Source organism: Homarus americanus, unplaced genomic scaffold (genome assembly GCF_018991925.1).
Source record: "Homarus americanus isolate GMGI-L3 unplaced genomic scaffold, GMGI_Hamer_2.0 scaffold40565, whole genome shotgun sequence".
In the NCBI taxonomy this organism is placed as follows: Eukaryota; Metazoa; Arthropoda; class Malacostraca; order Decapoda; family Nephropidae; genus Homarus; species Homarus americanus.
The window spans coordinates 3,870,839-3,998,595 of record NW_024735503.1 but is presented as its reverse complement, the minus strand read 5'-3'; the positions used below and the strand labels follow the sequence as shown (position 1 = coordinate 3,998,595).

At 39.3% G+C, this 127,757-nt stretch overlaps 4 protein-coding genes and 1 long non-coding RNA gene across 7 annotated transcripts in view; 2 read left to right on the top strand and 3 right to left on the bottom strand.

Moving 5' to 3' along the window:
- Window positions 1-12,326: 12,326 nt before the first annotated feature.
- Window positions 12,327-55,387, top strand: LOC121871220 (armadillo segment polarity protein-like). 2 transcript variants are annotated; one of them, XM_042373412.1, is made up of 13 exons: window positions 12,327-12,470; window positions 18,540-18,600; window positions 34,329-34,552; window positions 35,078-35,272; window positions 37,750-38,054; window positions 38,333-38,634; window positions 39,147-39,295; window positions 40,320-40,526; window positions 40,970-41,224; window positions 42,254-42,424; window positions 46,090-46,240; window positions 47,622-47,867; window positions 52,823-55,387. In XM_042373412.1, exons 2-13 carry the CDS (start codon window positions 18,567-18,569, stop codon window positions 53,032-53,034), a joined length of 2,451 nt encoding a protein of 816 aa, XP_042229346.1. In that variant the 5' UTR covers window positions 12,327-12,470; window positions 18,540-18,566; the 3' UTR covers window positions 53,035-55,387. The 2 variants fall into 2 exon arrangements, with proteins under 2 accessions (XP_042229346.1, XP_042229347.1); XM_042373413.1 differs by lacking the exon at window positions 12,327-12,470 and adding an exon at window positions 17,665-17,755.
- A 9,881-nt stretch (window positions 55,388-65,268) lies between these two features.
- Window positions 65,269-87,431, bottom strand: LOC121871218 (calcium-independent phospholipase A2-gamma-like; the record flags this gene model as incomplete). Its single annotated transcript, XM_042373411.1, has 8 exons — window positions 65,269-68,291; window positions 68,534-68,729; window positions 69,013-69,204; window positions 70,102-70,307; window positions 74,942-75,060; window positions 75,477-75,631; window positions 77,254-77,391; window positions 87,261-87,431. Coding segments are annotated over 8 exons (1,434 nt in total), but the record flags the coding sequence as incomplete, so codon positions are not given.
- Window positions 87,432-87,507: 76 nt separating this feature from the next.
- LOC121871219 lies at window positions 87,508-92,160 on the bottom strand. Its single transcript, XR_006089846.1, has 3 exons — window positions 92,077-92,160; window positions 91,485-91,569; window positions 87,508-87,779 (listed from the first exon to the last, which is right to left on the bottom strand). It is a non-coding gene; the product is annotated as an uncharacterized LOC121871219 (long non-coding RNA).
- A 12,552-nt stretch (window positions 92,161-104,712) lies between these two features.
- On the top strand, window positions 104,713-116,021 carry LOC121871217 (probable thiopurine S-methyltransferase). Of its 2 annotated transcripts, none has more exons than XM_042373409.1 (5): window positions 104,713-104,993; window positions 108,722-108,845; window positions 110,209-110,336; window positions 111,713-111,846; window positions 115,593-116,021. In XM_042373409.1, exons 1-5 carry the CDS (start codon window positions 104,863-104,865, stop codon window positions 115,712-115,714), a joined length of 639 nt encoding a protein of 212 aa, XP_042229343.1. In that variant the 5' UTR covers window positions 104,713-104,862; the 3' UTR covers window positions 115,715-116,021. The 2 variants fall into 2 exon arrangements, with proteins under 2 accessions (XP_042229343.1, XP_042229342.1); XM_042373408.1 differs by having other exon boundaries at window positions 104,718-105,032.
- Window positions 116,022-125,834: 9,813 nt separating this feature from the next.
- The window catches only part of LOC121871216, a gene marked incomplete in the record, with an annotated part of 38,665 nt that continues 36,742 nt past the window's right edge, over window positions 125,835-127,757 (bottom strand). The window contains 1 exon segment of the mRNA XM_042373407.1: window positions 125,835-127,501. Coding sequence (XP_042229341.1) covers window positions 127,250-127,501 — 252 coding nt within the window.

Sequence of the window (127,757 nt, the reverse complement as noted above, 5' to 3'; positions counted from 1 at the left end):
GGCTGAGTATTAAAGAAGATGGTAGGTAGTCACTGTGCCGTAGGTTTCAGGATAGGTGATCCTAGTGTGGTCACTTCCCAGAGTAAACCCGCCGTAATCAAGTACAAGTTTCCTCGGCAGGTAATACAGAGTGTCATGGCGACCGTGTGGTCACTTGGGGTGAAAGTCTGACCCGTATCTGAGGTCTTCCCGCTCTTACCGCCACCAAATACCTGTCGAAATCACCCCGTGTTCTGACTATCTAACAACTGTAATTACCTCGTTAACCATGACGCCGTGACACGACGACGCCGCCCAGTGTTGACAGTGACGACCACACTAGTGAAGATGTCTGTCTCTGGCGTCATGCACTGGCGTATGAAACTGACTTTTAATAGTTAGATAGACAGCCTAAGGGTATAGTAAGATCTAGGTTAGGTTAAGTTTTGCTTAGGTTAGGTTAGGTCAGGTTAGGTCAGGTTAGGTTAGTTTAGGAGTTAACCACTTCATATTGCTTTGGCTACCGTTATAATATCGGAGCATTATCGATTACTAGTCTACCTATAACTCAGAACGACAACATTCCGATATCGTAAATATAAGTACTACAAAAGCAACACACACACACACACACACACACACACACACACACACGGAATATACGTTCAGCGGCAGGTAGTGATAACATGGCGCGGTAAACTCAAAGAAACAAACGGGTGGTCGACAGTGAGTGGCGCCGCAGCAAATCAGAGGGTTTGTGGGAGTTAATATTTGACTACACGTAATTGAAGAAGGTTCAATTTTTTTTTTTAGGATTCGGGCTCGGGATTCAAGGGCGAGAGAATAAGATATCTTAATGTAGTGAAATATACATTAAAAAAATTATATCTCTCTCTCTCTCATTGAAACGTAAGGTATCGTATCCTTACTTAACCTAATCTAACCTATTCGGATCTAACCTAACCTAACCCGAACCAAGCCTAACCTAACCTACCTTAACTGTAACCTAAATCAACCTACCTAACCTTAACCAACCCTAACTTAACCTACCCTAAGTCCTAACCTAACTTAACCTATACCCTAACCATTACCTTCCCTAACCTAACTTAACCATAACCTACCTCAATATAGCTTAACTTAACCTAAGCCCTAACTTAACTTAACCTACACCTTAACGGTCTAACCTAACCTTACGGAATATGACAAGAGAACATTAGCGTGTCCTCCATCATCTGGCCACCACGCAAACTGCACTTCCCATTTACAAGACCCAACGTCGACCACACACTGAGATGCTCCTCTCTCAGTCTTTCTCAGTGTTGGGAGATGAATGATGTTCTATTTCACATGTAGGTTAGGTTAGGTTAGGTTTAGGTACATTAAGTTAAGTTAGGTTATTGTATTCTAAGTTAGAGTATATGAAAATGTTAAGCTTAGTTCATTTTAGGGGCAATAAAGTTAGGCCAAGTGTAGAAATATTAAGGCAAGGTAAATTATATTGACACACACACACACACACACACACAGGTGAGTCACAACACACACACAGATGATGAGGCGTATTTAATTATCTGGGTTAACCGCAATACATCGACTGCTCCTCTCACCCCCTCCTCCTTCCTTCCGTCCTTCCTTCCTTCCTTCCTTCCTTTCTCCCTCCCTCCTCCTATACTGTATATAATATCTATTTTATCCAGTGACAGTCAACACCACATAATACTTTCTCATTGAGGCAATATTTGTGATACCGCCTGCGTCCTTTATAACGCCGCAAGCGTCATTTATGTTACCGCATGTTATCAGGACTATGCGGTCACAGCCACCGCAAGTTATCTCACCACCCTTGTGTCTGATGTTGACGTAACTCCCTCCCCCTGGCAACACAGGGGAGGTGTGTGTGTAAATAATAATAATAATAATAATAATAATTAACGGTTTATTGAAAGAGCTTGGCAGCCAGAAGGCTGAAAATATACAGTTACATATTTGGGGAATGGGTTACGAACTACAAATAATATACAAGTGACATAAGTGACACAAATAAGACATATAGTAACTTAGATGGGGATCAGCTCAAAATACAGTTCATTTCAACATAGTGTGTGTGTGTGTGTGTGTGTGTGTGTGTGTGTGTGTGTGTGTTTGTGTGTGTTTGTGTGTGTGTGTACACTTGCCCGTGCACACACTTGTTACATTATTACCTAGTTGCCTGTTAGCCTTCACTAGGTACTGCTAGTAGCTATGGGTATCATGGTAGCCTTTACTAGATACTTCCAATAGCTATGGGTATCATGGTAGCCTTCAATAGGTACTGCTAGTAGCTATGGGTATCATGGTAGCCTTCACTAGGTACTGCTAGTAGATATGGGTATCATGGTAGCCTTTACTAGATACTTCCAATAGCTATGGGTATCATGGTAGCCTTCACTAGGTACTGCTAGTAGCTATGGGTTTCATGGTAGCCTTCACTAGGTGCTGCTAGTAGCTATGGGTATCATGGTAGCCTTTACTAGGTACTGCTAGTAGCAATGGGTATCATGGTAGCCTTTACTAGGTACTGCTAGTAGCAATGGGTATCATGGTAGCCTTCCCTAGGTACTGCTAGTAGCTATGGGTTTCATGGTAGCCTTCACTAGGTACTGCTAGTAGCTATGGGTATCATGGTAGCCTTCACTAGGTACTGCTAGTAGCTATGGGTTTCATGGTAGCCTTCACTAGGTACTGCTAGTAGCAATGGGTATCATGGTAGCCTTCACCTAGGTACCAACTGAAGTAGCTATGGGTATCATGGTAGCCTTCACTAGGTATGCTAGTAGCTATGGGTATCTTAGCCTTCACGGTACTGCTAGTAGCTATGGGTATCATGGTAGCCTTTACTAGATACTTTCAGTAGCTATGGATATCATGGTAGCCTTCATAGGTACTGCTAGTAGCAATGGGTATCTTGGTAGCCTTCACCAGGTATTGCTAGTAGCTATGGGTTTCATGGTAGCCTTTACTCGGTACTCTATGTAACTATGGGTATCATGGTAGCCTTCATAGGTACTGCTAGTAGCAATGGGTATCTTGGTAGCCTTCACTAGGTACTGCTAGTAGCTATGGGTATCTTGGTAGCCTTTACTGGTACTGCTAGTAGTTATAGGTGTCATGGTAGCCTTCACTAGGTACTGCTAGTAGCTATGGGTATCAGGGTAGCCTTTACTCGGTACTGCTAGTAGTTATGGGTATCATGGTAAACTTCACTAGGTACTGCTAGTAGCTATGGGTATCATGGTAGCCTTCACTAGGTACTGCTAGTAGCTATGGGTATCATGATAGCCTGTATGAAACTGCTAGTAGCTATGGGTATCATGGTAGCTTTCACTAGGTACTGCTAGTAGCTATGCGTATCATGATAGCCTTTACTAGAAACTGCTAGTAGCTATAGGTATCATGGTATCTTTCACTAGGTACTGCTAGTAGCTATAGGTATCATGATAGCCTTTACTAGCTACTGTAGTAGTATGGTGACAGTCCTTCACTAGGTACTGCTTAGCTATGGGTATCATGGTAGCCTTCATTAGGTACTGCTAGTAGCTATGGGTATCATGGTAGCCTTCATGGGTACTGCTAGTAGCTATGGGTATCATGGTAGCTACTGGAGTGCTGCTAGTAGCTATGGGTATCATGGTAGCCTTCATTAGGTACTGCTAGTAGCTATGGGTATCATGATATCTTTCACTAGGTACTGCTAGTAGCTATAGGTATCATGATAGCCTGTACTAAAACTGCTCAGTAGCTATGGGTATCATGGTATCTTACACTAGGTACTGCTAGTAGCTATAGGTATCATGATAGCTGCTGCTAGTAGCTATGGGTAACTTGTGACTTCACTAGGTACTGCTAGTAGATATGGGTTATCATGGTGCTCACTAGAGTGCCTCTAGTAGCTATAGGTATCATGATGCCTTTACTGTACTGCTAGTAGCTATGGGTATGTGAGCTTTCACTAGGTACTGCTAGTAGCTATGGGTATCATGGTATCTTTCACTAGGTACTGCTAGTAGCTATAGGTATCATGATAGCCTTTACTAGCTACTGCTAGTAGCTATGGGTATCATGGTAGCCTTCATTAGGTACTGCTAGTAGCTATGGGTATCATGGTATCTTTCACTAGGTACTGCTAGTAGCTATAGGTATCATGATAGCCTTTACTAGCTACTGCTAGTAGCTATGGGTATCATGGTAGCTTTCACTAGGTACTGCTAGTAGCTATGGGTATCATGATAGCCTTCACTAGGTACTGCTAGTAGCTATGGGTATCATGATAGCCTTTACTAGAAACTGCTAGTAGCTATGGGTATCATGGTAGCTTTCACTAGGTACTGCTAGTAGCTATGGGTATCATGGTATCTTTCACTAGGTACTGCTAGTAGCTATAGGTATCATGATAGCCTTTACTAGCTACTGCTAGTAGCTATGGGTAACTTGGTAGCCTTCACTAGGTACTGCTAGTAGATATGGGTATCATGGTAGCCTTCATTAGGTACTGCTAGTAGCTATGGGTATCATGATAGCCTTTACTAGAAACTGCTAGTAGCTATGGGAGTTCATGGTAGCCTTCACTAAGTACTGCTAGTAGCTATGGGAATCTTGGTAGCCTTCACTAGGTACTGCTAGTAGCGATGGGTATCATGGTAGCCTTCACTAGTTACTACTAGTAGCTATGGGTATCTTGGAAACTTTCACTAGGTGCTGCTAGTAGCAATGGGTATCTTCAAAGCCTTCACTAGGTACTGCTAGTAGCTATGGGAGTTCATGGTAGCCTTCACTAGGTACTGCTAGTAGCTATGTGTATCATGGTAGCCTTCACTAGGTACTGCTAGTAGCTATGGGTATCTTCAAAGCCTTCACTAGGTACTGCTAGTAGCTATGGGAGTTCATGGTAGCCTTCACTAGGTACTGCTAGTAGCTATGTGTATCATGGTAGCCTTCACTAGGTACTACTAGTAGCTGTGGGTATCTTGGTAGCCTTTACTAGGTACTTCTAGTAGCTATGGGTATCTTGAAAGCCTTCACTAGGTACTACTAGTAGCTATGGGTATCTTGAAAGCCTTCACTTGGTACTGCTAGTAGCTGTGGGTATCTCGGTAGCCTCACCAGGTGCCACTAACAGCCTGATAGCCTCAACGCGGGTACCTTGTGCTGTGGCAAAGTGAAGCGAACAACAGGCAGTAATTGACCTTTATTGTAGGTAAGTGACGCCTGCCTCAGCTGCCTGCCTGCCTTCCTACCTGCTGTTTCTAATTTCTTCTAATTACAAATATTTTTCGATGTTAAATACACACTCTTAGATGTTTATTTACACTGGGTTCTAAGTGTCGTTTTTACAGTCGTTCAAGACCTCCTTAATAAATTGTCATATATCATGGCCGTGCTTGACAAAATATGAGTGGAAAACCTGTTGACTCGCCACCGACCTTCATAATGACTGTGTTCGCTGCAAGTCTCCTTTATAAACTGTGCCATAATAAGTCGTCAAACTTTGGCTCTTTTACTTAAACAAAATAAAAACAGCTATAAATTGTTTGATCACCACTCACTTGTGTTGTCTAATAAATCAGCATAATAAAGTACGCAAATACTACTACTACTAATAATAATAATGGAGGGAAAACTGTTTTATTATATTTTAACTCATTAATTCAAATAACTCCGCTGTGATTAAACACTGTAAAATGTGATCATCTAAATAGCATACATGGAAACTGACTTCCTCTGACAGATAATTATTATTCATTTATTATCATTATTATCCAGAGTAATTAGTTTTTTTCCAGTTTGTATAAAAATTCATTATTTCACCCCGTCACACACACCACGCTACACCACAGTACAGCCACACCACACCACAAACACACCACACCACACACCATGCTACACCCACAGTACAGACACCACACCACAAACACACACACACCACACCACACCACGCTACACCACAGTACAGCCACACCACACACAAAACACACCACCACACACCACGCTACACCACAGTAGCCACACCACACCACAAACACACCACACCACACCACACCACACGCTACACCACAGTACAGCCACACCACACCACAAACACACCACACCACACCACACACCACGCTACACCACAGTACAGCCACACCACACCACAAACACACCACACCACAGCCACACACCACCTACACCACAGTACAGCACCACACCACAAACACACCACACCACACCACACACCACGCTCACACCACAGTGCAGCCACACCACACACACAAACACACCACACAGCCACACCATGCTACACCAGTGCAACCACACCACACCACAAACACACCACACCACACCACACCACAGCCACACACCACGCTACACCACAACCACACCACACCACAACACACCACACCACAGCCACACCATGCTACAACAGTACAGCCACCACCACAAACACACCACACCACACCACCACAGCCACACACCACGCTACACCACAGTACAGCCACACCACACCACAAACACACCACACCACACCACACCACAGCCACACCACGCTACACCACAGTACAGCCACCACACCACAAACCCACCACCACACCACACAACACACACCGCTACACCACATGCCAAACACCACACCACAAACACCGCCACACCACACCACAGCCACACACACACTCACGACCACACTACCACACGCCACAACACACCACACCAAACCCACCAAAACCACACTGCCACATACCACACCACATACCACAAACAAAACAAACCACACCCACACACAAACCACACCACGCCACACACCAAACCACCACAGCCACACAAAACCTCACCATAGCCACAAACCAAAACACACCACACCCACACACCAAACCACTCACCACACCGCCAAACACCACACCACACCATAGCACAAACCAAAACCACACCACCCACCAAACCACACTCACGCCACACACCAAACCACTGCCACCTAGCCACACACCACACCACACCACAGCCACACACACACTACGCCACAGCCACACACCAACACACGCACCACAGTTCACCAACCACACCAGTCCAAACCAAGACACACCACACCACACCAAACCACACTGCACCACCATGCCACACACCACCACCACAGCCACACACCCACACCACGCCACAGCCACACACCAACACACTGCACCACACCACACACAACCACACCATAGTACAAACCAAAACACACCACACCCCACCACCAAAACACACCACACCACAGCCACACACAACACCACAGCACACACCACACCACGACACACACCAAACCACCACACCACAGCACACCACGCTCTGCAGCCACACCACAGCCACACCACCACACCACACCACAACACACCACGCTCTGCCACACACCACATCCACACACCACACCGCACCAACACACACGCTGCCACAGCCACACCACCCCAATACACCACACCAAAACCACCACCAGCAACACGCAACCACACCACACCACAGCACACCGCTCTTACAGCCACACCACAACACACCACACCACACCAACACACCAAACCACACCACACCACACCACGCTACGCCATAGCCAGCAACACACACCACACCGCACCAACACACCAAACACCACACCACACCACACCACGCTACGCCATGACCAGACCACACCACACCACCAACACACACGCCCACGCCACAACACCACAGCCCCACACCACCCCACACCCGCCACGCCACAGCCACACCAACCACAGCCACACACCAAACCACACCACACCACGACACACCAAACCACACCACCACAGCCAACCACGCCACACCACACACCACACCAACCAGTCATACACACACCACCACACCACTCATTGCACACCACACCAGTCACCACACCACACCACCAGTCATGCACACACCACACCACACCACACCACTCCCACACACACCGACCACACCAGTCATACATACACCACACCACCACACAATCATACACACACCACACCAGCCATACATACACCACACCACACCAGTCGTCATACCACACCACACCAGTCACACACCACACACCAGTCATACACATCCACACCAGTCATGCACCACCACCAGTCATACACACCCACCACCACACCACACCAGTCATACACATCACACCAGTCATGCACCACACAGTCATACACACACACACCATCCACCAGTCACCCACCACCACACCAGTCATACACACACCACACCACCACCAGTCACACACACACCATACCAGTCACCACACCACACCAGTCGCCACACACCACACCAGTCATACACACATCACACCAGTCACCACACTCACCACACCAGTCATACACACACCACACCACACCACACCAGTCATACACCACCACACACCACCAGTCGCCACACCACACCACACCAGTCACCACCCACCAGTCATACACACACCACACCAGTCATACACCACACCACCACCCAGTCATACACACACCACCAGTCATACACACCACCAGTCACACATCACACCAGTCACCCACCCACCACCAGTCACACACACCACACCACCACACCACACCAGTCATCACACCACACACACCACACCAGTCACCACACCACACCACACCAGTCACCACCACACCACACCAGTCATACACCACACCACACCAGTCATACACATCACACCATTCACACACCACCACCAGTCATACACCACCACCACACCAATCACCACACCAGTCGCCACCACCACCATCCCACCACACCAGCCTACACCACACCACCACACCAGTCACCACACCAGTCATACACACACACACCACATCGCCAAACACACCACCCCACCAGCCATACACCCACCACCACACCAGTCATACCACCACCACACCAGTCACCACCACCACCAGTCACCCACCACACCACACAGCCCACCACCACCAGTCGCCACCACCACACCAGCCATACACCACCACACCACATCCGGTCACCCACACCACACCAGTCATACACCACACCACACCAGCCATACACCCACCACCACCAGCCATACCACTCATCAGTCATCGCCACACCACCACCAGTCATACACACCACCACACCAGTCGCCACATACACCACACCACAGTCATACATACACCACACCACACCAGCCACCACACCACCAGCCGCCACACCACACACCACCCACTCATACATACGCCCACACCACCAGTCACCACACCACACCACCAGTCGCCACACCACACCATCATACATACACCCACAGTCATACACCACCACACCACAACCGCCACACACCACACCAGCCATCCACACACCACACCACCAGTCATACACACCACCACCTCCACAACCATCGCCACACACCCACCACACACCAGTCGCCACACCACCACCACCACACACCACGCATACACCACACCACAAGCTCATACACCACCAGTCATACACACCACCACCAGTCATACACACACACCACCAGTCCTTCCACACCACACCAGTCATACACACACACCACACCAGCCATACACCACCACACCACCATCCATACACCACACCACCAGCCATACACCACACCACACCACACCAGCCATACACCACACCGCAATACCTGCCACCGCACCACCAGTCACATACACCACCACCAGTCATACACACACCACACCAGTCACCACACCCACCACTCACCACCGCAGTCATACACCACTCCATCCCGCCACCACACCAGTCACCACACACCACCACAGCCACACCACCACACCAGCCACCACAGCCGCCACAGCCGCCACCACACCACACCAGTCATACACACACCACCACCAGCCATACACCACCACACGGTCATACACCACCACCGATCATACACCACCACCACCCGATCATACCACCACACCACACCAGTCATACACCACCACCAGTCGCCACGCAAACCACACCACACAGTCACACCACACCAGTCATACACACCACACCACCAGTCACCACACACCACCACCAGTCACCACACACCACCACCAGCCATACATACCACACCACCAGTCGCCACCACCACACCAGTCACACACCACCACACCAGTCACCACACCACCACACCATCGCCTGCGACACCACACCAGTCGCCCACACACCACACAGTCACAGCCACGACACCACCAGTCACCACGACACCACCCATCATACACACACCACACCAGTCACCACACCACACCAGCCACCGCCACCACCACCAGTCACCACACACACCACACCACACCAGTCGCCACACCACACCAGATCGCCACCGCCGCCACCACCAGCCATCCACCACCACTCAGCCATACACACCACCACACCAGTCATAACCACACCACCAGTCATACCACCACACAGTCATACACCACACCACCAGTCGCCACCACCACACCACCAGTCACCACACCCCCACACCAGTCATACACCACACACACACACCAGTCACACACACACCCACCACACCAGTCACCACCACACCACACCACACCAGTCACCACACCACACACCACCAGTCACCCAGTCCACCACACCACCAGTCACCACCACCACACACACCACCAGTCACCCACCACCACCAGTCATCCACCACACCACACCACCACACCAGCACCCACACCAGTCTCACCACCACACCACACCACACCAGTCGCCACACCACCACCACCACACCAGTCATACACCACCACCAGTCATACGCACCACACACCACACCACCAGTCACCACACCACACCAGTCACCACCCACCACACCAGTCACCACCACCAGTCACCACACACCACACCAGTCACCACCACCATACACCACACCACCAGTCACCACCGCCACCAGTCATACACCACGCCACACCAGTCATACACCACGCCACACCAGTCATACACACACCACACCACACCAGTCATACACCACACCACACCACACCACACAATCCCAGTGGCAGTTTGTTCGTTGTTGTAAAATGCAAATGCCATAACAGCTGCTGCCACATCACGACCACATCTTTCCTTTAATATCTTAAGAGATGTGATTATTTTTTATTTCCGAAAATATCACCAATATTTCAAGAGAACGAGGATGAAAAACACACGAAGAGTTTGATGCGATATGCTTGAAATTACTGTTCCTGAAATTCCTCAAACAAGAGATGTAATATGGCACGCTGAAATATATTGGATGTTAATAAGAATATCACGAACAGTGCCGCGAACTCAATGTTTTTTTCAGATGTGTGAACCAAGCAAACATATGCTGATCTTATTAAAAAAAATATATATTAATAGGATAATTATGTGAGATTCGTGTGAATAAAAAGAATAAATGGTTTATCAATATATCGGTTTACATGGATAAACTCACTGAACCTATTCATTAGTTTGTTTTATTCAAGACATCTAACCTAACTCCACCTATCCTCACCTAAATAGTCTAACTAGAGTATTTTTTAAGGCAAATCAAGATAGTCTGGTTGGGTCACGTAACATAAAAAAAAATATTTAGGGGTGGCAGCTAAGGTCGTGGTAAGTCTTTAAACATTGACCATCTTGCTGCACAATCTCAAGTGGGGGCGCAGGAATACCGCTTAAAGTGCCACTATGTTGTTTGAATTGTTTACATTGTTCAAAGTTGATGGGAATTAATTACTTATTTTCATCTTTATTATCATTTCATGTGCGTTAACAACTAGTTCTGGTGTTCATTATCGATTTTAGTCAATTTCCATAATTATTATTTTAATGTTATGTATTTTACTTTACCTAATTATAATATTGTTTTTTTATTATTCCATTAATAGTTTTGCCTTTATTTCCTTCCAATCTTACCCAAATTTTATACAAATAATCAATTAGCGTAATATAGTATACAACTTGCGGTATTTATTGATCGTATTATTAACATTGTTTGTATATCTTCCCCATATCTATCTATCTATCTATCTATCTATCTATCTATCTATCTATCTATCTATCTATCTATATAACATCAACCAAACCAAACACAATTATAATAAGTTCTGTTAGTAATAGACAATACAGTAATTAACAAATAATAAGCTGAACAACAACAAATATAACAGAGAACATAAAGTAATTAAGGTAACGGTAATAAATGATAATAAATAATAATGCTGATAAATTAAAGTGAAAAGAAATACAGTAATAAAGGTAATATTATTTTTTGTAACTAAACAGTATGTATATATAGTTATAAACACAGTAATAAAACATAAAAAAATGATATTAATTATAAAGTGATATTAAAACTAGTAAGAAGATTATATTAAAGAGCTTTAATGATAAATAAACGGCGTTAAAGAGAGGAACTAGTTATCGGGGCGGAGTGAGCACCTGACCGTACAGCGGCTCAGTGGCTCGATCGATGCAGGAGTGAGAGGAGGTGTGGACGACTACCTCCATATTCTTACTTATTTCGACTATTTACACCATCACGAACGGGATTTTCAGTGAAGAGACAACTTAAAGACTTACGGAAGAGGGTGAGTTGTTATTATAGCGAATAAATCAATCGTAGAAGGTAAAAATAAGGCCAGAAATGTGTAGTTACAAGTGTATGTGAATGAGTGTGTTGTTGTCATGGGTGTGTGATGGTCGCCCTGCTTCCCCAGTCGTGAGATTCTTTACTTATTTCAACTATTAGCGCCATTGATGATGGGGTTATCGGTGAAGCGACAACTTTAATACTTGTGGAAATGATTGAAGTAAAGCTCAAGTGGATAAATAAGACGGGAAAGGTGGAAATAAGTCTGAAAATATATCGTACAAGTGTGAGTGAACGAGTATTGTTGGAGTGGGTGTGTGATGGTTGCTCTCCACACTCAAATATTTCAGTCATTTAAACCATTACGGACATTTATTTTTAGTTAAATTACTACTTAATAACCCGCGGGAGAGAATGAGTTATAGAATTATTAGATGAATATAATGAATAAAGGAGAAATACATTGTAGAGGAGTGAGTGAGTTTATGGTGCTCACTACACCTGATATGAATGACTCAACTTGATCCACTTCCTATGTGAGTGACTCTGCTGTACAGGCATTTCCTAACCTATCCTGCCGCTAACTGGAACTATCCCAACCTTAAACCTAAACTATCCCATCACAAACTATTCTATCCCACTTCTAACCTGACCTATCACACTTCTAACCTGACCTATCCCACCTCTAACCTGACCTATCCCACTTCTAACCTGACCTATCCCACCTCTAACCTGACCTATCCCTCCTCTAACCTGACCTATCCCTCCTCTAACCTGACCTATCCCACCTCTAACCTGACCTGTCCCACCTCTAACCTGACCTATCCCACCTCTAACCTGACCTATCACCACCTCTAACCTGACCTATCCCACCTCCAACCTGACCTATCCCACCTCCAACCTGACCTATCCCACCTCTAACCCTGATATCCCACCTCTAACCTGACGACCTATCCACCTCTAACCTGACGACGACCCATCCCACCTCTAACCTGACGACCTATCCCACCTCTAACCTGACGACCCATCCACCTCTAACCTGACGACCTATCCCACCTCTAACCTCATGACCATCCCACCTCTAACCTGATGACCCATCCCACTAACCTGATGACCCATCCCTCTAACCTGACGACCTATCCCACCTCTAACCTGACCATCCATCTAACCTGACCCTAACTAACCTACTATCCCACCTCGACCTGACCTATCCCACCTCGGACCTGACCTATCCCCTCGGACCTGGCCTATCCCCTCCTATCCCTCTAACCTGACCTATGACCTATCCCACCTCGGACCTGACCTATCCCGCCTCGGACCTGACCTGTCATCCCACCTCTAACCTGATGACCTATCCCACCTCTAACCTGACCCATCCCTCTAACCTGATGACCTATCCCACCTCTAACCTGACCTATAACCTGCCCTAACCTGACCTGATGACCCATCCCACCTCTAACCTGACGACCTATCCCACCTCTAACCTGACGACCCATCCCACCTCTAACCTGACGACCCATCTTGCATCTAACCTGATGACCTATCCCACCTCTAACCTGATGACCTATCCCACCTCTAACCTGATGACCTATCCCAACCCTAACCTGACGACTTATCCCACCTCGGACCTGACCTATCCCACCTCGGACCTGACCTATCCCACCTCGGACCTGGCCTATCCCACCTGTAACCTCTCCTATCCCACCCACCTGACCTAACCTGACCTATCCCACCTCGGACCTGACCTATCCCACCTCGGACCTGACCTATCCCACCTCGGACCTGACCTATCCCACCTCGGACCTGACCTATCCCACCCCTAATCTGGCCTATCCCATCTCTAACTTGACCTATCCACCTCTAACCTAGGCCAAGCTATCCCACTTCTAGCCTAATCTACCCTACTTCTAACCCAACCTATCCTAGCTACTTGTTATCTGATGTATCCGGCCTTCAACCTATCCTAGCTACGTGTTATCTAATGTATCCGGCCTTCAACCTATCCTAGCTACTTGTTATCTAATGTATCCGGCCTTCAACCTATCCTACCTACTTGTTATCTAATGTATCCGGCCTTCAACCTATCCTATTTGTAATCTAACCTAACCTCTCATGGCTAAATCTAACACAACTTTACCCCAAACATCTACTGCTAAGCTTGAATAGGCTAAGCAGATCTATCTACTGCTAAGCTTGACTAGGCTAACCGCTAAGCTTGACTAGGCTAAGCAGATCACCTGACGATTCCCTTCCCTCCCCCATTGCTTAATCTTGTGTGAAATAAGCTGTAGATTGAGAATGAAATAATTTGGATAGTGAGGGAGAGAGATAAATGGATTAAGAACGGAAGAAAAATGGAGAGGAAAAGAGAAATGGAGAAGAAGGATTGAGAAAAGAAAGAGATAATGGGAGATAAAGATAAGAGAGAATAGATAGAAAATAGAGAGAGTGACACACATTTCTGGTGCCTTGTGTTGTAGTACAATGGCATTTCCTGTTTCCTCATCTCCTCATAGACAATGGAGGCCAAATTCTGTAATAGGTAGATAATTACTCTGTTAAATTGTCACATAAGTTAACATTGGTTCAGTAGCTATGTACAGAAACAGTGTACAGTACATAGGTATACTGTACAATGACAAGCATGCAGTACCAACTAATAAGACTTAACATTAAAATTCCAAGGTGGCACAGTGTTGGTTGTCGTATGAGGTAAATTTTATGAATATTACCTGTCCACTACACCATTAGCCCTGCAAGTGTTCACATACAACACTTGAAGTATTGGTCATAACTCAAGTTGTTTGTAGTGTTCACTCCTTAGATATAAACAGAGTGGCTGGAATATTTGGGTGGCACAGTAACGTATCAGGGATTGAGCGTGGAGTTTCTCTCTTGTTTACCTGTAGAGAATGTATCTTCAGTTATATAACAAGAATCGTGTGCAGTATTACTACGATAATTATGGATGTTGGCTCACCATTTCGTCGTGTTCACTATTTCTGATCTTGTCCTGTTTCTCATAAGTTCGGGTAAAAAATTATTGTTTTATCGCATTTTACTGCTTGTGTTTGTGTTAATATTGGCTTATACAATAATCATTGTGGACACCAAAAGCTATAATTTAAAACATGTTTTCTAGCTTCACTGTCATTATTATGCTACTCAATCAGAGTACCGTCTTCATATCTGAGGGTCTGTGACCACATTCCTCCGCTCTAAATGTTCTCAGGCTGTTTTTACCAATCCTCTAAGGTTTTATATCTCTCTGGGGACCAAGTTTTTAATTACATTCATCCATCCCAGTCTCTGCCTTCCCCTGGCCCTGATATTTGTGCTAATATCCCTCCAACCTCTTTCTGGTGTCCACACATCTGACCCATATAGTATCCTGGCCATATGAAGCCTCTAAGCAGCCTCTTTCTCAAATTAAAGTTAGTCTTTTTTCATTAGGTCTTTTATATTGTTAAATGCTGTTTTTGCTGGCCCTATTCTTGTTTTGATTTCTTCAGTACACCATCTACCACAGCTGATGCTACTTCCCATATACAGGGTATACCAAAAAAAAATCCACTTGTTTAAGTTCCCTGTTGCCTACCATAATCATTATTTTATGATTTATTTCCTACAGTATTTGGAAACAACCATTACAATGTACTTTAGTCTTTACAGCATTAACTCTTAAACAATATTTTTCAACCTTTTCCACTATACTACAGTACTATATTATTATTACCATTAATATTATGAATATTTAAATAGGAAAGCTCTTATTTATGTGCATTCATGTGTGTGTGGCTGGGAGGGAAGGGGAGAAAATAAGGAATTTCCTTCCTAATTCCTTGGAGACTTGTGTAATATACTGTATGTGTAAAACAGACTGTTGTTATCAGTTTGTTATCTTGTAAGATTGCCAGTGTTCAGAGAATACCACGAATATGCTGTCAAACCATAATTTTCTCATTGGAAGTAAACTATCCAAGCCTAACCTGTCCAACCTAACCAAACAGCAGTGGCCGCCAGGAGTGCTCTCTGGGTCAAGAGTCTCAGTTGGAGTGTGTCTACAAGGTGGACTGAATTACTGTAGCTTAGTTTACATAAGACTTTCACAATGCCTTCTGCATGCACAATACATTTTCCCCACAGATATACCCAGGCATTGTGTGGGTGCTTCACCTCCTTGCCCAGACAATGTCTCAGCTAGAGGGTTTCTTACCCAAAGAAGTGTGGCTGTAGGCTCTTCTCCCTGTTGGTCCTTGGGTAGCTAAGGTTATGACAGGTTGGTTTAAAATTAATATTATTAACAAGCTCAATCCTCACTCGAATGGGCAATTTTTTCTTAGATTTGTGATTTTTTCACCTGAAAATTAGCCTTCACAGGTTATTTCACCTCATGAATAAACACCCAAACTATACACGGGGGAAATGGTTAGGATAGGTTAGGTTAGTTGAGCATTATGGTGGTTAATATTAAGACAAATTTTCAAGACATAAAAAAACAAATTAGAAATGACTTAATTATATTAGATTTCCATAGGAAGTGCATAATGCAGCTCTGTTGACATATGGCAGCTACTGTACAAGATTAACATTTATGACAGCACATGATGCAAGCCCACAAAACCTAACATAAGCTAACTATAATATATCCTAGAATTATTTGGTCAGGTTTGGTTGGTACATCTCTGCCTTCATTAATGGTTTTGTTATAGATTCCTAGGCTTCGTAATATCAACAGAGCCACTGACATATATTCTCCTGTGAAGACCCCTACTGGAGTGTGGCAGCTGAGTGGGTACATGACTTGCCTCCTATTCTATGGGTCATTGATTATTGCTTTAGGTATGCCCAGTCTACCCTGCTGTGAAGAGGTATCTAAGTACATTATACAGTTGGGGAAGTAAGGATGGTAGGATGCAATGCCAGCCACACTGCCTCCTTGTTTACCGAAGGCATAGTTGATGTCGTGTATCTGCATTGCCACTAACAGGATGTCAGGCCAGTGGGACCGTTTCAGTATTGGTTGGTTTGTATCGCCAGAAAGATACTTGGTGTTGTGGTCCTGTTTGTGGTGTTTTCTTAACATATGCCAGTTTGCCATTATCAGTATTATCACCATGTTATCTTTTAGCTGCCCTGATAACAAGCACCGCTTTCAGCCTCTGAGTCAAAGTGAAAGTATTTGTGTAGGTGACAGTGTTGGTGCGAGTTACTGTGTGAAACAAAAACATTAATACACCAACAATACAATAGTGATTACAGTACCTGAGATCATTAGTTCTTGTAAGTTTTTGTTCACATTTTCTGTAGTAAGCTAAAATGGGTTTTGTGTTTCTGAAGCTGCCTGATAAAACTGGTTATCTCTCTTTGAACATTTTTATCCTTGTTGTGTCTTGATTTTGGAATAAGCTGAGAGGGATTTTGTTGGGGTCAAGGTTTTAATGTTTTTATGTACCGGGTACTGTACATATATTAGTTCACTTGAGTATTTTTATCCTTGTTGTGAATTACAGTAATAAGGAAACTAAAGATCTTTTGTTTAGCCTACTGTATTGTTGTTATAAAGCTAAGGACATGATCAAGTACAGGTGCTCCACGATTTATGAACACACGATTTAAGAACTTTCAGAGATATGAACAAACCTGTCCGTATGTCCATTTGATTGTTCATACTGCAAGTCATATGCACAGTTGCCTACAAAAATTATATAAAGTATTTATGCATTAAAGTACTGTTAAAGTCTGGTAAGATATACTGGAGAGTACAGTAATGTGCTGTACAGTACGGTATTTATTATTGGGGTATAGCTGTACTGTACAATCCTTTATTTTGTTAAATTTTGTACGATACTGAATATATGATATCTACATAATTAAAGTTGGACTTACGAACAAATCTCATGAATGGAACTTGTTCTTAAGTAGAGGAGCACCTGTAGGTACTACTGAACATGCTGATTAAGGATCTGTAGTTAATAAATTGATATTTGGATAATGACTTTTCCAGTACTGTACAGTATTGTAACTGGGAATTTGCATAATTCTAACATAGTTTTTTGTGTTTCAGAGTGAGGCGAGCTGAGCCGCCGGCACCATGAGTTATCAGATGCCCCAGCAAGCACGACCCTGTAAGTTGCTAGTACAGTACAATACAATACAGTATTTCCTGGGTCGAGTACATCAAAACATTTTTCTGCTGTATGAAGCCCCTTTCCTACTTTAGTGCAGATTGGTGGGAGTCAACAGCAGACATTTTTATTTACTTGTACTTCTCTTTCCTTGTTTTGGTAAATGAATGCATATAAGTTGACTGTGCATATGTGACTAGGGTTGTCCCACGGCCAGGGGATATTGTAGCCTTGGGTTTGTGACTTTACCTGACAATGGCCAACACAGCTTGTTTTACAACCTTGGATGAAGTACTGTACGGTAGTCTGAAACTTGGTGTAAATGGGGTTATGTACAATTTAATTTGGTTTAGTTTATAACATGGACACTGGACATGTAAGTATTCATGAATTTATATACTGTACTTATTTACTGAAAAAAAGTGTAAGGTTAATTTTGAAGAAAGAAACCAGATTTGTTTTGTCGACTGCTAATAGAAGTTTATTAGGAGGCGCTGTAGTTAACAATCTTCTCTAAATTGTACCGTAATTGGGGTGTGGCAGCCTAGTGGATGCAGTGCTCGAGTAGCTGCTGTATGTACTGTAGTTCACTCTCATTTGGCTCTTGTTCTTCTGTTGCTTCCTAGTTTTTCTTCTGGTATACAGTATAGTTATTAGAATGTACTTTTAGGAAGGATTTGTCTTATAATAATGAGTTAATGGCTTGTTTGTGGAAAGTTTACTTGATGTATTTTCTTGGCTTGGCTTTAGTGAGATTCAGTTTGTCTGTAATAAAATCCTTTTGGCTGGAATAAGTTGTGTTCATCAGTGAGAGATTCTGTCTCAAAAAAGGAGGGGTTGAAGCTTGGGTCCAAAATTGTCAATGGAACATGAATGTGTAGGTGAACATCTGGTAAACACAGAAACAGCAGTTGTTGAGGAGTCAGGTCCTATACTACACGGTATAGCTAGGTGGGTTGTAGATGATGTCACACATTGGAGTCATCTGTGTGTCTACCTTGTTTGAGGTTTTGTTTGTTATGGGTCAAGTCATACTTCCCTTACCTTAACAAGAAGGTGCCTTTCTCCATGTAAGTATGCCAGCCTCTTGTTGTGTTCATGGCTGTACTGTACCAACACATGTGACTGTAGAGAGGCCTTATTACTGTTATACTGTACAGCACCAGAAAGATCTAATACTATTTGTAATCTCAAGAAGTCACCAAGATTCATAGATTGCCAGCGTCCTCTGGAAAATGTTTCCATTAGATTTTCAAGAGCTTGTTAAGATTACTGTTATATAAGTTTATGGAGAGAACAACCTTCACAGGTTAGATTGTATAGCTAGGCAATAAATTATAGTGCAGTACAGTATTGCATAATTCACAAAATTAAAAGCAGTAAAATTCTGATACTGTATATGTACTGTATGACTACCACAAACCATATCAACTGCAGCACCAGGTTAGGTACTGTACTGTACTGTACTGTACTTCAGATAAATCTTGACTCAGAATTAAAATGGTTAAATTAGTGTGTAATAGGAAGGCAATACATGTACTATACTAGTAGTGGTGAAATCTTGGCCTTTCCATATCACTTTTTCTCAGGATTTGTTTGTGTACAATCATCATTTTTGTTTAGGCCTTTGTGAATGTAGTAACACAAAATTTGCACCACCAATTATGGTAAGTATTTCAAGGTAGATGGTACAGTATAAAAATTCTTTAAAGGCTAAGATACTGTATTGTAGATTATACACATTAAATTCAAGTACAGTACTACAAAGGTGACAAATTTGAGGAGTGCTTGACCTTTTATTTTTACTTAAATTACAGAACATTTCAAGATACTGCTGTGTAGTACAATACTGTACTGCATGATTAAGTTAAACTATTGGAGCCAAATCTCTCACACTTAATGCCAACTGAGGATGATTTATCATAAAGAAGGCTTTGTTGAATACAGTACTGTACATATTTCCCTGTGAGCTGTAACCCAGCTTGAAACATGAAAAAAAATTACTGGACAGTACAGATATTGTTTTACTGGATTTCGCTCTTTCTGTGTTCATAAAAAGTTTTTTTGTGACTTGTGTAAAGTCAGCTAAAAATTATTCTGCACCTTTACGGGTTCCTACAGTATGACACACCGGACTAAGAATTCTGAAAACACTCATGAGTTAAAGCGGATGTTGGCAGCCCTGGCTTCCTGAGTTGCCAGTTACTCTGTAGATAATATTTACCATAAGGTGTTTCAGTGTTTCTGCGTGCACAATGTGATACAAGATGCGAATAGAGTAGTTAACATCAAATAACTATATTTATAGAATGATTGACTCTTCAGTTACCTATGCGTAATATTGTACAGCAAGTCCTCACTTAACATCGTCCCGCTTAACGTTGTTTCAGTACTGTCGCTAAATTTTTGAGACCGAAAATTTTTTCAATTCCCGGTGATCGGATGCTACGTCATTTTGCGTCGTCAGGGACTACTTTTTAAGGCACATCACCCGCTCCCGTCTGGCTGCGGTATGCTCCCTTGGCTCGACGCACTGCTCTCATTCGCAGAACGTCACAGCGTCCCCAAATGACGCCAAGCCAGTCTTTGTTATGACTTCACATTATTTGTGTGTGCTTAAGTGCTGTTGCTCTAAAACTGTACTATAACCATTGAAATTGGCTTCCAAGTGCCCATTAAGTGCTATTGATGCTAGTGGTTAGTGAAGAGGCAACGCAAGACTATTACCCTGGCTACGAAAATGGATGTACCGTATTAGCCCATTTTCAAAAAGGCGAATGGGCTGTGGACAAAGCCGCTGTGCTTGGTCTAACCCCCACAACGGTGCATACTATCCAGACCAACGCTGACAAGATTAAGGTTAGTACTGGAAGTGGTTCTTCTCCGAGTGCTACTAAGACGACTCGTACTAGAAGCACTGTGATAGAGAAGGTGGAAAAGTTGCTGGCAATGTGGATGGAGGACCAGAATCAACGCAATGCCCCTGTGAGCCTTATGGTTATCCAGCATAAGGCCAGATCCTTGTTTGACGACTTAAAGGCAGAATAGGGTGAAGGATCGAAGGAAGAGATCTTTACGGCCAGCCGAGGATGGTTTCAACAATTTAAGCGTTATACCTTTCACAATATAAAGATGACTGGTGAAGCTGCCAGTTCAGAAACGGTTTCTGAAAGTTGCCTGAATGGTGTGTGGGGTAAACTGTGGCTCGAGTGCGTCAGCAGTTTTACGGGATTCACTGAGTTAATCCCAGCAGTGAATAGGGATATCCTCAGCTTGGCTAGAGAGGCAGGTTTTGATGAGCTGGAATCAGAGGATATTGAGGACGTCCTGGCATCCTATACAGAAGAGCTCACCAACGAAGATCTGCAACAATTAACAGAACACAGTCCTGTTGAAGATGACGACGAGGAAGAAGAACCTCCACGAATGCTAACTACCAAGAGGTTGGCAGAAGCGTTCAACATGATCCAGCAAGGTATGCAAATCCTTATACAGTGTATGACGACCCAAACAGAGAACGTAGCTCAAAGATTCAACGCGACATTGATGACAGTCTTGGTTGTTACACTGAGATCTATAAAGAGAAGAAGAGTAGCACCAAGCAGTCAACACTGGATTAATTTTTTCTTTGCGGGACGGCAGAAGCAGCAGCAGTATCTTCACAACAGCCGGCAGCCGAGTAGGAGCAAACATCAACAGAGGAGGAGCAAACAGCAGCGGAGGAACCCCAGTCAGCGCAGGAGGAGGAGGAGGCAGCCGCAGAGTCTCAGTGACTCACCACCACCCTCCTCCTCCTCCGCTGCCGCCATACGCCTCCTCCGCTCCCGCCATCCGCCTCCTCCGCTCCTGCCATCCGCCTCACTACCCACCAGACACCTCGGCCCATCGGTGATTACCCATAACAAACTTAGTACAGTACTTGTAGTTGTATATGCATGCATTATTTTCCATAGAAATGACAATAATTTTCTTTATTCATGGGGCAAAGAGAGGCTCAGGAACGTAACTCCCGTATTTTATCCATTTCTTATGGGGAAAATTGATTCGCTTAACATTGTTTCGTATAACTTCGCGTTTTCTGGAACGTGACCCCGACGTTAAGTGAGGACTTACTGTATAACTTTCCTACGTTACAAATGTTTTGTATTTGTTTTTTCTGGTTGAGGTCTTGTATTATGCCACTTCTCATCACTTTCTTAGATAGTGGTTATAATCATGAGTATTTATACAATTTCGTTGTATCTCATAGCATGCGAAATTCCTATACAGCACCTCAGTTTCTAGAATACCTGCCATTCTTACCGTATGTGGGTGACTAAACGTAATACTACTGTATAGTATATAATGCTATGACATTATCTGGTTTAAGTGCTATGGGTTTTATATGTATTCCTGATAATATCTCTGTGGTTACTTCACATGATATAAGGAATAACAGCACTTTAGTTTTACAATGAATCACACAATCAGAGATACCAACCTTACCAATACATGGCGTCAGTCTCGCAGTGTTCATTGCGAGAGCCACGCACCCAGGGGTGCAGAATAATTCTTTGGTGACTGTACATAACATTGTAATACACTGGCTTGGGTAACTCTTTTGTGATACTGTAATATTTTTACTCCTTTGGCAGTACAGTAGTACTGTAACTGTACTACACCTTTGACAGTTATGCATTTGTGCAGTAGTTCATATATCTGAAGATTACCAACCAAAAATAAAATGGCAGACACTTTCACATGACTGTGTTTACCGTACATCACATAGGTTATACTGTATCCACATTTGTGTATACACATTACTGTACTGTACAGTATGTCAGGGAAGGAGATGATGGACAGTCATCACCTGGAAGTTGCATCATTTCAAAATATCTATTTTTGGACACAAGATCCAGTTAGTCACTTTATTTTAAAAAAATTCTAGGTGTATAGGTGTTGAAGGTTGTGTTAATCACTGTTGATGCAGCTTGGTGAATGAACTATAATTCAAATAATTTTATTTTACATAAAGAACATTTATCACGTACAGTTCCCTTGTACAGGCTGTACAGTATCATCATCTCAGTTGGCTTTGATTGAATCAAATTACAGTATTTCGGCAGTTGAGATGGCAGAAAACATTTCCCTGCACTGTACAGTATTGCATGTAACCCACTTACGAAAGTAATATTTTTACTCTCAAATTTTCAACTTGCTGTATATTCAGGTACAAAAGGTAAGTACAGGTATCATTTATTGTGTAACAATGATTTAAGAATTAGCATAACTGTAAAATCATCTTAATACTGCACGTGTGATAATACAATACCGTACAGTACTCATACAGTATAGTATTATAAATTGTTTCTAATGATCAGCCATGGTGTTGTGTTCTTAATAGGTAGCATTATTGGCTCATTCATTTACTCTGTCTTTATAATACAGTACACTATTGTACTGCATTCTTGGGTTGACATCTTTCTGGCTGTGATGGGAAGGATAAGTTGATTTGAAGAGCTATTCATTTTGGCACTGACCCCACATGTGCTGATAACTGGGGTGTCTGCTGCCAGAAGTGTCCATAGCTATATGTGAGGCATATGGTACTTGTGCCTGTTTGTGGAGGTAACAACTTAATGAAATGTATTTCTCACAATCCAGAGAAAGATAATACTGTACAGTAGTGCAAAATGTGTGAAAAATCCAAGTTAAAAAAATTGACTTAGAAGATATATTTGATCCTGTTACCACAGGTGTGATAACTATCCTGTCTTTGTGGCTGACCAGGTCCTGATCCCTTAATTTTTAACACTCTGTAGTACAGGTAATAGGTTACTCTGCTCTGTAGTTTGCTGGGTTACCCAAGGTGCATGCCACCATAGTTCAGCAGCTAGTGGATTACCTCATACATTTGGCAGAATTCTCGTCCACCCAAGGTTGTTTTACCATTGGCAAGCATGCTCAATAGTGTGCAGTACTGTACTGTACTCATTTTATTGCTGGGCGTGCAAAGGCTGGTGTACAAACAAGGAACCCCGTCTTTCTCTCTAGCTGGTAATGAATTCAGGGACCTTTTACTTGAAGGCAGATGATTTACCACTGAGCTACAGTCACCAGTACAGTACACTTATACAGAGTGGGAAGTAGGCATGTATGTAGGACTTCTGAGTGCCCTCTTAGCTTTAAGGGAGAGTCACAACTCCCCAGTAAAAAGGTTTGTAAACCAATTACAAGTGAGAGCCCAAGGTGGATTGAGATTTTTTTCTTTCATATCGTGTATTACTATGTTCAAATTTGTATTTATGTACATAGTGAGAGGTTGGTGAAAATATTAGAATTCGTTAGTGAATGAAAGGAGGGAGAGAGGTAGACAAAGGAGGTGGAAGATGCACAAGAATTAAGGGGTGAACATCCAGGAAAAAGTGTTGCATGAATGACTGGAGGATGTGACATCAGGTGGTTTTGAGGGATGGACTTAATGTGGGAGGTGGAAGTGATAAGCAACAGCCTAGTTTAGTGTTAGTGGTGGCAAGCAAGGCCGAACACAAAGCCATGCCCCCTTCCTCTCTTAGGTTGTCATATCAGGGGCTTTCCCTCTCAGAAGCCAAATGCCATATCAATCCTAATGGCACATTACCCACCAAATGCTCACTCATAGTTCTCTCCAGAATCTCAATTAAAGGCAGAAACAACTAAGGGAAAGTTAAGTCCATATGACAGCTCCCTTCACTTCCCAGATACCCACCCTCCTGGTTGGCTGGTTGTTTGGGCTCTAGGCCTATCAACTGTCAGGGTTATTATCGCCATCAATGTCAAGCTACAACCACCACCCTTAGCACCTTCCTCAGGTGTTAAGGATAAATCTAAGACCACATACACTCCTACTGTGTATGTGGTCCTTGACTTGCGCCTTCCTACCCTACCTGGGTCTGATATCCCTAGCTCTTCCCTCATCAATACCTCCCTCACCCTCTTGTGACCCGTCGTGTAGAAAGACCTTGAGCCCGTGAATATGGTAGTAGGAGAGGGGTGGATGATTACTTTTGACCACAACTGTACCTGTGGTATTGGTCATATCAAAAGATGTACTGTATTGACACCATGTTTGGAAAAATAGTTTTTCTTTGGTCCCTGGGAAAAAAAAGTTAGTGTTTGTAATAACTCGGCTTAAAGGTTGGGGTTGGGTATTTTTGTGTCATGTTAAGTCATGTCATATGCCCCAAGGTAATTTCTCATTAATGCATTTTCTCTCATTATTTCATATTAGGGTGTCAGACTCATTTGTTGCCTTGGTTATCCCCCAGAAGTGATTACAGTACACTGTATTTACTGTAATATGTTTATTACATAAACTTTCAATAACAGTACTGTACACTGTGTACACATTTTGGGGATTACAGGGTCTTTAGTTTATATTTTGATATTTGCATTTAGACAGTACTGCAACACAGGATCTTTTTTCTGTGTGTTGCATTCTGGGAAATTACTGTATAATTCTTAAGTACTGTAGTCAGGAAAAAATATGGATATTTATGGTATATATATTGTGCTGTACAGTAGAGTAACTACTGTACTGTTTATTATTTATAGTTGTTGATGCATGTTGGATTATGTTAAGACCTTCATGTAGTAAATACTTATTGTAATTAGTAACATTTTAATTTGTGATGAGTTATGCAGGCCTTGTCGTTAAGACCTTCAAGTAATTTGTACTGACTACATTTACACTCTTATAATACAGTATTTCAATATCTGATGGATTGTGATGCCCTTTGGACTTTCTTCAGTAAATTCTTGTTGTAGTTACAGTGTTACTCTTTGTATTTACATTTTTGTTACATTTAATTTCTGATGGGTTGTAATGCCTCTTGGAATGTTTCAGTTAGACTTGGAAGTAATAATTAATTTATCTACATTAGTTACATCTTAATATCTGATGGGTTGTGATGCCTGTCAAGAAGACCTTGGAGTAGTTATTACTGATTGTATTTACACTTGCAGCCGGGTCACTGGTTCTTTCCTGCTTTGCAAATGTAAGCACACGTACTGTAGTGTTTAGTTTTACCCAGAGTCGTGTGTGTGTATCATAGACGTAGTTGGTTGTTTAACTCGCTCCAGTAATAACCTAACTTTTTACGCTTATGTTTTTGAATATCAATAATTTGTGTGTTTACTTGCCAGCTGGAACATTTTATAAGTGATTGTTATGTCCTTTTTCTGTTGTCTAAATTGTGTTGGTATCTTTATCTCTGCTGTGCTGTACTGTACTGTACTCATAACACTGCACTAATCTCAATAAACATACTAGTAAAGTTGTGAGTGAAGTTGTCATGAAATATGTGCCTTAACAAAATTATTCTTAAGTAATTTTCGAAATCAAACTCACAGTAAGAGACAGAAACCTGGATTAGAATAATAGCTTGTCTGGTTGACATTTTCTACAGGTGTGTTGTTTTAGTATATATAAGTTTCTGTCTTGTACTGTGCTGTGGGTCTGATTTCTGGAGCTGAAATCCATATTACAGTATTGTTAATCAAAGCAATTTTCTTTGAGAGGTAAGTTCAGGCACAAAAACGAATATTGCTTTCCAATGTTTATCAAGGTTAAACTTTTGCAAAAATTATGCCAAGTGCCTCTTTTTATTCCATTCTCACTCATTCTTCTCTTTCCCCCCCCCTCTTTTCTCCTTGTCATTCTTCCTCATCAAGTCCTATCCTCCTTTCCTAGTAAATACCTAGATTTGGTTACCTTCCTGAATGTTATCAGTTCCGGGTAAGTTGACGTTTGTACTCGTGTACTGTAGAGTGGCAGGACACACAAGTTAGTATTGTGTCTGGGTTGTGCTTTCATTTTTGCTGTTGAGTCTTAGGAACAATACCGGCCACACCCACTGAGATATCGACCAGTCAAATAAATTATTTAAATACGGCTCCATACTTGACTCACTCAGGCAGGTTTACCCTGATTCTGTTAAACTTGTAATGAAATTTCACTAAACTCACTTTTTTTCTGGAAAACATGATGCAAAATTCTGATTTTTGAAAGCATTAGCCCTCTGTGTCTGTCAGAAGTTATGGTTTAAAGTGTAGAAACATTTGTGTAGGATGTGCTGTTTTTGTGCTCTACAAGCTGTAGGTGGGGAGAGTGAGGAGACTACTCCAGTGTCTAGAATGAGAGTGTAAATACAGTACAGTACTGTACCTGTAATGACACAGTGTAACCAGAGCTTGGCTGGATGGCCTCCCTAATACATTTGTATGTACAGTACCTCGAAGAAAGAAAAAAAACATATAGCATAGTACAGTACAGTATATTGATGCTATTCAAAATATTTTTGAAAGTTGTGTATGAATGGTGATTTGTAATTTCAAAAATGTTTTAGAAGAGAGAAATACTCCAATAGGCTTCTACAATACTACATTTACCCCAAAAGAAACTTAAAGTTGCAATATGTAGTTAGCACAAGTTCAGCTGGAACAAAAGGGGTTTGTCCTTGTGATTAGCTTAAACTATGTTAGTAGGGGGGTGGGATATACAGTACAGTACAGTACCTTCATCAATAACTTCAGTTTTTTATGCACCACCTTGCCGTGTGTGTGTGTATTAGTGTGGTGCCGTCTGTGGCTGTATTCAGTATTAACATTTTGGTTTCTATAGAATACTTTTGGTGTATAATTGCCTTTACTAGGGGCTAGCCATTATAGATACACACATGCATATTCAATCAACCACTCATGTCCTCAGGGCTGGCAATAACAACATTCTTGGGCTGGTCATCATTAGTTCTCTCGGGTCTTGTATCTGTGAGGACTCGGCTTGTAATTTTATTCATCCATCCCAGTCGCTGACTTCCCCTGGCCCGCTTACCTTCAGTTAATGTCTCCACCATCATCCCCTCATCTCTAAAGTTCTGGTCAAAGTACAATACTGTCCAATAATTATTTTTTCTTATTCTATAAAACTCTAGTGCAGTATACTGTATCTTAGTTTCAGTCAACAATCGTGCTTCTATATTTGTTTTCTATCTATAACTGTTAACATATTCCTGGAGCACCACATTTTGAAAGCTTATTAATGTGACTCAGAAGTTGAGAGATGAATGTTTACAGTAACTTGGGGGAAACAACCAGCTTTCTGCACCTCTTTTGATGCTCCTTTTTATTCCATGATTGAAGGTTCAGATCTGGTACACGTAGTGGCTACAGCAGAGAAACTATCTGTCAAGCTGTTAGTGACAAGTACAGTACAGTATACTGTAATTTATTTTAAATAATTTTATAGCCTGTGAATTTATTTAAGTTTTAGTGTAAAGTTACAGTTTACAGTAACAGTTCAGACATTAGGTTGTAGGGCTTGTTGGAGCCATGGTTATTTTTTTATTAATTTTTTAAGCCCTTGCCTTAGACAAATGCAGGTACTGTAGATCATGATAGCTCTGGGTTTGACTTGAGGCAATATACCATTGACTCACTGATTGATTTCAGTCTTAGTGGGAAAGTGTATTTTTGGTTTCATTCTTGGCAATGTCCAATATGTTGGTAAGCTTTAATTTTTTTTCAATCTTTGGTTGGAGGGATGTGCAATTGTTAATGATCCATTTTTCTTTAATTTCTTGTCACATCTTCTATTATTTGACTGTATGTTTCACTTACTTTATACATTATTTACCTGCAAATTATGGAGTATTATGTTTTAACTCGCCAAAATATATACTGTACAGTGATCCAGCCAAACCCAATACTAGCAACAATATCTATATACTTGTCCTCCTTACATAACTAAACTGTGTGTTGTATAGATGCTGTGTCACCTGTGTGTTGTATAGATGCTGTGTCACCTGTGTGTTGTATAGATGCTGTGTCACCTGTGTGTTGTATAGATGCTGTGTCACCTGTGTGTTGTATAGATGCTGTGTTCACTGTGTGTTGTATAGATGCTGTGTCACCTGTGTGTTGTATAGATGCTGTGTTAACTGTGTGTTGTATAGATGCTGTGTCACCTGTGTGTTGTATAGATGCTGTGTTAACTGTGTGTTGTATAGATGCTGTGTCACCTGTGTGTTGTATAGATGCTGTGTTAACTGTGTGTTGTATAGATGCTGTGTCACCTGTGTGTTGTATAGATGCTGTGTTAACTGTGTGTTGTATAGATGCTGTGTCACCTGTGTGTTGTATAGATGCTGTGTCACCTGTGTGTTGTATAGATGCTGTGTCACCTGTGTGTTGTATAGATGCTGTGTCACCTGTGTGTTGTATAGATGCTGTGTCTGTGTGTTGTATAGATGCTGTGTCACCTGTGTGTTGTATAGATGCTGTGTCACCTGTGTGTTGTATAGATGCTGTGTCACCTGTGTGTTGTATAGATGCTGTGTCACCTGTGTGTTGTGTAGATGCTGTGTCACCTGAGTGCTGTATACATGCTGTCTTAACTGAGTGTTGTATACATGTTGTCTTAACTGAGTGCTGTATACATGCTGCCTTAACTGAGTGCTGTATACATGCTGTGTCACCCGTAAGCAGATAGATGCCTGTGTGGGCAGGCAGATGTGTCACCTGTGTGTTGTATAGATGTGTTAACTGTGTGTTGTATAGATGTTGTGTGTCACCCACGTGTTGCTAGATGCTGTGTTAACTGCGTGTTGTATAGGATGCTGTGTCACCTGTGTGTTGTGGCAGATGCTGTGTTAACTGTGGGTGCCGGTATAGATGCTGTGTCACCTGTGTGCTGCATACATGCTGTCTTAACGAGCGTTGCATATTACGTCATTTAACTGTGTGTTGTATAGATGCTGTGTCACCTGTGTGTTGTATAGATGCTGTGTCACCTGTGTGTTGTATAGATGCTGTGTCACCTGTGTGTTGTGTAGATGCTGTGTCACCTGAGTGCTGTATACATGCTGTCTTAACTGAGTGTTGTATACATGTTGTCTTAACTGAGTGCTGTATACATGCTGCCTTAACTGAGTGCTGTATACATGCTGTCTTAACTGAGTACTGTATACATGCTGCCTTAACTGAGTGCTGTATACATGTTGTCTTAACTGAGTGCTGTATACATGCTGTCTTAACTGAGTGTTGTATACATGTTGTCTTAACTGAGTGCTGTATACATGCTGTCTTAACTGAGTGTTGTATACATGTTGTCTTAACTGAGTGCTGTATACATGTTGTCTTAACTGAGTGCTGTATACATGTTGTCTTAACTGAGTGCTGTATACATGTTGTCTTAACTGAGTGCTGTATACATGCTGTCTTAACTGAGTGCTGTATACATGCTGTCTTAAGTGAGTGCTGTATACATGTTGTCTTAAGTGAGTGCTGTATACATGCTGTCTTAACTGAGTGCTGTATACATGCTGTCTTAACTGAGTGCTGTATACATGTTGTCTTAACTGAGTGCTGTATACATGTTGTCTTAAGTGAGTGCTGTATACATGTTGTCTAAAGTGAGTGCTGTATACATGTTGTCTTAACTGAGTGCTGTATACATGTTGTCTTAAGTGAGTGCTGTATACATGTTGTCTTAAGTGAGTGCTGTATACATGTTGTCTTAACTGAGTGCTGTATACATGCTGTCTTAAGTGAGTGCTGTATACATGTTGTCTTAACTGAGTGCTGTATACATGTTGTCTTAACTGAGTGCTGTATACATGTTGTCTTAAGTGAGTGCTGTATACATGTTGTCTTAAGTGAGTGCTGTATACATGTTGTCTTAACTGAGTGCTGTATACATGTTGTCTTAACTGAGTGCTGTATACATGTTGTCTTAAGTGAGTGCTGTATACATGCTGTCTTAAGTGAGTGCTGTATACATGTTGTCTTAACTGAGTGCTGTATACATGCTGTCTTAAGTGAGTGCTGTATACATGCTGTCTTAACTGAGTGCTGTATACATGCTGTCTTAACTGAGTGCTGTATACATGCTGTCTTAACTGAGTGCTGTATACATGTTGTCTTAACTGAGTGCTGTATACATGCTGTCTTAAGTGAGTGCTGTATACATGCTGTCTTAACTGAGTGCTGTATACATGTTGTCTTAACTGAGTGCTGTATACATGCTGTCTTAAGTGAGTGCTGTATACATGCTGTCTTAACTGAGTGCTGTATACATGTTGTCTTAACTGAGTGCTGTATACATGTTGTCTTAACTGAGTGCTGTATACATGCTGTCTTAACTGAGTGCTGTATACATGTTGTCTTAACTGAGTGCTGTATACATGTTGTCTTAACTGAGTGCTGTATACATGCTGTCTTAAGTGAGTGCTGTATACATGCTGTCTTAACTGAGTGCTGTATACATGTTGTCTTAACTGAGTGCTGTATACATGTTGTCTTAACTGAGTGCTGTATACATGCTGTCTTAACTGAGTGCTGTATACATGTTGTCTTAACTGAGTGCTGTATACATGCTGTCTTAAGTGAGTGCTGTATACATGCTGTCTTAACTGAGTGCTGTATACATGCTGTGTGTGATTTTGATGATGTATGATGTTTCTTCCATGGTTGACTGAGGCAATATATTTAGTAATCCCACAAGTCTCTACCTGACTTAAACCTCACTGTCTGTGGTGAAGGGAGTACAGAAACCTCAAAGAACAGAGAGAAGAGAAAGGGGGGGGGGTAACCTGAATGATGAAGACAAGTGTAGTGAGTGACAGGGAAAGTGTTGATACAGTATAGGGATTTAGAAATGCTTACTTGTTCATAACCTAAACTTACAGCATACACATTATATACAGGGTAAACAAATAGAGGTATTCACGTGTACTTAGTCATTCATTCCCTCAAGTTAGATGATAAATTACATCCATATTAATTAGCATTGCTTCATGTAAACACACTGGACAAGTTAAGTGTGTGGTATTAGTATTACTTTTAGTCATAGAAACAGTTTAAGTTGGTGATGGTGTCAAGTATGGCAGGTCATTGGGCCCCTAACTTAACCACAAGGATTAGGTTCCAATTGTAATGGTTCTCAATGCTTATGGTTATGATAGGTTGAGGGCTGTTTGGACCAGTCACTTGGATACAGAGCCAGTAAAGAAAAGCAGGTGGAGCCCACTCAACATCTCACAGGCATCAGATACACCGTACTGTACTTGAATCAGAGATAATTATTATGGTGCGAGTTAACAGCAGAAGTCGTGTCAATTTGTATGCCAATACTCCTCGATGGGCTCCCAAGAGATAAGAAAATACCACTTAGGGATGAAATCGGTAAATGTGGATGAGTTTAGAGAGTAGAGAAGCACTTAAATAAAATATTGTGGAAGTACTGTATTATATATGAGATCATCATCCAGCAGTGACCTGATACTGTACTGGCTTAGGATGATGGTGATGATGGCAGCAAAGGTTATGGGGAAGCCATCATCCTGCTCTTGTTCCTACAGATTTAATGAGAGAAACCTCAGTAGATGATTTCATATAAATGCTGCACCATAATACAGACAATTTTATGTGGAAAGACTTCAGCCACTGGTGTGCTGTAGCCAATATTAAATTTGTGAAACGTATGGATATATTTATCATTTTTCACATCTCTGGAAAGAAAACAAGTAGCAGTACAGTACTGTACAGTAATCAGTCATCCATAGATTCTTTGTTCACTGCAATTATATATTATTTAATCCCTTGAGTACTATATGATGACAACCCATTGTGTGTTCTGATTTAATCCCTGCAGTACAGTACAGTGTCGTGAGCCTGTGGATACCGTGACCTGTATTGTTGAATAAGATGATGCGCTGTACGCACTGTTCTCCGGTTATGTCAAACTGAGTAATGATTTACCAAGCTAAGGAATTTATTTTCTAGCTGTCATCTTTTTAAGCAGTCTTCTATTTTTATCAAGCAGAATAAAAATGAGACGTAATTTTGTAACTGGGATTTATATTTTTCAAGGCAAACTTTTTTCTTTTTCTTTTTTTCACTGAACCATCTTATTTAAAGTACTACTGTATAATCTTCTATTTCCCATGCTTTTTCAAATATTTTATTTTATTTTATTTTTACCATGATTGTGACTATACAGTACATACTGTATTGAGAAGTACACTCAAATATTAATTTCCAATTACAGTTTCCCGATCTCATAAAACTTTATGTAATCATTACATTATTTTCCATTATACCGTGCTGGGACAGAACCCCACACTCCCCTTCCGCCTGATTATCCTCTCAAGTCTCCCACTAAAAAATAGTATAAGAAGACTGCTGCTTCCAAGATGAGATCATGTGTACTGGCAGACCAGAAGCCCAGCAAACCCATGTTCACCTATTCTGTAGGTGGTTCCATCTCTTACCTGTGCTGTGGCTCACACCTCACTCCACCAGGGAGCTCCCCTCAGAGATGATAACCAAGATAGAAAAGCCTCCATTCTGCCCTGTTACCACATATCTCCTTTACCACTTCTATTCTCCTTATTCCCACCTGTTTTTTCTCTCACATATTGATCATCTTTTGCCTCCTTGATGTAGGGTGTCACCATCTGTTCTTAATAATAACACGTTGTTGTAGGCTATATTGTACAGTACTGTACAATATACTGTTTCTAACATTAAACATTATGCCTTTTATATTTGTTCTTAATGGAATGGAGATCAAGTGAGCCTTTATATTTTTTCTTAATGGAATGGAGATCAAGTGAGCCTTTTTCATTAAAGATAAAAACAAAGCTTGATATTGTGTGAGACAAAGGTATAATGTAGACTAATACTGTACTTGTTTTCTCTTGCCACGACAGTGTCGCAAGGCGGGTACCACAACCCTACAGACATGCCTATGCAGAACCCCAAAGAGCAGATTGCCATGTGGCAGCAGAACACATACATGAGTGACTCGGGCATCCACTCCGGGGCCACCACAAATGCCCCATCCCTCACTGGCAAGGAGGAGGACATGGATGCTGATTGGATTGAGGGACAACCACAGCCTGGCTTCAACCAAGCAGCCTTCACTACTGAGCAGGTAGCAAATACAGTACACTGTACTTCTTATGTTCACCAAAAATACAGAAAAAGGATTTTTGTGTTTGGTGTCATCTGGGGAGCATATAGTCTCCACTTATGGTAGTCTCTGTGACCAAGTTCTTGTCATTACATGCTCCCTTATTTTAGATCCACTTTATAATTTCTCAACCATAGAAAGAATTTCAATGAAACTTATTTGAATGTAATTTGATAAGGGACTGACCTATACAAAATTCAAGCTATTTTCATGCCTAAGTAAGTATTACTTTGCGGATGTGACCTGCAGTTTGGCTTAGAACAACACTAGTCATACTCTGAAGGTTAAACCTCTAGGTAACTTATGGAAAAACATCAGGATAAGGCTACTGGACTTACCTTAGTAAATACTGTACTGAGTACATCTGCCACGGCTCTCAGTGTATGTCTACAGTGATACTGTATAACACAGTATATCCTTCTCTGGGACAGTACAATCTGTGTGTACAGTATTAAGGATTCATTACAGCAGTTTTTGTGTTTTTAGGTTGACGACATGAACCAGCAGTTGAACCAGACTCGATCCCAGCGAGTAAGGGCTGCCATGTTTCCTGAGACGCTGGATGAGGGCATGGAGATTCCTTCAACCCAGTTTGATCCACAGCAGCCCACAGCTGTTCAGAGGCTGGCAGAGCCTTCCCAGATGCTCAAGCATGCAGTTGTGAACTTGATCAATTACCAGGTTAGTGTATAGTAAACTTGATCAGTTGCCAGATAAATGTACTGTTTAGTAAACTTGATCAGTTACCAGATCATTGTACAGCATGCCCTTACAATTCGCGGGGGTTTGGGTCTCAAAATTGCTGCGAATGCCAAATCCGCAAATATCATTTACTGACTGGGGGGGGGGATATTTTTACTCATGTGCAAAGAAAAGTATATTCCCTTATATGTTTGCCATTTGGGCAATAATTTCTTTTACCTGTACTGTATGTGTGCATGTTTGAAGCCACAATAGACACACACATACACACACACACACAGATACACACACACACACACACAGATACACACACACACACACAGATACACACACACACACACACACACAGATACACACACACACAGATACACACACACAGATACACACACACACACATACACACACACACACAGATACACACACACACACACACACACACACACACACACACACACACACACACACACACACACAGATACACACACACACACAGATACACACACACACAGATACACACACACACACAGATACACACACACACACACACACAGATACACACACACACACACACACACACACACACACACAGATACACACACACACACACACACACACACACACACACACACACACACACAGATACACACACACACACACAGATACACACACACACACACAGATACACACACACACACAGATACACACACACACACACACACACACACACACACACACACACACACACACACACACACACACAGATACACACACACACACACACACACACACACACACACACACACACACACATACATATATAATAATGGGAAAATCCTCTCACAAATAATCAGAAACAAGACAACAAAATGTATTGAAATGTAAAAAAAAAATGCGAGAGTCTACCCTCAAGTCAACTCCATGCTTTGTTATTAAAGTTGGGTTGATTGAGTTGCCATACGATATTTTTTTCCTCATTAAAATTACTATCTCTAGAGCGAATGGAATCTGAGCCCCAGCTGGGTTGATATGTAGATCAAACTTACAGAATTTCTTTCATTCTAACCAACCCAACATGAACAATTTTGGTAATTGTGGTGTAATACTGATTTTTTTTCACAATATGTGTGTAGGATGGTGTGTGCATGTAACTGAGTAAAAATTAATAAACAAAGTTATGTATATTTACCTGAAAATATGAGTTTTAAAACAACCATAACACCTCACAGCCATAGTTTTATTAAAATAATATATACAATACCAGGAAATGTGAGGAATAAATAGGAATAATACCAATAAATAAGTTACAACAAGAAAGGCTATTGCCAAACCAGTAAATAAAAGCCAAATGAAGGTTTAACACAGTCGTCATTTGCATACATATCCCTGCTCCAACAGTAATTAAGATCAGCTGGGACGCTGTTTCCCTAGCAATGCTCCCCACCAGTGCCGGATTAACCATGAGGCACTTGAGGCACTGGCCTCAGGCCCCCCGACTCTAAGGGGCCCCCAAATCCAAACATTCTCGAAGTTGAAGCGTATAAAACATGAACTTCGTTCAACGATGTCCTAGCAACGTCTCAATTTTCTGTCTCTTATGAACATTAAATGTGTTATTTTGTAGAAGCTTAATATTGATGAAATCACTGATAAATTTGGGTATATTTTGTTCTTGTTATTTATATATACCTTGAGGGTAGGGGGCCCCAAGTTGATCTGTACCTCAGGCCCCTATTAAGCTTAATCCAGCCCTGCTCCCCACCAGCTATACTCTGCGCTCTCCTCCTGCTATGTGTTTGCCCTTAGGACAATTATTTCTTTACTTTTTTCACAATACAAGATATATATATTTAGGATGGTATGTGCACGTAACTGAGTAAAAATTAATGAAGAAAGTTACGTACAATATATCTACTGTACTCGAAAATAGGTGTTGAAAAAACCATAACACCTCACAGCTTGCCCCAGGTGGTTACAATGACGAGTTAACCTAGCTACAATGCCATGATTAATCCCTATTAAACACCATTCTATCAATAAACACTAATAATAACAGTAAATCCAGTGAAATATGGCAGTGAGGAGCACTAACTAGCAGTCACTCACTCCCCTTACCCGCTCCCGTTGCCAGGCGTAGCCAGGCATTCGTAATGGGAGAATTACATGACATTCTTTTCTCTCTTCACTCATTTGGGCACCTTCCCAGATCTATGTACAGTAACTAAAACAACTATCTGTGCATACTTTGTGGGAAACAATATGAGACCATGGACGATAATTTTTGGCATATGAGGGCTGTCACTAGTCACACGTAAAATTTCAGAGCATATCAACCCCCACCTGCACAGGTAGTTGTTTTAGCTACTGTACTTATAAGGTTTATCATTTGCCTCCTAGCCTGCCCTGTTCTAGTGTGGTTCCCCTGATATCTTCATGCCTGACAACTTGCACATCCACAGGACGACGCTGACCTAGCCACACGCGCCATCCCCGAGTTGATCAAGTTATTGAACGATGAGGACCAAGTCGTGGTGTCCCAGGCAGCCATGATGGTGCACCGTCTCAGTAAGAAGGAGGCTTCTCGTCACGCAATCATGAACTCGCAGCAGATGGTGGCAGCTCTCGTCCGTGCCCTCTCCAATTCAAATGACTTGGAGACCACCCGAGTGACAGTGGGAGCTCTGCACAACTTGTCTCATCACCGTCAGGGTCTACTGGCAATCTTTAAGTCAGGCGGCATCCCTGCCCTGGTCAAACTTCTCAGGTACGATAAAGTTCATCACTCGTTTGTCACTATAACCTGCCACTTACGTGTAGAGACATATACTGTACCCTGTATGTCTTCAACCAGCCTGAACAACTGGACATGTTTAAGGGTGACTTGAGGAGTTGCAACATCCTGTATGTCATTTTGAGTTTAGGAGAAACTTAAATATTCATTAATGATTATATTAAAACTTGTTTACTGATGCAAATTTAGTTTTGTTGATGCTTATTTGTGCTGAATGATTTTTAGAAAAATTTTCTGACACTATCCTGCAGCTCACCAGTGGAATCTGTACTGTTTTATGCCATCACAACACTGCACAATCTGCTGCTTCACCAAGAAGGTTCAAAAACTGCCGTGCGCATGGCAGGTGGGCTTCAGAAGATGGTTGCCCTCCTCCAGCGTAACAATGTCAAGTTTTTGGCTATTGTTACTGACTGTCTGCAGATTTTGGCATATGGCAATCAAGAATCTAAGCTTATTATCCTAGCCTCTCAGGGACCACAGGAGTTGGTGCGGATCCTACGTTCCTACACATATGAAAAGCTTCTGTGGACCACCTCAAGAGTTCTGAAGGGTAAGAATAGTGCAACAGATTCATATCATTTTATCATTGTACCTTTGGTTCAGAAGACTAAAAAATGAAGTACCTCAATTTATTTTTAGACCCAAGCTAACCAATCTTAGCCGAACCAAATTTCACTAAACCTTACTTAACCAAACCCATACCATATCAAACTGAACCACTAAGTAAACCTACCCTAATCTAATTGAATCTAGCCCAATCAAAATGAGCTAAACTTGTACTGACCTAAACTAAGTCAAACCTAACCTATCCTAACATCATAATGCCAATTTTATTGTGGTTGTGAGTTTCTCTTGAGTCTATCTTAGTACCTGTACTGTTCTTTTCACCTTGTGTACAGTAGTTGCCTTGCATCACTCTTTTCTATTATTTCCCTCATAAGTTTTTTGCACACATTTATCCTGCCCACACAAAAGGAGGAGAGGATTAAGATGATTAAAAAGCTAAATAAAGGTCATAATATTTGAGAAAAAAAATTTAACTTCGATTTTTTCTTTCAACAGTTTTGTCCGTGTGCTCCAGCAACAAACCCGCCATTGTAGAGTCTGGGGGCATGCAGGCCTTGGCCATGCACCTCACACATCAGTCAACTCGCCTCGTACAGAACTGCCTCTGGACACTGCGTAATCTTTCTGATGCTGCAACTAAAGTCGTACGTATTAAACAAATTTGTAAACCAGCACAGAACTGCCTCTGGGCACTTAGTTTATAACCTTTCTGATACTGTACTGCATTTAAAAATGTATATACCGTACTGTGTTTACTGAATGAAAGAGCTTATACAGAACTACCTCTTTGCACTTAATAGCCTTTCTTACACTGCAAATATTAGTCATGTGCACCAACTGTATGAGTGAACTTGTACTGTTAAGAGTTTTATTGTTTCTCAGTTGTTGTTTTTTTTTCAGAGTAAAATAAAAATAAATGATGACATGCTGATGTTGACACTAGACTGTATGAAGCAACAAGAATCAACCAGATTCTTGGGCCTTTTACAATGGAAACACCTTAGTTAACAAAACATATATTACAACACAGAATGAATAGATTACACAGAAGGAAGAGATAGTTTGTAGTTTCTCTTGATTCCTGTCACTTGATGTTACAGCAGAGTTGGAAAAGGATTTGAAAAGTAAAAAAAATCAATGTTTTCATTATGCTGTACATGGAGGTACAGTTATATTAAATGGACAGGAAGGTCTTGAACAATCCCTACTGATTTGTTCTTTGTATATCTGTAGAAGAAAAATATATACTATACCTCTGTGTATTTATCCCCTACTTCTCATACTAAAATAGTGTATGTCTGTAGCAAGGGATTTTAACCAGACTTTGCTTGTAGATATATTACAAGAGAATTATAAATTGGTTTGTTAATCAGAATTTTCTATTATTAGTTTGAGTTATATTGTCTCAGACTTTGTTGTGACCTGGAGGGATTTAACTACCATGGGGTGTAGATATATGACAGCAAGATTACGAATGATTTCTATAATCAATGTTTTCCATAAGTTTTTTGAGTTATGGTCCCAGGGATTGTATTGTAGCCAGATGGGGAATGTGGTCACCAATACTGTATAATAGTAAAGATGTCACTGTACATTCATATTTAACATAACCACTTTTTAATTAGTCTAAATTTTAGATGTTAATTATTAAATACGTAATCATTGCAGGACAGCATGGACCAGCTTTTGCAAAACTTGGTGCACTTGCTACGTGCCAGTGACATCAACGTGGTGACGTGCGCTGCCGGCATCCTCTCTAACTTGACGTGTAACAACCAGAGGAACAAGATAACCGTGTGCCAGGTTGGTGGTGTGGAGGCCCTTGTGGCCACCATCTACAATGCTGGAGAAAGGGAGGAAATTACTGAGCCAGCTGTGAGTAATGCCATCTTGTTTAACTTTCTTTTGTTCACTTTTTTTAAGTTTATACATTTCTTGGTGTAAAGAATATGTTTATACAGCCATAAATACTATTTTGTATGTTACAGTACCCATATACAGTACTGTATACAAAACAGGACTAGTGTGTTGTTTACCAACCAATAGATGCTAATATGTGTTGTAACCACCAGTAAGATACTACTGTGTATGTTGCAACAATAAATACTAGTGTGTATGTTACAATAGCTGTAACACCTAGTGTGTGATTCAGCAGCCATAAGACTAGAGTGTACTCTACAATTGCCTTGAATATTGGTTTGCATAAATTCTATGAAATTTTCTTTGTTTTAAGGTAACAATAATAGATTTACACTACTTACAGCCAGCAGATATACTGTATTTTACAAGTTATCTTACTTTATATGTTGTGTTAACAGGTGTGTGCCCTGCGTCACCTAACTGCACGGCACCCAGAGGCAGAAGTAGCCCAGAATGCGGCTCGTTTAAAGAATGGCATCCCCATCATCGTAAACCTTCTCCACCCACCGTCCCGCTGGCCCTTGGTGAAGGCTGTGATTGGCCTCATCCGTAACCTGGCGCTCTGCCCTGCCAACCATGCACCACTGAGGGAGTCAGGTGCTATTCCTAGGCTGGTGCAGCTACTTATTAGAGCTTTCCAGGACACTCAGAGGGTAAGGCATTATTTGTCAGCCAGTTTTCTCATACTGTACTTTAAATCTAAGAACCTGCAGGGACCATCTTACATAGGTGAACAAGAGTTGCTCAGTTTTTGCTCTTAAAACTAAAAGTTAAGACCTGCTCACCCTGTCCCATAGGTGATAAATATTATCTAAGTACAGTACTGTACTGGTATTATGAAATATTTAAAAAGTCAATTACGCTGTGCCCATAAGTTTTAAATCACCTTTACACACTTTATCTTAAAAATATAGACTGTCTTTACTATATAAACACGTTAGTTTTGACCTTCCAAAAAATGTCCTTTGACTTCAGAAATATGCCTGACCTAATTACCTTGTCTCTCAGCGCTTGGGTCATACCATGGATTTTTTTCATATTTCATATAAAGGTACTACGTGACATGCTGGTTAAAGATCTGGGCTCATTTAATAAAAATTTGAGTAATTAGTGTTAATTAATGACCCTTGAAATAATTAAAGATAGGTACAGTACAGTACTTTGAACCTTAACTTCACAGTTGACCATCTCCGTGCACTTCCCAGGAACCATGTCCAATTTGGGAATGAACTTGTCTTGGGTTGAAAGTGTCTGAGCATTACCAGCTGAACTTTGGCACTCTTGATGTATTTCTATAAAAGATTTCATTTGTAATCTCTAAATAGAACTCCATTGTTTATTATTAGCAAAATTGCCCGGCTACACTCGTATTAGGTATACAGGTAAACCTCGATTTACGATGGGGGTTAAGTTCCTGAACACCCCAACACTGAGGGACTCCAAAGGAAAAACAAGAAACCTTTTACCAGTTCACAGTGACTGAACATAACGTGGCTTGGACATAAGTGAAGCATGGAAGATGTCTTGTACAGTATTATAGTTAATCAATATATTTATAAATCATTTTATAACTTAATAGCAGCAGTCATTTGTGTGGCCCATCACAGCTTATAAGAAACTTGGATAAATGTCTTCCATTTTTATTTAACCTCTGCATGTATTATTTTTTCCTTTCTATTTAGCAACGGTCATCTGTGGCAAGCGGTGGTTCTGGCAGCATTGGGGCATATGCTGATGGGGTGCGCATGGAGGAGATTGTGGAGGGAACGGTCGGTGCCTTACACATTCTGGCGCGTGAGTCACACAACCGTGCCATAATCAGAGGACTCAATGTCATTCCCATCTTTGTACAGGTACAGTATAGGAGAGTTCTGGTTAATGGGGAGATTACTATAGTGAGAGATATGTGTTGTTAACTTGACTCAAGTTCGAGCAATTTGGTTCTAAAGATGTCCGTTCTGGCCTTGGTGTGAAAACACCCTCAGACAGGTGTTCATGTAAGGAATGTTAGTATGTGTTCTGGAATTGGTTACAATGAAGGACATACCCGGGCATATATACCTGGCCCATGATATGACCTGAGTTATTAATTTTTATGTTGATATATCTAGAAGTTGCATGTGATGTACCGTATATACTCGTCTATAACCCCCCCTCGTTTATAGGTCGACCCTGATTTTTTGACCAAGAAATCGTTAATTTATGATATTCTTCGTTTATAGGTCGACCCACGTTTTTGAGGGTAATGGAACAAAAAAACCTTCAGTAAAAACACTCTACGTCCTATAAACTGAGGCTTGCCGTGCCTGAAACACCGAGTGCCGAAGGCAAATTGTTTACCATTTATTATTACGATACTTTACACTGAAACGAGGGTAGTTTCAACAAAAATATTGTATATTCCCATTCAAGTATTTATTCAAGTCAATTGTAATACAACAGTTTTTTAACTAAACCATTCGAAAAGCGATTACGGTAACATCTTTTGAACGAAAGAAAGCGAAAGTCATTGTTTTCGTCACGATTTTATCCCACTTTCCACTGTAATACGTACGTAATTTCAGCAAAAATATTACATTTCCGTGAATGTATTATATCAAGCACAGCATGAATAGAATATCATTGTAATATAACAGTATTTTAACCAAAAACTATTAAAAAACGAGTAACATCTCAAGAACATCGGAAGGTTAGGTAAAATCTTTTGTTTTCGTCATGTATTTTATCCTATTTTACATTGAAATACATCACGTTTCAACAAAACTACTATTTATTTCCGAGAATATATTCATTCAGGCACAGTTTAGGTAAAATATACATGTGATGTAACAGTTTTTTAACTGAAAACGATTCGAAAAACACGTACCCTCTCGCCCTGTTCAAGGAGAGGACTGGGAGAAGCTGTTTGGTGCTGCAGACGATGACAAGGAAAATGATTTGGATGGATTTTAATGAAAATATTCAGAAATATGGTATCATAGTATTTATTCAAGTCAATTAGGATAGAATATTATTGTAATACAACAGTTTTTTAACTGAAAACCATTCGAAAAGCAATTACGGTAACATCTTTTGAACGAAAGAAAGCGAAAGTCATTGTTTTCGTCATGATTTTATCCCACTTTCTACTGTAATATGAACATCATTTCAGCAAAAATATTACATTTCCGTGAATGCATTATATCAAGCACAGTATGAATAGAATACCATTGTAATATAACAGCATTTTAACCAAAAACTATTAAAAAAACGAGTAACTTCTCTTGAACATCGGAAGGTTAGGTAAAATCTTTTGTTTTCATCATGTATTTTATCTTATTTTACATTAAAATACATCACGTTTCAGCAAAACTACTATTTATTTCTGAGAATATATTCATTCAGGCACAATATACATGTGATGTAACAGTTTTTTAACTGAAAACGATTTGAAAAACACGTGTACCGTCTAGCTGATACACAACAGCTGGTGGTGCGTCATGCGTCGTTGTAAACAATAGTAGGTTGAAGTAGATTACCGGGTATTATATTAAGTGTGAAATATCGAAAAGGTTTTTATTACCGGTATTTTTTGTAGATCAATGAGAACTGTGATACCGTATATGATATGATATGATATGACAAGTTAGCACGTTGTAAGGTAATTTAGCCTATTGTAAGTTGGTGAGCTTCATTTGCTGAAGGAACTGCACAACTTTTCATTACTAATTGGTACATATTTTACGTTTCCATTGTTTACTGGCAGTAAATGGTAAATATTTTTCATGTTTGAAGCTAAAAGTTGCTCCTCGCCCTTCCCATCATGCACAGGTTCAACCTAACAAAACTATTATGCATGTATAGGATGACCCCCAATTTTTTGCCTAAAAATTTGGTCTCAAAAACTCGAACTATACACGAGTATATACAGTACTTAAATATTTTGTATGTTTGCAATTACTATTTTCAGATACAGTACAGTAAGTCCTTGCTTAACGTCGTGGTTACGTTCTTGAAAAATGCAACGATAACGGTAACAACGTTAAAGGAATGAGTGGACGAGTTAACAGTCGGAATTTTTTCGTAAGATGGCAGGTCAATGGGTAAAGAAAACGCTTAAATTCACTATGGTAATGATGTTTTTAAGTAAAGTGGGCCAAAAGGTCTCAAAATTAAGGGTTAAATTTGCTAAAAATTCACGTGACTGCAAGAAGCTCTGTGATTGGTTGTGACGTCACTGGTTGGGAGTGCTTCCCAGCAGGAGATGGCCAGCTGTAGTTGTCCAAACTTATCTGCTGGTTGGCTCAGTAAATAAATATTATTAGATTATTAATTGTGCTTTACTGTGTAACAGTAATACTATTTTGAGTATATAAATATTACTCAGCACATTAACTAATTCAATGGCCCATATTGGGGAGTCCCATTTACACCCAACCCTTATCGCTCATATATCCATCCAACCCATGTTTGAAGCTGCTCTTCACGGCACATTTCTTCACTTACTAAATGTCCATGACTTAGACCATAATACAACACCCTTAAAACTTATCTTAACGTGGCATTTGGGTCTGAGGAGGCCACCCTTTCTACTACCTCCGACTGCAGCGATGAGTTTGAAACTGGTGACGTCATTGCAAATGGTGGCCCCGTTTCTAGGGAAATAAACTTATCTCGATTATTATAGCAGGACTTTAATCTTTTTTTTACAAATTATATATACCGTATTACTCTATGGACATGACAGAGTGTATTTCTTGTTTGCCCAGAACCGTCAACTCGTCCATTTTCCCTATAAGAAATAGATAAAATACGCTAGTTACGTTCCCCAGCCTCCCTTTGCCCTATAAAATACATGACATATACATAAATTCAATGGAATTTTTTTATATTATACATCCAAAAAGATAAATGAACTAAATCATTTGGTATTGTACTCACTGATGGGCAAGGTGGAGCGAATGTGTGATAGGTAGTGGAGAGGAGGAGGGTGCCGAGTCACTGAGACCCAGCGGGGGGCTTCCCTTCCTGCTCTGACTGGGGTTCTTCTCCATTTTCGTAGCAAGGCTAATGGTCTTGCATTGATTCTTCACAACACTAGCATCACTAACACTTGATGGGCGCTTGGAAACCATTTCGAATGGTTACAGTACATTATTTGTAGCAAAAACACCTAAGCATGCACATACACTGTGGAAGCCTAACAAAGACTGGGGACGCTGTGACGCTCCGCAAAAGAGCGTATTGCGCCAAGATGAGAGGGTGATGTGCCATACAAAGTATTCCATGTTGGGTGACAACATTATAATAAATCGGTCGGGACGTTGTCGGAATCATAAGTATGTAAAGAGTAGCGATGTTATAACGAAGGAATGTTGTCTGGGACAACGTTAAACGAGGACTTACTGTACATTATATGATACCACATAACTGTACTGTATTTATAAATATTTTTTAGCTTTGAAGATTGTATGTAGTGTTCTTACATGTTCTTACGGATGCTGTATATTCTGTACTATAACTATATGTATGTTTCCAGTTACTGTACAATGACATAGAGAACATTGAACGTGTAGCAGCCGGGGTGCTGTGTGAGCTGGCAGCAGACAAGGAGGGCGCCGAGATGATTGAGCAAGAGGGTGCTACAGCTCCCCTCACTGAGCTCCTCCATTCACGCAATGAAGGTGTTGGTGAGTCCCCTCCTTGTCTTGGTAGTGTGCTTTAAACTCAGATCCTTGTTATTATATTTTTAGTTTAGTTTTGTTCAGTTCTGTCGGTGCATGTGGTCAGTACCGAATGTCCACAAACATTGGGTCAAGTTCCTTGAAAACGTGACTTTGTGAAGCAATGATAAGCAGAGCAATTTTTCTCAAGAATCAATAGAAATAAGGGGGTTAGGTTCTGGGGAAAAGTTTCAACTGACAAAAATCATTCTATACGTATCAGAGACACTATACATTTAAAAAAAAAAAAAAAAAGAGAGAGAGAGAGAGAAGACATTTTACACATCTTGTAGCAACAGGAGTCTCATTGTGGTGGGAGTGAGACCTAGAGCAACACTAATGTCCACCACAGGCTACCAACATCAAAACTCCGCAAGACTCCTTACTTAGTACCCAGACTGATGGATATCTTCATCTTCTTTGGGGTAGACACAGCACTTGGGAACTTTTCTCTCATCTTGGAATACAGGTAGTTCTGCTATAACGCGATAATTTTGTTCTTGTAAAATATCGTGTTATAGAAAATCGCGTAATAGAAATAACAGGGCTTATGGAGAAAATAGGGTTAGGTGCAGATTACTCGAAATCGAAAAAATTTAGTAGTTAGCCTAACACAAAGGATAGCACAGTCTAAATAAATGTTACATTCATATCTAATAATGAAATCATACAGTAAATTTAACACTTTACCTTGAAAAAATATGAATGTAACTTGATGGGGGAGAAGGGTGATTTTGAGGTTGATAACATCGAGCTTCTCTTCAAGTGTTATATCCTTTCTTTTACGATAATCACCGGGAATTCTATCATCAGAACGCTTTTTGGAGGTATTCTTCTTTACCATATTCACAGTTAATACCACAAAATTGGAGAAATAGTAAGCAAAAATCGCGTTATAGCAAACAAGCGTTCGCGTTATACAAATATCGTTCCGAATTCATAAATCGCGTTAGAGCAAATTCGCGTTATCAAAACACGCGTTATAGCAGAACTCACTGTAGTGTGAAGTATAAGTTGAGAAGTAAAAGGAAATCATTTACAATTTCCGGTGAACAACACTTAACTCAATGTAAACAACAATTGTGACCATGAAGATTGAGTAAAATAGTGCAGATACATTTGTTATTTGTTCTCTCCGTGGTTCAGAAAATTCTTTGTGGTCTCAGTGGTCTGGTCCCGAGGGTGTTGGGTTAGAAAGGTTCAACCTGTACTTAAAATTTTCACTCTAAAAAGAACATGCATACAGTGTTCAGATGTGCCTTTTTTCATGTTCTTTCCCAGCTCCACTAAAAAAGTTGTACTCTTTATTATCCTTTTACATATTTCAAGTTTCCTATTGTTGTTTCAGCCACATATGCGGCAGCCGTGCTGTTCCGCATGTCGGAGGATAAACCCCAGGACTACAAGAAGCGGCTGAGCATGGAGCTTACCAATTCCTTGTTCCGTGAGGATGGCTCTATGTGGCAAGGGGACATGGCTGCCATGCCCCCAGACCTCCAAGACTTTATAGCCCCTCCTGAAGGTCACTATGACCCCATGTATGCTCAAGGGCCACCAAGTGTTCACAGTGGCCATGCTGGACCTAACTACCAAGGTAAGTCTTTGGTTTACTGTTAAATAAATAATAATAATAATAATAATAATTAACGGTTTATTAAAAGAGCATAGCAGCCAGAAGGCTGAAATTATAATTGGGGAGTGGGTTTCGATTTACAAATAATATACAAGTAACATAAGTGATATAAATAAGATATGTAACTACTAGATGGGGAAAAGCTCAAACTACAGGGCATTTCAACATAGTGACAGTGCAAGAAGTAGGATTTACTGGGAGTGAATACACTGGCTTATTACAAGTTATTGATAATTTTTACAATGGTTGGGACTGGGCTGTTCTTATAGCGATCAGTTCGTGCACGTATGGGCTGGATGCGGTTGTGGTGTCGAACAGCAATTCTCGGGCTAGGGATCTCAGGTGGTAGTAGGAGCCGGTGGATGGTGCAAAAGCTTCTTACCAAATTTGCAGATGAGGTCGTGGTGATGGTCAGTGAGAGTCGAAAGGGTCAGTGTGTTGAGCACTTCTTGATATGTGGATTAGGAAGGGGAGAGAATAATCTTGCATGCCCTCTTTTGCACTTTTTCTAGGTGTTTACATTGTATGGCATTTAGGGAGGAAGACCAGATAGGGGAGGCATAGGTGAGCTTGGGAAGTATGAATGTTGAGTAAACACTGAGGAGCTCGGGTGCAGGAACTCCAAGGGACTTGAGTCGGCGGAGGAGGTGGAAACGGAAACTGGAGGATTTGACAACTTCACTGACGTGTGGTTTCCAATTTAGTTTGTTGCCTATGGTGACGCCGAGGAGCTTAATGGAATCTACAACCTGGAGTGTGTTGGGACCTAAAGTAATGGAAGGGGGTGGGACAATGTCGGAGGAGAGGTTGATGTGCATTAGGGTGTGACAGTTACCCCAACTTTGTCCTACAATGCTGTTCAAAATTTTGGTGTTGCATATTGACAAAAAAAATACCCACGTGCAATTTTTTGAAGATTCATGCATATTTGAGTGAGCACTAGCAATTTGAAAAATAGCGATTTTGCTTATACGGCACACGCGCCTATATATGAGATTACACAACCATCATAAGGGATATTAACACAAATCATTTGCCTGTCTTAATTAAAAGCTGTTATTACTAACACAAAAAAGTTAATCATTCTTATTCTCTCATGGTACATTAAGGGGTTTTATCATATATTCACAAGGTATTATTTCTCTAGAGCAAGAAACCATGATTTCTGTTCGGAAACAGATGATCGTTTGCACTGATTAGGAATGCGAAGTCTGTCATTTTCAACTACTTGAAGGACTTCTTGAAAGCGCTCCTCATCCCTGGCAACATTAAGAAAGTCATGGTAAAGTTTTACACTATGCTCTGCAGCCTCATTAACGACCTGAAGCTTGTCCACAACCCGTTTCATGTTCAGGTAGTTGTCATGATCCGCCCATTCACTGGCTGGACTGTGGAGAAACTGATAGGGCATGCCTAAAATGGTGAAGAACCGGCTTGAATAAGGCCCAATTAGGTCCACCAGGGCAGTGCCACTTTCTGGGACAGGGGGAAGATATGGCTTTTCATAGCCCCCATGATTGAGCCGCACTCTCTTAGTAACTTCAGTGCCTTCATGGCAAAGAAGGGCCTCCCTCATCTCCTCTTTTGTCCTTTCTTGTACGTGGGACGAGAATAAAGCCAGTGGGGCCAACTCCTCAGTTAGGTACCAAGTGTGTCTACCGAGTGCCACACGTGCTTTGTCAACTATTGTGGCGTCATATGGGGCAAATTCAGCCAAGATTTCGACCAAATTCAAGTCATTCAGTGGCGCACTTGCTGGAACGGGGCAAACAATCCACCATGGGACATAAACAGCGACTGTGAACACAGCAAACCGTTCTAACTTGCTGATTTGACTTTTAGTCACAACCTCGGCTTTGGGAAACTGCTCTTTGATCTGGCCTGACAAAAGAACAATCTTGAGGGTATAGAGCAGTTTAGTCATCCACTTTGCTTTGTGAAGTGCGCCGGGGTAGACCATCGTGAAGTTCACTGGCTCGGATCCTTTAGTTACAAGCAGCAGACAAAGCTCTACCAGCTCCTTGTAGTCGCCACGTGTAAATGGTTGGGCTAGAGATTCACGGAAGAAGTCAGCCATCTCCTGCTGGCGCTCCTCAAACACTCCGGGCATTGCGGGGTAGTAGTATTTCTTTTTTCATTGTACGCCAGTTGAGAGAAATGGGTCTTGAACGTAGAAATGCAATTATTGGGATTATTGTATTTCGTACTAATCAATAATATTGTTTTAGGGGTATTAAGATTGATATGATCGATCATTTGCTTGGTGTTAGTATATCTTATAAGTCTAATAAAAGAAATTCCACTAAATTTGTTCATTACATAATAATATTCCTTGTTATTTTATAAAGCCGACGGCGCTAGCTCAAACATGCACCGATCTCCAAGAAAATTTACAGGGGTGTTTCCTAGATAAATACACAACACTAAAACTTTGAACAGCATTGTAGGACCATTTTTTTATTTTTGGAGGGCAACTGTCACACCCTAATGTGCATAACCATGGTCTTGGTATGGTTGATGGTGAAGTGGTTGTTGGTGGCCCAGTTTTGGAGACTGTTCAATAAATCCTGAAGGGCGATATAGTCGGGAGCAGAATTGTTGACGCTGATCCCAATGGTGGAGTCGTCGACATATTTCCAGCGAGCAGGGGTTACTCTTAGGGCATCATTGATAAGCATAAGGAAGCAGAGTGGTCCCATCTTGGTGCCTTGGGGGACGCCACAGGTGAGTGACTGAAAGGTGGGGACAGCCCCTCAGAAGCGTACAGCTTGGCGTCGGTCACTGAGGACGTCTGTAAGCCATGGTATAAGACTTCTCCGAAGCCCGAGGTCAATAGCTTTGTTGATGATTAAATTGTGGTCGACTAGGTTAAGTGCTTTAGTGAAATCAATGAAGACGACAGCTACAGACGTTTTTCATTTCTCGAGATGGTGGTATATGTAATCGAGAAAGCTGACAAGACAGTGAGTGGTGGAGGAAGTTTTCATATTGCCAAATTGCTGAGGGTCAACGACTCCTGCAATATCAGCATAAGCCCAGTCAAACACAAAACTTTCACAGATTAGGCTGGGTATTGGGGTGAGTGCAATAGGTCGTAGCTGATTTAAGGATTTTGGGCTGGTTGACTTGGGCACTGGTGATATATAAGAGGTCTTCCAGTCAGCTGGGCATCTGGCTTGACTGAGAGAAGCATTGATGATGGAGCATAGGGGTTTAGCAAGCTCCGGGGACAACTCCTTGAAGAGTTTCATTGGTTAGTCAATGGGGGTGGTAGAGCGTTTTAACTTTAGTTTGTCCAGACGTTTTGCTACTTCAAATTCTTCTACTAAGTCAGTGGGAAAGGTGGGCTGGTAGGTAAGCAGGGAGAGTGGTTGTGTCAAGCCGGGGGAGCGTCTGGCATATAGTAGCGAAATGGTTATTTGATTGCTCAGCTGCGTCAACATTAGTGAGATGGCTAAGGAAGGGGAGGGGGGGTGTCTTATTGTTTAGTCCACAGAGTTCTTTAAGCTTACCATACTTGACTGATGTTGGTCTGCTTCAGGTGTTGCAATTTGGTTGGGTAGTGACACTTCTTTGCAGTGCATATTTCGCGGATGACTCGGTTGCGAAGGGACCTGTAGCGGATGTGGTCATTGAGATAAAAGGCTCTGTTTCTCTGTTGAATAAGTCTTTTGATCCGAGGTGTGATCCAGGGCAAGTCAGCTGGGTGAGATCTGACGAACTTCTCGGGGAAGAAGTGGTGGTGAGCTTCCGTGGTGGTGTTGGTATAATTTTTCCATTTGGTTTCCACTGCAGAGTCAGTAATTGGTCTGTAGGTCTTGATGTAGGGTCTCTGTACTTGGGTGGGAGTGGCAACTGGGGACCAGAGCACTGATAAGTGTGTGCTACACCCGATGGGAGGCATTGGTTGAGGTGGTTGGTACTGGTCCGCTAAGTCAGTTAAGATAAGGTCAAGGGTATTTTGACCATGTGTGGGGAAGTTCACAACTTGTGATAGTGACAGCTGGTCCTGGATATCAGTGGTGTCAATTTCATTATAATCCCCACATAATACTAACTTGGCACATGGGTACCTAACTCTGAGGTGGTAATGAGATTGATAAGAGTGTGTCTGGTGGGTGAGCGAGGCGGATGGTATGCCACACAGATTATGATGGAAGCAGTGTGGCTCGGGTGGGCCCGTGGCACAACACGTGCCCATAATGCTTCCACATCTGCTGGGCCTTGAACATCCAGGTGTGACGGGCGTAGGTCATCTTGACAGAAGAGGGCAATACCCCCTCTGCGTCTATGTGAACGAAGGTGATGAAAGAGTTGATATCCCTCAATATGACACGTTTCGGGCACAATTTGCCAAGCCTCACATATGGCAACGACGCTCGCGGCGTAGTGGTGTATGTACAGTGATTGTGTTTGGGGATGAACATCCTGCTGATGGGTGAGACTAGATTGTATGAACAGTGGCTCATTTTAAATAGGACTTGTGAGAGAGTATCCATAAAGTGAGAAATCCATAACCTGAGTCCTCTGTAACCCAGGTAGTGTCTGTACAGGGGTACAGTACTCTACTCCGTTTTGGGAAAAGGTTCTTTTGAATGGGAAAAATAATTTACTTGTAATTCCAAGACCAGCAGGAGACATACTGGAAATTTATAAAATAACAAAATTGGGATACTCTGGTCACATTAGAGATGAGGGAATAATGGTGGAATTATAATACTGTATTTCGGTAAAAATGGACAGTAGCGACTGGGAAGTATAAAATTAAGAGAATTGTAAAATCTGGAAGGATTGATAAAGACATTTGCAGCGGATGACTGGTCACTATCCCTTAAACATGAGGATGGAACTTTGATTAATTCTTGTTGAATTTATTTGAGAGTGAAGGTGAGGTTAAGTTTATGTCTTTATTTTAGGGGGCTATGACCATGTACCTGTGGACTCGATGCAAGGATTGGATATTGGCTCTCAGCATGGGGGTCCGGGATCAAACTATGGTCCTATAGACCCTAGGGATCTACCGCCGGGTCATCCTGGCCATCCAGACTTGACCTTCGATCAGCAAATGCCACCACAGCCTCCTCGTGACAACAATCAGATGGCAGCTTGGTATGACACTGACCTGTAAGCTGTCATCTGCCACACTATATAGTGTGTTTTAAGCTATCATCAGCCACAATGTATAATGTTTTTAAGTGTATCTAAAGTAAAGAAAAACGGGGAAAGGAAAACCCATGATCATAGGAGTCAAATGGTCATGTGACTTCAGGCTGACACACTAACTCCAAGTCATTCAATTATGCCAGTGTTGACTAACCTGCAGGATAGGTAACCCAAGAGATTTTGGACTGTATGAAAAAAAAGAAAAAGAACATTAATATGAAAAATGAAGCTGTGCTGACGAAAATTAATAAGAATTCTTCGGCTGTTGATAAAATGTAAACTCAATATGTGCTTCTCCAGTTTCTTGGAGCATAATATATGTGTAATGAGTAACTTCAAAAAGAAGAAAAAGAAAACAGCTGGGATTTTTCAATTTCAGTTGGCTCATTTGGTTTAAATTCCAAGTTTCAGTTTCCTCTGTCAACTTGTAGGAAAGTACTGGTACTGAACTTACTGAATTCCCTTCCATTTTTTTTAACTATTTAAACTTGTGATCAAATGCATGCAAGGAGGGGCCCTTCCAATAATTTTGTATTTATGTCTCAGGTGCTGCAGCAGCTTTTTGGCTTTTTTGTTAGTTTGAGTCTAGACAAGTGCACAGTAGCGACGTGTTGTGCACTTGTGGTGAAGTACGTACAGTACATAGCTGTTTAATGGACATACCGTTGTTGTCTCAATATTATGCATTTACTTGTTCTTTGTTTATGGTTTGTTAGTCTAGTGGTAATACTTTGTAAATGACTTCAGGATATTGTGTTCAAAATTTTTCTTTGTTATATAAGTATTGAAATTGTATTATAGCACAAATTGTTGTTCAGAATAGCCAGTGACCTTCAGATATGTATATTGATTCAGTTTATTTAAACAATATGCAGATAAGGATGAAATGCATACATTCTTTACTAATTTATGAAAATTGAATAGTGAGTGATTGAAGCATCAAATAGTTGTAAGATTTGGTCAGTGTTGGTTCTTTATGAGCTCACGGTGGATTTTTTTTCCTGAAATGCGTAACAACTCGATGGTATCAGTCCACTGTAATATTTTTTACCACTTTTCTCTAGTTAGCTTTGCTGTAAGAAACTGTTCTTAAATACACTGTAGATTTCACATGTAGAATATGAACTGTGTAAAAGTTCTCTTAGCTTTTCTTGCTGTAAAGGACAATCACCCATGAGCAAAGTTGTAACAGTGATTATTATGTGTTGTTTACACACATGTTTTTCAGTACCATTTAGATTTTTTGTAGATAATGTATTCATTTATTAATTTACAAATCATCATCCTGCTCATCCCAAGGAGTGATCGAGTGTATCCAAAGCTTCGCAGTTCATATGGCTCTCTGAACACTTTCTTTTATATATATCAGAGTGTTCTGTCATCCATATGGCATCATTTTATTTCCACTTGTTAAGAGGATGGTGATTTTTTTATTATATACTACTTGAAGAATGTAAATCAAAGGTAACTGCCCATTGTAATAAAATGAAGAGATTAATTGTTCAGATTCTATACAAGTGTTTTGGTAAAGTCTCTATTTCAACCAACCAACATAAGAATTACAGGCATTAGCGAGATACTTATTGCCCCGGAACAACTAATCCCTACACGTTCATTTTTGTGGGACTTTTTTCTCGTATCGTTGACGTTGCCTCCCATGACAGTCTTCATTTAGTGGCATGTATTCTCTTAACTATAGTGATGATGAACAATGTAATTAGTCAGGGATCATTACTTGTATGTTTACATTATCAGTATTCACTACTGAGTAAGCTGGTAGACTTAGTATGATTCCTGTCTACATTAGTTTTCTTTTTATCTCTAGTTCAAGATTATATTTGCACCTTTCCTCCCATATTTTGGTTTACAATGTGCCACAGTATTAAAATAATAAGTGATTTGCAAGTGAATGAAGTCATAAAACGTTCACATCTGCCTTCTTTATTCACAACTTCACATCATGGAGTATACACACTGTGTACTTGGGTTAAGACCTAACACACACAAAAAATCGCCATCAACACCAGCGGCTCATGTACACACTGTGTTCACTCGATGAAATTTTGTCATTCATGATTTATTTAGTTTACATCATTTCTAGGAAACATTGGCTAACAACAACAGCCTTCATATAAATACAGTTGGATAATGTGTTGGATTTTTTTTTTTTTTTACAACATTTTGAAGGTTGTGGTTGTTTTCCAGTGATTCCTCCAATGTATCCTGTCAAACACCGCATTTGTTAGTTTTGTAGTCTATGTATCAATTCATCAGATTATCCAGTGTAAGTGAAGTGAGAAATAGAATGTTTTTTTACAGATAAAGAATTTTATTTTTCTCAATTTATTTCCTTAGGGGTACAGTAATGCTGTACAGTAATGCTGTACAGTTGCCTCCACATGAATGAACGTACCACAGTCTGAGAATGTATGAAAGCACAGGTACGAGACATGGCAACGCAGTGACGTAGTCATAGGCGGAAAACGTGGATTACACTGTTTGCCAGTTCCCTGTATTTCAGTCTAGTCACTCAGTTGTGGCTACACATCGCAGATGTTGATGAAATGTATCGGAATGGTCTGGAAGATATTTTAAAGTCATTTTTATATAAAGTGCAATATAATAAAGGTAAGCATTCTGCTCTATCTGTTGCCAACTAGTGGTCAGACAACAAGTGTTCTCATGATTTACTTGGTTGTAAAAAGTGTATTTGTAAACTAACACCTGAGAGCAAATTAATTTACCTTATTTACCTAATACCAAAGGAAGGAGGCCAGTGGCCTGTGTAGGTTCCCTCCATTGCTGTTGGATAATTTTGTTTCATATGCAGTACAACACTATCATCTTGGCAGTGGTATGATACAGTACACAGCTGTCACAGTGAAATAAGGAACACAGTTTGATGATTGTAGAAAATATTTAATTACAGTTTGGAAATTTATATCCAGTAGTCTGTATCAAATGTTTATAAAGTTATAATTAATTATTATGATTCCCACTACACTGTCCCATGAAGTGAGGTGTTGTACTTTGTATTTCCCCGGTCATTAGAGTCCTCTCAAATAAGTACAGTAAATAATTAATCCATTTGCAATATGGAAGGAGTAGGTAGGGAAACATTTTTGTATTACTTGATTTAGGTTACCAGAGCTGATGCAACAATCTGAACACTGATAATTCCTGGTCACTCCACCTAAACTGTGTGAACCAAATTTAAATATTGTCATCATTTTGCCTGAACGCAGCCCTGGACTTACAGGCCACCACCAAACAGGTCATAAATTATAATTTTGTATTCCTGGACCTATAATTCTACTGACATTTTAAGCATAGTTGGTATGAAATAAAAGATGGTGTAGAAGTACTGTAACAGCTTGGGTATAGCTTACTGTAGGTTAATTTGGGCGTAAAATACTCTACAGTTGAACAGAGGATAAAACACGATCACTTACCACCGTACAAGCCATCAAATTAAGATATTATAATTTATCATTATATAAGATATATTGCAGTTCCTTGGTTGGTATATTGTTCAACACATCACCCACAGTTCATAATGAGATGCATATTCATTAATATTGGGTGATTTATGTCTGCCATGCACTTGAATGTGTGGGGGTGCAGTGTAGTGCTGTTGCAGAGATAGAAGTGCTGAACTACAAAGCAATTATTGATATGCTGTCAGCTTTGTTATTTATATATTTCAATTGTCACAAACACTTTAAAGCATAAAGATTGTCTATACTAATGAGAGCATGTTTTTAAGGCTGATTTAAAACTTAGACACAACATAATTGATGTTTTAAATATTCTGTATGTATAAAATTATTTCAAAGCTCATTACAGTAAACCCTTGTACTCAAGGTTGCCAGATGTGTGACAAACTTAATGGCTATCTGGATTTCGGTTGGTCCGGACAACGTCTGGATGTGGCAAATTCCTATCCGGTCTCTCTGAATTTGAATGGCGTGTTTACTCCCCCGCTGCTAAAATGGGCCCAGTCCGCATCTCTCGCCACTTGTCACAGCACTCGTCCCTCTTCAGTTCGCTTGTAGTCTGTGTGCACGCACCATCGTGCGACCTCTCGACCACACCCCTTTTGTTGTTATTTGTGTATTTCGTGCCGTGTGACTGTTTTTGTGCCCTGTGACTGTTGTGTAGTGATGGCACCCAAAAGCTGGAGTTGTTACAGAAGTTAGAGAGTGGTTGGTCTGTAGCGAATATGGCATTGCTAAGCAAACTGTGTCTGATATATGAAAGGCTAAGGGTTCCCTGCAGTCATTTCCAATGAAATGTACAATCGGCCACAAGAATAAGTACAGCTGCTCCTCGACTTACGACCACCCGGACATACGACCGCCCGTCGTACCAAATTTTTGTCAAATTACGTATTTTCGAGTCCTGGCGTCAGTGATTGCGCCGCGTACTGAAAATTTTTTAGTTTGTAATTCCCTTTAAAATGGCTGGCATGCTTAAAAGTGAGAGTTTTGTGGTGCTGAGAACAAAAAGAGACACCCATTTTAGATTTTCTATGTACAGTAGAAGTCCAAAAACCCGGACTGCTTGGGGATTGGGTCGGTCCCGATTTTCGGATTTTCCGGATTTTCAGGCAGTACTTTTAAAATTCAAATTTAAGTTGAAATAAAGAAGAGATGAACAGGTACATCTTGATAGTTTATTCATTAGCAAATATGGCATGCTTCATTTATCAAAACGAGCAGTTTTAAAGAAAAGGCTGTGAATTCTAGAATTTTATTCTTTGCCTTTTTTATATAAATTGTAGACTTTCCAATGTTGTATGTTTCCATTAGAACAGTATTGCTCACACCAATTTCTAGTTTCTTAATTATTTCAAGTTTGTCACTCAATTTCAACGTGTTCTTCTTTCTCTTCACACAACGAAGTTTATCTACTTTAGGAGCCATTATTATGGGCTTGTACAGTACTCTGTAAATGGAAAGAGTAGGACTCAAAATTACATATGTTGTCACAGTTTGATTGCTCGTTTTAAAGTGGTGACCGCGTGGTCGCTTGTTGTCGCTGTGCAGCTGTGGTGCTCACGCATGCTCACACACACACAAAAGCCCGCTAAATTTATATATATTCATATACTGTATATATATATATAAATAAAAAAAAAATAGTTTTCGAATAGTCTGGGTGGTCCGGATTTTTGGACTTACAACCTGGATTTGGGTCCCTAACCCCATTGTAAGTCAAGGAGTGGCTGTATACACCTACGGTTCGTGTTTGAGACAAAATATCTGGTAACACTGTCCTGAACAGAACAGACAAAAATTGCAGGAGAGCACCTAACCAAACCCAAGTGTGTTAACAGGAATGGACTATTCCAAGGTAAACACAAGGACTGGAAGACTCCTTGAGTTAACATTTCCTCTACACAAGGGGTTCTCAACCAGGGGGGAATTTCCCCCCTCAGGTTTTCAGGGGGGGGGAAACTGATACTAATATGGAAAAAATAAAGGATTTTCAGTATTATATGCATATTATTTGGAATGCACTTTTTGAGGCAGACAATCTTGGAAAGGAGGGGGGAATGACATTCTGACATATGGTGAAAGGGGTGCATGGGGCAAACAAGGTTGAGAACCACTGGTCTACACATTTGTCAACTACTGCTCTTTCTGAGTGAGGAAGTTGGTATGCCGGTATGTAGATTGGGTTAATACCTGGTTGTAAGTTTATGTGATGCTGGACAAGGTGTGTCTGACCCAAGAGCCGAGTATGGTATGTACAGTCTCCTTCACTCGTGCGTTTACAGGGGATCGTCAGGTTTTTTGCAGTGTAGCTGCCCTGCGTTTGTTTACATTCAACAGAAGAAAACTCGCAATTGTAAACATACTATGAAATCTAAGTAAAACAAATCTCTCAATGTATTGATTTGTGGAATGTTTATATGAAGATTGAAGAGCCCTGTAAAAGTACTTGTGAAGGGGGAATGTACAAGAACAATAGGTGTACAGTATTGCTGCATATGTGCAGAAATTGCAGTACAGTGGTCCCTCGATTAATGAACGGTTCAATTAACGAAATTTTGGTTTACAAATTAGCTCCCCTAAGGCTTTTCAGTTACGACCTAAATTTTGGTTAACGAAAGCCTTAGGAGGAAAACACTTTGTTGTGTGCATCAACCTATCAGCTAGTCCGCCAATACAGTAATCGGTTCTATGTTTACATTCGTTTCCAGTGGAGTAAATATCAAGAAAGTTGTGTTCTTGAATATTTTTAATTTTTTTATATTAAAATTATTGGTCATTCTAAAATTTAGCCATCCAAGCTCTGTCTACAACGTCTTTCAACTAATATTTTTGGCTCAATATATGTAACTTCATTTATTTTTTACTCATTTACATGCACACACTGGCCTAAGGGCAAAACTGTAATGTACATGTACTCAAAATAAAGTACAAAATGATTACTAAGATTTTTGTCTAATGCAAACTATAGCATGTTTATATTCAAATTAATCTCTATCTTATAAGAATTCCAGCAATGTACATTATATTCTCCCCTGTTACTTCTATGACATTTTATAAGCAAAAAACAAACTCAATCTAAAGGACACAAATAAACAAATAAATACTTCACAAGACCTTGGCGCCAACTGTCAAACATGTCACGGTCACCTCCCTTTCCTCCCCCCCCCCCTACCAGCCAGGGTTTGGTGGTTTTAGGCTTACAGTTTTTATCTTATATAATAACACAGACTAAAGTTAGAATATAATTTGCATTGCTGGAATCCTTGCAAGACGGTGAATATTGAATATAAACGTCATATTTTGCACAAGATGAAAATTAATCACCTGTATCACATTACAGTAGTGATTTAAGAGTACAGTATTACCTTCGGCCCACGTAAAGTGAAACTGCGGTTTCTCATTAACGCAACATTGCCAGAACCGGACTTTCACTGATCGTATATATATATATATATATATATATATATATATCATATATATATATATATATATATATATATATACATATATATATATATATATATATAATCAACGACTCACGCTTACTGGTGACTAGGGAACGCTTACCGGCTAGGCCACAAGGACACAAAAAGCAGTTCTAGACTCCGTTATATTTCACACAAAGCCCGTTCATCGAGCTGATGGCGCCGTGAACCTCATTGGGAAACTGCCCGTGCCCCTTATGTGGTGTCAGTAGTATTTTACCGAATCCAGCTGGTATGAAACGCGAGGTACATATATATATACTTCATTTTTAGTCCATATAACACGCGGACTTTGAACATATTCCTTGCTGGTGAGGTTGTTCATTATATGTTCAAAGTCCGCGTGTACTCTATGGCTTTGTCTCAAAAATATTCGAGTATACTCGACACATAGTACCGTATATCTCGGCCTATAAGACAGAATTTGAACCTTAAAAAAAAACGGCCCAAAATTAGGGGTCGTCTCAAGTAAAGGGTATAAAATTCTTACCTCTTAAATATTGTGGTTTAGCATGTCAAGAGTGGTGATGGAGAACATCGTATACCACTCACAAAGTCCTACCACTAATTATTTTATACTGAAACTTACGTTTGGGAAGCCGGATTAAAAATAAGATTACCGGTATATTAAAATAATGAAAATGTATTATAAACCTGCCTAACATACCGTAAAAGAGCAATATACCCCGTTAATAAACACAGCTATCATCACGCACCCCCCACCATTTGGTAGTGAAGAGACAAGAAAGGGAAAGTGACCATCTGTAAGTGGGGTGAGGTAAGGCTATTTTTAGCCGTCTTTGTGTCCGAGGTGGTCAGTAATGCATATCGGTATACTTACTGATCATAATACTTATCTCCTATAAATAATTCATTTAAAATTAATTTTTTTACAAAGAATATTCAGTAAATGACTGCGTTAATTCTTGAAACTACCGACAGTGGTAAATTTAGGATGAGAATGATGAAGACGAAGTCAGGTCATCTGATTCGGAGTTTGATCCTTAATGATCACCATAAATGTATCAGGTCAACTTCACCTACCAGGTATAATGGTAGCCTCCCTTTGTCGCGAAACAAATTTATAAATTAAAGAAAATACTTGCAGTGTGTTTAATATATTACAGTATATTATAAATAAATAAATAAATAAACAAATATCGGTAAATGCATTTCAAGTAAATGGAAAAATTTTACTCGACACCGACATTAGTTCCAGTTAAATAACAAGACGATTGAGTGACGTCACTAGTGTTTACACTACACCAGCCGGTAACATTTGATGTGTAAACAGCACTGGTCAATGGGATGGTTGGTAAAGGACTACTGGGTCAGTAAACTCCCAATGGTAAGGGTCACATTTAGGGTAGTTTTATACAGCAAATAGAGCTCAAAACCTACTTTTTAAATATACATTTTTAGGGTCGTCTTATACACCCCATCGCCTTGTAGGCTGAGATATACGGTATGCAATGAAACGCTTATTATAAAACTGCACCTTTTGCCTCTTCAATGGTTAAGGAACAAAAGATGTACATTCATATTTATTTCATATTAATCATCTGATGTGTGACTAGACGTAACTTTATTATATTTATCACAAAAGTAAAAACTAATAATTCTGTAGAGTACAGTACATACTACTGTATTATGTAAGACAATCACGCCACCTCTTATAAATATTTGACGTAAGATATCACCAAGAACAGCCTTTGGAACTTGGCAATATACAGTACAATATTACAAGCAAGCATTTACTGCCATATTTAAAATACAGCAGTTGTTTTAAACTTAGATATTTCAATAATTAGAGTTTTTAAGCACCATTTACAGGGTTGGTTTACTTTTGACAACATAGAACATCCAAAACAGTGTACCTATGTATTGATTTATTCAAGCAGACAACTGTGGTAGCGTATTTCTCAACCAACTTAAGAACACTACAGTGAAAAGTACCGGTAAACCTAGAAAAAAAGACATAATACTGTACAGTCAGGGTCAAAAGTTCACTCCCTTCCAAAATGAAGCAGCATCGACCCCGTGGGGGTGCGAACTTTTGTCCCCAACTGTACCTGGCATACAGTAAAAACACATAGTATAAAAAATAAAGGTTGTGTACATCTACAGTATACTATATCATTAACACATTCACATTCTTGAGTATTTGGTCAGGTTATCTTCTTTTATGAGCCATCACATCTCTGCTGTCACTAACATTCTGTATTTTCCTACACAATAGGGTGAAAACCTCCTGAATAATAAGGAATTGTCTAAATAGGGGTTCAAAACAGCAATGATGAGTTCCTCATATATTCATGAGCAACATAATACAACTAATTTACTGAACCATAAATGCAATTTCAATGAAATCAATGACCTATAGTACAGTATTTCCACCGTAACCTGGTCCATAAGCCACGTCCCTCGTCTATAGCTACAAATAGCCGATTGGTTCCGCTGAGCATTTTACCTCCCTTGGACTGTGCGTATATAAGCCAGTAGGGGTATTTATATCGACCTTTTATAATAAATATTTCCAATTTTCTAACATCCTCTCTGAAGTGCTAATGCCTTGATAGTCCTGATATTTAACATTATTTTAGATAATAACAAGTCTGCTTACCAAATGTGAACACATTTAGTTTGAATTTTCTATGAACCAATCAGTTATTAGTACAGAAGAGGGTCCAAGTTAGCGTGGTATCTGGTATTTTCTTAGTGTATACATTATCAATAAATCTAAATATTTGTTTTTATATTTGTATAAATGTATGTGAATGCATGCATGTATATTTTTCCACAGTATCTATTTGTTTTCTGGATTTCAGACACAAGAGAGAAACTTCTGCAATATCTCCTTTATGTAACCTGAGATGTTTAAACACTTATCCCAGTGACAAACTCTCTTCATCACTCTCTCCATTTATTCACATACCCCAGTCTCTATATTTTACTTTACTGACCATTCCCTTAATAACACTGATACTTTATATAATCTTCTCAATCCTAACATATAGCACAACCAATTCTTACAAATTCTGTACAGTATTTGCTAATCTACTGTAAAAATATTAATATTTCATAACACAGAACACTGTAACTGACTTGGAGAAAGTTAACCCAAGAACAATAAACACGAGTTTAATATTTCACCACTAAAAGTACTTGTAATAAATTTAACTAATTGTCCAACCAATTCTGACACAAGTTTTCATAATATTTTACTCTGTTATTCATTGTTTTGTTATAACTTACAATAAATATTAATGATATTTTTGTTAAGTGTAAATCCTGAGTTATAACGACACCTCACCTTATGACCCATCAACTACGCTCCACGCACCTTTTGTTTACTCTTGTAATCATTATATAATATTCATACACGCTATTACCTATTTTTCAAGAATTTTACAAGTGAACATTTTCAAACATAGTTTTCACCCATTAAGAAACCCTATTAAAGTAAACTGAGAAAGACAAAAGGCTGTGACATTCTTTAAGGTAAGCAAATGTGGGCAGAACTTAGTAACCAGGAAAGTTGCAAGTAATGCCATGACTTTTGAACACTCATACAGTGGTCCCTCGGTTAACGAGCACAATCCGTTCCAGCAGGTTGCTCGTTAACCGAAACCATTGTTTCAATGTGTTTTTGGGTAATTGGTTCCAGCTCACCGAAAATTGCCTAAATTCAACAAAAAAAGGTAGAAAAGTACACTTACTTTGAGGTGTGTATGTAGAAGGCTCCTGGATGATGATGGGAATTAGAATGGGGGTGGAGGAGAAGGAAGAAGAGAAGGCTTTGGGGTGGAAGAGAAGTCACCCCATGGCACCATTTCACCCATATAATTTTAGTTCTCTTGGTGTAATTCAAGATTATTTTCTTTAAATCAACACTGCACTGCATTATATATTGTCAATATGTAAAATAAATTTCAAAATTACCAATAATTTGCTTGGAAACACAGAAAAAAAGCATTTAGTTGAAGAGAGTCTCAAGCAAAATGTTACCTCCACTGAAAACAGAGACTAACGCCTGTCTGGTGTGTTAACAGGCTGGATGGCACGCCAGAAACTAGTTTCTTTACCTTCAATTATGTTCAATAATTGTTAAAATGACTAAAAATGTTAATATTAAACTTTTAAAATTATTGAATAGTATAAACTCCTTGATATTTACTAAAATAGTAAGGAATTTAAGCCCTAAAACCAATTACTGTATTGGCGGACTAATACTACAGCTGGTGGACCGCCAAATGCAAGCGAAAACATGTTGAAGTCGGCTCGTAAAAAACTTGTTAATCGAGGGATTGCTCGTTAACCGAAGTTAAGAATCTTATGGAATGTAAATCGTTAACCGAAATCTCGTTAACCGAGGCGCTCGTTAACCGAGGGATCACTGTATATATCAATCTTATAATTTTTTGGCTAAACTTACATAGCACAGAAAAGAACACGTGAACCTAAACATAACACGACACAGTACAGTCATATACCATAAAATATTTTATTATTCAATAAAATATATAAATTTATTTACACACAGTTGAACTTATTAATAATACAGGTTGACAACCCTTTATCCGAAATTCCGAAAACCGAAAAAAAAAATTTGTGGGGCATTTTTTTTTTTTTTTTTTTAAAACAGGGATTAGCCCACTAGGGCATAGATCACTGACCCACATCGGAGCCTGGGGGCAAAAATGTAATAGTAATAATAATTATAATAATAATAATTATTCATAGTAAATAAAAATTTTATTAAAAATACACCAAAATAAAATAATAATGATAACAATAATAATAATAATAATAATAATAATAATAATAATAATAATAACAATAATACTGTAATAATAAAATAATAATAATAAAGAAATCCAAGAATGAAAAAAGATCAAAAGTGAGAAACACGACCTAGACCTATGAATTATTATTATTATAATTTGTATTCTATTCCCCCCCCCACCCCCAATGTGGTGTCAGTGACTTGTGCCCGGATGGGCTAAAAAAAAAAACTAACCATTCTGAAAACCAAAAAATTCCAAAATCCAAAATGTCTCTGGCCCCAAGGTTTTCGGATAAGGTTTTGTCAACCTGTATATATTTATCTTCATATACATAATTCAGGATTGGCCAATTTAATCAACTTTTTTTTAATCTTTGCCTTTTTTCTTGGTTTCATTAAGTTTTTTGTTGGTTTTTATTACTTACAGATGGTTTTAATGTTTTATAGGAGAACTGGAAAAGGCATATGATAGGGTGCACAGAACAGCATCGTGGGAGGCATTACACGTGTATGGGTTGGGAGAAATGATGACCATTACTGGCAACAGGTAGTGTAATGGTCAGCATACTCACCTCTCAAGTGAATGGTCCTAGGTTTGAACTAGGGCAGGGTGAAACTATGGGCAATTTCTTTATGCCGTTTGCCTCTGTCGACCTAGCAGTAATTGGGGACCTGGATGTTAATCAATTTGCGGATTGTGTTCCGGGGTAATGGTTAGCTAGTGCAGATGGGGAGTTGTCTGGTCTTCTTGAACTATTCCTTGACTTTGGGCCATGCAACTCATTAACTTATGGTGTGGTTGTTGTGTTGGCAACAGTTTCTTCACCTTAAACAAATTCACGCCAAAGTGGCCCTAGGGCTGACCATCCTCATACACGAAAAGCAACCATGTTAATACAAAGGAATGGGATAAAATAAGTGCTGTTCTCGTCAAGATTAATCAAACTAAGCTGAATAACAGTGCTCATATGTCTAACATCAATTGATGTACAATATATAAAAACATAAATTTACTATTTAGGAGAGTACAGGTATATGTAAATCACAGGTAAATTTAATATATCACTAAGAACACTCTGGTAGTAGTCTAAGTACAATGCCAGAAGTGAATTTATATTCATCCAGTTACAACTAATATAATGTATCCTTTTCATAAATAAAATTCCTATATCTATACAATATCTGCCATGTACAGCAGTTAAAATAATATAAATTTCTTTTAAAAAGTTAAAAAATTTCTCTGCTTATTTTTTGTAATACAATATTCCCCCAAGGCTCGCGGTTTTAAAGCTTGCGTCCCTCGAAAACTCGCGGATTCCCATGGAAAATAAGTAAAATATATTTGAAGCTGAGAGGCGGTGCTCAGGGCGAGCGTCAGCTGTTGGAGTGAGCTTGCGGCCACAAGGTGGCGCACATGATTCCCCACACCTAGCATTGTTTGCAGTATGCTCTCCTCCCAGTGATGTTCACTTACTGGCTTCTTTGCAGCATTGTGTTTCACCATGCCTCCTAAACACCCTGCAAGTGATTCTAGCATTGAAACCTCATTTAAGAAGAGGGAAATGAAAGTGATGACATAGAGAAGATGAAGATGTTAGACAAGTTGCAAGAAAGGATGACGAGGGTGAGGGGCAGTGAACATCATCACCAAGCATCATCATCTTCATCAGCATCATCATAACCATCATTCACCTTACCTATGGCAAGGGGAGAGTTGCCAGGGATCAAGAGGAGTCAACACTACAATACAGTAAGTGTTATTTCATGTTTATGTTTAGTTATTTATGTTATTTCATGTTTATTATATTGTCTTATGCATATAAAATGTTGTTATACACGTGTACATGTGTGTATAGCTATTTATATGTATTTTGCACACTCCTGGGACGACATGAAAAAATCGTTGATTTTGCTTTCTCACAGGATCCATTTTACCTAACCTCTGCAAGCTTTAAGGGAATGCTGTACTGTATTAAGCTGCCAAATAACTACAGTTCACCTCAATGTACAGTACACAGTGGTTACATCCTTAAAGAACACCATGCAAGTAGAAACCAGGTAAAAAAAATACAAAGGGTCTATAGGAAACTGAGTTAGGGTTCAAGGCTCACAAGATGACCTCCCTCATTCACTCATCCAATAAGTTAATATAAATGCAACAAAATGATACATTAAACAACTTTTATGATACAGTATTTAAATTTGCTTCTAACCTTTAATAATAAATTTTTTTGATAACAAAATAACATAATTTTTTTAAATGTGGAGATTTACCTCAAATAAAGCCTTTTAGACTTTTTTAACAAAACAAAAAGATCTCAAACAAAAAATAGGAAAACCTCAGAAATTATGTTAAATGTCAAACCTAGAGCTCTAGCAATATACACTACTTGTTCCCCCTCTTCAGAATACCTTAACACATCTAAAGTAACATCTTTCCTCCTCACTAAGCTCGGTGCAGTAGGATTCACATGATGAGTGTGTGGGTCACTCGTGGAGCACTCCTCAGGCTCACATATCACTTCACAGTCAGAATGACAGAACTTCAGAGTACAAAGTGAACTTTAGTGACGTCCTCTGAATGTAAGGTAATAAAGCAACACTGATGTTGACCAATAAACATTGAAATCCATTACCTTAAACACATGTAACCAAGAAGAAACAATGCCTGGACTGTACTTCACCAGACGGCGGCGTTCGGGTAGATGACTCAGCTGACAAATGAAGTGTGATAGGTTTCATTTGGCGAGTTGGTGGAATGACGAATATCATTAATGCGAGTCTGTTTACACCACAAATAAGGAAATGGTCATAATATATCAGCATTGTTAAAGCGAATTATCGTAAATAGAGGTTTACCTGTACTTAACTCTTGGCATCCCCACCCAAGACTCCAGTTTCCCATATTGCCTCACTTCTCACACCACAGACATCTTACAGTTTGTAAGTAGTGTCCCTTTTTCCTATTTTCTTTTTATACCTTAATTTTTATAAAAGATGTTTCTCACAATGCAGTAATTATTGTTTTCAAATATTTTTTTTGATAGTCTTAGCAATTTATACATGCAAGTACTTCATAAGGGATTTCCACGATCTGTAACTTATATTGATAACCAAACTTGTGACTGATTTACTGTAATACCTAAGACTAGTACCGGTAATTGGTGACCTGTAACGGAGACTGATACATGAACCTATACTGATGGCCACACCTGCAGCTGATACTGATACCAATCTTTAACACGGTCTAATGGGTTCTTGGTCCTGGTGAGACCCTGGACAGCCTCTTTGATCTTCATCTCATTCTTACGTAGGTATAGTTTTGTGTCCTCCATCATTATTGACAGGCGCTCTTCTCCAATCTCATCCAGGCCAATTTCGTCGCTGAGATACGGGTTGAATCTATAATACACTTTGCCGGGTAGCAAGTCATGCATGGTGGTGTGGACCCCTGGTGACACAAGAGAAATTCAGTCAGTAATCTAATAATGCTTATCTTTCAAGGGCATTAAAATCTTATAAAGCACAAATTACAGAACTTGTGTATGTAAAATGTAGCAAGAAGAAATGAAAGAAACATTTAATCTAAGAAACTTTTCCTCATGGCTATTAGGCCAGTTCTGAATCTCTAAACAACCCACTATTTAGAGTAACATATTCTATAAAGTTGGGATGAATATCAGTGAAACTAACCTTCAGTATCAGTAGCACTGTTGAGAACCGTTCTAATGCGTGTAGCCCAGCTGATGGATGCCTCACTGGTACTGGCAATGGGTTCATGTCTTCCAGTACCCACTGATACCACACATTGGAGCTCAACATCTGGCCATAACTGCTTGGCCTCATGAACAGCAATTGCAGTTGGGTTGTTTACAAATAATCCACCATCCTAAAATTATAAAAAAATAACCAATTACAAAAAAAAAAGGAGGAATACCCTGTATGTACAGTAAAAAGAATTTAAGTAGTGTACCTGTAAAATATTTTAGGATAACAACATGAGACACCTGATATATTATAATATCATGGGTTCTAGCACTGCAGTAGGTCTTAAATCAGATCCTCAAAATTTACCTCTATATTCTAAAACATGGGAAGAAACATCTGCTAAAACCATCAACAAGAAAATGATGAACAAAAGGCTAATCATTACAAATAACATTGCCACTTACCAATAATATCAGGTCTCCTATCCTGAACTCAGAAAAGTAACCGGGAGCTGCAGCAGAGGCTCTCACAGCTTCCCAGATTAGAGGTAATGATGTTCCCTGGTAGTGACTAGTAACTCGGTAAGGAAGATTGTAATTACGGAAGAGGTACGCCTGGATTCTGTTTGTGTTGGCTGATGTAGCGACGAGGCATAGCTGAAAATATAACAATTAATTAGCATTGTACACATAAAACAAGCAGTAACAGAGATTAATAAGAAATTGTCTTTATACTTTTGAACATTGTACATCTCCCTCTCATTTCTTTCACCTTATTTCTGTTAATTTCCTTATGGCTTCTGCTGCTGCGTCCGGGCACCAGACACACACACTACACTACTGAGGCATCCATACACCTTTCCCAGATAAAACTTTCAAACTGGATGCAAGAATACTACTACCTGTACTGTGCTGTACTGTTTTTTTTTTTCCCAGCATTCCCACCATGGTCCCAATGATGCACGGTGACTATTTTGGGCATTACGTCTTAATGAATTATGGAGAAATTTTAATAGTGAAACCTGTACAGATGGAAGGATGACAATGGCCACTCACTCAACCGAAAAACTACTTTCCAAAAGTAGTGTACAGTACTGTAATTTATTTTTTTTAAATATTTGAACATTTTAAATACGAAATTGAAGAATTCAGTACAAAAAATTTTTATTTTATTTAATTTTCCTTGTGTTACATGCAAATAAATGAGAAGAAATTGGACAATCAGGCAACTGGCTCAGTGACTGTGTGTGGTAGTGTGAGACATTGAAAGCTTATTTGTTGACTTTATTAGATTGAGAATAATGGAGAAAGTTAGTGTATAGTACCATATAGGTATCTGTAGAAACTAACAATACAGTACAGGTGTATCAAAATTGACACAAGTACAGTACAGTACTGTACTATGGTTTATTGCATAAACAGTATGCTTTCCTTGGACACATGTTCATGATAGTGTCCACTTTATGAAATACAGTATCCATTTTATGGAAGCTTCTAGGTTCCAAATTTTTCGGTTGCAGATTCTATACGACATGAAATTCATTCATATCCTACCTTGGGACCATCTGCATCTCGTGCTGTTTCAATGAGGGACTTAGCACCCATGTGCTCTTTCAGTATCTCCGTCCAAGAATTAGAGTCGTAGTAGGAGTTCCTCATGAACAGACTGGTGGCTCCTTTAAAAGTTGTCTGAGTGAAGATCTGTGTACTCAGTTCCCTATACATTGTCTCACACTCATCTAATGAAAATCGATGTACACCTGAAAGTAAAGATCTTTCATCACTATACCAACAGAGTAGTACTGTACTGTACCTTGAGAATGAAAGCTAATCACATAAATTATTCACTCTTAATTCTATGTAACATGGAAAATGACCCATAAATCATAAATTCTCATGATATCAGATTAACCGTATCTTATTTAGAAGGTTTCAGTTTTTGTTGGAATAAAGGTAAAACAAAACAATAAAATAAAGTGTGTTCAATTCAGTGAGAGGAAAAATATATATTACTTTAACACTTTGTTTTCTCAAAGTTGGTCACAACAAAGTAATCAGTTTAAATCTCTGACCAGTAACAGAAGAAACACATATGTACCAGTATTTACAGTAAAGCCTCTTTAATTTATAATGTACCTGTACTAATATGTGCGACTCATTGCAAAATAAAGAAATTTCTGAATTATGAACAACCATATACAGTGGTCCCTCGGTTAATGAACGGTTCGATTAACGAAATTTCGGTTAACGAATTACCTCCCATAAGGATCTTCAATTCGGTTAACGAACAAAACTTCGATTAACGAAATCCTTACGACAAACACGTTTTGTTGTGCACATCAGCTGATCGGCTAGTCCGCCAATACAGTAATCGGTTCTATGTTTACATTCGTTTCCAGTGGAGTAAATATCAAGAAGGTTGTGCTCTTTAATATTTTTGCATTTTTTATATTAAAATTATTAGTCATTTGAAAATTTAGTTAACATATTCATAATATATGCAGTACAAAGAACTAGTTTTTGTGCGTCCATCAGCCGCTTGACTCACCCACCAAAACGTCAGTTTAACTTTGTTTACAGTGGAGGAAACATCGTGTTTGTCGCTCTCTTGAATACAGAGTATTTTTACATTTTTACATTAAAATTATTGGTCATTCTGAAATTTTAGTAACATATTGATAATATATAGCACAGTGCAGTGTTGATTTAAATAAAATAATCTTTAATTACAGCTAGTGAACTTAAAATTTTATTGGTGAAATTACTGCATCAAGCATGGGTCCAAAGAAAGGCGGTTTCTCCTCCATCCCCACTTCCTTCTCTTCTCCTTTCTTCTCTTCCACCCCCACTTCTAATTCCCATCATCATCAACCAGCAACATTCTACATACACACCTCAAAGTAAGTGTACTTTACTGCATTTTGTTTATACTCTGTATGTACTTTTCTGTGAGTTGGAACCAATTACCAAATATCCCATTGAAATAATGGATTCGGTTAACAAACGACTCTGTGGAACAAATTGTGTTCTTTAACCGAGGGACCACTGTACTGTAAACTGCTACCAACAAAGTCAATGATGATTATCTGTATTTTTTTAAATTGTTTGTGTACAGGTTGACAAGCCATTACAGGTTGACAACCCCTTATCCGAAATTCCAAAAACCGAAAGGCTCTGAAAACCGAAGTTTTTTTTTGTGGGGCAAATTTTTTTTTTTTTTTTTTTTAACAGAGATAAGCCCACCCGGGCATAGATCACTGACCCACATCAGGGCCTGGGGGGCGAAAATGTAAGAGTAATAATAATTATTCATAGTAAATAAAAAAATTTAATAAAAATACACCAAAATAAAACATGATAACATTAATAATAATAATAATAATAATAATAATAATAATAATAATAATAATAAAATTAATAAAAATAACAATAATACAGTACACTAGAGAAAGCTAAATCAATATGTGCAGTATTGTGTATAGCAAGAAAAAGACCAGAAACAATTTGGACAACTAAGCATAAGCCTAATAAAGATCCAAAGTTTCAGAATGTTGAGATATTTCTTGGAATAGGTATATCTACTAAAGCTCCGTTAGTAATTTTAAAGAGGGGATGGCTTTTGCGAATAGGTGTCGTCATTAATAAGATAATCGAAGTGGCCTTGAATAAAGATTAAAAATTTTTACAATAACAATAAGAGTTAATGGAAGATAAAGGACAATGAATAGAGTAAAAGATATTGTTGGCGGCCTATAAATAGTTCTTACCAGAGTAGAGGTAGTATCAAGTGAAAACATATCTAAAGAAATTGCTGATCTAAGAACAGAAATATCAGGAGTAATATAAAGAGGGTCTTTTAACAATATAAAAACTGTTAAAAATAGAGAAAACCTTGAAATGAATGAAAAAAAGATCAAAAGTGAGAAACACAACCTAGACCTATGAATTATTATTATTATTATAATTTTTATTATACTTTCGGCCTCCAGGCCCTGATGTGGGTCAGTGATCTATGCCCAGGTGGGCTATATAAAAAAAAAAAAAAAAAAAAACTCACCATTCTGAAAAGGGAAAAATTCCGAAATCCGAAATGCCTCTGACCCCAAGGATTTCGGATAAGGGATTGTCAACCTGTATCTGAAATCCTTGGGGCCAGATGCATTTCAGATTTCAGAATTTTTCGGATTTCAGGATGGTTAGGTTAGGGTTTTTTTTTCTTTTTCTTTTTTTTACAGGGATCAGCCCACCCGGGCACAGGTCACTGACCCACATTATTATTTAATTTTTATATATTTTTTATTATAAATTTGATTTACTATGAATACAGTAAAACCTCGATTAACCGACCACATATGGAAGGGGCCGACGGATAATCCGGAAGGTCGGTTAATAGTACATAAAGTTTACGGAAATAAAACATACATTTTCAAAATACCTTTCCCTAACCTACCTCATTTAATTCCCTCTATTCAGTTTTGTTCATTTGCCATTCATATTTCACTAGAATTTGCTTTAAAACATTAACCACTTTAGTAAATAAATATGAAACAGCACAGAAACCGTGAATAAAAAATGGAAAAGTCATATGCTAGGGACTGTCAGTTGGTTGAAAATGTTCAAAGGAGGGCCACCAGACTGGTGCCTGCACTTCGGCACCTCAGCTACCCTGAGAGATTGGAGTGCCTGAACTTGCTTAGCTTATACTACAGACGGGCAAGGGGGTAACCTAGTTGAGGTGTATAAGCATCTCAGGGGGCACTACTCAGTTGAGTGTCCTTACTTGGAGCTGGCGGACGCTCGCCCCACAAGGGGTCACAGCTCAAGATTGAAGAAGCCGCAAGTCCAGAAAACCGTGAGGGCAAACTTTTTTGGAGTGAGGGCTGTAAACTCTTGGAACAATCTACCAGAGAGTGTTGTGACGGCACCGAGTGTGAGCTATTTCAAGAGAAGACTTGACCAACACTGGAGCGGGTTCAGGTACATTCAGGAGCCGGTGCATGCCCAGTATTTGCCAACAGTGCGTGACAGAGACGTGACCGATCGCCCGGGCGGCTAGGGAGCCAATCTTTTGGTGAAGAAGATAAATGAAAAGGAAAAGTAATCAGAGACGTGACCGATCACCCAAGCGGCTAACGAGCCGATGAGTGGCGAAGAGGATAAAAGTAAAGAACATGTCATCACAAAAATTGTGACCAAGTCCCAGGTTGCTAATCTGACTTTCTACCTCATTTACACACAATTGCAGGGTCTCAATTGCTTCTGTTACTATTGACAACACAACATACATACCGGTATATTGTTTCTCATTCTTGATTTTTTTTTCATGTTTGCATTTATGGTTCTTTATTACTATTATTATTATTATTATCATTATCATTATTAATATTATTACCGTACATTATCGCCCCCCAGGCCCTGATGTGGGTCAGTGACCTGTGCCCGGGTGGTCTAATCCCCGTAAAAAAAAAAAAAATTAGGAGTTCGGGATTGATGGTTAATCCGAAAGTCGGTTAATCGAGGGTCAGTTAATCGAGGTTTTACTGTAATTATTATTATAATTAGTATTTCATTTTCGCCCCCAGGCCCCGATCTGGATCAGTGACCTGTGCCCGGGTGGGCTAACCCCTGTTAAAAAAGGAAAAAAAAAAAGTTTTGCTCAAATAAAAAAAAATAATTCGGTTTTCGGAATTTCGGATAAGGGGTTGTCAACAATGATTTCGTTCAGCCAATAACAGTTGGATGATGTTTCCAGGCTTTGCTGCATTTCATCAACTGTTTTTGTACAGTAGATTTGTGTTTAATAACAACAATATAGTTACGGTAAGCCAATAAGGTAGGTTAAGTGTCCTTCCCACAATGCCTTTCTGTGCACCCTATCATATGCCTTTTCCAAATCTACTATAAATCATTAAAACCATCTGTAAGTAATAAAAATAAATACAAACTAATTAAACCAGGACAAGGGACATTGATTAAAAAAACTGATTTTTGTTTGGTTTAAGCCATCTGGTTTAAATCAATTGGTTTAAACCATTGGCTTAATTCATTTGGTTTAAATCATTTGGTTAAACCATTTGTTTTAATCAGCCAACCCTGATTCAAATGGTTGTTCATTTGGGGGATTTTGACTTATGCAAAAGTGGTTAGCAATTTCTGAAAATGGCTAAATAATGAAAAATTACAAATTATTGAATGGTGGTTTTACCTTACAGTACTGTACTGATATTGTCTGAGATCTGAAATAATTTTGCTGAAAGACATTGTCATTTGGTCAACTTAAAATATTTCTAGTGTGATGCACAAACACTGACACATGTGCCTCTCACATCTACCTCCCCTATTGCAGTTGTCACACCACAATCCACATACTGTAGTGTACATACAGTAATCTTACCCATCATGACAGCAAGAATAGCTCCAGTTGACACACCACAAATATAATCAAAGAGTTCATGAATAGGATGACCTGCTTCTTGCTCAATTTTTCTCAGTACTTCTAAGGCGACCAAGCCTCTGAAATGGGATGAGAACTTAAAATCAATATATAAGAGCATGAAATAATAATCAAATGAATTAAAAAATATATAAAGCAATAGATAAGGATAATTAATCTCTATCGACTGTATATACAACTTTACTCCTCTGACACTTTTGTTTGGGCTGGACCAAGAGAGTAGAGAAATCCAAAAGAAGAGAGGAACAAAACTATTGAGAGAGGTGTAAGACAGGTGAACAACAAGCTGAAATATCCATACATACTGCACTTAATCATACCCTCAATTTTCATACAAAGTAATACATTATGTATTATTAGCCTGGAGGCTCATCTGGCATGGCCACCTCTAGAATGGAGCTTCTTTGGGGAGTGAGGTGTTATAGGTAGGATAAGGAAGAATAGAAGTGAAAAATAAATGATAACTATAACTTACCTCACACCTCCACCATCAATTGTCAGGAGTCTAATGCCATGAGCTTTAACAGGTGATGTGTAACCCAACAAGGCCAGAGCTTCCCGTGCTTCACATTTCACCGATTCATTCGTTGTCCTTTCTACGATTTTCAATAATCGTTGAATACCTCCTCTCTGTGAAGACAGTAAAAGGTACATTAAAACAACACTTAAAAAAACTCAACAAACTGCTGGTTGTTAAGAAAGTCATGCTGCCACCCTGGCACTGTAGAGTATATTCATAGCCTTTGTATTTTTATTGGTTAACATAATAAATTTGTTCAAGCAAAAACTACCATATGTTTCCACTGGAAAAAAAATATATGAGACTCTAAACTAAGCAAAGATGGTGTGACTATATTGTACAGTACAGTACTATATGTGCAGGGCCAGATCCTGGCTGATGCAACTGATGCACTTGCATTGCTCAAAAAATTCTGACCGATGCAAAGGTATCATATGCATTGGTCAAGTAATTGACCTATCAGTAACATAATTTCATTGTCAGTGTTGACCTGCATGACCCACCAGCTTCTGACCGATTATCCCGTAGGGAAGGGATAATCGGAGCGGGGCCTGGGGGTGGGGTAAGGTCACAGGTAAGGTTACACTCGCATTACATCCTGACACACATCACCCAAACTCCAGTCGGGATTCCCCCTCGAGGCATTATGCGGCAGTCACCTTTGACAATGTCCAGTAACCAGGTCTGGATTAAGATTGTGAGGGGGCATGAGGCTGTATACTGTATTATACAAATTAAAAAGGGGGTATTTACTCTAATATATACTGTACTGTAATAACCGTAGAGCGTTAATAAACATAACAAAATTAATTTACTTAACCACATTGTGAAGTTGTGAACTTATGACAGATTTAAGTTTAAGAAACACAAATTAAGGCTTAAACTCGAGGGCCTTATTAGCCTTATGGTTAATCCAGGCCTGCAGGTAACACAATTGCTGCCAGGATTCCTTACATGGAAATCTGTACACACCTGCTGAACAATCACTGCTAGTTTTATTTCTTACCAGCATACTGTGTAGTGTACCGTGGGTGCTACAACTTGAACTTGTGATTACTGTACTAGAGTATAGTAACAGTTCACTGAAAGCTACTTTATGATTACAGTACAGCACTTGTGTTGATCTACCTGAACTTTCCATGTACAGTTGCCTCCAGTTCCATCTTTAACAATGGGATTATGATTAGAACAAAAAATCACATGAGGTTTGCTGATTCACTGTCATTGATACCCTTCACTTGGCTTGGAATCTTTTACAGCGATACCACACTGTTCGGGGAGACCAAGTTCATTGTTAAAGGTGGGAGTGGAGGCAACTGTACATTGTTAATATACCTGCACTGTCTATGTACAGTAGCTAAAATAGTGTCTGACAGGGTGGGTCCGATGGCTTCCGAAATTATACGTACAACTCGTGATGTCTCGGGAGGGTTGGTATGCGTGTCTTCACCCACTGCCTTTCAGTAACCAACACAGAGAGTGAGTTGGCATATAGGAATAAAATAATCGGTGAAGTGATTACACTCTTATAGTATAAGGAGACGACATGCATATCCCAATACCTATTTTCGGTGGTCTCATATTGTTTCACAAAGAGTATGCAGATACTTTTTTTAGCTACTGTACAGTACATTGTATACCTGCACTGTGTAGATGCTGAATCAGTTTCGACTTATATGACAGTTTTACTGAATATTTATTTATCTATCTATCTAATCACTAATTAGCTCACCTTGACAGCTACTCCTTTAGCTTGTGGGTATTGTCTGAGGTGGTTGCGTAAGTCTTCAAGTTTTCTTAAACGACCTCCCTCAGTCAGGTGGACACCAAGACCTTTTACTAAAAACCGAGTCCGAGCGTCAACAGATGCCTGAAACAGGAATGTAAACTTATGTATACTATCATTAAATTCATTAATATTGTACAAAACAAAGTAAAAAATTATCGATTACAATAATAGGCTAATATTGATGACTAGTCCACCGACACGTTATTTGTTTTGATGCTTATGTTCATACTATATCTTCATCAATGAGTTATGATATAAAAATTTATTTGGAAAATTATTAGTTTGGTAGATAATTAGGCACCTAGACGTGCACTACTTTGTCTTCTCGGCAGTAATGCTGCATCCCCGTATGTAAACACCAAATCATAATTAATGCTCTGATTGATGCCAGTGTACGTCTATGAGCCACATGGTCCAGGCAGCTGCTCTTACATCCACAAAAAATTTAACTTCTTTCTGTTTAACATGCCGAGGGGTGGAACCCCACGGTAAGGAAGTAAGGTAAGGTTAGGTAGATTTCTTTGGTTAGGTTGGCAAGGTCTTCTCACAACACTTCTGGCATTTGTTTTTCTTATCAACTAAGGTTAGGTTAGGTTTAATTTAGAAATACAGTAACCACTTTTTAACACATTTGCCCAAAGTACGAAATTGTGGCTTTATTTAAATCGTTTTCTCTGAAAAATCAGCGGCGGGTCAGTCATCAATAATATAATAAATTCAACACCTATTTATTTACATTTTCTCTGCACATGTACTAACTACAGGGTATTTTTACATGTTAACCGGTTATAAGCCAATCACACAAATAACCTAAATCACATGCCAGATAATGCAAAAGTGTGTTGAGGGAATTTTGTAGGTAACTATTGTATGCAATACAGTAATTCACAGAATCTGCCTACACACTGGAAATTATACCTATACTCAGGGTTAACCAATAGTTTAAACCAATGGGCCATTAAAAAATTATGTAACTCAGAGGGGAGTGGGGGTATCAAGTCAGGTGTTACAGTGTGTTATGGGGAGGGGAGGTGTCAGAAGAAGTGTTAGGTAACAGTAAAAAATAAAATACAGGTAAAGTCTAAATAATACAGATGTAATCTTTGAAATTCTTTAATACTGAAAGTGTGGGGCGCCGGTGGGTTGAGCGGTACCGCTCTTGCCTCGCAAGCAAGGTGTCATGGGTTCGATTCCCGGGCCGGTGGAAAGTTGTTCGGACACACTTCCCAGCCTCCCTTAGTCCCTGTTCACCTAGCAGCAAAGTAGGTACCTGCTGTAAATCGAAAGTTGCGAATTCGTATTCAGGGAGTTGTTGGAGCTTCCAATAACTTGATGACATAAATCATTGATTCTCCAGGCTTCTACGCCCATAACTCATGAGACATTAAGGCAAGCATGAACGTAGCATGCTTCCCTGTTGGGTGCATAAACGCTTCTGCGCTTCACCTTACACAAGGATGTAGGGGGTGCCCAATATTTAAAATAAATAAATAAAAAAAATACTAAAAAAATTACTAAAATTACAAAGAAAATATATATACTTAAGTCTTCCTATACCTTGACAAATGCATGCATATTCTATTTTTTCAGATAAACGTGAAAGCAAGTACAGGTTGTACCTCTCTAGTCCGGCATTCTGTGGTCCGGAAACTCCCGTGGTCCGGAACGATTTTAGTTTGTGCAATAGGTAGATAGGCAGCTTTTTTTTTTTTTTTTTATCTGAATTATTATTATTATTACAGGAGTATTAAATTTTTGCCCCTCAGGCCCCAATGTGGGTCAGTGACCTATGCCCGGGTGGGCTAATCCCCTTAAAAAAAAAAAAGCCGCGGGAAATTAAGGTTTGTTTACATCCGGCAGTTCGGCTGCTCTCTCTCTCTCTCTGCTTGTCTATACAGAGTACAACATTTAACCCTTCAATATATATGAGCAGTAAATAAGTGTTGCTTTCATATTCTTATGTAGAGTAATGACGATATATTTTCACATGTGCGCACTTACATACGAGCAGTCTCACTTTTTTTTTTACCATTAATGGTTAGCTACTTATATTGTTCCATTTATTAACATTAAATAACATTACAGGTTCTTCAAGCAACCATATTCATTTTTTACATTAATTTTACTACAGCTAAGCTCAGGGTCTTATTTTCTTCAGTTTTATATGTAGAACCAATGAGTCACTGGTTTTGTAAGCTTTAACATAAACAATGCCAGCAGCCGTCTCGTCTACTCTAATATTCCACGTATTATTAATAAATTGTATTGTTAATTTTGCACACGTACATTAATTCAATAAAAACAAATTCAGAAACATTAATTAAAATATATATGAACAGTAAATAAGTGTTGCTTTCATGTTCTTATGTAAAGTAATGACGATATGTTTTCACGTGTGCGCATGCGCACTTACATATGCGATCTCTCTTTTTTCTTTACCATTATCGTTAGCTACTTCTATTGTTCCATTTATTAACATTAAATAACATTACTTAAAACAACCATATTAATTTTACTACAGCTACAACCAAGGTCTTATTTTCTTCAGTTTTATATGTAGAACCAGTCAGTCACTGGTTTTGTAATCAACGAAAACAATGCTGTGTTATTTCCTCGTGTGTTTTAATATTCTACGTATTATTAATGAATTGTATTGCTCATTTTGCACACATAAACATTAATTCAATAAAAAAGACATTCAGTAATAAACAATAATGAATCTTTTGTACATAAGAGAAATGACGCTGTTTACACGATTATGCACGTCGTCTGCACGTTGGCGGGCCGTTCAAACCCGTCGAAATTCAAGTTTCCGCCGTCAAAATTTTTATTTATTTATTTTTTTGTGTGTTCCAATAAAATACGTTAAGAATTAAAAACTCGCGAAATTTGAGAAGCTATTATACAACATTTAACCCTTCAATATGTCTTCAAAGAGACCATGACGCAGAGAAAGCGGTGCTAGTGCTTCCAGGCATAAGCACAAGACACTATCTATCCAGGAAAAGGGTGAATTTCCATGGTCCGGCAATTTCCATGGTCCGGCACCAGTCAGGTCCCGAGGTTGCCGGACTAGAGAGGTACAACCTGTAATGCAACTTTAATAATGAAAGCAAATATATTTTATGTAATATATTCCTGATATATTGTTTGCATGTAAAAAAATATATATATATATTTATACCCTGTATATTTCTGAAAACTCGGTTCTCAGTGTAAACATTTAAGTGTCCAGGGGTGGTTCATGTGTGTTGTCCCAGATCTAACAGTTTTCCTGCCACACTGGTTCTCTACTCTGTACAGTCATGATTGGTGTTCCTTTGTAAGCCCTGATCTCAGTTGGCATTTCAAGTCTCTCAGTATCCAATTCTTCCTCCATGTGCCACTCATACAGTACTCTTCTTTTTCAATGTACTAGACAACACACATGAATTCCCTTTGTCTCTTGGCAGCTAGTCTTTGAAATCGCAGCCTTTCTGTTGGAGCACTCACAATAGAATGGCTACTGCAACTTGAGCAGTGTTTCTTAATACTGTATGAGAAGTCTTGAACTTGACTGAAGCAAAGTATTTGCCGCATGTTCCACAGATATGCTTCTGTAGCTCATTCTTCAGACGAGGACATGCCAAATCATATGGCACGTCTTTTGGAAAGTTTTTAACTGCCCATGCTGGTAGCACAGATTTGTCCAGTACTAGATTGACAAAGAGCTGTAGATATTTGGCACTCAAATCATCAAAACAACATAATAAGCCATCTGCTGTCTGTACAAGGGGAAGTGGTGATGGTAAGAATCTGTTGGTGATAACTGAAAAGTAAGAACTTCCTGGTGCATTACAGCAAGCTGCATCTTGGTATTTGATGACCTATAGAAAATACTGACTCTCTTGCACATGTTTTGCATACCAGGAAGGACTCTTTTCAAAGATTTCTGATTCATTTCCTTCCTGTAAATCAATTTATTCAGCAACTGTTGGATAGCCATCAATAACAGCTGACCAAATGTCTGAGAATTATCCCGGCATGAGCTCTTTTGCTTACTGTACATGTACGTCAATCAACGCTCCTGCAGATGAGATATGAGGCGCTCAGCATTACAAGGGGGTAAAGCACAACCCTGGGCAAAATACATTTTTTGACGGATATTACTATTTTCACCCATCCTCTACATGTTGGCGTTGGATGTAACCCTCTAGGTAGACTAGAAATATGGTTGAAAATCATTGAAAAATAGAGTGCCATTTCGCCTCAGGCCGGGAGCTACTTATCTGGCTGTGAGCTCAGTACAGCAAGTAAAGGTGGTCACATCCCGTTCAGAGTGAGAAGAGCAATTTTTATAGAGGGCAGAGAAAGACTTTGAACAGTATGTGATTGATTTTGATGAGGCCATTAAAGTTATACGCACTCCTCAGGATTTACATAACTTCAACTTACTACAATCGTCAGGGATAATAAAACGAAGGAACTAAACAAAGTAAGATTGTAATACTATTATCATAATACTGTTTTTACCCAAGATTATGCAAACTTTCTCCGCCTTTGTATTAGTACCGTATATACTTGTCTATAACCCCCCCTCGTTTATAGGTCGACCCTGATTTTTTGACCAAGAAATCGTTAATTTACGATATTCCTCGTTTATAGTTCGACCCACGTTTTTGAGGGTAATAGAACAACAAAACCTTCAATAAAAACGCTCTACGTCCTATAAACTGAGACTCGCCGTGCATGAAACACGAGTGCCGAAGGCAAATTGTTTACCATTTATAATTACAACACTTTACACTGAAACGTGGGTAGTTTCAACAAAAATATTGTATATCTCCATTCAAGTATTTATTCAAGTCAGTTAGAAGGGAATATTATTGTAATACAACAGTTTTTAACTAAACCATTCGAAAAGCTATTACGGTAACATCTTTTGAACGAAAGAAAGAGAAAGTCATTGTTTTCGTCACGATTTTATCCCACTTTCCACTTTAATACGTACGTAATTTCAGCAAAAATATTACATTTCTGTGAATGTATTATATCAAGCACAGTGTGAATAGAATATCATTGTAATATAACAACATTTTAACTGAAAACTATTAAAAAACGAGTAACATCTCAAGAACAGAAGCTTAGGTAAAGTCTTTTGTTTTCGTCATGTATTTTATCCTATTTTACATTGAAATACATCACGTTTCAGCAAAACTACTTTTATTTCCGAGAATATATTCATTCAGGCGCAGTTTAGGTAAAATATACGTGTGATGTAATAGTTTTTTAACTGAAAACGATTCGAAAAACACGTACCCTCTAGCCCTGTTCAAGGAGAGGACTGGGAGAAGCTGTTTGGTGCTGCAGACGATGACAAGGAAAATGATTTTGATGGATTTTAATGAAAATATTCAGAAATATGGTATCGTAGTATTTATTCAAGTCAATTAGGATAGAATATTATTGTAATACAACAGTTTTTTAACTGAAAACCATTCGAAAAGCGATTACGGTAACATCTTTTGAACGAAAGAAAGCGAAAGTCATTGTTTTCGTCACAATTTTATCCCACTTTCCACTGTAATACGTACGTCATTTCAGCAAAAATATTACATTTCCGTGAATGCATTATATCAAGCACAGTATGAATAGAATACCATTGTAATATAACAATATTTTAACCAAAAACTATTAAAAAAACGAGTAACTTCTCTTGAACATCGGAAGGTTAGGTAAAATCTTTTGTTTTCGTCATGTATTTTATCCTATTTTACATTAAAATACATCACGTTTCAGCAAAACTACTATTTATTTCCGAGAATATATTCATTCAGGCACAGTTAAGGTAAAATATACATGTGATGTAACAGTTTTTTAACTGAAAACGATTCGAAAAACACGTGTACCGTCTAGCTGATACACAACAGCTGGTGGTGTGTCATGCGTCGTTGTAAACAATAGGAGGTTGAAGTAGATTACCGGGTATTATATTAAGTGTGAAATATCGAAAAGGTTTTTATTACCGGTATTTTTTGTAGATCAATGAGAACTGTGATACCGTGATATGATAAGTTAGCCTGTGCTAAGAACTTCAACATAGACTACTGAAAGCACGTTGTAAGGTAATTTAGCCTATTGTAAGTTGGTGAGCTTCATTTGCTGAAGGAACTGCACAACTTTTCATTACTAATTGGTACATATTTTACGTTTCCATTGTTTACTGGCAGTAAATGGTAAATATTTTTCATGTCTGAAGCTAAAAGTTGCTCCTCGCCCTTCCCATCATGCACGGGTTCAACCTAACAAAACTATTACGCATGTATAGGACGACCCCCAATTTTTTGCCTAAAAATTTGGTCTTAAAAACTCGAACTAAACCATTATGTCTACGGTGTATTTATTACTTTAGAGTTAATGAGGGGATGGTGTAGTGGTGTTTCCTTATTATTACACACTATTATACTTAACAATATTATAAATCTTTGGCTAATAATAGGGACGGAAAGAAAATTACTGATAGGCAAATGAGTTTTTTATTATTATTTGGGGTGGGGGTGGGAAGACGAGTGTTGTTTTGGTGATCATTAACTTGTTTTACAGTATAGCCTACAGTAATAAGAAAATTTTGAGAAAACGCAAGTTATTGTTGGTTTGAAGATCAAACAACCATACATGATGGTAGTTATTCTCATTCAAGTCGCGATAAATACAGTAAGTATGCTGTAATCTAACGGATTCTACTACGAGTATTCCTATAACTAACGGTTTTACCTATAAAATTGAGAATGCTATAACGAACTTAAACCCAACAAACTAACGCGGATGAATACGCGGACTATTTCGTCCTGGGCATGAATATTGTTGTACCGCGGCTCATAGCAAGAGACGTCAGGGTCCATATTGGTTCATATTGTGTATCAGTGCAAGTGAACTTGTTGAAATTTAGTCTTTTGATGTGGAAATTCGTGTTATTTTTATAACTATTTGTTATACAAGTGTACAATTGTAACAATAATCGTCAAAGCGAGTGAGAAAGCTAATAACCCTTGAAACTAAGAAAGAAATTATAAAAAACAGACAAAGTGCCTGTAAGACAGTCACCAAGAGGGCTAGGGAAGGATGAGTCCTCTCCTTCCAACTCTTTCTCCATAATTCCTCCCTCCTCTGCCTCCTGTCCTGCATGCTGAACAACACTAAGGTAAGATAAAGTACCGGATTTTTACAATTTCCACAGAAATTTTTCAGTGTTAAGTGGTTGTATTTGGGGGCCTGGGACGGATTAATCCTATAACTTAACGAATGCTTTAACAAACGAGGTTCTAAAACCAATTACTGAAGATTCGTTAAAGCATACCACACTGTAATAACTATTCACAGTACAGGTGCTCTTCCTACTTACGAACGTGTTACGTTCCTAAGGCTTGTTTGTAAGTCCAGTTGTTTGTAAGTCCAATCTTTACTCTTGTAGACACCAAACATTGTAAAAAATGAAAAGATTATGGATATTTAGTACAGCTATACCCTTTAATACAGCCTTAAAACCTGGCTTACTCTTCTCCTCTTAGATACTGTTTGTTCTATCTGGAAATTAAAAAATCCAGTTCATCCACATTAAACACCTGTTCTGGCAGGTAACCCCTCAGTGATGATGTTTGTATCTCTGAAAGTTTGTGTTTGAATGTTCTTGTAGAGGAGCACTTGTACTAACTTCCAGTTTTCACAGTTCACTAGAGAGGATTGAGCTTACGATAAAAAAGAGCCCTCAGCTTAAAAACAATAAAGTTATAGTTTTTTGAACTGAGGACCTTTAAACGATATGCCTCCGTTTTTAATTTGGCGCTTCACCCCTTGTAATGCAGAGGCCTCATATATCTGTACAGTACGCAGGTACAGCAACCCATTTTTTATCCTTTTGCCACTGATCAGTTCATTAGCCGCCATGTCGTCACGCTTAACACGAGCTGTTGGCAGATACTGCATGCACTGTCCTGAATATATCGAACCTGCTCCAGTGTTGGTCAAAATTCGCCCCTGAATGAGCTCACACTCGGTGCCATCACAACACTCTCTGGCAGATTGTTCCAAGAGTTCACAATGGACGAGTTGTCAGTTCTGATATTATAATACAAGAAATATACACTGCCACTGCTCAGAGTGACACGTATATATAACTTGTAATAAAAGTTTAAAGTCCTGCTATAATAGTCGAGATAAGTATATTTAGAAACAAGGCTGCCGTTTGCAATGGCGTCACCAGTTTTCCAGCAGACCACTTTCTCCAACAAACTCACCGCTGCGTCGGAGGTTGTACAAAGGATGGCCTTTTCGGACCCCAAATGCCACGTTCAAGTAAGTTTTACGGGTGTTTGTTTAATAGTCTAAGTCATGGACATTTCATAAGTGAAGAAATGTGCTGTGAAGAGCAGCTTATGGACATAAAACTCCATGTTCACACCAGCTCAGCTGTCTTGTATTCTTACCTGGTAGACTCTCTTCTTTCCAGTGCATTTACAGAGTATATCAGTGCTAGATGGAGATAAGAGTCAATTTAGAAGTAATGACATTGTCTGGACTTTGTTTTGAGAATACCTGGTGCTAGTTAAAATGACAAAATAGCGCTGGGATATATCATCATTTATATTAATTAATGGGTAAAATTTTACTTTAACTACCATAAGTATTTGGATGTTTAGATTCGAGATAGGCTATGTTGGCCAAATTTTAAGTTTTGGTCATTCCTGTACTTAAGACATGCAAACTTATGTTTTTTTCTGATGGTTTGCGATGTGTTATAAACGATTTTGACCTTCATTTCTATTGGAAATATCCATTGAATTAGTTAATGCTTTTATTAATATTTATATACTGTATTCAATATAGTATTACGGTGTTGCACAGTAAAGCACAATTAATTATCTAATAATATTTATTTACTGAGCCGTTCCACAGCCAAGAAGGTTGACAACTACCAGTCCTAGTCCTTCCACAACATTAAATATAGACATCAGTGACAAAACTTATATTTTCCAGACATGAAATAGAGAACAGTGATGAAAACTCCATGTTGGAGTTATCGGTCTTTATATCATTTGACACAGTAAAGTAAATACACACAATGATACTTGAGCAGTAATTAATTTTAACATAAGAATAAGGTATGCTTGTATATCAACATTGTATATGGCCACAAGTCCTAGTATTTCTTGGTAACAACACATACACCACCAGATGGCTGCCTCCAGGCTCTGCTTGGCTGCTCGAGCCAACCTGTGACGTGACTAATCAATCTCAGAGCTTTACGCAATCACGTGACTTTTAGCAACTTTAACCCTTATTTACAATCCGTTGACCCAATTTATTTTAAAAATATCATAACCATAGTGAATTGAAGAGTTATTTACCATTGATCTGCCATTTACTTAAAAAATTCAAACCATCAACTCGCTCTTTTCATCTGAAAAAATTTGCCCAGTGGGCATAAGACTACAACACAGAAAAGGACTAAAACAAGTTTCAGTAAAAGATACACAGCACACAAAAGGAGATGCAGTTTTAATGGTCCTAAAATTAGATACTGTACTGTACTGAACTAGACATGCTTCAGAAAATAAATTTAAAAATAAAATAACAAAATAAATAATATTCTTTGTATGTACACTAAATATACTCGAAGAAAGATGATGTGTATGGTAAATTCTCAACTAAATTAACAGAAAATTAGACTTAAAATTAAAAACCTCCAGGGCAGCAAGAACCATGAGCAACACTCACCACCTCCCCCCCATTACCTATTTATTGTCATCCATTCTCTCTAACTAGCTAGTATAACTAAGTGCTTCAGAATACACCTGTAACACATGTGTACTTCAGAACACACCAATAAGAAATGTGTAGCAGAACACACCTGTTGTTTTGATAAAGCCACCCTGGCAAAGGTTAGCAGTAGTGAAGAAAAAGTCAAAGCCTACCTTAGAAACAATGTCCTTCTTTACTCTCCATTTTGGTATATTTTTCTCAGTATTCTTAGGTTCCTCATTTTTTGAGAAGTTGAGGCGAACTTGAGAGAAGTACAATGATGTGTAAGCATTAACAGTTTTCAGTGCCTTCTGCAGTTCAGTTGAGTTCTCATTTAGAACTACTGAAAGAGAGACAACTCACATTAGTACCAAGTTGTCTTGATAATTAAAATATATAACTTTATTGACCATGAAAATTTTTATAAATAAAATTCAAAACTAACCTAAAGGTTTCAAGGCACTATTGTTCTTGGCTCCATTTTCATCTTGGAAGTTATTTACCCCTGAATTGGGGGAATTGGTTTCTGCTCTGGTCTGAAATGCCCCATGTACCTTCTTCAAGAGTTGTGGCAGATCTCTGAAGGGTGGCCAGGGCTGGTGTGGTGCGGGCAATATAGTCACGTACCTGTGCCACCAAACGCCACTGAGTCACACTGCTGCCTCCTGAGGCCATTACACCTCATATGCAGTCTGAAAAATTATGTAAATTACATTCTAACCCTCAAGACATGACAAAACTCAAAATTAATAATACACTCTGTACTGCTGGAAACCGAAAGTTTTTTGTGGAGCAAAACTTTTTTTTTTTTAACAGGGATTAGTCTACCCAGGCACAGGTCACTGACCCACCCCACGCCTGGGGGCGTAAATAATAATAATAATAATAATTATTCATAGTAAATAAAATGTACAAAAAAATACACAAAATAAAATAATAATTATAACAATAATAATAGTAATAGTAATAATAATACTAATAATACTGTAATAATAAAATACAGTAGTACCCCGATTTACGCGGTCAATTGAACCCACAGGGTACCGCGGAAAGTGAAAACCGCGTAAAGTGAACAACAGAACATATGGGATTAATTCCAATAGAGACTGGCCCGACCCCCAAACTCCACTTTTTCCGACACAATACCTATGTTGTAGTAAAAATAACATCTAAATTTTATGATGGTATGCTCACACAATTAATATTTAAGAGAAATACAGTCGCCAGGTTAATGTCCATTCAAATAATGGACTCAAATCACCCCTCCTCCTCCCCCCCTTCCCAGCTCACTGGCTCCTACCTCTCTGAGAAATGTTTGGGTGAAAACACTAGATTTTAACGTTAGTAATAAATAATACCTCAGACTAAAGTTAGGATAATATAATTGACATTTCTGGATTCCTTGCAGGTCAGGGAATATTTTGAATGTAAACTTCATATATTTTGCACAAAAGATAAAATATTTGCTTTGTGTAAACCAAATTATTACATTAGATCTAAAATTTGTATGTCTAATGCAAAATCCATGATGTTTATATTCAAAATGATCATCATATTGTAAGAATTCCAGCAATGTAAATTATATTCTGACCGGGTAATTTGTATGAATTTTATGAGCTAAATAAAAAAATTATACTTCACCCGTGTAGTATACGAGTAGATGCACCGCGTAAAATGAAATTCCGGTTCTGGCTAGGTACCGCGTAAATGTAGAATCGCGTAAAGTGAAACTGCGTAAATTGGGGTATTACTGTAATAATAATAATAATAATAATAATAATAATAATAATAATAAAGAAATACAAGAATGAAAAAAGATAAAAAGTGAGAAACACGACCTACATGTAGACCTATGAATTATTATTATTATTACTATTATATTATATTTTAGCCCCCCAGGCCCCAATGTGGGTCAGTTACCTGTGCCCGGGTGGGCTGATCACCGTATAAAAAAAATATTAATAAATAAATATATAATAATAATAAAAAAAACTAACCTAACCATTCTGAAATCCGAAAAATTCCAAAATCCGAAATGCATCTGGCCCCAAGGATTTCAGATAAGGGATTGTCAACCTGTTACTGGACATTATATACAATTTGGACCATGATTTTTTTTTATGTGATTTCTAGAAGCTAAATGTTTTCAGTTAATGCAATTTTATCAGAAACTACAGGGTACTGCCATAAGGAGTCTCAACAAGTTGTAATTAAAGTATTGTACAGCGACTTGTGTCACAAAGAACAGGATGTAGAACCCTTACAGTATGAATTGTTGAATTTAAAGTTGGAAATTGTATTTCAAGATAAGGTAAGCTGTACATTTGTAACTGCATTATTTTTTCTCTTGTAATTTGGAACTAATAATGCAATTAATATATTTTTTCTTCTTCATATATAGTGTTCTCATAACAGTAATTCTGTATACCAATTTACTGATGATAACAATTAGTGTGTCGACTTTGCTATCACTCGCACTTGTAAGAGACTACCACGTATTGTGTCTGTACTGTACCTCACACAGGTCTACAGGTGCATCTGGGGGTGTAGGAGTTAAACTGTATAATTACCAGTACAGTACTTGCAATATCTTTGATTGAGGTGGTTTCATTTTACTTGGTAAAAAAAATTATAATTTCTTAGTTTCATCGATACAACAGCAAGAGGGGCCAAGATTGCCTCTCTACCAGAATCACCTGTAATCCATTACATTTCACTAGACACTTTAAAGATACAGTACAAGATAGTTGAGATGGTGAGCACACTCACCCATTATAGCAGGCTTAAAGCAGTCAATCTTTATGCATGAATGATATATTTTTTCTTTACTCTCATGTAAAATTGTATGAAAAATAATGTGAATACAGTACATATACAGTATGGTAAATGATATTGTATTCTGTGCCGTTTTAAAGGTACTGTACAGGCAGCCCCCGAGTTACAAATGGGTTATGTTCCTGGACCCTGTTCCTAATTCAATTCAGAAGTTTTAATTCCATAGTTTAGGTTAGGTTAAAGCACAACCCTGCTATTACAAAACAATAATAATATTCCATACAGAAGAAATAATGTAAATACTGTATGTGTATGTGTATATATAAAGTGATGTTCAACAATATACAGTAACACTGTAAAGTACTTTACCGTAAAAAATTGGGTATTTGTGAGATTTTTATGATGTACCGGTATATACAGTGTATTGGAATCCCGTTCATAATTGCGTGTTTGTATGGTTGTTGAATTCTAAAGTTTCTCCTCAGAACTGTACCATTTTCTGGGTGTTTACAAGGAAATGTTATGCATTTTACAAAATATCAATTAACAAAAGATTTTTCAGGTACGGAACCTTTTTGTAATAGTATACTGAGTGACTGTACTATTCAGCACTGTAATTCTCCAAAGAAGACACCAAATTGCACCCAGGTCACAGTGGAGAGAGGCAGCTGACAATGGTGATAAAGCTCTAGCTATGTAAAGCTGCACTTGGAAGAAAAAAGCATGGTACTTTTTGAGAACACCACTACTACCAGGAGTTGTTTGATTGCATTAATTTTTTCAACAGATGTTCTTATCATTATATAAAGTATTTTAAAGAGGAGAAAACTCTTTATTTTAATTTCAGTATAAGTATTTTTTCTTATTTTTTTTCTCAATATACGATCATAAATCACCTGTAGTGGACAGAGCATCAAGGATTAATCACGGTGAAAACTGATCATACGACACTCAAACAATGTCTCTACGTGCTTTGTACATGAAGAAATTAATTATTTACCATAAATACTCCTCCAAAAAATCTGCCGAGTCTGTTTGTTTACAACCCGTTCGGTCCAAGTGTACTCTCACATCTACAAAAAATTAAAATTCCATCATGGTGCTTCAACAGAGTTACTTTCATTGGTACAGTATCAAATAAATACTTTCTGTTTAATATGATGGGGTAGGGGTAGGGGTCCGGGTGGTGGAGGTTAGGTAGGTTTCTTTGGTTGGTCAGGTCCTGTTAGGTTATAGTAAATGTCGCCTCCTATAAAAAAAACTTACTATAATGATAAGAACGTGTGTGGAAAAAATTAATGAAATTGAACAACTCCTTTTGGTGTTAGTGCTGTTTTCAGACATTACCAAAAAACACCGGTAAATTTTCATTAGTACACACAACTCTTCTGTTAGAAAGTCAAAACTATGTTTTTCTAGTGTATTTTTGTGTTTTGATTGGTTTTGACCTTGATTTCCGTCAGAAATTGCCTGTTTTTAGCTATCGGGGGTTTTGGGTGGGTCATTTTCCGACCAAAATCATGGCGAATCGAATACAAAATCCCCCCCCCCCCTCCCCGCCTAAAAAAAAACACTAGAAAAACAGTCATATAAACCTAACCTACCGGTAACCTGACTCTTACCTTATTGGCCTGGTTCTGGTTCGTCGTTCGATTCTGAGATTAGTACAGATGGAAATGACACTTTTATAAAAATGTTCAATCGAATCTGATTGGGCCAAAAATACTGTGAATTAAACCACAAATCATTTTAATTGGTGGAAAAAAAGGGACGATTTATGAAGGAAACACGCAGAGTGGGAGGTGAGGTAGGCAATAATGGCAGAAGATTAATGGAAGAGAATAGAGAAAGATTTGGGATGCATTATCTCTGTTATTATAAGTTTGTGATGGTAATGTAATAGAAGAAAATTATCTTAAAATTACACGTCTTATTCGAATATGATAATAGATTTGGGGTAGGAAAGTGTTGTGTGCACTAACGCAGAAATACCAAAATATATACCGGTATACTTCATTACACAGGTCCGGACTGGTCACAGAGCTAACTAATAACAGTTTAAAATAATTATAAAATAACAGAATTTCAATACAAAGGGACGATCATTGACCTTGTTGATGACAGATACATAGGATAGATAACAAGAACATAAGTACAGTATGTGGTAATGTTTGACACCTCAGTTCACTTTTAATTTAACAATTTCTTCCTCACTTTCACTTGTTCACCTTCTCAGCACAGTGGCCAACACGATTGTGACTTCTACACTAACATCTCCGCGTATTTGATCTCAAGGGCGGAATTAGCTCACCTGACTGTCTCTTTGGCATCAAGTCTATCTATTGTTAAAATATTACCACGAACGATGTCTCCAACCTATATTTTTTTAAACTCATCTGTTTTATATACAATATTCGAGTTTGGTATATATACTTCTAATTTGTACATCAATTTTCAACTTGTACTTAAAATTAATAACTTGTATTTTTATACATCTCAGGGTGTACTTGCACTTAAATAAGTCTTTACATATATTTACGTATTTTTATTTTCCTATGCGATCAGACAATGCAAACCTTAAATAGCTGGAAAATAAGCTAACTACCTTAAAGGGAATTTTCTAAGATACAGTTAAGTTAGAAAGGTAGGTTTCTCTTTTCTACCATTGCTTGAAAAATAATAATTCACCAATTATTAAGATTTTTCAGGAAATATAGATCAATCGGGACTATCATAATAAAAAAAATATTACGCTTTTGTTATTAAGTTAACTAGTATTCTTAATGGACTGTGTCAGGTTAAGTTCCCTGGTTTAAAAATGATAGGTGCGACGTTTCCTCCGTGGTTCCTTTTAAACATTAACTTGCTGGCCTGGCAATGTTTACAAATACGCCACTGACACCTCTGGCATTTACATGACGTCATCGCACCACGGGCAGCTCCACCAATCACCATCGTTTCCTCTTGGATTTAACTCCTCTCTGATTGGTCGATGGTTCGCACACCCTACCCTGACCTTGTGACGTCATGTCTTATAGCGTTCAAAATTATATAAACTTGTTCATAAATGTAAGTAATACATATGACAAGAATTAAACTACAGTATAAGGACAATACAGAAATAGTGCAAGTAGGTCAGCAGTAATACATATTACTGTATACTGCCATTCATCTCCAGAAGCCCCCAAAATGCCCAGTCAAAAATATTGACAACTAATTATTATAATTATTGGGCTACCTGTTGTTATACTGTTATTATTGCACTTCAACAACGAAGGTGTAGCGTACACCTGACTTATCTCACCAATCTACCACTACCTCACCCCCCTGAGTAATCAGCCCAAAACCTCCCGGCCCCTCCACCTCGACCTTGCCTACACCTGACTTCCCACACGACCACGATGAACTCCCGGACCACAAACACCCAAACCAAACCCAATCCTCCCCTAACTCCTCAGAGTCCCAAGAATAAAATGGCAGCCTATCCCCCAACAGAAATAGTGGTCAAGACCCCTAGACCAAAGAGGAAGAACACCTCCCCCCTTTCTCCCTACACACCTGACAGCAAAAGAATTATACAATACACACATCCAACTAAATCTATAATCAAAGTAAATCTATTCGGCACTACCCCAAATGAAACAGAAAACAACCCTGACACGAACCTAGCACACTCCCCTCAACCTCCCGACTCCCCCACACACAGTCACGTAACTGCCCATCCCTCACTTGCATACACAACACTCAGACCACCACGCTCACAGTCACTCGACAATTTAGACCTCATCCCTGCACACCAGAATTTCAATCTCATATAAGTACTAAACAGACCAAACACTCCCCTCCCACCTCCTTTATATTAATAACTTCCTCATAACCACATCCAACAACTCCCCCCAAATAAAACCTAACCTCTCCTCAACCCCACACCCAATGATTCCCACCCAACCTAACCCAATCAACCTAACCTAACCTTACCTGACTTACCCAACTTCCCTTCTACCCCCTCACTCCAAACCCCACGCCCCCAACTCCAAACTCAAGACCACTCCGACAAAAAAAAAAAAAAATAAATAAATAAATAACTAACCACTCAACCTGCACTCCCCCCTAAAAAGAAAGAAAAAACCCTAACAATCCCCCCAAAATAAAAACCTAACATACCCAGCCGTTACTAGCAATCCCACACACAAAAAAACCATTCTACCATTAACTAACCACACCCTATCACTCCTCACAAAACAAATACCTAACTTACCCATCCCATACTAACTCACATGACGTCGGGGAGAGGTGCGCAGTACCTGCAGCAAGCCCTCTCCCTCAAGAATGTTACCAACACTGTTTTATGGGCACCTCCCTTAGCCAATAAGGTCGGAGAGGTGTACCTAATAAAAATGGTACCATCATACAGATGATATGAACGCCTCCCTTAGCCAATATGGTCGGAGAGGTGTGCACAGTACCTGTACACAAACCCTCTCCCTCAAGAATGGGACCAGAACTCACAATACCTGCAAGAGCCTACCACGCAATTGCAGAAGTCCTTTACTAGCCAAAGGAAAGAAAGAATGCAATAATTAACCCAACTCTGACAACCACTAACAAAACCTACACTCCTCCCAAAAGAAAAACTTAACCTACCCAACCTTACTCACAATCCCTCTTAAAAATCAACACCTACAATCCTCCCAAAACAAAAACTTAATATACCCGACCTTTCACAGAGCAACCTTTATTTCTAAAAAAAAAAAAAAAAAAAAAAAAAAACATATGACTCAATACAACTATTCATTAGCAACACAAAACATATCATTCCTAAGAAATCCTACCATACTATAAATTAACCCAAGAACCTCCAAAGCCCCCCTCTCCTCCTCTCGCCTCCCCTCTCCTCTCCTCTCCTCCTCCCGACAACCGAACCATACCTGACCTTATAACAATTATCCTAACCCTCCCTCTCTCCCCTTACTACATTTCCATGCAAACACAAACACACTCACACAACAACCCCCCTTAAGCAATTCTAATTCACCTTAAATTAACATACAACCTTAATCCCCAAACCTAAACTCCCCCCTCCCACAACCAATCTCGACACAACATCCCCCCGCCAGACCAAAGCCCCTCATAACACTACAATCTCGAAAACCAAATCAAGCATACCTTCTATAATCAGCCACTGTCAACTAAATCGACCTAACTCAAGACTGAAACCATACAACCTATATCTCACTCTCATCTCTGTTCACAATTTGACATAGCTCAAATCTGTCTCCTGCTATTACTAGATAACTCTCCTACGATACACTCATCCTTCCTTACTACGAATACTTTGACATTTCAAGCTCAAAGATTCAAAACTCTTCCTCCAACTCTCTCCATTTCTCTCTGACATAGCTAAAAGACCCACAACTCTCAGAACCTAATCAAACATACCCAACGTCTGTGACATCCAATTCTCAATAAAATCGACCTAACTCAAGACTGAAACCACTCAACCTATATCTCATTCTCGTCTCCGTTCATAATTTGACAAAAAAGCGCAAATCTGTCTGCTGCTATTACTAAAAACTCTCCTACGATACGCTCATCCTTCCTTACTATGAATACTTTGACATTTCAAGCTCAAAGATTCAAAACCCTTCCTCCAACTCGCTCTGTTCCTCTTTGACATAGCTCAAAGACTTTACCTTCATCTTTCTCCAAACAACCCTACGACTAGCTAAATTTCCATATTTTCACCTTCTCTGTTTACTTTGTTCGTGTGTGGCCTGTGCGTCCGTCCACCTGCGCTTCTCGGCTTGCGCCGCCGCCGTGGCGGGGCGGTTCTTCCTCCGCTTTGCCAACACTGCCTAAGCTAAGACGACAACCAGAGCACCCGCGTTGGCCCTTTGCTTGCCCGGACCTGCTCCCGCCCTCCCTCTGCCTCGTCCTGATTGTGATTGTTGCACCCTCAGGGCATTTTGCCTACCTCCTCACGCAAGCGGTGTTTAGCCACTGCACCTATTCTCTCCTTCAAAAATTCACTTCTATCCTCCCTTTATCCTTCCTCTGAACCTCCTTCCCCCCTGTCACAAGCATTTTTCTATTCTATATTCTGTACGCTGATTGGCTGGTCGGCGTGCGGCCGGAGCTCAGTTGGAAGATGTAGGGGAGAGGAGCCACTACAAAGGTCTTTCAGCGCGAACAGGGTTAGTAATTATACCATTCAAATTTTTTACCTTATATACCTAATGACCACCCACTAGAAGTGGCCAGTGGCCTGTGAAGGACGTTCGACCATTATTCTTGATAATTTTGTCAAAGGCTATTTTGCAGCTAAGTACAGTACTGTTCTTGATTGAACAGACCGTTTCATAGGTCTACCAACCTGCGTTTGAAAAGTAATTTCTTGCATTCGTCTGCATGATAACTTGGCTAGCTTATAAAGATAAAGCTCTGTTAGGCCGCATGAATAAAAACAAGTATAATTATACAGGAGGTATTATGTTATACATAAACTGCGGTGACGTTGAGAGAACAAGCGTCGCAGTAGACGGGCTGGCTGGCCTAGTAGCTTATGTAACCAACACCAACAGTCATAGTTACTCTTGGTCACCGATGATAACACCATATGCTATCTATTCCTCCCCCCCACCCCGCGTCACACACTTTTGCTTTTATATGGACTGATATGCAATATATATATATATATATATATATATATATATATATATATATATATATATATATATATATATATATATATATATATACATCTGTAGATTGCCTTGTGATCCAGGTATGTACTGATAACCACAAGGAAAAAAGAACTTACGTGTTTTTCTTTTTCCTTGTAGTTTATCAACATATATATATATATATATATATATATATATATATATATATATATCTTGATAAAATCACACGGGAAAAGGGAAACAACGGAGCACCTTAGCTTTCGTCTTTATTCAGTTGCCTCTGAAGATGTCTTGAATAAAGACGAAAGCTGAGGTGCTCAGTTGTTCCCTTTTCCCGTGTGATTTTATCAAGATTTATCTTATCCACGTTTTCATTGTGGATCTACATGATATATATATATATATATATATATATATATATATATATATATATATATATATATATATATATATATATATATATATATATATATATATATATATATATATATATATATATATATATATATATATATATATATATTTTTTTTTTTTTTTTTTTTTTATCCTCTTCGCCACTGATCGGCTCGTTACCCGCTTGGGCGATCGGTCACGTCTCTGATTACTTTTCCTTTTCATTTATCTTCTTCACCAAAAGATCGGCTCGTTAGCCGCCCGGGCGATAAGTCACGTCTCTGTCACGCACTGTTGGCAAATACTGGGCATGCACCGACTCCTGAATGTACCTGAACCCGCTCCAGTGTTGGTCAAGTCTTGTCTTGAAAGAGCTCACACTCGGTGCCGTCACAACACTCTCTGGTAGATTGTTCCAAGAGTCTACAGCCCTCACTCCGAAAACGTTTTCCTTCACAGTTTTCTGGACTTGCGGCTTCTTCAATCTTGAGCTGTGACCCCTTGTGGGGCGTGCGTCCGCCGGCTCCAAGTAAGGACACTCAACTTAGTGCCCCCTGAGATGCTTATAAACCTCAACTAGGTCCCCCCTTGCCCGTCTGTAGTATAAGCTAGGCAAGTTCAGGCACTCCAATCTCTCAGGGTAGCTGAGGTGCCGAAGTGCAGGCACCAGTTTGGTGGCCCTCCTTTGAACATTTTCAACCAACTGAAAGTCCCTAGCATATCTCGAGGACCAGACGAGGTGACAGTACTCCAGATGGGGCAGCACTTCACTCCTGAATATCGTTACGAGGGACGGACCGTCTAGATATCTGAACAACCTTCTTATAAGACCCAATAATTTATTTGCCTGGTTTACCTTCTTTTCGCAATGGCCCGAGAGCTTCAGCTCATTGTCAACATACACACCTAGGTCCTTCTCACATTCAGTCTCAACTAGTGCAGTTTCTTCATCCCGTTGGGACATATGATACGCTTCCTTACCGTTGGTACGCCCCAGGTGCATCCTCTTACACTTCGTGACATTGAATCTCAGCAGCCATTTCTTCGACCATTCCTGGAGCTCACAGAGATCCTTCTGCAGCTCTTCACAGCCCACTTGGTTCTTAATTTCCCGAAATAACTTGCCATCATCGGCAAACATTTGTATGGAGGAGTGTACAACGTCAGGCATGTCATTTATGAAACAAACAAACAACAGCGGGCCCAATATACTGCCCTGTGGTACCCCACTTGTGACAGGTAAGGATGACGATTTCGTGCCATTAATCACCACACACTGCTTGCAGTGCATGTAGAAAGTCTTCTATCCACGCTAGGACATTTACCCGAATTCCGTACCCTTCCAGTTTGAATTTCAGCCTTTCATGGGATACACTGTCGAAAGCCTTGGGAAAATCCAGGTAAATTTGGGTCCAAATATCCAATACCTTGAGCAGCTGTGTTAAGCAGGAGCGCCCCGGCATAAAACCGTGTTGACAATCCTTTTCAAGGTTGTTTCGTAATAGATGTTCCATTGCGGCATCTCTGATAATACTCTCAAGTACTTTACATATTATGCTGGTCAGGCTCACTGGTCTATAGTTGTTCGAGGAGTGACGATCACCCTTCTTGAAGATAGAAGTCACATAAGCCACTTTCCATTCACTGGGGACCATTTGTTCATCCAGGCATTTACAAAACAGGATCTTCAGGGGCTCGGCAACTCGTTGCACAACTCTCTTAGCACTCTAGGATGTACCATGTCAGGGCCGGGTCTCTTATGGACCTTTAGCCTGGACAGTTTATTTCTAATACCCTCCTCTGTGAACACAATGTGGGTCAGTACTGTGTCGAACCGCCTGTCCGCAAACGCAGGAAGGTTAGTTGCATCCTCTCTTGTGAACACCGAGGAAAAGAAGCTGTTCAATGCCTCAGCTTTATGCTGGTCAGAATCTGCGTAACTACCATCCACCAGCCTCAGGTCTGATACTCCTACTCACGTTTTCAATTTCGACTTTGCATAGCGATAAAACGCCTTTGGGTTTGACTTGACCTCGCTTGCACCCAGCCTCTGGAACTCCTTTTCAGCCCTCCTACACTCTATCTTTGCTTGGTTTCTGGCTCTTGCATACATCCTCCTGTCTTGCTCATCGCTTGACCCAACCCACGTCTTGAATTTCTGGGTTTTCTTCTTAATTTTGTCGACCGCCGCATGGTTCATGTGTCGGGGTCCCCTCGTATTCCTAGAAGCACTGGGTTTGGTCTTGGGTATATATTTATCGATCAAATGGGTCACTGTACTAGTTATGATATTCAGCGTAGTGTCTGCGTTTTTGTACCTTAATAAGTCAGGCCAGTTGATACCCCTCATCTCTTCCCTCATCCCATTGTAATTTCCCTTGTAATATTTGCACCTTGGCCTGGCCTTATCCTGAACTAGGTAACAGTTAAATCTGAATGACAACACTGTATGGTGACTGGTGCCAATTGGGGCAAGGTGTTCCAGTTTGGCCACCATACCCTCCTCGTTTGTTATGATGAGGTCAAGTGGCTTGGGTGTTTGTTCCCCTCTGTAATGTGTCGGGTCTCTCACATGTTGGAACAGAAAATTATCTCTCAGAGTTTCTACAAAAAGAGTAGCAGGATTATTCAAGTCATTCGGGGTTGACTCGTTTCTCCAGTCGATGTCGCCATAGTTAAAGTCCCCCCATGATAAGGAGGTGGCTGGGGTTGAGCATCGCCGCATTGTTTATTAAGGTTCTTAAGTTCCTTTGATTTAGTGGGCCACAGTTCGGGGATCTGTAGATACACCAGACGATAAGTAAGTCCCCTCCCTTTAATTTAATTTTACACCACTTGGACTCTTCAAAGACATCCTCTCCCTGTACCCTCGCCTGGCTGGCTCTAAGGTCTTGCCTAGCGTAGATAACCACACCCCTCCTGCAGGATTCTTGAGTTAGGTTCGTAAATGAGTCATATCCAGCAATACTGAACTCACATTCCTCTGGGTCGATTCTCCTGTTCTTGTACAACAGTTCTACAACTCCTACAATATCTGGTTGGTGTACTCTTAGTAGTGTTTCAAACTCTTCTCTCTTATCAAGGAACGTGTCAGTATTAGTGTACATGACATTCAAGCCAGAATTTGTTCTCGGTAACGTCTCTGCTCTTAGTAATAAACCCGCTCCCCCCACATTCTCAGAAGCTGCAGCATTTGCTAAGTACACTGTATTTTGCAGGGTGTGGTTAGAAATGTCATTGTTTACACGGCGCTCGTTCCCTCCTGTCCGGTAGGCTGAGCTGGTGCCGCCTCCCGGGTGGGGGGTTGAGTGGGTGGAGGGTGCACTGCTGCCCCCTGGCCCTGTGTCGGCACACTTGTTTCCACTACCCTCCCCCTGAGTATAACCCATGTACACCTGTCCCCGTTCCTCCTCGACTCTTCCCTCTTCTGCTTCAAGTCCTGCAGGAGTTTCTTGTGCTGTTCCCTCTGCATTACCGTGCGGTTGGGTGAATGAATACATCTCGAAATGCCTCGCTCCTTGCTAAGTTTTTTGCCTGCCGAATAACCTGCCATTTCTCCTCCTCACTCACTAGTGTGATCCTGAGGGGGCGAGGCTTATCCCCCTGCTTTTGTCCCAGCCTCCTCACTTCCTGAGGGGTTGATGGAATCTTCAGAACCTCTGTACAAATATTTTGATACAGCATCTTATCCTGTGTTACCTTACTCACAGTTCCCTCCGCCTGGCTCTCTGGGACTCCAAAAACTATTACATTGTTCCTGCGCTGGAGACGTTCCTGGTGTTCCTCTTCTCCCCTAACAGTAGGTCCGTTAATTTTCACTTCTTCGACACACTTCTTCAAAGTCCCAAGCTGTTGTAGAACCTGTTCTCATCCTGCATTACTCTCCGCCCCCTCCCGTGGCCCTGCTAATATGTCAGCATAACTCCTCTTAGCAACCACCTCCATTCTATTAGCTACTTCCTCAGTCTTAGCAAGGATCTCTTTCTCAACTTGCTCCAGTTTGTCAACCAGCAGGGCTCCAGCTTCATCTATTTTCGTCTCTAGAGAACTCGTTCCCTTATGGCTTGCAATCGCTTCATTCACCTTGACTATGCAGCCAGGGCAATACCAGCAACAGCCATCATGCTTTACGGCAGTTAGTAACCTCCTAAACGTTGCATGAGAACACGGTACATGAAAGCGAAAAGACCGTTTATCTTCTTGTATGAACTTACCTTGGTTATTATGATCTGTTACACTCACAGAAGGGACAATACTTCATTCTGGGCATCACCCAGAAGGGGAGACGGCGGCCTTGAGCAAACTGTAAACAATTTGACTGTTATACTCCGCAACGCGTAGGGGCACTTTGAAGATTTTTTTTTTTTTTTTTTTACATCAAGGCCTGGGGGCGAAAATATAATAAAATAATAATAATAATAGTAATAATAATAATAATAATAATAATAATAATAATAATAATAATAATAATAATAATGATAATGCTGCAATAATAATTATGATGAAAATACTGTAATAATAATAATAATAATAATAATAATAATAATAATAATAATAATAATAATAATAATAATAATAATAAAATAAATAATATAAATAAGTTATAATAAAAGAAAATATTAATATTAATAACAAATAATAATAATAATAATAATAATAATAATAATAATAATAATAATAATAATAATAATAATAATAATAATAATCATAATGAGTAAAAAATAAATACAAAAATGAACAAAATATTAAGAGTGAGAAATGATATATGTATGTTGAGTTGTCAAAGTAAGAGAAAGAATTGACACCCTGCAATTGTGTGTAAGTAAATGAAGCAGAAAGTCAGTTCAGCAACCTATGACTTGGTCACAGTTTTTGTGATGCCATATGGCAGCAGGGTTCACCATTAGACACTGTTCATTTCACCTGATGATTAAACACTCGCGTTAACCGGGGAAGTTTGGTTAGGTAAATTTGTGATAGGTTAGGTTAGTGTGAAATACGCTGGGGATAAACTTAAAGGTGAATCGATGCGTGTTCTATGTTGTGGACCCTCAGTGTGTGTACATAATTTATTAGTATACTCACTTCGCCCTGCCACCAGTCACTAAAACTTTGCCATTTCTTCCTCGACTTTGTAACTAAACTTTGATAATTGTAACCACGCCATTAAAGTGGCAGATATGGAGTACATTGTGTACCAGCACTGTCTATCTACACGCTGAATCAATGTGAGCTCGTATGAAGATTTTACTGAATATCTAATTGTTTATTTATATTCATCTCCGCCTCACAGGTATTTTTACCAAGAGCGAGAGTGACATAACGTGTGGTGAGTGTGTGGCCTTGATGGGGACATTATTAGACCCAGTCAGCACCATCACACTACTCACACTTCCGTATATCATCACACCTACTCACATTATCACATTTAGTCCGTTTATACAGTAAGTATAATAGACCTCATTACATCCATATTTACACACAATAAAATCTCCTTATTACAACAATCGAGACCACCATTACTTTACACTTCTATACTTATTTACAATACACCTACCACCATCGCACTACCCCCATACTTACAACCACCATCCCGTTTCATTTATGTTTATTACCACCATCACGCAAATACCATCACACAATCACCATCATTGACCACTATCATAATCCACCATCACTATACCATCACTATATCATCAAACAAGTTACAACCCCATCACACTACCATCACACAGCCACCTTCATAGACCACCATCACGCAATTACGTAAGAATGTAACGGTATTAAAATCAATACTTACCTAAGGTTTTAAATAATTCCTAAAACAAACTTTCTTCAGTTAAAACAAGACACCGTAGACATGTTTCTTAACTAGAGTAAATATTTGTTGGATTTTAGTTTATGTTAACATGTAAATATTGTCCTCTTACATATAATAAAAGCAAACATTGTATACGGAAAAAATAGTAGTTTTCTTTCAGGTGCGGCCGTGACTGACTAGTTTATTATTTTGTTTTTCTTTAGAGTATTATCAGAGATGCCGCGATGGAACATCTACTACGAAACAACCTTGTAAAAGATTGCCAACACGGTTTTATGCCGGGGCGCTCTTGCTTAACACAATTGCTCAAGGTATTGGATATTTGGACCCATATTCTAGAACGGGGTGGTAATATCGACAATATTTACCTAGATTTTGCCAAGGCTTTCGACAGTGTACCCCACGAAAGGCTGAAAATCAAACTGGAAGGGTACGGAATTCGGGGAAATGTCCTAGCGTGGATAGAAGACTTTCTACATGACCGCAAGCAATGTGTGGTGATTAATGGCACGAAATCGTCATCTGTACCTGTAACAAGTGGGGTACCGCAGGGTAGTGTATTGGGCCCGCTGTTGTTTGTTTGTTTCATAAATGATATGCCTGACGTTGTACACTCCTCCATACAAATGTTTGCCGATGACGCCAAGTTATTTCGGGAAATTAAGAACCAAGCGGACTGTGAAGAGCTGCAGAAGGACCTCTGTGGGCTCCAGGAATGGTCGAAGAAATGGCTGCCGAGATTCAATGTCACGAAGTGTAAGAGGATGCACCTGGGGCGTACCAACAGTAAGGAGGCGTATCATATGTCCCAACGGGATGAAGAAAATGCACTAGTTGAGACTGTGTGTGAGAAGGACCTAGGTGTGTATGTTGACAATGAGCTGAAGTTCTCGGGCCATTGTGAGAAGAAGGTAAATTAGGCAAATAAATTATTGGGTCTTATAAGAAGGTCGTTCAGATATCTAGACAGTCCGTTCCTCGTGACGATCTTCAGGAGTGAAGTGCTTCCCCATCTGGAGTACTGTCACCCCATCTGGTCCCCGAGATATGCTAGGGACTGTCAGTTGGTTGAAAATGTTCAGAGGGCCACCAGACTGGTGCCTGCACTTCGGCACCTCAGCTACCCTGAGAGATTGGAGCGCCTGAACTTGCCTAGCTTATACTACAGACGGGCAAGGGGGACCTAGTTGAGGTGTATAAGCATCTCAGGGGGCACTACTCAGTTGAGTGTCCTTACTTGGAGCTGGCGGACGCTCGCCCCACAAGGGGTCACAGCTCAAGATTGAAGAAGCCACAAGTCCAGAAAACCGTGAGGGCAAACTTTTCGGAGTGAGGGTTGTAAACTCTTGGAACAATCTACCAGAGAGTGTTGTGACGGCACCGAGTGTGAGCTCTTTCAAGACAAGACTTGACCAACACTGGAGCGGGTTCAGGTACATTCAGGAGCCGGTGCATGCCCAGTATTTGCCAACAGTGCGTGACAGAGACGTGACCGATCGCCCGGGCGGCTAGGGAGCCGATCAGTGGCGAAGAGGATAAAAGTAAAAAAAAGTAAAAAGTTTAGCGACATCTGCGACTGTCTAGCTGGTAGGCTACTGCTGGTAGTGGTCAAAAACTACATAGTCTTTGGGTAGTGGTAGGTCTGTGTTCCATAGGTCTACCACTCTCTGTGTGAAGAAGTATTAAGCCAGATAATCGAGACTCGAGTTGATTAGTGAACATGGCCCAACAGTCCATTATGAAATGAAAACCTTGGTTGTGCAACAAATCGTTTTATCTCAACACAGTAAAAATTTTACGCTCTCATCTTTATTGAATAACAATATACAGTACTGTATTTTTTATTCATATAAATATCGCAAAGTACAGTATAAGAATATGTCAAAATTCATTATACTTTGAAATTATGACTCGGTTGATTGTTACATAACTTATATTAATCAGATTGTAGGGGAGATAAGAGGGGTGTAACTAGTATCTGTGTGTGTTCAGGTGCATGGTGGACTGCGCCTGTTGAGGGGCGGTGCGAGGTGTACAGTACAAGGTTCAGGTGTTTGGAAGGCTCTTGTCGAGATTTGCCATCTTGTGCAGCTAGAGAGAACGATGCCAGGTGATCGTGTTGAAAGATGGTCGGAGAGGTGGGAGAAGGGTAACACACGTTGGCACAACAAGGATGTTAACTACTCGCTACTACACCACGGGGGACTTTTGCTGCCCTCTCCTCACCTCCGCGTGTTAGTACCTCTTTGTGGAAAATCTGTTGACCTCAAATGGTAAGGATTTGCCTCTGTGAATCAGAGTGGCCTGTCTTGTATGGGGGTCTGCCCATTTCGTCATCATCTCGTTTCGTTACCACTGCTTTACTCGTTTCGTCACCGCTTTCATTCACATCAATATATACACGAAAATAACTGTTGCTTGGGATAGAAAATAATACAAATCACTAAGACAATTTATTAAAGACGAAAATATAAAATAAAAATATTAACACACCTGCAATCTTTAACAATATGTGAAAGACTAAAATTTACTCATGCAAGTTTGGCAGAAGACAGTTAATATATATATATATATATATATATATATATATATATATATATATATATATATATATATATATATATATATATATATATATATATATATATATATATATATATATATATATATATAATTTTTTTTTTTTTTTTTTTTTATTATAAGTGGTGATATTTTTGCTTCATATTCATCCCACAGCTTCCAGAGATGGACTTGTTTGTCATAATTTTTTTTTTTACGATTTTAGCTTGTGCTCAGCAACTAGGCTGCAATCATCTAACTTAAACAATAATCAATATATACACGAAAATAACTGTTGCTTGGGATCGAAAATAATAAAAAAATACTAGACAATTTATTAAAGTCGAAAATAAAAAATAAAAACATTGTTAATAGGTCTGCAATCAGCTCACTGCTCGGTCGGTCTGACTAATTACCCAAATGTACCCAAATATAGCCACAATGAAGTCAAATTATGGTCCTACATGAATAAATCGGACTGCCAATCACTTGTCGACTAGTATTTGGTGTCAGAAAGTCACAAAAAATTGGAAAACTTACTTTAATCTGAGTTAATAGATCGCGTGCATGTACCGAGGGAGCGAGGAATTACCCAAATGTAGCCAAATTATGGTCGTACAAGCGTAATTCGGGCTGTGAATCACTTCTCGATTATTATTTGGTGTCAAAGTAAAAAAAAATTGGTAAACTTAATTTAATCTGAGTTGTGTTAGGTTAGGTTAGGTTAGGTACATGCACTTGATCTATTAACTCAGATTAAATTAAGTTTACCAATTTTTTGTGACTTCATGACACCAAATACTAGTCGAGGTTAGGTTAGGTTAGGTACATGCACTCGATCTATTAACTCAGATAAAATTAAGTTTACCAATTTTTTGTGACTTTGCGACACCAAATACTAGTCGAGAAGTGATTGGCAGTCTGATTTATTCATCTAGGACCATAATTTGACTTCATTGATATTTGGGTAATTCCTTCCTCGGTACATGCACTCGATCTATTAACTCAGATAAAATTAAGTTTACCAATTTTTTGTGACTTTGCGACACCAAATACTAGTCGAGAAGTGATTGGCAGTCTGATTTATTCATCTAGGACCATAATTTGACTTCATTCCGGCTATATTTGGCTACATTTGGGTACATTTGGGTAATTAGTCGGACCCCCTGCTCGGTGGTTTATGCGATGGTGCCAAAGCACCTTCATATGTTCTGTATTTTGTTTAGTTACCAATGTTTAAATCGTTTTCTTTATTAAATAATAAATATTCATGTATAATAATAACACAATACTTCTCGAGTCGTCTGTATACATGTGTAATTTGTATTCGTGTAAAATAATAACTTACAATTTGTCACTAATACCAGCGGCTGTTAGTGGTGACGAAATGGATTTGATATTGTTGACGAGATGGGGTTTTGGTGACGAACCTGGTCGGTGACGAAACGGATTGGTGATGAAATGGGGTGTATCCCCTGTATGATACTCCTAAATTAACACAGTAATAATGGTTCAATAGTGATTCATGCAAAGAAACTTTTGTCATAAATTGTATACTTACCCCATCTATATACAGTACTGTACATTGTATACTTGGGTAACACTTAAGGGTACATTCCCACATTAACCAGAAATTAGGAAAGTTTTGTCTAACAGTTAAGGACAAGGGTCTGGGTTAACCACATAACTGAACAAAAATATATATAGAAGATTTATTTCTTACCTCAAGAATAAAGCAATTCTGCTTGAGGAATTTTACTTTTCCTATTCTGTTTTTTTCCTTAGTTAATACTTTAAATAAATATGCTTCGTGCCCTATGTTTAATTGCCGACCCCATTTTTGCACAACTTTCAACTGTTGACAAATGCTTCCCAGGAACCGACTAACCCCAAACATTAAAGTGATGAAATGCTATCCAGCCAGTGACTGATCTTCCTTCTATTCCATACAAGCATAACCTGACCTAATAGTACAGTTGACTTTCACTCTCGGATAAGTAGGTACAGTAATGTTGGTTCATCTTGACTATAATATACTGTAGTTACATTCATTAGAAGTGTTTGTGTGTATGGAGTGGTTGATGACACTGCTGATGAGAGTACCCCAAGATAAATATTATTGAATTGTGAAATGAAGAACCATTAATAATTGTACAAGTGGTGCATGAGAAATCTGTGATATTGTAGCACCTACTACAGGAGGCACTCCTCCAGGAAAAAAGTTTCCTGGATATTAAAATAGACAAAGAGATGAAGAACTATGTGTTCTACTTCACAAAGATATATACAGTACAGTACAGTACAGCATCACTCAGTTCACAGAAGCTGAAGTAATTAAAAAAAATTGGAGAAAATAAAGAAAGAGCTGCCCATATAAACTAGGACATTACAGTACTTAAACAAGCAATGATTGCCTTGAATCACTGTATGTATATTGTATTTAGTACACAAAATTCACTTCATTAAATATTTTAGATTTACATGTTCACTGAATGACCTTTTCAAATACAGTATACAGTATGTTAGTTGTCAAGGATTTCTTAACCCCTTCACTATGTTTGGCTAACCCTTGACAATTTTATTCGGCACACTGGGCCCTGTACACCTGGAGTTGAGGCCGTTAAGTCCTGATTGTCAGGACTGTGCTGTGGGAAGAGAATACTACTGTAAACTTTCCGTAATGGTTTTAGCAGTAACACACATATCTCTTGCCAATATGTCAAGGGTGTGAGTCCTGCTTGGCTTGGCCACTTGTGAGAAGGTCTAGTGTGACCCTACTAAACATCGCAGGTTTCCCAAACTCCGGGTTCCTCCTGTATTGTACTCACATGGGATAGACCAACTGCCCGAATGGCTAGTAAGCTGATAAGTGGTGAAATAATAAAAAAAAAATGCAAGATGTCTGTACAGCATGCCCTTCAAATTCGTGGGGGTTAGGTTCTCAAAATGGGAGCAATTATTTCATTTACCTGTATTGTATACAGTATATGTGTGTGTGTGTGTGTGTGTGTGTACACACTACTACTACTGCGTGTGTGTGTCTACACACACACACATACATACAATACAGGTAAAGGAAATTACGGTGTCTAGAACGAATGGCTCCCTGTCATGGCCACGAATATGCCGGCATCTTTAAAACTACCCGCAGACATTCTTGGATACATCCAGGGTGTCATCCGCAAATAATAGAGGACTGCGAAATAAAAATCCCCGTACTGTACAGTATTATATTTGTTACCCGCAAATAATTATGTACAGATAGCATGCACACACACACTGATAATTTTTCATATTATAAGATCTGTAAACACCCTGTTAGAAGTGTCATGTGAATTATACCAATTCTGTATGTATTTTCTTACATTTCTGTTGAGTCTTATACTGTATTTGGTGATTGCAGGTTTTATGATGCTGGCCATACAGTTGTTGGAATTGAAGCAGTGGAAAAAGGAGTACTGGAATTTTTTTCTGAACAAAACCTCTCCTATAGCACAGAACAGTTGTCCTGGGGAAAACTGCACAAGGTACAGTCTGCATGTAAAGCCTTGGTTTATATCAAGACCATTTCCTTTGCTGCTATTGATGTTAAAGAAACTGCTTTGTGCATTGGCATTGTTGTATTCAGTGAGGACAAGTTTTTACAAGTATATTACTAAATGTATGAAAGGCCAGCAGTTGAGAATGGCAACTTATGCAATTGGGAAGACTTCATTCATTCATTGCTTGAAGCAGTCAGTGCATCAATTAGGGCAGTGGTTCCCAAACTTTTTAACATGACGCCTCCTTTTGATTTTTGTGAAGTCCTCGTGCCTCCCCCCCCCCCTTATATTTTTGTATGTAAAATCTACATCACACCATAGTTATAAGCAAAATTAATTAAAAATCATTAAAAGAGAAGAAATCCAGACTAAAACACACAGTTTGAGATAAATCTTAACATACCGTAACTGAAGATGAGGGAGGATCGGTGGCTGGTAGTGTTGTGAAAGATACGAGTACTGTAGTGTGAGAGTCAGTATGGTATCCACGACATGTACAAGGAAAGACAAAAGTCGTGTCGTGAAATTTGGTGAAAACATATGCCGAAGAGCTAAACTTTTTGTGCGCTCTGCCTTGTGGCAGGGGGCTCTCATAATGTTTCACGAGTTATATTTAATCTTCGGACAAAACCGCGACACGACTTTTGTCTTTGATTGTACAAGATTGTAAGGAGAGAGAGATGAAATGATAGAAAACGGATAGGGGTGACTGCTATACTTTGGTTTTGCACGGATGTGTGGAATATTCAACCGAAGAGAGAGTTACTCCTGAAAGAGTTTCTTCATTATATTCTTTTTGAGAAAAAGATTTAAAATTTTGGCAGATGGCTTCACGCCTCCCCAGTACCCACCTCACACCCCCCAAGGGGGGCACGCCCCCCAGTTTGGGAACCACTGAGAGTACAGTAATGCTCCCTGCTGTCAAGAAGAACAGGTAGCTACACATTTTGAAGACAGTGGCAGGATCTCCCTCTCAGGTGCTTGTTGGCAGTGATACAGTTCAGTTCTTTCACAAGGTTTCCTAAGTCATAAAATATAACAAAAGGTAGGATGCTTGAACGTTGCTTGAGCACGGTGGTGCGTGTAATGTTGTACAGTACCTAAAAAGGGAGCAAGTGCTGTACCGGTATACAGTAGTATTTCTCTTCAAAACAATGTTGTTTACAGTAATTTAAACAAATCTATAAACTGTTCTATGGTTTTAGGTAACTTAAGGAAAATGGGTTCAGAAAAGTTAGTAATGGGTTAATATGTTTAACTTGATTTTAAAGTTGTTAAAAGATATTGTACATATCTTTCACATCAATATATTGTAAAATTACAATCCTGTATTGTGTTTCTTTAACAGACAAAAGATGACAGACTTAGTATATACTGCAGTGACATGATGAAAGTGGATGTAGCAGCCTTAGGCAAGTTTGATGCTGTGTGGGACAGAGGTTCACTTGTTGCCATATATGAAGAAGACAGAGAATGGTGATCTTTTTAAAATTTTGTTTTGGTTCTAATAATACACAATATTACGGTATTCTTATTTTTCCATATTTCACTGGAATAATGTTGTATTGTATTATCTTTTTAGCATTATAATTGAAATGGTTGATGATATATATATCTTACATGTACAGTATATGCATTTAGTTTCCCTCCCTCTCTTTAAAAAGTACTTTCCTCAACTTTTTTGCCAAACCTATGTGAATTCTAGACCTCAGTGAAAGACAGGCCAGTATTAACCTTTTATCAATGGAGCACAGTGTTTGGGCAGATGCAGTGCTCGCCTCCTGTACCAGGGGGTTAGTGGTTCAATTATTAAGTGCTCCCAGTTTCAACCAGCATTAAATGGATTCTTAAGTTTACAACTTGGGGAAATGAATGCAGTCATGTGCACTACCGGCCATGCTGCCTCCTTGTGCACTGATGGCTTAGTATGCAGTGACCTGTTTCCACAGTATCCCTAATGGGCAGTCATGCCTATGGGACCAACTTTCACTTTTACCTTTTATCAACTTACTGCACATTCAAGCAGTTGGTCTGTTCTGTTATTTTACTATGACCTTCAGTGTCCAGTTTTAGTACAATAGGAAATCAGATAACCTGCCATGTTTGGCAGTCACACTGGATAACACCCATCTCACATCTGACCCAGGCCAGGGATTGAACCGAGAACAAAATTAAACTCAAATTTGATTGGTGAATGTATACAAGTTCACATCAGACAGTCAAATATGAAGCTTATTCAAGAACTGTCATAGCAATTGACAAATCTCTTTAAGCATAAGGAAGACCTTTATCTAGATATTGCTAGATATTGGGCTGTCTTGACAATCTTTGTAACAGCAGAGAACTGTGAGTTGAAGTAATCATGTGATAAGAGAGATTGTGAGTGTTAGAAGCTCCTCTCATTAACCCTCACCTGGGTAGCCCTACTGATCCTTGAGACAACTGCCATTTTCTTATGGATTCAACAGGTTGGGAAGGCTGCAATACATTCACTTCATACAGCAATACTGTACCTTGTTCTTTAGAAAAATGTCCCATGCTGTCAAATATTAGTGCACACCTCACAGTCAATGGGTGGCTTTGTTTATGAAAGTCTTGGCAAGTGTAAGTCATTCATATCCTTTGCAAGAGACAGACTTAACAAAATGGAATTAACGTTGTAGCCAACAAAACAGATACTTAATGTGAACTATAGTATGCAGTACTGAACTAAAGAATCATGAATTTAAAGGGAGTCATGTAGGGTACCGGATGATCCAAGGAGACTTGCACTGAAGTCCGGTTTTGTACACAGGGATTCAGGAATAAAAAATTAATGGCAAATGAATTATATATTGTATTTAACATTGCAGCTATGTACAGATTATGAAATCTCTTCTGGCACCGGACTTTCGCTACTTGCTCAATGTTACACAGTATACACCAGATGAATTCTTCAGTGGACCTCCTAGAAATGTACCAAGGGAACTGATTGAACAGTTTTTTGGTATGTCTAAATTTATTCAGTATTAAATTTTATATATATATATACACAGATATACAGTAGGTTCTCGCCAATAACGTCTAATTGGTGCCTGAAAAACGCCGTTATTAGCGAAAACGTTATTTGTGTGACAGTAAAATACATGTAAAATGGGTTCATTGGTGCTGCTGCCCCAAGAATTTCACCCATTTTTTCCCCTTTGAAGCCCTCCTAACTCCTTTTGTTAGCTGAAATAAAAAGAATTGTTATTCAATCATCAAAATAAAGAATTTGAGTAATATAACACTGAGCTTGGTTGAGTTTTTGAGGTGCTTGGTGTGATGATTGTTCCGAGGCTGGGGCATGGAGGCTACTGCATCGAACCTCCGCCCACTTCCCTGGCCCCATCTCCGTCCCCACGCTGGCCTCCCGCACCTGGTTCACCCACTTCCGCTAACACTTTATCAAACCCCACAAAGTCAAAATCTTCAGGCATTTCCCCAATGTCATCAATGTCTTCATCAACTTCAACCTCTCTCTGTTGGTCTTCCTCGGCTGGCCGGCGTTGTGAAAGAAAGAGAGTGATGAGTGACTGCTGCCGGGCATTCACTCACTTGTTGTACTGCTTCTTTTATTTTCTAGAAATAGATTCTACAAATCCAATCATTTGCTCCCTTTCACCTGAGTCACTCTCAATGTCTTAGATCATCTCTTGAAGGCTGGTACAGGTACCCAATAAGAGTGACAGCTTCTGTGTCGTCGCTTTTCTCTGCTCAGTCTCCCCTGCATCACTCTCTGCATCACCACTCTCACAACCTTCTTCATCCTCCAGGAGATCCTCGACGTCATTTGTGTTACCATCTTGCATCAGTTCTTCTAAATCTTCCCGAGTCACTTCTTGAAATCCTGGGGCTGGGATACTGCGGACGGTTTCCAACACTTGGTTCATTAACTCTGCTGTCTCTTCGTCTCGGCAGACTTGAGTTGTGGCAGGAGTGCCGACCAGGCATGCCTAACGGTTGCTTTTGTAGTATTTCCCCAGGCTTTTACAAAGATATTGATTGCCTAGCGAATGTTATAATTTTTCCAGAAGGCAGTAACAGTCATTGTGGAGGTTGCAGGTACGCCAGGTGGAGCAGGGGTGGCGGGGGTAGCAGGTGAGCCAGGTGGAAGAGTGGAGGCGGAGGCTGTGGATGAGCCAGGCAGAGCAGCGGAGGCAGCGAAGGGAGGGAGGGGAGGATCCTCCTCCTCCTCCTCGCTACTGCTCACAGTTTCAGCAATTTCCTTCACTTCTTGCTTATCAGTTTCCTTCCTCATCTTGTCATGGACATATTTGTAGTACAGCAACTTTACATTCGCTATGATTTCTTGGTCTAGGGTGATGTCTTACTAGAAATCGTGCATGACTGGGGGCATTGTCTAGAAAGAGCACCACTTTGAAGGCTACATTCTTCTTCCGGCAGTATTCTTTGGCATCCTTAACAAAACAATCATCAAACCACTTCTTTGATAACTGTGTGGACATGAAGCCTTTATTTGTCTTTTCCCAGTAGACATTCAGTTTGGATATATCACATCCCTTGGTCTTTTATATTTGTAGATCACCAGAGGCTTCATGAGGTAGTCACCTGAAGCATTACAGGTTAGGACACTAAAGCGATCCTTTGCCATTTTCACACCTTTTGCCTGTTTTTCTTTCTTAGAGATAAATGTTGCTTTAGGGGATTTTTTTCCAAAACATTCCGCTCTTATCACAGTTAAAAATCTGATCCAGGGTATAACCTCCCTCTTGAATGATTTGATTGGCAATTTCAGGGAAGCAATCTGCAGCCACTAAGTCAGCAGATGAAGCCTCACCCTGATACTTTGCATACTTTGTGCCACTTCTAGCTTTAAACTTATGCAGCCATCCTAAGGCATTGAAAGGAGGGGGAAACGTAATGTTTTTCTTTCGAGTTACAGCAGCGTACAATACCCTTGCTTGATCTCGTATCTGAGGGCCGCTAACACTTGCACTGTCTTTCATTCTACAAGCTAACCATTTCACAAGAAAATGCTCTGTTATCACTAACAACCTGTTTCTATCACTTTTATCATTCATAGCTCACCTCTCATTTCTACCACTACCGAAATATTTCTGAGCCAGAGCAATACTCTTCTTGGTAGGCATGAGTAGGCATGCTTCTTGTGGCTTTGTCTCTTAGCTTTGGGGTCTTTTTTCTCATTCACTTTAAAAGTTCCCGGGCATTCACGCAGCAAATCACTCCCTCCACCACCTCCCCTAGCTCCCACAGGCAAAAACATGGAAGCCATTATTGACCACCAACCCTAGCAACCACTGGTTATAGAGGCGAAAATTTCACACGTGGGCACAGCACTGTATTCCACGGAGCGTGTGAGAGTGGGGCAGAACGGACAACTACGTCATCAACATGGCAGCAAGCAAACGCTATCTTTGATGCGCTCGGATGCTTCCTGCGAAATCTCCGTTATTCAAGAGAATCCAGACTTTATTATCGAAAATGGGTATCTATTGTAACTTAGCGTTATTGTCGAAACGTTATTGTGGAAGTCGTTATTGGCAAGAGAGAGCACACACACACACACACACACACACACACACACACACACACACACATATACTAATCTCATTTTGCATATTTTTAATTCATAATGTAGTTGGTGACAGTATGTCTATAACCTCATGTGGATACAGCAAGGGACATGGACACGAGATTGATATTAAGTTAATCTGTATTACAATGATAGTTTTATCAATGGCAGCCTGTCCATACACATCTCAGGTGAATGTACAGTCAACAAAAAAAAATTTATGCACCAAGAATTCTGAACAACACTCATTTACATGGGTGATTCCTGTTAATTTCTCTATATTAACTATATATGCTATAAAAAATACATCATACTGGTTATACAATGCATCACACAACCAGAAATACCAACCTTACCAAATTAACATGGCCTCAGTCAGTGATATCAGACCAAGGGGTGCAGAACACTTTTTTGCTGACTGTACATCTCCATTTCTAATCTCAGGTCTTAATCTTCAAAACTGTAGTTATGCATGGCAAACAGTACAGCTTCACAAGCATACATTTTGCCCAAAACATGGGATCAACAAGAGGGAGTGAAGCACAAGGTTCTAACTGTCAGAACCCCGTGTTTCGTTTCTTCTTGTCGATCACGTTTGGGCAAAATGTACACTAGTGTGGCTGCACCCAAACTGACAGACTAACGAATAACCAGAAATACAAATTGTCTTTTATAAATGAGAGCAGATTTTTTTGGTACTTTTCGCTTTCCTATTTTCAAAAGGAACTGGAAAACTGAAGTTGGTCCAGTTCATAACGGAGCCAAACAGTAGAGAATCAAGAAGCACACTCATGTCTCTTTTAGTAGAATGTGATGCGAGGGATATTCTTTTTATTATTATTATTATTATTATTATTATTATTATTATTTTAATTACTTAAGTTCCAATTACAATTTGGATCCATAAGAGCTTGATTTTCAACCCATAGATTTGCTGACTATACAGAACTCCCATTCCAGGCCATTTATAATAAAGGATTTCAGTGTCAGTCTGATTTATTTCTGATTGACTGCAGTACAATACATGATGAATTTTTTCATTGTGAAGTTGTGTGTTATTTGGGTATCCTTTTGAATACAATTCATTAATCTTTTTTATATCAGTATTAGGATATTAAGAATTTGAATTGGACAAGGTTTTGCTTCTTATTTTTCAGGTGATATGTGCAAGATAGAGTTACTGGAGTCTGTCAAGTGGCCTGAAGAAGATGAGCGAATTGCAAATTGGAACTTGAAATCAATGACTGAAGCTGTATTCATTCTTAGCCCAAATAATTGATTGTACTCAATTTCATTGGCTCCAGAGCTTGGCTTTGAGCCTAAAATCCATAAATCAGTTAATCTATCAATTGATCTATTCCATTGTATAAATAGTTAAATAAGAAAGCCAGTTGATACTTCAAGGAAAACATAGTTTTATTTTGTGTCTGGTTAACATTTCCTTCCAAGAAGTGGTTTGCAGTTAATGGTGCTACATGCAAACCTCTAAGATAGACAAATATAGTAATGTATACAATAAACCCCGGCTAAAGTGAACTTCACTTAATAAAAAATCTGGCCCATCCTTACCTTTGTGGGAAAAATTGCAAATTTTGTAAATATTCTGAGTTTTTTTGCACAATTAGTCTGTTCTCTTAATTTTTTTTTTTTTTATACGGGAATTAACCCCGGCCCATGTCAAACGACCCACAATGGAGCCTGGGGGGCGAAAAAAAAAAGAACGGAAAGAAATTGTAAATATAGAAAAAAGGTTATACTGTATTAATCTACACCACGAAGATGCTGGAAAACCAGCTTTTTAAAGTGAGACAGATTGTAAGAGCATGGAAACCAGGGCAGTGGAGTCGGAGTCGGAGTCGAGGAGTCGGAGGAAATTTCGGCTTGTGGAGTCGGAGTCGGTAAAATTGTCCAGACTCCGACTCCGACTGAAGCTATTCTGTTCCTAAGAACAAATATATGAACTCAGGCATATTCATTGCAGTGATTCCACTGATCCCACTAATTTTCTTAAATTATTAAAAGAATTTATTTCCATTTTATAAGCATTATTATGAATTTATTGTAGCAGGCACAGTATAGCACTATAATTTTGGACGATAGTCTCTTCTTTACCATTTGAAATTTTGAATTATATCAAATTTTGTTTCGTTGAAAACTGCACAGAGGCTCTCAGCTACAAAACAATTAGCTACAACCTGTTTTTGGTGAGATTAAGGCAAATTTAATTTAATAACTTAATCATGTAAGGTTTATCCATTTTCCTTAATAAGGTATTCATTTCTTTAATGTACATAAATATATAACTTTACTTTAAAAGGAATTGTAGGATCATCATTTAGATCCACATCAGATTATGAGCTTAAACAAAATTCATATGCTGAGATCAAACTTTTAGATATACATGTAAATGGTGTTTTCTAGTTAATATCTTGAATTCTTAATAAATTTATTTTTCTTTTGATTGAAACTTTGAAAGTCAAGCCTATCATCTTTTTGTAGTTCTTAAATATCGTCCAGATCATTAATAAAGCTGTAGCAGTATAGCCACGGTGTTTTACTTTTTACCTATGCAGGTTACAACATACAAATTACAATTAGGATGGTAGAAATAGTTGTTACAAATAGGCCAAGGAGTCGGAGTCGGAAGCATAAAAATTTGAGGAGTCGGAGTCGGAGTCGGAGTCGAAGGTTTTGTCTTCGACTCCACAGCCCTGATGGAAACACAGAAGAAGGCAGAGCATTCCACAGTTTGGCTGTGTGAGGAAAGAAGGAGGTACTATAACGGGTTATTCTCGTGTGACCGACATCCACGGAGAAACGGTGGGCACCGTGGGCAAGACGTGTGTTACGAACCTACCGGTACGGCCTTGCTGGCGGTACACAGGATGCCAAGTCCACTGAACATTGCCTGTTAAAGTACCTGTAAATGAGAGAGAGTGAAGCAACATTGCAGCGAAGAGAAAGGGAAGAAAGATTGTCGACTAAAGGAGGAGAGTTAATAAGATGAAATGCCTTTGATTCCACCCTATCTAATAGTTGGACAGAAGAAGAGCCACCCCAGATATGAGAGCAGTACTCCAAGTTAGGACGAATGAATCCCTTATATACTTGGAGCAACTGCTCAGGAGTGAAGTAGCTGTGGCATCTGTACAGCATTCCCAACTTTCGGGAGGCAGCTTTAGTTATACTAAGGATGTGTGATTTCCAGGACATACTGGAGGAAATGGTGAGGCCTAACATATTTATTTCAGAATTTGGGAGGATGATAGCGTCCTGAAATGTAATTGGTTGGAGATCGTCTAATTTACAAAGTGTAATTGGTAAATAGAATCAGTTCATGTCAGCACCACATGTTCCATTCAGACTTTACCCACAAAGATCATCTGATATTAGATGACTGTATAACACAACAAAACAAATCGTGATTGTTCCCCTCAGTTGCCATTCATCAATAGCACTGGTATTTGTGGCTCACTCCAGGTGGAAGTCATACACCTAGTCCTGTGTTAACTGACATTTCACATCCACACCACTCCTTAGAGATTGAGTACAGTACTTTAATGCTATTTCTGTCTTATATTCTCCATCGTATGGCAAGGGCAAGGGGTAGTGCAAGGCCAAATTAAACGCTTAAGCACACAAGCATTGCTGATAAACTGGGAATAATACATAGTACCTACCCTACTTGATTTTAAAGATGCTATCTATCTCTCCCTAAGACATCAGACACACAAAATCCATATCGCCAGCCCTTTATTCCCAACACTGGCAATAGATAGGGGTTGTTAGCTCGTAAAAAATTTTTTATCATCTGTTAACACTCTTGGGGTTTTCATATTCAAAATTGCTAATGATATAAATTATCGATTTATGGTTTTTATACAAAAATTTGCGTATGAAGTCAAAGATTAAAATAAAGAAAATTATGTTTAAGGTACAGTATGTATGAATGCTAAATTAAAAGACGCACATTTGACTATTTCAGCGCGATCTGACAACTATGTAGACTTCCCTCCTTGGAGGACAGTCTACATAAAGGTTGTATTTCAGTGATGACCCACATTCCCCACACATTTTCTTGCGGCTTGTGCTGATTTCTTGTTCATCACAGTGATTTAATTTAATAACAATGTTGTGCGAGTTTTAGAGTTTTGAATCATGCCTCGTGTTGCTAGAGAGGGTGGAGGGGTGGAAACGTAGAAATTGCAAGGAGATTGCACCACGGGGCGATAGTGTGGTGCCTCCTGCTGCCTTCTGCTCACGCTTATGTTTAGAAATAATTATTTTATCCTGACTACACATAAATCCTTTTGTAGATAATTTATTTACAATGCTAATGCAACCAACCCTACCTTTTTATCTCAAATAGCAAGCTTGCTATGACTCATTATGTACAATTATCTCTTGTGTGGTGTGGTCAAGTCAAGTGTGGCGAGTAACAGGCCAGACCCCTACTGTCTTGCGGGAGAGTGCCTACCTTAACCCTGGAGTGTTAATATTGTGTTAGTGTATTTGATTTTCACATTTATTAGAACTTGAATGTACCAGTACTGAAGATAACCATAAAATAACTGTAAATGCATTGTTAGAAAGAATGTAAGTGGTTTTATTTTGTGCCTCAAGAAACTTGAAAATTTGCAAAATCTGGACCCCTTCCCCTTAAGTTGGGGTTTACTGTAATTAAAAATTAGGTGGGAGTGTTTTTAATTCAAGGTTTCTATAAGAAGAATATAGTATCCTTAAATATGGGATGTATGTACCATATATATATATTTTATGATACTGTAGGTACATTTATTGTACCTAAATGCAGAAATTCCTCAGAGACTTAGTTATTTGGTTAAATACAAATTGAATAATAAAATATGGGAAATAATGTACAGATGATTTTTTATAACACAATCGACATTAATTAAGTTAAGAGTTACTATAAGTGATTGAAATGTGTGGCACTACACTATCTCCATCAGTCTTTGCATTACTGAATTGAATTGAAACAGTTTATTTAGCCAGAAAAACACAGATACAGAGTGGATAATAAAAACAATATTAACATGGCTGAGCCAGTTGAGAACCTGAGCTCTCTTTTAGGTACCTGATAATATATACTATACATTTATCTCAAGGAAATATTATGTAACATTTACTATCATCTGGCAAGGAACATGTAGTACAGTTAATAAGATATGCAGTAGCTATATTAAAGCTATACTAAATAAAAAACAAAACAATCATTTAAACATATCACTCAAAGTAGGACTGTTAATCAATGTCCTAAATACGTTTTATTGTTTCAAAGTTGATCCAAAAGAGCATATGCATTTTCAGTACTCATTCCATTTTCACCTGCAATTCATCTTCATTACCGTATATCTCGGCCTATAAGACGGAATTTAAACCTTAAAAAAATCAGCCCAAAATTAGGGGTCGTCTCAAGTAACGGGTATAAAATTCTTACCTCTTAAATATTGTGGTTTAGCGTGTCAAGAGTGGTGATGGAGAACATCGTAAACCACTCACAAGGTCCTACCACTAATTATTTTATACTGAAACTTACGTTTGGGAAGCTGGATTAAAAATAAGATTACCGGTATATTAAAATAATAAAAATGTATTATAAACCTGTCTAACATACCGTAAAAGAACAATATACCCCGATAAACACAGCTATCATCACGCACCCCCCACCATTTGGTAGTGACGAAACAAGAAAGGGAAAGTGACCAGCTGTAAGAAGGGTGAGATAGGGCTATTTTTAGCCGTCTTTGTGTCCGAGGTGGTCAGTAATGCATATCGGTATACTTACTGATCATAATACTTATCTCCTATAAATAATTCATTTAAAATTAATTTTTTTACAAAGAATATTCAGTAAATGACTGCGTTAATTCTTGAAACTACCGACAGTGGTAAATTTAGGATGAGAATGATGAAGACGAAGTCAGGTCATCTGATTCGGAGTTTGATCCTTAATGATCACCATAAATGTATCAGGTCAACTTCACCTACCAGGTATAATGGTAGCCTCCCTTTGCCGCGAAACAAATTTATAAATTAAAGAAAATACTTGCAGTGTGTTTAATATATTACAGTATATTATAAATAAATAAACAAACAAATAAATCGGTAAATGCATTTCAAGTAAATGGAAAAATTTTACTCGACACCGACATTAGTTCCAGTTAAATAACAGACACTTAAGTGACGTCACTAGTGTTTACACTACACCAGCCGGTAACATTTGATGACATTACTTGAAGTGAATTGGCCTCATTTTAAAAAAAACAAGGATGTGTAAACTGCACTGGTCAATGGGATGGTTGGTAAAGGACTACTGGGTCAGTAAGCTCCCAATGGTAAGTGTCACATTTGGGGTAGTTTTATACAGCAAATAGAGCTCAAAAACCTACTTTTTAAAAGGACACTTTTGGAGTCGTCTTATACACATCGTCGCCTTGTAGGCCGAGATATACGGTAATCCAATCTAGAGAATGAAGGTAATACAGTACTGTAGCTTTCCTCTTGAGTATGTACAGCAGTGCATATGTTTACAAGAATAAAATAAACAAGATTATTGTAGCAACGGGAAGAATATGATCAAGTAATCTAAGCTTTTTATGCGAGCTAAAATTAATGGGTAAACAGGCCAGGTGACTTTACATAAGAACATAAGAATGGAGGAAACTGCAGCGGGCCTATTGACCTATACTGGGCAGTCCAGTTTATACCCAACCCCTATTGCTCATATAAGCATCCAACCTATGTTTGAAGCTATCCAGCGTTTTCGAGTTAATGATGATATTTGGTAACTTGTTCCATTCATCCACTACTCTGTTTTCAAACCAGTGTTTACCTATTTCGCGCCAAAATCTAAATTTGTCTAATTTAAAACCATTGTTACGAGTTCGCTCCTGGTTAGATAGTTTGAGTACCTTTGTAATGTCACCTTTGTTTAACCCTGACTTCCATTTATACACCTCTATCATGTCGCCCCTCACTCTACGTCTTTTGAGGGAGTGCAAATTAAAATGCTTTAACCTGTCTCTGTACTCAAGGTTCCTAATGCCTGGGATTAGTCTTGTATTCTCCTCTGGATTCTTTCCAAGGATTCTATATCCATGCTGTAATACGGTGACCAGAACTGAACTGCGTAATCCAGGTGAGGTCTCACAAGCGCTAGATATAATTTTAAGATGACCTCGCTAGTCTTGTAACTAACACTCCTTTGTATGAACCCAAGTACTTTATTAGCCTTGTTACGAGCAAAAACACATTGTTTACTTGGCTTAAGATTCCTACTTATCATTACTCCTAAATCTCTCTCGCAGTAGGATTCCACAATGGCATCATTGTTCATCTGGTAACTGGTTTCCCTGTTTACATCTCCTATACTGAGTACTTTACATTTGTCCACATGGAATTTCATCTGCCATTTTTCCAACCATTCGAAAAATTTGTTTAGATCTTCCTGTAGTTTTGCAGAGTCCTCGTCAGATTTAATTACACGTCCTATTTTAGTGTCATCAGCAAATTTACTTATGTTGCTGTCTATGCCGATATCTATGGTCCGAGTACTGAGCCTTGGGGTACTCCACTAGTGACGTTGCTCCAATGCGATTTAGTGCCGTTTATGCTCACTCGCCGTTTCCTGTCCCGTAACCACGCCCAATCCATTTAAGGATATTACCTTCGATGCCATGCACTTCCACCTTTCTAATTAGTCTTTCGGGGGGACTCTGTCAAAGGCTTTGCTGAAGTCGAGATATACCACATCATAATTGTGCCCCTTGTCCACCGATTCGAAAACTGATGAAAAGAATGTTAATAGATTAGTTAGACATGAACGCCCGCTTGTGAAGCCATGTTGGGAATCATTGATCAACTTGTGCTTCTCCAGGTGGTTTCGAATAGAGTTTGAAATGATTGATTCTAGTAATTTGCCTACTATTGATGTTAGACTGATTGGGCAGTAGTTAGAGGATAGTGATCTATCCCCCTTCTTGAAAATCGGTATTACATTTGCTATCATCCAGGATTCTGGTACTACACCTGTTTTTAATGACATGTTAAACAACTTTGCCAAGGGCATACTAAGCTCTTCCTTACAGTCCTTTAATACTCTGGCAAATATCTCATCGGGACCAGGTGACTTATTAGGCTTCAGTTTGTCTATTTGCTTATTAACATCGTTACTAGTCACTACTATCTCCCTTAATTTGTTTTCTTCACTATCTCTGAATAGAGTCGGTGCCTCGGGTATCATGTTTAAATTTTCGGTGGTGAAAACTGTTGAAAAATATTTATTCAGATTACAGTGGTCCCTCGGTTAACGAGCACAATCCGTTCCAGCAGGTTGTTCGTTAACCGAAAAACTCGTTAACCGAAACCATTGTTTCAATGGGTTTTTGGGTAATTGGTTCCAGCTCACCGAAAATTGCCTAAATTCAACAAAAAAGGTAGAAAAGTTCACTTACTGTGAGGTGTGTATGTAGAAGGCTCCTGGATGATGATGATGATGATGGGAATTAGAATGGGGGTGGAGGAGAAGGAAGAAGAGAAGGCTTTGGGGTGGAAGAGAAGTCACCCCATGGCACCATTTCACCCATATAATTTTAGTTCTCTTGGTGTAATTCAAGATTATTTTCTTTATATCAACACTGCACTGCATTATATATTGTCAATATGTAAAATAAATTTCAAAATTACCAATAATTTGCTTGGAAACACAGAAAAAAAGCATTTAGTTGAAGAGAGTCTCAAGCAAAATGTTACCTCCACTGAAAACAGAGAGAGACTAACGCCTGTCTGGTGTGTTAACAGGCTGGATGGCACGCCAGAAACTAGTTTCTTTACCTTCAATTATGTTCAATAATTGTTAAAATGACTAAAAATGTTAATATTAAACTTTTAAAATTATTGAATAGTATAAACTTCTTGATATTTACTAAAATAGTAAGGAATTTAAGCCCTAAAACCAATTACTGTATTGGCGGACTAATACTACAGCTGGTGGACCGCCAAATGCAAGCGAAAACATGTTGAAGTCGGCTCGTAAAAAACTCGTTAATCAAGGGATTGCTCGTTAACCGACGTTAAGAATCTTATGGAAGGTAAATCGTTAACCGAAATCTCGTTAACCGAGGCGCTCATTAACCGAGGGATCACTGTATTGCTCATTTCTCTGTCGTTATCAGTTAGCTCGCCGGTATATGAACGTATTGGTCCAATCTTATCTTTTGTTATAGTTTCATACATTTGGTAGAATCCTTTGGGGTTTGTCTTCGCCTCCCTTGCTTTCTTCAGTTCATTATTTCTCTTTGCTTTTCTTATCTCGGTCTTAACCCTGCCGGCCAATACCTTATAATACTCCCGGAGGTAAATTTCACCACGATATATCCTTCTACCTATAGCCTTCCTTTGGCCAATAATGTTTTTTAAATAATTATTTATCCATTTAGGGTCATTGTTGTCTGATCTGAGTTTTTTGTATGGTATGTTTTGCCTTTGTGCATTAAGTAACTCATTATTTAAATTGTCGTGGAACTCGGCAATCTCAGATCTCGTTATCAGGTCAGTGTCATCTGTCAGGTTCACGCCCAAGCGCGACACCCCCTCTCTTAGCTGCTTCTTTAAACTATCAAAGTTTGCCCTTCTGAAATCTGGGACTTTAATGGAATTCTCCTTATGTCTGACCTAAAAATCTAACTGGAATCTAATTTCTTTGTGATCTCTGTTTGCAAGTTTGTTCCCTACCTCGACATTGCTAATGAGGTTTTCTCTGTTCGACAGAACTAGATCCTGGATGGGTTCGGTTATATGTTGACTTAGGAAACAGTCCTGGATCGTTTTGAGGAAATCCTCTGATACTGAGTTACCCGTAAGGTCAGTCCAATCTATTTGGCCAAGGTTAAAATCGCCTACTATACAGACTTTGTTGTGTGTGGAAGCCCTGCGCATTTCATCCCAGATAAGTCGCTCATTAACTCTATCAAGAGTGGGAGGTCTATATATTACTCCTATGATTAATTTTTCCCTACCATCGATTAATTCTATCCAAATTGTTTCGGTATTCCACTCAGTTTTTATTTCCTTATTTATTTCACACTTCAGATTATCCCTGACATAGATTGCTACTCCGCCTCCTTTCCTGGACGGCCTATCGGTATGAAACAATTTGTAATCCGCAATTTAGTATTCGACAGGTAACTCACGTGAGTCTTGGTCTATCCATGTTTCAGTGAATGCTATTATATCGATTTTTTCGGTACATACCAAGACCTTAATATCATCCATTTTGTTTCTCATACTTCTACTGTTCGCGTAGTAGACATTTAAGTTAGTCGTGTTCTGAGTCCTCCCTTTACCGCGTTTAGGTTTAAACTCCCTGTCTGCTTTCGTTTTGTTGTCATTCCTAACACTATTTCTCTGTAATCTTTCACTTTGTTTACCCGCTCCCAATGCAGTCTCCTCCACCCCCGTGCCCTCATGTTCCCCCAGCAGTTTAAAGACTTCGATATCTTTTGAACTGCCCCCTCTAGAGACCCAGGCAGGGTTGCCACCCCCTCCCGAGATAGGTGCACCCCATCCCTAGCATAAAGGTCCCTTCTGCCGTAGAAGTTGTCCCAGTTGTCAATGAATGGGACTGATATTGACTTGCAATATCCGTCAAGACGGCCGTTGACACCAACTGCCCTTGACAACCATTCATTGCTAACTCTCCTTCTAGGCAGGACACCACATATGATAGGGATCCCTCCATTAGTCCTAATACGATCTGTAGCTGTTTTGAACTTATCAAGAAGCTCTTCACTCCTACACCGGCCAATATCGTTGCCTTCTGCACTGAGGCAGATAATGGGTTTGTTCCCATTACCAGACAAGATATTGTCCATCCTGTCAACTATATCACCCACCCCAGCTCCTGGCAAACACACCCTCATCCTGTTCATATTTTTACCACAAAAGGCTCTGTCCAAGTACCTTACCTGTGAGTCACCAACAATTAAAGTTTTTATGCCTTCCTTGTCAGCCCTGTCCCTGACTGTACTAACGTCCAATTCGTCTATCAAGGGACTGAGCGAGTTGGTACACTTAGCTGTTGTTGTCGTTGATGTCGTATCCTTGGTGTGTTTCTTTACCACCAGTTTGGTCGTCCCTCTCCTCACAAGCATTATGGTGATTTACTGTACATGATCTCTTGCATGTACCTTATGTATGTTTATATGTATGGTATGTGTGTTTTTATGCATGCCTGTACCTAGTGCACTTACCATAGCTATAGCTTGAGTAAAGATACTGGTTATTAGTATTTAATGGTAGACTGTAGAGGTTATCACTTTTACCTGTACTGCACTGTATCATTAACCTGAATCCATTAAATTTATATTAAAACACCAACACAGGGACTCACTGCTTTAGTATTTTCTTTATACAATAGACTCAGTTATCTGTAGGTTAAATCATCATCATTAAAGTAACCTTAAATATTAGTTACTGTATATTGTACAGTACAGTACAGTACAAAGGTTTTGCTCATACTATCATTTTTTGCATCATTGTCAACTGCTGAAAGCCCTGAAGAGTTTATATGTCACTGGGGACGTGCAGAGCCTCCCGTGCATCCCATGTGGGTAGCACGTGTTACGTCATTCCGAGGTTACATCATCATATCTTGGAATATTGCTAGTTAGTGCACATCACTTTTTCATAGCAGTGACAATGTAGGAAAAGCATTTGCATAGCAATAATTGTAAAATTGATCTTAGTCATTGCATAGAAGTAAATGGTGTTATTTTTTTAACATCGTTCAACTGTCGACCGTACAGTACAGTATGTATTTGGATCCATCGTATAGCGGTCAACACCTGTACGTATAGTATAATCACACCACTAGTTTGAATCTTTCACAAAATATCCAAATACTGTACAGTAACAGGCAAGGCACACTTATCACAACTAATAAGTGATGCCACAATTCAAAATTTAAAACATGGCAACTATTGTAAAAATTAAACTATGAAAGTCAAAATGGCACGAGTCGTTGACAACTGTAAGTGAAACTGACACCAGAAAATAATTACTGCACTTGGCACTGCTGATGAAAAAATGAAGTTCTAATTGTGGTAACTTCTGAGAATTATTATCTATCTACAATATCCATATAACAAATAAGCAAAGTTTTAGTTCAATCCACTGAAAATTGCATGAGTTGATTACACAAACTATATTCCCTCAGTTGGGGCAGACAGAGGAACAACAGTGGGCTGGACACATACAGATTTGTCACAGCAGAATTATTTTAGCATATGCACATATACCATTTGTACCAAGTGGTGTGAATTTCCTTCAAAAGCTGGTGGATGTGTTAACCTTACAAGCTTACAGACAAATTTGCATCCCTCTACTCAGCCTTGACAAGAAAGATTAAATATAATGTATAATAGGAAGTGGTAACATTTAACACTAAGATGAGCATTAGCACTACTCAGCAGTGGTGTACTATATAAGTTTGTGGAAAGGGTCAATGGGGGCAAGACTTGAAGCAGAGTAAGCAAGGAGTGAGCATAGCCCCCAGAGAAAATTTTGAAATTAGGCCAATTTCAGAAACTTTTTGAGGCCATCTGTAGGACTTATTTTTTGGCCAATATTATTACATTACTCTGGCAGAAATCTGTTCTGTTGCAGGCTTACCCCCATGACTATGGGCTTGAATTAGTTTCTAAGTACAGTACTTATGTCCTCGTGAACTGGTTTCATTGGGTTCAGAGAGTTGAGGGCAGTAGCAATATATGCCACTGCTTTTCAGCCCAAGTAACTATTGTTGAAGAAGACTGACATAACCAAGTGATGGGAGTTCAGCAATGGTTGTTTTAAGGGAATCCACACTACAGCAGAAAGTCCTACCATATCTAAAGTTAGAAGTGTCCCAATCAATCCATGGTAGCTGATGGCATACATCAGGGCAAGGAGGTTCAAGTAGGCTCCAAGAGTCAGAAGTTCCCTTACCTCTGACATCATTCACTTCGACTATGGCCACAGCAGTGTGTGTGGTGGGGTCGTGGATCACCTGCCAATGATAAGAGGTTTTTATGAAATTTGTAATTGATCATATCTTGCTGTAATATTTACATAGTCATTGTCCAAGTGAAATGAGTACATTTGATGTGTAGTAGAAGTAAAGGATAAATTTTATTCCCTTTTTCTCAAACATGGCTATAATTTTGTATAGCAAGGTTAAAAAGTTAACCGTTTTCTGAAGAGTTGCTAATTCAGACCAATTTTTTTTTTATTTATCGAGTTTCTATGTAGGAACAATTCCACAA

Coding starts and splice junctions, on each gene's coding strand:
- LOC121871220 (XM_042373412.1), top strand. CDS start 18,567: ATGAGTTATCAGATGCCCCAGCAAGCACGACCCT. Junction 35,273..37,749: donor TGAACTTGATCAATTACCAG/GTTAGTGTATAG, acceptor GCACATCCACAG/GACGACGCTGACCTAGCCAC. Junction 40,527..40,969: donor AGGAAATTACTGAGCCAGCT/GTGAGTAATGCC, acceptor TTGTGTTAACAG/GTGTGTGCCCTGCGTCACCT.
- LOC121871217 (XM_042373408.1), top strand. CDS start 104,863: ATGCCAGGTGATCGTGTTGAAAGATGGTCGGAGAGGTGGGAGAAGGGT. Junction 105,033..108,721: donor AAATCTGTTGACCTCAAATG/GTAAGGATTTGC, acceptor TGGTGATTGCAG/GTTTTATGATGCTGGCCATA. Junction 108,846..110,208: donor CCTGGGGAAAACTGCACAAG/GTACAGTCTGCA, acceptor TTTCTTTAACAG/ACAAAAGATGACAGACTTAG.